This window comes from Meleagris gallopavo, chromosome 1 (assembly GCF_905368555.1).
Source record: "Meleagris gallopavo chromosome 1, MGAL_WU_HG_1.1, whole genome shotgun sequence".
In the NCBI taxonomy this organism is placed as follows: domain Eukaryota; kingdom Metazoa; phylum Chordata; class Aves; order Galliformes; family Phasianidae; genus Meleagris; species Meleagris gallopavo.
Genome location: NC_139404.1, coordinates 101,153,666 through 101,297,844, shown reverse-complemented (window position 1 = coordinate 101,297,844; position 144,179 = coordinate 101,153,666). Strand labels below are relative to the sequence as shown.

The following is a 144,179-nucleotide window of genomic DNA, read 5'->3' as shown; positions in this document are numbered from 1 at the left end:
GTCCTGTAACAAAGCTACCAAAGGGACTGCAAATAGAAAATCCACAATTCAGTATGATTTTGCAGTTCTGTATTTGATGATGGAGAGCACTGTGTGCTCAGATACATTATGCCTATGAAGGGATAAAAAGAATTTCAAACAAAGAACAAAATATGATTATCATGGACAACAGGTTGGCCATGAGCCAGTAATGTGCCTTTGTGGCCAAGAGGGCCAATGGTATCCTGGGGTGCATTAAAAAGAGGGTGGCCAGCAGGTCAAGGGAGGTGATCTTTCCCCTCTACTCAGCCCTGGTGAGGCTGCATTTTAGACTACTGTGTCCAGCTCTGGGCTGTCCAGTTCAAAAAAGACGGGGATCTCCCGGAAGGAGTCCAGCAGAGAGTCACAAAATTGATAAAGGGTCTGGATCATCTCCTGTATGAGAAAAGGCTGAGTAAGCTGGGTCTGTTCATCTTGGGGAAAAGAAGGCTGAGGAGGAATTTGATTGATGTTTATAAATTTCTAAGGAGCGATGGGAGGCAAATGGATGAGGCCAGGCCCTTCTTGGTGGAGTGTAGTTGTCACAGTTTGGCCTCGTTTGGCCTAGTTCATTCTTCTCTTCTGAGACCAAGAGACTGGAAATACTGGCAATCCACAGAGCTGCAGCAATAACTCTTTACCTCACAGTATACTATAGGACGTTATGATGTGAAATACTGATCAGAAATCATAAAACCATGACAGCATTGATAGGACAAGGAGTAATGGCCTAAAACTTGAACATAGGAAGTTTCATACAGACATGCAGAAGAATTTATTTACAGTATGGTTGATGGAGCACTCAAACAGTCTGCCCAGAGAGGCTGTGGAATCTCCTTCTACGGAGATATTCAAGACCTACCTGGATGCCTACCTGTGACCTATTGCAGGGAGCTTGCTTTGGCAGGAGGGTCGGACTCAGCGATCTCGTGAGGTCCAACCCTGCAAGTGATTCTGTGATTGCAAACTCAATGGCAACCAAGGCCTCTGATTCTTTAAATGCTTTGAGACTCATTTGACATTATACACAATAAATCAATTGAAGACAAGTATGAAATAGTTGAGACTAAACATATACATTTTGAGATTATTCGGTGTAAATTTATATGTGATTACTCCCAAAGTTGGTTGGTTGGAAGCAGTAAATGAGAAATTCTGTTCCATTCAATTTGAAAGATACAAATGCAATATAATGGCTTACAGGTCTTCAAAGAAAGGAGGTAAAAAATTGAAGAAGGGGATGTCCTGTTCGAACAAAAGTGAGATTTGCTTTACCTGTCCTTGTTCACATTTTCCTGGATGCTTGATATTAGCAAATTGTTTCTCCTGTAGAGAAGTGCAAAGAAACAGAACATTTTAAAGAGGTTATTTATGGAAAGCAAATATTGAAATCCTTAGTACAAGAGCTTGCTGAGACACCTGATTTTAAATGTCACTCAGCTCTTAAATGAAAAAGCCTCCTTTATATGTCAGCTTAAATACAGACAAAAGGGGGCTAGGAGTACTGAATACCTATCATTAGCCATTGCTAATGTAACCTACTAAAAGTGGTTTGCTTATATATATATAATCATAATAAGTTTTAGGTTTACATGTAAAAAGTTGTCCTATTCAGGCAAAAGAAAAATCTATTTGTCATTCAACATGTTGTCCAATTCATAAAACATCAGAGAAGGCAAAGAAATGGAAATTTTTTTGTCCTTAGAATCATAGAATCTCTTCTGTGGCTGTCCTTGTTTTTGTGGGTATTAGTCAGATCTTAAACAGTGCTTATGCTTTGTTTTGTTTTTCTTTGTTTTTTTTTTTATCAAAGATAAGCTTTCAGGCAAACAGGAAAAGGGTGTAGTAAAAAGTGAATGTAAACCATACACTGGAACTGCTGGCATCCAGAAATTTCATCAGCGTTTTCTTTTTTATCATGTCTGTATTTGCCATATATCTATTGTGTTTCTCTTGCACTGCTGTCCCTTAGTGCTACTAAGTACTATAAAACACAGATTATTTTCATGTCCAAACTGAAAATTGTTATGCAGCAATTCTTTTGACTGCACATCTTATGAATTTTCAGTTTGTGTCAGATACAGTTGACTTGAAGTGGTGTCTTCAGAAGAACAAATATCATGAAGAAAATCCATTCAGTCTGTACATTTATTCAGCCAAATAACAACAAAATTTTTCCTTCAGTGTGTGTTCTGTGTACATTCTTACAGTGAAGAATTCCATAGTTAACATGTGTGATCTGAGGATTTTGAAGCAAGTCAACTGATTTAAAACCAAATATTTCAGCTTCAAAAGACGTCAAAGATATGCAGAAACACTCACTGAATCCCTCAGCAAGGCAGTTTTTAACATTAGTTTTCTCAGGCAGACTACAGATACTGGTAGAATAAACCAAATCCCTCCAGAAGCTAGAAATAATTTTGCTCTCTGAAGAAATCACTTGGGTAATAGAGACATTCAGCACTTTGCCATCTCTTAATTTCTCTCTAATTTTGTCTCACCCCATTTCTCTATGAATAAAGCCATGCGGTCCCCTAGAAGCTTCTTGATTTGGATGCAAGACAAGTCTGCCACTGTTTCTTTCTCTGAAGAGAGAGCATTATTAGTAATACTTTTTTTTCCCATCTTGTTTGTTCAGATTTATAAGCTCTTTCAGGAAGGCTGTCTTTTTTTCTAGGTTTTGATTTGCAGTGTATTTAGCACAGCAAGTCCACAGGCTCAGCTGAAGCCAGCATATTGTATTGTCTTCGTCTGCATAGTACAAGAAACACCCACCTTTTAAAACAGTAGTGGAACTTGATTTTTTTCAGTTATTTAGATTCTCAGAAATCATATTGAAATTTGCCCAAAAATATTGCTCACCTTATTTGGCTGAAAGATGTCTTTCTGTCCCATTTTACATATGCCCTTTTTACCTCAATTGGAATCTTATTACATGAAAAAATTGCACTTGGAAACGTCTGGAGCAATTTACCTTGACTTTGTTATCCTACGCATGATTTTGCTCTCAAGGACATGGCATGTTTACAGGGCAGCAGAGCTGTACTAGGGTAAGTCCTGAGGTCAGACCTTACATTACCCCCTTCATTTTCTTGCAGATGGTTTGTTGTTTTCCTGAGGTTGCTGCTACCACTTTAAAAACAAGCATCTCAGGAATTTTCTTTTGAAACAGGCATCCCTTTTCCAAATCCAGTTATACTATTCCAGCTGGGTCGTTTTCAACCCCTGCCACATTTGGGGGTTTGGGAGTTTTTGTTTGATTGGTCGGTTTTTGTCTGATTTTATATTAAAAAAAAATGACCCTTCTGTAGGGAAACCAAGAGAAAGAGCCCTGAGTCCCAGCACTGACTTACAGCTCCGCTCCAGCAACCCTCATGGCAGTGGGTCTCTGTGGTGGGCTCCCATTGGAGATGAGTTGTGATGTGGAGCCCATTCCTCACAGCCTGCAAATGACTTGGGGACCTAGCGTCACCAGCTGCCCCAGTAACGTTGCTGCCATCCCAGCACATGGGTCTTTAAATCAGCAGAAGCGGTCTGGAGTTAAATACTAAATGTTGGCATTTAGTACTGCCTTTTGTTTGACCTCGCCTAGTTTTTAAGTGAAGGACATGGTGTCAGTGCAGTGACAACAGATGCTGTAAAATATGTCTAACAAGCAGCGACCCTACAGTGTGACTGTGAAATGTCACACCTGTGTGTTTGAGGTGCCTGATCCAGGAGAAATTACCATCAGTATGGCCATCAGAATTTCATAAAAAGGCATTTTTGTTCGAAGAAAATAAATATAGAAGACTTCATTAATAAGAGAAAAAAAGCTTTGAAGCAATTCCATACAATTTATCCCCGCAGCAATATTACTCTGGAGCATCAATTACCATTTGTGCTATAGCCATGTATAAAGATCCTATTGTTACTGCAGTGAATGAGGACAGTAATGAACCACGTTACTGTCTTCAAAGAAGTGGATATCTGTCCTTAGAAGACATTTGAAAAAAAAATGTAAAACTGTTGAATGAAATGTATTATCTTGCTTCAAGATAAAGTGTAATGTAATCTTGCACAATTTTTATTTTTGCTATCTGCAGAATGCTGTTATCTGGGTTTTGTGAGAATTACTTTATAGGTATTTTTTTCAAAGAAACACTTGCATTTGTCTTTCACAAAATTCTTCATCTTTTCTAATGGAGGCCTCTGGGCAGCTGCAGCGTATGTCACCACTGTGCTCTGCGCCAGCCGACACGAAGACCCCACTCAGCTGCCAGCGGGACAGGGTGACACCCAGCACTGCACACAATGAGCTATTGCAGAAGTCCTTCAGTAAGCCTGGAGGCGCCAGCCTGTGCTTGCAGAAGGACCTCGAAGTTGGGAGGATGCCATTTCCCTACTTAGGTGCCTTTCTGTTGGAACGCCGGGCAAATGAATTGTTGTGTAACATTTTGCATTTCAGCGCAGCTTACAGTGTGTTGCTCAGCAGAAACAACAAATCAAATCGAGTAGAGAGGCTTTCAGGCCTTAAACACACATTCATTTCTGTTGCGAAACACCGTATAAATTCCCTGAATGGTTGTGCCACACTTGGTGACAGAGGGTGAAGATGGCTGAGTCTGACAGCTCTCACTGTTTCTTGCTTCAGTGCAGTGTTTTATCTGTACAGCTGGAAAGAGGCTTGAAGTTTATAAAATGCCTGAATCTAGGTCAGGAAATATTTCTGCTTATTGCAAGCTGATCTCCTCATCTGATGTATGCTGAGGTGTTGAGAGCAAGATTTTGCTGCACGGCGGCTGAGTCTTTGCTCTCCCTCAGAAGGCTGAGAAGGAAACTGTGGGGCAAAACAGAGTCAAACAAGTAGCCACTTCTACTATCTGATATTCTCCTGTGTTCCTATTACTATAGAAGTGTTTAACTCGAAGGAAAAAAGCACACATCACAAACTCATGTACTTGGAGGTGCACCTACCAGCACACAGGAGGGAAGAGTGATGTGAAACACCAGGTGTGCCACTGATCCATCAGTTGTGGACAGGATCCCCTGTTGTGCATACACCATACAACCCCACGACAGTAACAATGAGGTCTTGTTCCCACTGATACTATTTCTTATGACACAAAATAGTGGGATCTTAGACTGGTCTAAGTTCTGAAAAAAATGGCCCGTTAAACAGGACCAGCTGGTGATTGGAGTGGTGGGAAGAGGATATGGGCTCAGCTTCAAATAGCGTGTGCCTTAGAAACACCTTCCAGGTAAACTTATTATCTGGAAGGTGTTTCTAAGGCACCCTGAATCCTGAGAGGACCCTGTGTTTCTAAGGCACCCCTGTCCTTAGAGGAGTCTGGCACTTGCCCTGCCAGGAGAGATGCCCTTGTTCCCCTCTGCTCTGAGCTGTAGCATTCCCAGGGAATATCAGAAGATAGTTTCACATCTCTATTCCTGAATTTGATCCCATCTGCATTGGAACAGGTGCTAAGTGGAGTTAGTGTTTTGAAAGGACTGATGTTTGCTTTTGAGTCTATACTGCCAGCACTTCAGGTTAGACTCGGGCCTAACAAGGTCATCCCTGATCCTGTACCATGGAAGCAGATGTTGCCACGTGCAGCGTTTCATTTCCATCCTTGTTGCTCTCTGAGGTTTGTTGGTATTGTCCCAGTTGGTGTTTGCTGCTTTCCATCCTAAGGGCAGCTGTAGTTCACTATTGAATGAGCTGCCTGTGTTTGTTTCTGTTCATTTCATAGAACAGGTTTTGATTTCTGGTGTATTTGTTATCTCAAGAGATAATGTTATTGTGATTGTTTTTCTTCTTATAAACTGCAAACAGTAAATCATTTAGTCTCATTTAATAAATCATGTCATCCTAGTATCTAATTTGTTTATGCTGTTTCTTGGTTCACCTTGACTCTCTTTTGTTTCCAATCATATTAAAACACTTGAAATTATGTACTGGCATGAAAATGGAACATTTTTCAAGAAGAAATCTTTATTGCTCAGTCTAACAAGAAATAGTGCTGCATATGGGTGTCTGGTTGCACATACATTAGCACACCTTTTTATTACCTCTGTCTTGAGTATGGTCACACAAAATCTGAATTTGGTTCAGTCCCTTTCACTGGTCCAGTGAGGTTAAAATATAACACAGGTTACCAGTGGAAGAAGGAAAGCTGTGCCTCGAAGTGGTCAAAATATCATTAAGATATTCTCCATAATACGGAAAATTCAGCTGTACCTTATGTGACAAACATATCTGAGCACAAGCCTCTCAGATGCCCTGCTTTATGTTGTGGAGGATTGTCTAATGTTTTGTGAACGGGACCTTTACTCTGTGCGTGTGGCTCTGTGGCTATGTCAGGACTTTTGTTTATGACCTCGGTCACTGTTTCCATTTCAGAAGAACTAAGATAAATCCTTTTGACATTCCAGCATTTTCTGTTCTTGGCTGTAACTCATGGTGAATAGTTCAGATTTGGCAAATAGTTTTGTCTGCTCTAATACTACATTATTCAACAAATAAATGATTTGCTGGCAGAAGTTTGCCAACTATGGTCACAGTTGCAAAGATTTTTATGCATCTCAAACCTGAAGAATAGCCTGCATGAGTTTTATTTCCAGATCTCTTTTGTTCTAGTAAAAAGATATGATACCCTTCCACAAGCCTTTTATATCATTATTGATCATTTTAGTTCTGTGTCTGCACATAAGTAATATTGTGCATGCATTTATTTCCATAACTTGTATTCAGAATGTTTATCACATACTTTGCTTCAGCATTTGAGGAAAGGATTGTGTTTTTTTAAAGACTTAAGAAATAAACAGATGATAGTTTATCACTATAATCTGATAGCATTGGTAAGCAAATGGCTCTTGAAAAATCATTCCTTTAGGACGTACTTGCATGTTTATGGCTTCTGCATGCTTCAGAAAACTAATATGAAAGCTGCTGTTTGCATCGTTAACAAGTTAGGGCAGGAACATCTAATCATCACTGCTTAAACTCTCTACTTATAGAAGCAAATTCTTAAGGCAGGAACATGACAGGGTGAAAAGATCAGTGTTAGCAATTTCTCATATGATTTTCTTATTTCTTTTGGAAATTCTCATTAGAGTCTTTATCCCTTGACAAAAGCAATGTTTTCTACTTCCATTCTTTGTGATGTGGAAGACATTGTGAACATGATAGGAGTAAGCTTTCAAAGCAGGAATTTGTTCATTTCGCAGAGCTAAGGATTTTGTTCAGAATGACAATGTGTTCTATGTTAGCTGAGAAAAAAACAGAGGCTTACTTGCTTCTGCCAAACTATTCCATGTAGTAGGCATAAAGATATGAATGTGAATGATAGAATGAATGATAGAAGCATTACACTCAGAGACACACCTTTCACAGATTTTGTAGGATGAAATCCTACATCATTATTTTTGTTTCCAGTGTGAACAGGCTAATGCTTCAATTGTAAGCTCAAGGCTTATTATTGAGGCTATCTGCAGAGTTATCAAAAGGAGGACTAATAACAAGTGTGTTTGTGAAAGAAAACAAAACTGTGAAACAAGAAAAATAAAGGATGACACCAAGCTGTGTGGTGCAGTCAACTTGCATAAGGAACGGGATGCTATCCAGAGAAACCTAGACAGGCTTCACCAATGGGCCCAGGAGAACCTTGTGAGATTCAACAAATCCAAGTGCAAGGTCTTACACCTGGGTTGTGGCAATCCCCACTATCATTACAAGCTAGGGGATGTATGGGTAGAGCAGAGTCCTGCCAAAAAGGATTTGGTGGACTGGTGGATGGGAAGCTGGATATGAGTCAGCCTCAAAGACCAGAAACCCAACTGTGTCCTGGGCTGCATCAAAAGAATGTGCTCAGTAGGGTGAGGTAGGTTCCCCTCTGCAGACACACAAGGTCAGGATGGATGAGCCTCAGAGCAACCTGAAGTAGCTGTAGGTGTCTCTGTTCATTGCAGGTGAGTTCAACCAGGTGGTCTTTTATGGTCCCTTTCAACTCAAAAAATTCTATGCTCCAGTGAAAGTAGAAAAACATGAAGTGTTGACTTCTTGGATCTGTTGAGAAATTCTTGCACATGAACTCATTTTGATTCTGTTTATTTTCCTTTCTTGTACATTAACAGCCGTCTTCCAGCAGAGCCAGCTTGGTGCAATCATATCTGAGGGGTTCTTCTGCTGTTGCCTAAGAAACCTGGGCTTTGTGGAGTTGTTTTGGTTTTTTTAAGTGCATTTGAAAAGGAAGATTTTAACTTTTACTGTAAAAGCATTGAGAAGTATGCCTCTCCTGAAAGGAAAAATTGAATCTGTTGAAATCTGAGTAGTATTTTATTAGACTTCTCTATATAGCTATTTACCTGAAGCCAATAACAACATCGTATATATTATTTTGGATCTGAAAGAGCAGAATAGGACATTGAGAACACGTTGAAGCTTCTGAATGATTTAGTTTTCGTTTGTTGGTGGGTTGTTTTTTTTTAACCGAAAACAGATAAAATCAACTGTTTAAGCAGACACTTCTGTGCTGTTAATTTTGTAGATACAGAAACTTATATATCAAGGACAACCAAAGTCATCCGTGCTTTCTTTTCAAGAGAGAAGAGAGGGAGAATAATGAGGGCTGCACCAAAGCATTGTGTCAGTTCCTGTCAACTCTGTGCCCTTGCTCAGTGACATTTGTTGGCTGTGTTTCTAGGTAGTGAAGAGTGAGGGAGGCAGAAATGCCTCCAGTACAGAACAGCCCGGCTCACATAAAGCAATTCAGTTCCCTAACTGAATTTTGGAAATTCCATCCTAATGGAAATTGAGGAGTGAGTTGTTCATTCAGGCCAGACTGATGAAACGTGTGAATTGCAGATGAGCACCTTGCACTTCCCTGAAGTTAGCTGCGTCTCTTCCTTCACATGTGAGACAGGGAATGTCTTCATTTTTCTATCTGGCCTCAAAGTGTGTCTCAGAAAACATGCAAATAAAAGCTCAAAAAATAGATTAAACCACAGGGATTCATGTGAGTTTTGGATGAATTACCAGACTAATTGCAAATTTATCACTTTACACTGAACTTCTGCAGAACTTAACTGTCTTGAGATGATCACTCAAAAGCAAGTTGAACAATTGTTGGTTCCCCTCATACAGCAAAGCCCTCCTTAAATATCCATAGTGCATATGGCCATCATTTTTTGTTTATGCACAGCGCCTGTTTCAGTAGCACCTTGCTCTCAGGTACAGTCAATAACAATACTGCTATAGAGAGTTTTGCAGGTTTTGAAAGGATTGTCTCGGCTTTCCAAGACAGCTTCATCTGCTATTGCCTAACAGGGGATTTGTGATGCTAGTCACTACCAGTGACTGATGCTCTTTCTCTGTAGCTATTTTTGTTCCATGATAATATAAAAAGAGGATATTTGGTAAACAACAACATCAGCATCCAATGTTTACTTTATCAAAATAAAAAATCCTGCATGATTTGTAAAAATGTAAATAAAGGAAGAGGATATTCTGCATTGAAATTTCATTCATTGTTTTCTTGAATGACTACATAAACGGGGCAAAACTACTGTGCCTTGAATATGAAGCATATGATAAGAAAGTTGTTCTGTTCACTCCTGCTCATTGGCATCTAATTGCTGAGCTAGTTGCTCTTCAGTCTCCATTTGAAGAAGTTGCACGGGAAGTTCACAGTAGCAGTATGGTTTTTAAATCAAATACAAAAAAATCATGGTATCATAGAATTATTTGGGTTTAAAGGCACCATTCAAGATTATCTGGTTCAGCTCCCCTGCAATGAACAGGAGTACCTACAGCAAGATCAGGTTGGTCAGAGCCTCATCTATTTTGACCCTGAGTGTCTGCAGAGAACCACCTTTCTGTCCACCTGTTCCAGTGCTTCGCTATTATCTCTACCATTCTTTCAAATATCTATAGGGCCAGATAGACAAATTTTACCACAACCACTGAAAAGCAAACTGCTAGCATTTAAGGACTCTGCATGATGTATTAGATTGCATGGTGGACACAAACAGTTGCCAGAGGATTCAAATCCATGATGACAGCATAGAGTAGATGAAAATTTGGAAATTCTGTGTTTGCAAATAAATTGTAAGTCACAGAATGGACATAGTTGTATAGATATACCTCTCTAATTTCCTTTTCCTAACTAGGAAGACAAAAATGCTACAAGGTTTAAACAAAGAGAGTTCCTGGGAGTCTCTCTTTTTCTTTTTTTCCATTTAAATTTTTGTAACAAATATTTACATTACAAATCTGCAAGAGCTGCAGTGAGCTTCAAAAGCAGGAGCTATGGACACAAGGAAGCCCTTAAAAAGTAGTTCAAACTGTATAAAAGAGTGAAAATCTTACAGATTATAATAGCCAGGGCCAGCACATATCTAGTCTAAAAACAGGGTTAATAAAGGGCAATAGAAAACTAGTTGGGCAACTCAGAGAGAATAAGTGTGTTATATGTGATAATAGGTTTGAAGTGGTTTATACTTAAGGAATTGTAATTTGTAAAGAATAAGCTAGGTTTCATTAAAGATTTAAAACCAAAGTGAAAAATATAACAAAAACCATTCAAGGTTAAAGGAATTTTTGGACTTGGAAGGTGAGTATCCAGATTTTTCTGGTTAATTTTCATGTGGGCCCTCAACTTATAGCTATTTATATTTTTACTTATTTGATTTGATGTAATGAAATATCCAGTCACAATTGCTTTCTGTTACTTTGACATGTAACAAATAAAATATATTATCTGATGTCTGCATGGCAAGGGGTAGAAAATGAAGGTCCAGGGAGGTGCTCATGACAGATAGTCAGTACTCAGATAATAAATTCTAACAGGAGGCATCTACATGCACTGCACAGCACTTGCTGAAATGGGCCCAGCTGTTGTCTAGTCAAGTGCGGTTGCAAATAGTGTGATGCATTTAGCTCTGGGGCAAAAAAAGAAAGAAGAAAAAAAATGTATATATATATATAGACAGACATACACGTGCACAGATCTGTTGGTGATGTGTTTGTCATTTTAACCTTCAATCTGCACAATGAGCTAGATGTCACAGCAGGCTGGTTAGATGTCAGGGGGAAATTTTTCACTGAGAGGGTGATGAGGGGCTGGCACAGCTGCCCAGAGAAGCTGTGGTGCCCCATCCCTGGAGGTGCTCAAGGCCAGGTTGGATGGGGCCCTGGGCAGCCTGAGCTGGTGGGAGGCAGCCCTGCCCACGGCAGGGGTTGAGGCGGCGTGGGCTTTGAGCTCCCTTCCAACATAAGGCATGCCGTGACTCCACGGTAAAAGGAATCACGATAAAATTCCACTATAAAAGGAGGAGAGGGGCGCAATAAGGCGATGCCTGACCCGGCTCACAGCACGCAGAAGCCCCATTTTCCCGGCAGGCCGCGGGGTGGCGCACGCCGCTCGCCTTCTCCTCTCCCGCCTGGCAGAGGGCGGCCCGGGCTGCCGGTGTGCCGGGAGGAATCTCCTTCATGGTTAAAATCCGAACGCGAGCTGCGGCGGCCTGGAGCACGCCAAACACGATCAGCGTTTCGAAAGCCGTTGAAATAAAAGCTAGGAGTGACTTGTGTTCAGTCGGTGTTAGAAAATTATGATAAACGTCACATACGCAGAGTAAATTGAAGTGGGACGTTTGTGAAGGATAAATAAATGAATTTGGACCTTCAGCCGCTTACATCGAAATGTTTAATTCGCTTGATGAGAAGGCGGTCCATTCACTCTGCTCGTAGATACACTTTTCAGTAAATCTCTTCCCACAGATCTGTGATTTAATATCTGATTCCTGCCGCAACAGCAGGGCAGAGGCAGCTGGCCCCTGTCTCTCTGCAAGCAGGCAGAGGGCAGGACCCTGGCCACCCCTGGGCAGTCCTGGCTTCCAGCAGCTCAGATCATGAGGGCTTTGCCCTTGATCTCCACAAGACCTCGATTTCAGCTCGCAGTGATGCGGAGGAGCATTGTAGGGGCTGATACAAGGCAGTCCTTCCTCTTTTTGGCCATGTAGTGACTGCCTTTTGGGTAATGCGTAGTTGCCCTTTGGGGCAGGGGCTGCTTGTATCTGCAGCAGCAAGGCACATTCGTACGGCGCTTGCAGTGAGACCTACCAGGCTGCGGCTTCAAAGAATTAGTTTGAGGCAAACATTGTTAAAAATAGAATCATAGCACTGAATGTTGAGCATATGGATTTAAGATAGACTCAGAGATGTGTATCTTTAATATCAATCAGGACTTCCACAATTAAGTAGCGTGGCCTCCAGTTTAACACAGCCACTGAATTCCTCTGAATTAATTTTTGCTTCAAGTTCAAAATGAGGTATAATGAGATATTAAAGCGCATAATTAGATGGCCCATTTCATCTTAGAGAAGCCAGTCATCTCAGCCTCCTTAGCTCAGCTGAGTGAATTGACTAATTAAGTATAATAGCTGAGCAGCAGGCATGGAGGTTTGGAGGTTTAGTTTACTTACTCTTACGCTGTAGGGTCATGCATAGTAAAAAGGCAGCTATTCTATACTATTTGCAGTATTTTTCCTTTTGGAAGTGCTTACGTGACTACTTTAGGGGAAAAGAGAGGTTTTTAGAAGAGTAAAAGGCTTAGCAGTACCCACCTGCTTTGGGAGATCCAAAATCCCCATGTGAACTTTGAAGGGATTCTCAAGTTTTTTGAGGTGCTCTGATGTCTCTCTGTAACGTAAAGGCTTAGGGAAGTGTTTAGAATAAAGGACCTACAAAGCTGAGGGACAACTTATCCCCTCATTAGTTCTGGAGTCGATATATGTATACATTTATACATACATGTATGTATATAAAATTGTAGCAATTTTCTTCTCCGTCTCCCAAAAGGTATATTGTAGAGAGTTCAATTTTTTCTGAATCCAAAGGAGAAACAGAAGAATTTATATTTTGCTTTGATAAACTGAAAAGAAAATATTTTGATTTTTTAATCTCATATAATAGTTGGTAAAATAACATCAGAATGCTCATCAGTCAATCCCCACCTTCCTTCCCCGGCATCTGTTTCTGTCTCAGATGATCTTCTCTGAAGTTGTAGGAAAAGGTGACTGAGTGATAGATGAGACCTACTCTCTTGCTGGAGTGGTGATTTTTTCTGCACAAAGGTGTTCAGGAATAATTTAACTTTGGACTAAAGTAATCCATCAAAATCTTGTTCAGCAATCTATGTAAGCGCTGTCAGGATCATAGCCACGAAAGAGCTATCAGCATTGACAGAAGGGAAACTGAGAACTTTTTGTTGAAATATAAAGTTTGGCAGTAGAACTGGTTGTCCCTGGTAAATACCCAGCAATGGTAATACTCAGGAAACTGATGTATTATCTCTAGAGTGCTATGGAGAGCCTCAGGAAAAAAGTTAGCAATAGGGAGGATGGCAGTGAAAGGACTGAAAGTTGGTAGTCTGTCAGGTTTTCCCCCTGCCCATCGCTCTTCACTGCCAACAGGAATGCTAACATCAATTATCAATTATAAGAAAATGTTGTAACAAATTCAAGTTTATTCAGTATTTTCAGAACATTTGATAATTACAGCATCCTGTCACTCAAGCAAGAAAGTTTGGTACTTGTGTACTCTCAGATGCTTGATGTACACTGAGATGACTCTGGCAATGTGTCTGCCTGTTCTTTGGACGAAAAGGTTCTGTAGTTCAATGAGATGTTTTAAGTTTTCTTATAGTAATCACTTTTCTCATCTTGATGCTCCAACTGTTTAATCAGTGAAACTCAGAGAAGTCCCTCTGCATGTTTTTATAACTTTACAGGTGCAAAAAGGCAGTTTCATTCCAGTTTGGGAAGAGAAATTGCTTAACCATAAACTCTCTGCTGAAGGAAGAATTTGAGTTTCAAACTGTCGGGTCACATCCCATTTCATAATTCAGAGGGTTGCTCTCTTGACTTCTAAGAAGGCAGATACATAAGACTGCCAGTATAAAATTCCCATGAGTGAGAACAGACAATTTTAAGCATACCAAGGTAGATGCTAAATATATATATATATATCTTTTTTTTTCTTTGAAAGAGAATTCAATAGGATTGTGGAGGAGAGAAAGTTAAAACTAATTAATTTAATTCAACTAATATTGAAAATGTACATAGGAATGTTTTCCACAAATGTTTGTTAGTACAATGACTGATGAGTTTGGTCAAGAGGGGAAGCCTAGAAAGAGGAATGAAAATGATGTAGCGTATGGAAAGCATAGAAGTAATATATACTTGTGGGAGTTTATTTTTCCAGGACAGTAAGCTGGTTCTCATGGAATATCCTGAAAAAAAAACTCCTTTGTTTAATTCTGAAAATCCTCATTTCTCATGGTTTCACATGAAGGCTGACTTGACTTGACTCTACACACACACTGTGTGTTACAGGAAGGTTATTTTTATAACCTGAACTGATCACTTATATTCAGTTGATCAGAGGAAATGCTGTGCTCAGTCCCAGGGCCTCCCCTGCAGAACGTCTAATATCTGCAGTTGCTTTCTTCTAGGAGAGAAAAGCACAGTGGGAACTGTGGATTTAATGCATGCTGAGACTAATGAAAACCCTCCCACTGGTATATGGACTAAGGATGAGCCTCTAAATTTGTCCAGTGCAATAAAATTGAGCCATGTTAGTAGGTAGATGTAGTAAATTTCATGCCACCTCAGTGAAGATAAATAAAATCAGGTCTCTTTAATTTCATCCTCTTTCCTTCCTCAGGAGCGTATGCATTTTCCAGCATCACTGCAGCAGCGCTGTTCTGCTACATTCAGTGTGTTACAAATACCAGAGGATCAGTGTATTTGAATATTAAGGCTTTGACATTCAAACTTGGATGAATGCAGTAAAACACAATCGCAACACTCTCCCCAGAATGAAACCTGTTGCTGCAGTCATCAATAGAGCATTAAATATCACCTCTTATTGCAGCGAATGACAAATAAATACCAGGAGTGTTGTGCAACCTCAGCTGTTAAATATTGCCAGCTGAAAGTCTTCGGATGAAATGACTGATCTCAGAGACTGTTTTAATTACGGGATCTCTGTAAGCAGTCAGTGGGAACAGCAGTATTGATAAATCGGAAATGTAATTGAGCAGCTCTGCTAGGGCTGAGCTTGGCTATGGCTGTGCATAGACACGCAGCATGTGCCTGGGCTGCGTGACACCAGCATGGGCAGGGCTCAGGACAGCAGCAATACCCTTACGGCAGATTTCACATTTGCTTTTTTGCTTGATCCACTTAGATGCAGTGGACCATCCCATGCTTCAGTTTGCAAACCAAGAAGGAAATAATTTGATTAGAAGCAGAAGCCTCCAATATTTGTAAATGTTTGCCTTTTCTTTTGGGATGGGTTAACTACAAAGACTACTGCCTTATGTGAGCAGTGGCAAAGCGTGCACACGGGGCTCAGCCATGCTAGTGCTTTTGTACAGCCAGTCTGCATGACACAGCTTTATCCCGTACCTCCTGCATGGCTGATGCTATAGAGAGATTTAAATTCAAGTTGGCAGAGCTTGCTTCTCAGTGTTTCTGCTGCTATACTTACTCTTTTTTAAATGGTCTCTTCTGAAATTAGTGTATTTTCATTTGGAATTAACTGAATTGATATTATTAATCAGTACCAGTACATGTTTGGCTTTGGATATTCACTGCATTACATGATAGTATTTAACATTCTGCTGATCATTTCTGAAGATGCAGCTGTTTTGTACAGCTATTTCTTTAAAAGATTGAGCGTGTCTGTCTCTTTGTAGTCAACTCATATCCATATTTTATAGTAAATGATAGTCTGTAAGTAAACACATGCCAGTTTGTGCAATAAGAATGAAAAAACACTGTTATTAAATATAGCAAAGACTCTGACTATGTTAGTCATTCAAAAATCTTCTTGCAGTTACAAAATGGATCCTTTATAAAATGTGAAGGCACTCTTCACCCGTCTGAAATATTGCTGAATGCTCAGTGTTATCTAGCATTGTACTACAGTGGAAAGCTACCGGACATTTCAGAGACTGGATTTTGGCCAGGTTTTAGTGCTTTTGAAAAGCATCATCAGAAGAGTCTCATGTACTATTTAGCCCATTTATAACGGGCACTGTTCTAAAGTTTATGTTTAAAGAGGACATGAGCCAGAATCAGTTTGGGTCCTTTTGTCTTAAGTACCTACCATAGCACTGGGGAGTTTACAGAACTATCACTGTGTATGTGTTGTTGGAGTTACCTTCTTCTACATGTACTTCACTTTATTTATATTGAATTTCATCTACACTCCACAAAATAAAAAATCTATTAAACTTAGTATCAGTACTTCTGAGAGATTGGTGATGACAAGCCAGATGCTCAAGGCTCAGCTGTAGTGCTGTCCTCTGCTAGGTGAGAAGACTGCTCTGTGCCGAGCATTGTTCCACATGTTCTCCAGAGGTCTTCTATCAACCCTAGTTATTCTACATAGGTTGCTCTGAAAGTGATGCCCCAGTTTATTTCCACAGGGACTAGAACAGGTACAAATAGCATAATAATACTATTTGATAGAGCAAATTCTCAGCTACAAAACACTATATTTCAACACAGTCACATTAGCTATGTGTTCTCATCAGCCATGAATGAGAACCATACTTATAAAAATCTGCATGGCTATCTGGAATGTGGTTTATCTTTCACTGTCACCACTGCTGGAACACAACAACCACCAGCTCACTGTGCTCATATCCACTGTTTGGTCTCTATAAATATTCGAAAAGCACTGATGAATGTCAGAGGGTGCATTTTTTTCTTTCGTGCATGAAGGAATTCAGTGACACACCTTTGCTTCATATGCACTTCCATGCCCAATATCATTTTGTCAGGCTGCCTATCCGCTGTTATCTGTCACAAGGCAACAAAATGTAGCAGAATAATGGTGGGAAGATTCAACCTCTACTTTCATACCTCCAACATCCACCTCTGATGTTGTGGAATAACATCATAAAATATGAGGCATTACTTTTGGAGCAGCCGCCATATAATCCACAAGATTGCAGACCTGTTGTTAAGAGAGCCAGAGGCAAGCTTAGAGACAAGGTGGGACGGAGTGAATCTGTGTCAGCTATTGCTAAGAAGTTCATCTTAGGAAAAAGGAATTATTAACCTTGTTTTGTTTTGTTTTCACTTTGGGTTGATTTTATTGTGTTTTGTTTTGAAGGAGCCATCTATGCAGCTAGCCAGTTGTCACAGCTTCAAAAGGAGCACCTGCAGCTGAGGCCAGACCAGCTGAAGTCATCATGGCTGGAAGCTGCAGGTGGGGAGGGTGCAGTTCAGCCATAGATCAGAGGGTAAGGATAGAGGAGGCGTATTCAGAGACCACAGACACTGAAGAGTAAGAGGCACAACTTTTTGTTTGGAGAGCTGCTTTTGTTGTGTTCAAGAAGCAACACCCTAACAATAACAGTACTTCCCATTACCAAATATTTAGAAATTCTGCAGATTACAGTTTCATTTTCCTTGAAATGTGAACTTGCCAAACTCATTTTGCGAGTGTTCAGGTAAAGCAGAGAAAAGGGCCGTACAAATTCTTCAATATGAAATTAATAAAATGTTGCCTTACCTTTTGGTATCCTATGTGGAGTCTTCTCCACAAGCACCCTGCAGCTAGTCGGCCCTTGAAAGCACAGGTGCAGAAATACTGTGAGGTTCGACATGACATAGACATAGGAGACCTAAAAAGAAATTGAATAGTAAAGTGACAGTATTCACCAAGGATATAAAAATCAACTTCAAGGGAGTTTAAGAGCAGCAGAGGAATCTCGCAGCACAGTGATTTAAACAAGAGTCACATGGCAGTCAGTATAAAAAAAGTGAAGTACATACAAAATGAGATGACTCTAACATTATATACACAATCATAGGTTCTCAAAGAAAATAGTCGTTTTGTAGACACATTATAGATGCTTCAGACAGTTCTCTAAATACATCTCCTTGTTGCATGTTCATCAAAACATGAGCTCATCAGAAAATTTTAGGAAAGAAAAGAGAACAAAACCAGATGAGCTTGCTATGCTACTGTTTACGATGGTGGAGAGATAAAGTAAAGCTCAGAGGAGAGATGACTAGAGGGTGATATGATAGAAGTCAATATACTCAAAGGGGATATGGGCAAAGTAGAATTAAAAAAAAAATTATAACAGCTAGGGATCACATGTGAAATTACAATATATTCACCAAATGATTTCTAAAATAACCAGGAAGCGAGGAAGCATGGCATGCAACCTAATACAGATATTCTTGTAACCTGCAGCCTTCCCATACTTGAAGCTTACCAACCTCTACAGAAAAATAGCTCTGTAAGATGGTAAACGACATCTCTCACTGCAGGCATAGATGTTTGGCCTTAAATTCAGTATCTTTAACATCAAAGCAGAAGATCTGAGAAATAACCCAAAGTAACAGTATGGGTTCAGAATTGCCATCTCCCCAGACCCCTTGGTCTGGGTCGTGGGTCCTCAGTCTCATGCGCCTATGCCTCAGAGCTCCTGGGAAGAAGAAGGTGCAGGGAAAGGAAAGTGCCATCCCTGAAACAAGCATAAGGGCATAAGATTCCCAGTGTTTGTCAGGCCAAATTTCTGTGTTTGTTTTTTTTTTGTTGTTGTTGGTTTTTTTGTTTTTTTTTTCAATCTCAATGAGTATCAGCCACAGATTCTTTTATAAATAGAGATGGTCATTGTATAATTCATCTGATTTGTGAAAATCATTCTCTACATGCTGAAAGACATTTTATGTTTTCCAATACACAGGCAAACACAAAGAATTTTCAAACTTAAGATGCGGGCTCCACCTTTTCAACTATAGTTTTGCTGCAACTTAACTACTCCAAGAATTTTTATTCCTATTAGTAACATATACAACAAATATATCAGTGTCACCTGCATGTAAAAGTCATTCATCTTCTTCTTCTTGAATTGTAGAACATCAGTAATACCGAGCAAGAAATAAAAAATATCTAATAATCATGATGCCTGGAGCCAAACAAAAATCCTAAATAAGAAGTCAGAATAAGGCTTAGTCATGAGACAAATAAACATAGAATCTTGAATTTATTCTATCAAATAGAGTATCAAATTACTCATGTTACTCTATCAAATTACTTGAATTTACTCTATAAATAGTGCTATTGTGGTCTTTGTATCTGTTGTAGTTTCCATGGGAATAGATAGAAGGCATTACTTTCAGAGTGATCTACATACCCACAGTCTCCTCTTCTCTACAGTGACAATTTTTAACAGATGAGTTTAACCTTCTTCCTGTGAGACAAAACAGATGACTGAGGCCTTCTCCATTGTTACAAACATCAGGTACTATATTAAGGAGATGTTACTTTACCTTTCCTAAGGGAGCACATAGGTGATCCTGTAGTGTCTCCTTTCATTTGATTCTTTTCATGTTGGCAGGGGGTTCTGCAACACTTAATGGTGTAATCAGATCAGACAGATTCTTTAGCAGCGTCTGTTGTGATAGTACAAGGGGTAATGGTTTCACACTAACACAGAGATTTAGATTGGATATAGGGAATGTTTTTTACAATAAGGGTGGTGAGGCAGCGGAACAGGTTACCCAGAGAGGTGGTGGATGCCCCATCCCTGGAGACACTCAAGGTCAGGCTGGATGGGGCTCTGAGCACCTGGTAGAGCTGTGGGTGTCCCTGTTTGTTGCAGGGAAGTTGAACTAGATGGATTTTAATGCCTTCCAACTCAAATGATTCTGTGATTCTATGATTCTATAATATTATCCCTAAAAGCACCAGAGAATTACAGCACACTTTTTTAGCTCACACTTTTTTAGTTCCCATGTGATTTCCCACATGGGAAATCACAGTACTTCATTTCGTAAGTACACCTGCTACTTGACTGCCAATTTTACTGAGTTTTATGGTTTCACTCTTTTGCTTTGTCATACCTTCTGCGTCATGTGGGTATGAGAATCTTATTTATAAAAATAAAAATTTCCAAACTTCATGCATCTGGAAGGAAACTGGAATGTAAGAATACATTTCAATGTGTAAGTGGAGATAGAAATAACAAGAATTTACTAAAATACCTTAAAATGTGTTTTCTTTTTAAAGACAGTGAACGAATGTGGCAGTAGAAAAGTACATTTTCCTAATTTGGAATATTTGTAATTAGCAATACTGAGCTAAGATGTTTCTCAGTGCTGGGTGTTGGGCTCTATTTGCCTCTTCAGGAGAGAAAGAGAAACTGAAATATCCGGCAATACAAAGCCTAAGTATGGGGGTTGATTTTGTTGTGTTTTTTACAGTTCACGTCAGTCTTATGCAAGCAGCCCAAGATAAACTATGGATAGGATTTTTTTTCCCTTTCTGAGAGATGTATCTGAGGATACTCAAAGCGAGATATCTCAGGAGGCTATACCTCAGGGAGGGCGAAATATCTATTGATTGATAACATATCCAGAATGTAATTGCATCGAATCCTGTAAGCCTCCTCAAAATATCACTTGAACAGGGAGGAGAGACAATAATGATTGATATCTAATTGTCCAGACTAGTATTTCACTGTGACTGCTTCAGTATTTTCTCTAGAGGACTTATACCTGTATTGGCTTAGGTTAAGAGATTGAGAATTTTTCAACTTATTACTTCTGCAAAAGGAAAATTGACTAGTATTTGAAGGCTCAAATGTCATTAAAGAAAAATATCTGCAGCAGAACACAAATAGAAATATTTATGAATACGACTGCGGAATACAAAGATGAATCTAAATAGTTGAATGAACAGAATGAGATGTTATGATCTCATTTTCTTGCAGTATGTGTATTTCTCTGTAATAAATAGACCATCAAAGTATATTCAAACCGCATGCTTTCTTACTAGGGTTGTGATATTGATTTTTTTTTAAATGAATGTGCTGACACAGCAATATAATCAAGTGCAGAAATATGTGCAGATTGCCAAAGATTTTCATAACTGGGTATAAATAGAGCTTGTGGAGAAAGTCAGTGGTGTCACAGCCACATCAAAAATCAGTGGGCTGTCTCTTAATTTTTAGCTCAGAAGTCAGTTTCATAGACAATAAGAAAATCCTTGCAGCATAAATCTGTAGTAGTATATGAACTGTGCTTGTGGTAAAAGCTAGCCACTAGTCTTGCTGTATCCAAAGTATTGTATGATTTTTCATATGGTACTTCCATATACTTTTCATTTATCACTCCTTTATGTCTAAATCTAATACCACCATTTATGGCACTGCACACTTTAACCAGATGATACTTTTCCTGCAGGGAACTACCTCTGGCATTACCAAGCAATGATAGATTAGCCATCTTCCATAGTGTTTCTGTAAGTAGCAGCAAGTGTGGTTGCACATACAGAGAAACCGATATTATCCATCTGCCTCCCTTCTTTTTGGTCTGGGGAAGTTTTGCTATTGCTTTTATTCATGAATACTTTCATAACAAGAGTGAAAAGGAAAGGTGTGTTTGCGTGAATACAAAACTGGAACATGAAGTATTACATTTTCACTCAATTCCATCTATGAAAGGATTCAAAACCAAGGGGTAATTGTGTTTTGCATTGTGATGAAGATTTTTATATGCCATGGTTTTGGTAATTTCTATAAATAAAACTATATATATATATGTAATTATTATTACAAATTGGTTTCACATGCTAGCTTTTCACTCATATGTTTTTCTCAACTAATTTTGGGAGGTTTTGAATTACATTTTTGAAAAGGCCACTTCCATCAAACATGCACATCTGATCAGAGGAATACAGTCTGTTTGGAAAAATACAACTTTTGTGATGTTGTATTCTTACAGTCCCTTTGCCACCACCTCTCTTCACTCTAAGTCTAAACTCTTTATCCTGTCATTCCTAGTTTAGAGTCCTCCTCACTAGGGTGATCAGCCTGCTGTCAGAGATGCTTTTGCCCCACTTTCTCAAGAGGACCCTATCTTTTCCTAAAAGTCTCCAGACCTCAAAGAGGGTCACAAAGGAACCAAATTCCTGTCAATAGCACCAGCTGCACAGATATATAGTGGCCCACAGGATACATTTATTCCTCCCCAACCTTTTCCTACACTAGCAGTACTAAAGAGATGCGGCCTGTGTCCGCCACTGTGTCCTTGAACCCCACTCCCTGAGCCATGTAGTCATTCCTGATGTGCTTCATATCTCCATCAGTAGTATCACTGGTTTCTGTATGGATGAGCACCATGCAGTAGTTATGGAAAAGCCTCATCAGCATCCCAGATCAGAAACCATGCTGCTGGTAGCAGCAAACTCATCAAGAAAGTAAGTCAGATCAGCTAATGAGTGTCTTTGCCATTGCTGCCTATTAATAATTTGCATAACTGGAAATGCAAAGTTCCCTAAGCTTGTAAAAAAGCTATGGAAAGAGAAAGCAGATCTTCTTACTTATTTAATAGGAGTCACAAAAGGGAAGGAAGATTTCTTATACAACGACTTACTTTATTTCACATTTTTACTCATTTCTAAGATAGTCCTAAAACCGGGACAGTTACACAGAGCAATAATATACAAGGCCACAACAACACAAATATAAATACTAAGGCAGTCAGGGAAAATTGCTTTTTTAATCTGATTACTCCTTTTTTCCCTCAGCTGGGTCAGGTTATCACTATAATTCTGCTTCTTTCTTTCTCAGTCTCAAAAAAGAGTTTTACTGATCACATATGATAGCATCATCAAACTCGTGGAACTGAATTGTGCAAACTTTTGCTATCTGCTGATAAATTTTACTTGAACCTGAAATGCTTCTTAAACAGTTTGACAAAGTCGGTAAGAATTGGATAGAGATAGGTCAAGAAATCTCTAGTAAGAGCTTAGGAAACTATTGTTAGCTCGTAGATGAAGCTTGATCTCAGACAAAACACTTCTTCCCTTCAAGTAAAATTTTTTGTACTTGTCCAATAACACTTCAGTGCAATTGGCTCTTCTCCTTAGGTGTTGTTCTGTACTAAAAGCAAGGCCATGTCAAAAATGGAAATTTTCCTTTCAAGTTCTGCCATTAGCAGTTCTCAAGTATCAGGGTTTCAAAGAAACACCATCATGTTTTCCCTTGCAGCCTCACTATACAGACTCACTTTGGCTTGAAAAAAAGGAGGATTGATTTTAAATTTACAGGCAACAAGTACTTAAAAGCTGATTTGAAGCTTCAAGTGAATACCACTTCACTTGCACAAGTTGCTGATACAATCTATAAAAACCACTGTTAAGAAATACGTAAGTTTGTTGTTTTTTTTTTTCTTTGCATCTGTTCCTCTTACCTGGAAATTTTCATGTTGTTTCTTTTTGGGAAAGATGGAATGTCTTTGGCCCGTGTAAGAAAAATGATGAGCAGACATTACAGAGCCCAACTTCTCTTCTATTCCTCCCATTCCCAGTCCAATAAACAGAACAAAAAAGAAGTAAAATAATCACATCAAACATTGTAAATGATAGAAAAGAAATTTTGAAGAGCGATCGATGAGCCTAGTATGAACCCATGTGCAGTTAATGCAATTTGCAAAGCCAGACCAAGCAAACAGAAAGATCAGTTGAGTGCCATTTAAAGTGATATAACCTGTTTTCTCATTACTCAGTACAGTGCCATTTAGTTTGGATTTGTTTCTCCTGCCTTTAAGCAGCTCACATGTTCTGTTTAAACTATCTAGTGTTCTTATTTTACTTTTTATTTCATCAAAGTCCTTTCGGTCATTTAGTAGAGTTTGTACTGAAAAAAAGATACTAGGAAATGAAGTGCATTGTTGCTGTAGGCTAGTGCTTTCTGTGTGAACTTTCCTGAAATTAGTACCATAATTATTATTTGTGGGACTGTGCCACGTTCAACAACTGAATGCGTTTTAAGACTTAGCGGTCTGCACAACAGCGAGTATCAAACATTCTGTTCTTCTACTTATGTGAGAGTACAATAGAAGGGTAATGAATATAACCAAGGAGGAAAAGTCTAAGATCGGAAGCTGCAGAATTGTTATATTCTTCATTTTTCATTTTTATTTCTGAATCGCTGTAGCATAAACTTTAGCACCAGCAGATATTCACACAGCTATTTCCTGTGCAAGACCAAACTGCAATATAGACATTATTTTGCGTATGGTGATAATGAGAAATAAAAGTTACTTGCCTAATGTCAAGTCTGTACCTATCTCCAACTCTTTGTCAATGAAAAAATTTGACTGTTTAGAGATTTAGCCTGCTTAGAAAGAATGAGAACTAACAATAAGGCATTGCTAGTTTATTCTCTGTGCCAAGAATGGCTCAGAAAAAAGGGTGGAAAGCACCCTTATGCTGTTCCCCCAGTGTCTTCCTCAGAAGTAATTTATTTCATTTTTCTTTCTTTCCCTTACTACCCTTTCTTACCCCACTGTTATTATGGTTTTCTGTTGTACTCTTCTATTGCAGCAGCCACGTATGTGCACTAATTGGTAGCAGGACATACCATGCCATGCACACACATACAGGTGAAGAGCACTAACAAGTTAGTCCCTGCACTGAAGAACTTCCTGCATGTATAACTGACTGTTCTCCATTTCTATTCCTGACCTCATTCACTTACTGAATAGTGAGAGCTGCTATGGATATGCAATATGAGTGCAACCCTGTATTAGATACTGGGGATTTGGGATATTCCTAGTACACTGCTGGAATTGTCTTATAAACACAGAAGTAGAAGAGCTTTTGAGTAGCCTTTGTTTTATACAAAATAAAGAGAACAATAAATCATCTTTGGCATCTTCTCCCACTCTCCTTTCTTTTTCTAGACTGTGTTCCTCATTTTTCTTTGACTAATACAGCTATAAACTTTCAAGGTATGGTCAGCATGATTGCGTAGGTGATTGTGTAAGGTGCTCTGCTCATGAAAAGGATACTTGCTAGTAACAACCAAAGGGGAAAAAAGCAGTTGAAAGCAGATTTTTCTGTATTGTCCCTTTTAAAGTATCTCTTAAAGCCCTTAAGTAAATACACGTGGAAGGCAAGCATGGCCAAAAGAACAATTTCTTCTTCTCCACCTCTGAAGTTAAAAGCCAGACAGAAGAGTAAAATACTCACTTTAAACAGAACTTCACACGGGGAATGCATCCTTGCCTGTATCTTTCTGCAGTCAGCCTTTGGGGTCTCAGACACATTTAAGCAGCACAAGGGCGCAAAAGTGCCAGTAGTTAATAACGCAAATAAAATCCAAATGACTGAAATTATTCCCACTTCTGACTGATGCTCCAGCTCAGAGGACAGGATTCCCATTGTGGCTAACCCTGTGTAGCAAAGAACCATGGCCCTGGTGACATGAGCTGGTATCTGTAATTCTACTGGCCTAGTGGCTGTGGATAACTTCCTACAGATGTTCTGCCCACTCACACAAATGCCTCCCTTGGTTGGGACTGTTAGTTTCAGTGGAGGATCATTGCCTCCCGTTTCAACTGTGTACGGATAAGAAATGTTGACTTGTTTTGACTTGTTTGTTGATTCGTTTTTTGCAAACAATGACTTTTAAGTAACTTGCGCAAAATATCATACAGAATCAGAGATATCTGACCACCATAAGGCTGAGACATTGCAAGTGAAGAAAATTAAGTAGTAGGGACAGAGGAGAACATGGAAATAATAATGTTAATCAGTGAGAATAGTCACGAGCAGAAAGTGACTCTCCTCTCACTTTACCCAGGAGAAGATCTCCTTAAAGTCGTGCTTTCATACTACAGTAGGACCAGCTCAGGCCTGCTGTGCTCCAAGATTAGAGATATTTAGTTCCAAGCTGTTAAGGAGAATCTTTTAGGAGATTTTAATATTTTAGCTACTGTGTTTCTTGGTTAGTTATTAAAATTTCTGTGACAGAGTTAATGAGAAAAGGTGGTTATTAACCTTTATGTTCGCTGCAAAATGCTGATTTTTCCTCCTACATCTCTTAATGCTACACAGTGCAGTGATTGGCACAGTTTACTTTGTAAAGATATTACCCTCCAGTGACGGGAAAGATTAGTCAATGGTAATAGTCCAGGACCTTCTAGGATGAACAGTAGGATTAAAATAAAACATTTTGAGAGATGTATAACCCAACCCTTAAAAAATAGATATGATCCTTAATGATTTTTCTCAGATTCATCAGTAATGTCATGGAGGTCAGTGATGTAAAAAAAAAAGAAAATTATATTTCTAAATGACATTCTATTTTCAAACAAGTATCAGTACTCAAACACCACTGCATTACAAGTTTTGTGGTAAAGCTCAAGCCAAACTGGAATTCACTTTTAAAGTTGACAAAGGGAGAAGATGAAAAGTGAAGAAATTGAGTCAACTTTTCAACTTTCTTCAGACAGAATCAACCTTTGGATACATTCAGTTGTTTAATTCAAAAAAAAGGTGTGTGAGAATAGGCTTGAAAGCAAAAGTAATGCTAGCACTGCCTGCCTGCCTGACACTCAGATTAATTTCAGTAAACATTGTAAGCCTGTGGGAGAAGAGCTGAAGTCATCTATGACTAATTTGAATGTCTAGTGATAATAACTTGTCCCTAGTTAGAGGGTGTCCTTTATCCATTCTTGCCTACATGATATTTTTACATCCATCAGTACAACTTATTGTTATTGTTACACTTTTATGTGTCTGGAAATGCACGAGGCACTTCGCACTGTTAAAACTCTAAGTTGCTGCTTCTTGCCAATTCAGCTGTGAAACAAAGAGCAATCATATCAGTGATATAAAAATTATACGATGTTTTCTATATGCTATTTATACAAAGGAGTAAAAATCTTCGTTAGAAAGTATTCCGATGACTTCTTTCAAAAGACAATGAAGATTCTTAGCAGGAGGAAAGATTTGCATTAATCAGAGGAAAGCACCTGAGAGTGGCGCAGGCCTGGAGCTTTTCACAGCATACAGATGTAAGGAAAAGATGGGGCAGGAGGCATGTGCTCACCACTCTCATAAATAGCAAAGCTCGGAATCAAATGCAGCATGGAAAAATCTCTTGTAGATAAACAGCCCCAAGCCAGCTACTAGTTGATCACTTCAGTTTACCCCCTGTGGGATACCAAACATTTCAGTGCTTATTCACTGTCAAATTACTGAATGGAAAACCTGGGAAAATGCTTATCAGAAAATGATATGGCTTTACCTGCAGTTTGATGTTACATCCATGAATATTCTAGCTGATGAGTTTACAAGTGGGAACAGTCATTGCAGCACTGCAATTATATGCAGCTACAGAAGATATCCATGAAAATGATGTTTGAATTCATAAACATCATTAAAAAGTCCAAGAATTACACTTGGTGGAAAAGCAAAGAGACCCTGGGGATAAACATGGAGTTTGGACTAAGTAGAGTGTGCCCTGATCCTGCATTCAAGTCTCTGTGGCCACAAGTGTTTACCCAAGTAGTTTCAGTAGTGAGATCCCCACAGCTGATTGAATTTTGAATGTAAGAGAGACACAAGAGACTGCTCATAAACTGCGAGAAAGCTGAACAATGAACAGATTCAAGCAAATAACATGCTATTCTTCAAAAAAAGAACCATTGCCTCCAAGTTGAGGTACCCTTGTGGCCAGTGTTGCCTTTTGTTGGCTCTGCAAGAAATAAAAAGACAGAAACAGCTGGCCATATATTTTAATTAGTTAAATTACTCAAAATTATTTTTACAGTGCATCATGAGTAGCTTTTATTATTTTATAGACATCAGTATTTCTAAAACAGCATGGGAGCTCTCTCATTATCATGTTTTTGTAACCTTCTCTATTTTCTCTTGTTGTAACTATTGCCTATTGTTGTAACTCCAGCAAAATTGTCACTGATTTCAGTGTAAATCTCAGTAAGAACCTTCACATTTGGTTTATATCCCTTAGGGTTTAATCTCTGCTCTTAGAAATAAAGATGTTTGTTTGCCCTTTGTGTAATTAGTCTCACAGATTGAAAGTTGCAAGTAATTCTGATCTTAAGTAAATGCACTGAACAACATGATTAGCAAACTGTTAAGTCTGAAATACCAGAACCTGAAATTTTGTGACATATGCATGATACATAGCCTTATCTATACTAGAAGAAAAGACACGTGTTATTTTAGACCAATACAATGTGCAGTGATGCTGGTTTCTGGTGCAATGAATCTGAGTAAACAGTATAATCTGGCTGCAAAGTTGCAAAAATACTACTAAATTTATGCTTTATTTGATTATTTGCCATTTTATTGTTGCCTTCAGCAATGAAGTGGTGTTGGGGCTCCGGGATTTTGTTTGGTGGAACATAGCCAACTCATTAAGAAAACAGGACATCATGCAATTGTACAAGCATAGGACCCACTCTGAACTACCAAATTGCAAATCTTTCTGTCATTCGAGTGCATCCTGATGTTATCACACCTGAGCCATGTTTTCCACTCAAAAGTCCTATGCACTGTGGAGAAAAAAAGCTGCTAAATAAAGGTGGTCCTCCTGCCAGCTGTTCTCTGTTCCCAGAGCCTCACCTCGGCATGACTGATGTGTAGAAAGACTCACTTCTAAGTCTGCAGAAATACCTCAGCTGAACAAAATGATGATTCCAACATTCCTTGTAGAAGTAGCTGTGATTCTAGGGGGAAAATTGTGAAGCATCCTACAAAGGTGACCAGAATGCCATTAACGCTTTTGGCCTATACTCTGTCCCCCTTCTTTTCTTTGTTTTGAGATACTGTAAATCTAGCCCTGCACATATTGTATCTCATCCAAGGAACAGTTGGGAAAGTTTAATTAAATTTAATTTCTATCCAAACCCTTTACAGTAGTGTTTCGTTGTATTTCTTAACACTCTTGGACTGTCTTTGCCTATGCTAACCATGGAGTTAAGCATCCAGTGGAGGAAGATGTTGTGACGCTTAAAGGAACAGTTGTGATCCAGTTCAAGATTAAGCAGACGATTTTCTTTCTCACTTGGTGTACTTAGGGGTGTTACATTGTATCTTTATTATCACTCTTTCATATTATTTTGTGTAGCTTATGTAAGTTGCTAACTCTTCCCAAAGTAGCTGCATTTTAAGGGGTAATATTTGCCTAAGAGAAGAAATGTCCTGCCAGTGAGTAGCCTTTCAAAAGGCTTTGCAGTAGTCACTCAAAGGAAAAGAAAGTAAGCATTTTTAAATGTTTACACTACATTACTTTAGTTTGCAAAGAGTAAACATACAAGAGACAGTGCTGTACTGTCCTGCTGCATGCCCATTAAATCCCTTCAGACCAAGATGTCCACTGTCCCACTTGGAGCACCCCAAGCACAAGCCTCTGCTCACGGGCCCAGGGAGAAGAAGGTGGTGGTTTGGGAGGTGCAGAACCCCCTTTGTGCAGCACCACGCTCAGGCTACATCAGTAGAACAGCATTTCCTTGTCTTTTTAATGCTGCCTCCTTCCTTTGAACTCTAAACTTCTCTGATATACTTGGGATTTAATAAGTTATTGCAGTACTGAAAAAGTCGTTCTTAAACACCATGTTTACAGGGGTGTTAAAACATATAATGTAAATAGGTCGAACATGAAAGAGACAGACTGAGTACCCGGTTTAGATGACTGTGTTAGAAACAAACCCAAGGTTGATTCTAGGCTATGCAGGCCCATGAACTTTTCTCCCGAGATTTAGTTGCAGATCACTTCCCTTTGACTGCACACAGAAGCACATTTTATGAGGACAAGCCAGCATGACTCTGGTGCTCTTTTTCTTTGATGGCTGGGTTCTACACTCTTCACTCATCCCAGTAGTTCCAATGATGGATCAGGGCTTTAAACATTTTGCTTCTGTTAAAGGTTCATTGGGCACCTAAAAGACACATTAAATGACTAATGGATGCCCTTCTCTTCATGTCTTAAGGGTAGCAATGCATAATGTAATAATAAGGGCCTCTTAGAGTGTATCTTATTAGCATGGGCTTGTAATATTAAGTATACTGTTAACTTTGATGGACTTGCACCATTAACATTTAGTGGAATATTAGCAGCGCTTTGTCAGATCATATAAAGAAGGGTAACAGAGCCTTTTTACACCCAGGCCTACATTTTTAACTCATGATTTCCCACACTTTTGTGTCACTCAATGACCATGCAAGCCCAAGGTCTGTGAGTAGTGAACACAATCTGCAGCTATGAACAGCAAGAGAACGGCATTTCTGCTGGACAGTTTGTTTCTTTCACTTCATAAAATATAAATCATTCAATTTGGTAGATTCGGATTTGCAATCACAAATAAAAGAGAAGATGAAAAACGTTCTCTGTCATGGTAGTAGGCAGTGAGTTTGGGTTAAATTTGGGGGCTAGGGGAGCTAAGCCTTAGTTTTCTTCCTTTTTATGGATTTTTATCATCTTTATTGCAGAGCTCAAGGCAAGCAAAGGGGTACCAGCAGTATTTTATTTTCTTACAGTAAATTTTAACAAGAAGGTCCTGGAAAAGTGCCAGAGAATAACATGTTTCTTCAGAGATATCCTTTATTGGATATTTCTGAAAGCAGAAAAGAAGACTCACTCACCTGGCAGCTGGAGTTATGAGAAGAGGGCTGGGAGGATCATCAGTTTATTTGTAAAATGAGGCACAAAACAATTTCGCCTTTTAACCTCCCTTCCCTTTCTTTTTCTTTCAGTGAAGAATAATGAAGAAAATATGGGGTTAATAATGTTTCTGTCTTATTACTCTTGGAACCAGATAGAAGAGAATGAACATTGAAAGTATATACACTTTCTATGCTCTGCTGCATTTGCTCTTTGGTTTTCAAGCAGAATTTAGTGCACACACTTCCTATTATAATTAATGTGACAGGAATAAATGTGGCTGTGACGAGCAATGAGAAGGCCTATGCTGTATTGCCACTTCTTCCCAAACCCATGCTTAGCATCATCCAGTCCTCTCTTTTCATTCAGGTCTTTTTTTCTTTTATTCATGTGACTGGAATGGTAGAAACTGAAAAACAGATGGCAAATAAAAATAGTGCTGTATTTATTTTATTTTTTATTTCCTAGGTCTTGTGGAGGTATGTTTAAGATGTTTGAATACTTCAGTTGGCAAAAAGCAAGAAACCTTAAATGATTTTGAATTGCAGCCTACTGCTTCTAGCCTGACTTCCTCAGTACTGTCTACTTTTCAGGTACAAATTACGTGACAAAAGATTGCAGAATTGAGTCGTGAACTGACATGTGATATGACCTGCTATTTCAAAGAGAAATGTATGTGGGGCAGCTGTGGAGGGAGTAGAATTCAATAGGAAGCTTTTTACCTCTATACAGGGTAGTAATAGAAAACCATACTCATTCGTATGAATTTAGTGCCCCATACAGACACTAAGTCCTCCCTACTGAACACTGCATTCTCTATTTCTGGCCTCATCAGTGAATTCTTCCTCTTCCTTCTCCTCCCCATTCCTTCCTCAGTTTTAGTCCCGTGCTCCTTCTTTGCCAGTCTTTCCCTTTCCTATGTACTAACTTATCTCTCCATGGGTCATTAGGCAGGTCAGAGTTGTTGGGTTGCCAGGTGGAAACTGCTGAGAGCACATGGCAAACGCCTTCATAGTTTTCAAGTTGCAGTGAGGAGTTTCATGCAGCCTTTGAAGGAGCTACGCTAGAGCATAATCTACAGCAGACGGAATGAACAGAGATGAACAGTTGCCAGAAGATCTGATGAGCAGAGCAGTATGGACTGAAGTTTCAGTTTTGGGGCAAATTTGGGTAAGATTTCATAGGGGACAATCCGCAGTGAATGAATCCTTCTTGCCACATTTCAACTTGAAGCTCCAAATACTAGAACTGCCACATGCAGTATTCTATAGGAAATCTTCAACCTAAATCAGTAAACATAGTTATTCTTAATCCTCACAGAAATATCTCGCTTTTATTCTAAATGATCAGGTATAGTTGACAGGTAGACAGCACAGCATGTTTCAGCCCAGGAGGTCTTAAATATGCCAATACTCTGATGCAAAATTACTCTATACTTAAATATCTGCCTTCCTCCAACACCTGGAGTACTGAATTCCAGTTTTTTGAGTCCCTTTACTTAATTACAAACTTTTCTTTGGATAGAAAGTACTAAAATCCAGTCTCTCAGTGTTCCCTGGAGTGAGATCCATCTTTTCAACTATCTAAGGGCTAGTCATTGTATCTCAGTTAGTCAAGAGGGAAACACGAGGACAGACATTCCCTTGCAGTATGTTATGCCTCCAGTCAGCATCTCAGTCACATGGAGTAGATCAGCACTGAGTGCTTCCCACATCTGCCTACTGATCCTAGTAGGTGGACAGTGGATAAGTGTAAGTATCTGAAGTGAGGTAAGACAAGTCCTGTCAGAGGAAGCTCTCTGTTAACACAATCAGAGTTGGAATAGGCATTCTGGCTTTTCATCTAAGTTGAAATCTCTGAATCTCAGCCTTATAAATAACCAAAGTAAAATTCAAAGAAAATTTTATGAGAAGATGGGGAGAGTGGAGGAGGCAGCTTTTCTGATTCCATCTTGTGTAATGATAAACCCATCTGGCCTGATGGTTTGGCAAGGGAAAAAGCAGAGAGGATATAGTGGCCTGTTTTTAACTCCTCCGCTAAAGAAAATAATGTGGCTGAACCAGCAGGAGGTGGGTATATCTTTCTCCTGGGATAGGGTCAAAGAAAATAGCCTTTCCTATAAGAGCAAGTGAGAAAGTAAGAAAAGTTTAGGATTAATTCCAAGAACACAGTCATCACCTTTTCCTATTACTGTGAACAAAGTGCTGGTTTGTAGGACTCCAGAGTTCATGTGCAATAAGGATGCTAAAATGAAAAAGACCTAGTAGGTTAGCACATATTCTGGATGAGCTATAGCATCCTATTTCTCAAAAGATTTTTTTTTTTTTCTTGTATTCTGGAGTTTGATCTACTTTTTAAGCTCAAAACATTATGCAAGAACATGAACTGAATCCAGAATATTCAATCTCTGCAGGAGGGTGTATGAATCATGTTTATTTCCAGCTAAGTCTCACTATGGTCAAAGATAACCTACTCTCAAATGTAGTGTAGGGAATACCATTTTATTTCAAGATTTTTGGACAGGTTAGATGGAAATTGTTTCACTATGTAATATTTTTTTGAATATTTGAACGCTTCCAAGCATTATGACGGGTACTCCTGCCTTCAAATTTTTCTTCATTCATATTTCAAAATAAGAGTGAACTCTAAGTATAATGGGTCTATTAAGGTTTGTATTTGTCCCTTCAAAAAGTTAATCCCCACATTTAATGCTCATATTGTGATGAATGGTGACTCAACAAACATTAAACAGAACAATTCTTTTCATTAGATCTATTGTAATTTGAGAACGATGTGCCATCTGCCATTGAGTGCTCAAGTGAGACAGGTTGATTATCTTGCTGATGTTTAGTAGTAGGTAGTATCTTCAAATAGTATAACACAATGTGATATAGGTGACTGCACTAAACACTTCAACGTTGCCAACTCGAATCAAGGGCACACAGTTTTCCCTACAGCAATTATCACTAACAATCTTTCCGAAAGTCTTAATTGTTTCATAGGGGATCCTCTGATTTAGATCAGAAAGAACCAGTATTAGCATCCTGATATATATATATATATATGTTTATACATGTATTTTTAAGGCAAGAAGTTAAGATCAGTGCTTTGGGTAGATTCTGTGTCGTGCATTTTATGTATGTGAGTATAAAGTCAGCATAAATTATGCCCTTGTTGCAGTAGTGATACTAAAGTAGAGGGATTGGCTGCAGCAGGGAAGATGAACACACTGTGCTTCAGAGCCTCGGGGGGAGTCTCTAATAGAACATACTGTAGGCCATGCTCTGGGTATATAATGGGAAAGAAGTTCCTCATAGTTCAAACAATTTTTCTTCTGTTCTCTTGAGGAACTCTAAGGAATATGTTGAAGAAGAGCAGGTTTTATGTGAATCCTTTATGAGAATTTTCATGCATTCAGGCACATCATTTGAATTCTTGCTTTTTCAAGCGAAGGAATAGTCAGTAGCTAGTTAGTTCTCCTCTTGTGTGTGTGCATCAGTGACTGGGTATGGGTAGGTTATATTTTATTTAGTATCTTTTAATATATGTATTAAGATCATCATAATTTATATGTTCAACTTCTGCTTTATTTTCCAGGCAGACTGGTTCATCTATATCCTGCTGTGTTACTGTAGACCACATCTGAATGGATTCTTTTGAATTTTGAACAGTATTGCATTTAAAGTACATTAACTTATAACATGTTTTATCATTTATTTTACCCTTTTGGAAGGAAATAATACAATTTTGGAGGCAAGTTCTGTTATTCTCCCTGAAGTTTTCAATGGAAGAGAAGATATACGTTACCCTACATTCACAACATTAATATAGTAAAATTAGAGGTAGTTTTAAATAATGTAGGTCAAGTTGTGGACACAGGCATTCATGGCAGTATGGTTTTCCTTTGGTACTTTCTTGCTTAAGTAAAGCTACTGTGCCCAATACTTAGCATATACAACAAGCTGCAGCCTGTTGTATAGTCATGGTCTTCCTTTGACATCTGAAATCCTCGCTAGGCTTCTATAGTAAAAAATCAGATACGATCAGTCTATGTCTCCTTACAGCTTTTAGAACTCATTTATAATATAAAATCAAGGAAAGGTGGCCATCTGCACAACATATAAGGTTTGGTAGTAAAGCAGTTAATAGGATACTTCGTTATAAAAGCAGGAAGGTTTATCAGATAACAGCAGTTTTTCTTTTTTGTTGTTGTTTTGCTTTGTTCAGTTGGTTTTATTTGCTTTTATGAGAAGACTTACTGGCAAAAGGTTGTTAAAAATAATTAATCTAGAATAATTAATCTAGAATGTCCTGCATGTTATTCCTGGAGTTCCAGAAATGAAACCAGAAAAAATGAGTCCAGGCAGGATAACAATATAATGAATTCAAAATATATGTTTTATTTCTTTCCAGATTCATACTCGAGCAGATTAATGGGAAATACATAACTGAAAATAATTTCAAACTATTAAAAATGGATTATGAAATCTTATACTCAGTACACTGTAAAGTTTCACATTTTAATCTGACTTGCATTTTGACAAAAAACCTGGAATCTTTTGCAATTTGCTAGGTATCAAGGGATTTGGAACATTAAGCAGACAAGTAAGCTTTTGGGCTCTTCTCTCTTCTTACGATCATTACTATATTATATTTTGATTTATATTCCATGAGGGAATTTGATCATCCAAATGTACAGTTATTCTCTTCATGTTTTCAACCAGTCAAGGAGCATTAATCAAAACTATTCAGAATCTCTTAACCTGCAGCAGTGTCAAGCACCATATTCATTCTGAGTCAGCAGACATCAGCAGATTTCCATATGACAAAACATTTATGGGTGCTTTGGAAGGACTGAGGCTTGCATGGTTCTAATTCTGAAATAAGCCATTCTAAGTATGGAAAAACTTGAAACAGATTCTGAACTTTCAACCCAACACATACGCAAATAATAGAGCAGGAAATAAGATAAGCTTCTCTTCTTTGTTATTGAAATTTCTTTAGCCCTGGTGCATTAGAGGTTGTTTTTGAGACACTGATTACTCTTCCTATCTCATTTGGGAAGATGCCAATGCAAATTTACATTACTCTAATCATGGACAGATAGCTGGGAAAGATGATTTTTGTACAAACACCAACCCAGACCGATGTTCATTTAGGTTGCTTTTTGCTCCGATTTTTGAAGGAGTGTTGAGCAAACAATTCCATTTTCAGTGAGGTTGAGAAAAGCAAGGTTGGAAATCACAAACCCCAGTTTCTGTTTCTAGATTTGTTATTGATTTTTCTTATTAACTCAGTCATATAATACTTGGTGCTTCTACTTCTTTGCTTACATTCTTGAGATATTAAAGCATAACTCAGAAGGCAGTGTAAGTTTTCAGTACTTTTGAGATACCTGCTTACATGGTACTGGAGAAATTGTAGGCATTGTTAAGGAACATTGGCACGTTCCTGTTTCATTATTAAGATGCTGTGAAGTTCTCATCCATTCTTTTGTGGTCTGCTGACTGTTACTTTACAAAGAGATAAGTAATCATTCTTCTGAATGTGTGAATGCAGCTCTTGATGTATTTACCGTTGTGTAGCTGTTAGTTCAGTCTCTGAGCAATTAAAACAAAAAAGAGGAAATATACTTACACTATTTTCTACCTGTGATCTGTAACTACTGTCCATGTGTTCAAATTCAAAGGCAAGCCTCTCTGACCTCCTAGGAAGGACTGATTTGGATCCAAAATATTAAGCTTATTTTCAATTTCCACCATCACGGCCCTTCAAGCAGCTTATTTCATACATACTTCAATATTTTCTCCTAGTTTGCATGTTTCCTCTATGTGTCCATATATATCAGTGTTTCCGGGTGTCACATACCAACTTGCTAGTAAAAAGCGTTTGAATAGAGATCGTAATTACATGCAGATGATTAACAGACAAGTGGGTTTACACCTTTGCCCACCATTTTTTATGAGACTGTTGTGAGGTTTCTTAGGATTTTCTCTTTTGTTCGTGAGGCAGACTGTCTGTCTGTCCCAACTGCCTCAAAGTCAGCTTGTGCCTCCAGCTCTCCATTTAAATACGACAGCCACTTCCCAGAGGCAATTTAATGTCAGCTTCACTTTATTAGCTGAATAGCCCTGCTTGCTTGAGTTTTTTTCTCTCTTCTCTTATAGACCTTCCATCCTTGGTCTTTCTTGTAGTTGATGTTCTTCATAACAGCATTTTGGAGGCATAATGGAGCCTGATTTGTTCAAATAACTACTGGAATCTAATTAGTGACCTCATATTTTTTTTAAATCAGGGAGGAATCAATTCCATGTTCCCCAAAACACAATGATAGGAAGAAAATGAAAAACTCTTAATAATAAGGGGTAGAAAAGTTACCATTTCCTTCCTGGAACCATTCCAAAAGATGAAGAGAGTGATGAAGTCTGGCAATATCTATGTATTTCCTCTCTAACAGAAAGAATTCACCATGGGGAAATTGCACCATGCTGTGTTCTCAAAATAATAGGGCAGCATATGTGTTTGCAACATAGAAGTTCTGTTAGGCATTTTATTCTCTTGAGTAACATATTGCATGCCAAGTACACAATGAGTAAATAAAACAAAGCATGAGTGGGACTCTGCACTCAGGCAGTGTTTGTAAGCAAATTTTCCTGTGTTGTATGATCAACCTATACAGAGAAATGTAGTGCAGCGTACCAAATGCTCTCTTTCTGTTCACGTGTTTAGGCTTTGCTTAATGATACTCTTGACTATAGTATTTGTGGATGCTTTTCTCACTCACTTATCTACACTCCACCATGTTTTTCAACCAGGTGAAATTACACATCATTATTAACTCTTTTACTATGTGGCTGCTTGACTCTTCATTAACAGATCCATTGCAGTATCAGCTTCCAGACACTACTATGTCCATGCAAAATCTTCATGTTAAATCATTACATACTTATTTGATTCATGGAAACATAACTATACAGTTATTGCGATTGCCGAGTTATAGAAATGTGCCGTACGAAAACCTTTTCTTTCTCTCCAAAGAACTACAAACATGAAGGGAAGGCAAAAGTTATCCCAGAGGTTAGCTCTCTTAAAGATTGATATTCTAATAAGAGCCCATTGTCTAAATAATCACAATTGTTCAGTGGAAGAATTTCCCTTCCTAATGTGCCTCTGCCTTACTGTCATTTTATTGAGGAATACCTTTTATTTTTGGTCTTGGCTGAGTAAAATGTAATTCCTATATGCAGAAGCGACGACACATTTCCCTCTGCCATTTGAGGGTGAACACACACATCTCAAAGTACAAACCTGTATTTACATGCTTCATGGTTGAAAAATGAGATTTCTCCAAGCACGCACAGTATTTGCATGATGTACCCTGAATAAGCACACTTATTAAGATACTGAAAAACAATGAGGTTGGAATTTCCCTAGATAATTTGAATTAAGGTTTAGAGAGACAGCTTCTTTTTTTCCTTATTTATAGTTTCAGCAATTCAGTGGTGATGAAACACCACTAAAGGACAAAGTTTGAACCGGACACAGTCATGTGGGTGGCCCAGGTGGGAATGGCCATGGCTGAACAGGACAGGGCTGTGAGAAGAGAGAGATCAGCCCTGTTGCAGCCTTGCTGGGGCTGTGGTTGATGTGGGGTCCTGGGCCCCACTACAGTCTGAGCAGGGACAAGAGCCATCACTGCCCTTTGGCCCAGGCATAAATTTTCAAGGTAACCACTGACACAACCTCTCCTGAGTTCGAGTTGGAGTGGTTTAAAGTGACAGAATCGTGACTAATGGGTTCTACCTGCAGAAGACAAGATTTTGACACATTAGGTAAACTAGTCCAAAAGACTGTTACTGCAAACTAGTATTAAACTAACAGCCATGATCCTGGCAATTCCAGTTGCTTCAAAGCTTTCATCAGAGGCAGCAATCTCTTTGTAATCATTACAGTATGACTCAGGTTTTTTTGCATTTCATGTCATGTGGAATCATTTCAAAGAGATTTTACTCCCACCAAAAATAGAATTACAGGGCTTTTTCAGTGTTGTTATTATCACGATTCTCCTTTTGACACATGCTGATCCTATATTTGATATGACAACAGCTTTGTGATAAAAGAACTTAAAATTAGCCCTAAAATTACATTTCTCTGGAAGCATATCACACAGCTCAGGGACCACACGAAACCCAGCGTGGGCAGACCTCTCAGCTGGAGGAAATTGTCATAGTTCCTCTGACTGGTGATTTGCTCAAACAAAAACTCAACTGCAAGTTTTAGAAAAAACAGAAAACAAAATGTATCACTTTTCTTCATCTGGAGAAACACATCAAAGTCTTCTTCATCTCTTCTGATACTGACTTATGGTCTTTTATGAATATGCTGTGTATCCATACTGTTACTAAAGAAAGGTATGGAAAGGTTTTCAGATCTGTATGTGGAGCCACATGGAGTTACAAATGTGGTATTTTATAATGGCTTTTCATAATGTAGTTGTTACTGCAGATGGAGATCTCTCCACTTAGCACTCTGCCAATAAGAGAGGCAATATTTATACCCTACATGCACAGCTGGGAAATCAAGGTACAGGAAGTCTGGGTGAGGCACCTAAAAGCTTCAGATCCAAGGAAAAACAGATAGAAAATCAAAATATCCTGCATCTGCAACCAGTGTTTAAGCTACCAAACACAAGTGAATGTTATAACAATGGTAATAGTTTTTATCTTCTCAACCCTCTTTCCTCACAACTGTGGGAGAATCAAGTGAATAAAATTACTGGGATGGTTTCTAAATTATGCCAGGGTGCTGAGCAGCTGTAATGAAACAAAACAGAAACTTTGTGTTCTGGTAGACTAATTCAGATTGATAGGGGGATTTGTGCCTGGCTGTCCTGTACTGTCAGCATGAGGGAAAGTTTTCATGTATTGTAGTCTGTGACCCATAAAATACAAAATGTTAATGCATTAGAAAAGAGTAACAGCATGCTTTCAAAATTGAACTGATTGTTAAAAGTAATTTTGAAATAAGCATTGTACAATTTTTGTGATTAATAGAAGGGAAGACGAAAGTTTTAAAAGGAACATCAGAAAATCATCTCTAATCCTTCTGAGCTCTGTGAATTATTTGGAAGAACCAAAACTGTATTTAGCCATGTGTGTTCTCATTGCTTTCAAGCCAGTCAAATAACGTATACTGAGATCAGTTATCAGCATCATTCTATTACTGCTTTGTCACTGTCAGTAAGCTTTCTGCATTACCCAGTGGTTGCTCAAAAAAAGCCTTCCTTAGATCTTGGAATAAGGAGTGCAGACCTTCCCTTGCCACAGGGATCTGACTTCAAACTGGGGCCAAGCAATGAGATCAGCTATACCTATTTTTCAGAACCCTGCAATGAAAGCAATCTTGTTTACTTGATAAAAGTATTTATAAGAAAAGAGAGCTGAAGAACAGGACCCTGTTGTGGCAGATGCATCTCTCAACATCCTCCTAAGTTGTTTACTCAGTGAACAATCTGCTGTGTTCTACCAAAATGACAACTCACTTTGAAAATAAAGAGTTTGGATTGCCAAAGAAAATAATGGGAATGGAAAAGAAGCAGTGGGAGAGATAAGGAGGAAATTCATAGTGAGAAAAGCAAACATTTAAAGCTGTAAAATGCAGTGCATAGCTTTGGGAAAATGTGAGATGTGTGCTGCATTTGTGTCTGCCTGCCAGCATATTAGAAACTGATTTTATCATTTTATTTTTGCTCCTAATGGTTGTTTCTGCCACGGAGAGTGCTTTTCTACTGTCTTTTGAAACCGTTTTGATGCTGTAAAAGAAATCAAATAGCATTAGGAAATTCACACTCCTATTGGTTTTTAAAGCATATGATATATAGGCTTCAGTACATAATTTCAGAAGTGTTCCTCAGTTACTTAAAGTGGAGGGAGAAAGAGGAGGCAGAGGACAGAATAGATCAGAGGGCAGCTTGATGATTTCCTGAGTACTGACCCACTGAAAAAGAAAATGTTCTACCTGTGACAGTATTAGTGAATTCTATTTGTTTGGCAGTTAATGGGCATCCTCCACTTTCAATAAAATAGTTAAATATCATGTGCATTCACATACTTTTATTATTTAGAACTGAGCCCTGATCCTTTTTCTTGCACTGAATGTGATCTTAATTCATGAATTCCCCCTGATTTCAAGTAAGTTTTTCAGGAATAAAGTATGATTGCGACTGATGGTAGCAGAATTGGGATTTCACTTTGTAAAAAGCAAAACTAAAATGTTCTAGATCTTTCAAATGATTACCCAATGCTTGGAAGCTTAATATAAGTATATGTCACAAAATGAGTCTGAATTATATACAAACACAAAGATCTCAATAGGAACATTGTCCCATACCAAAAAATTGTTGGTACATCCATCATGTCTCTTTGAACTTGCAACATAATACACAAGCTTGCACAGGCCTGTTTCTTAAAGTACTTTTTAAGACATTATAAATAAATCAGAACATATGGAGATGATGTATTCAGGCCCATACAATTGCTGAAGTGCCTACTATTCTGTATTTTGGTCAAGAAATTAGAACGATTCAGAATCAACTAGCCTAAGTGATGACAGAACTCAAAATATGTATGACTGAAAAAAAGGACAACTGATGATGTTGCTGGTTCTCTCTGAAGACATCTCTATCAATGACCTTGGTTTTGTGCAAGTGAGCATTTGAAGTGTGACATGCAGGGGTATATAATATCATTGCTAGCAAAGTTTGCAGCAGATGCAACTGCTAGGACAGCAGCCAAAATGAAAAGGACAAGGTCACTGATTCAGAGATGCCTGGGTAAGTGGGAGCAAAGCTAGCAGATGACATTTCTTCCAGTGCAGCACAATTCAGTCACACCTCTGGGAGTCAAGCTGAAGGCCACAGCACAGTGAGAGTAGACTAGATAGAAGATGTAACAAATAATCAGTTGAATGTGCAATCATGTGACTGATGTAGCCAATGTAATCTTAGAATATCAGGGGTAGAGAGGAGTAGGAAACATATCTCATTTTCTCTTTTTGATTCTTTTTTTTTTTTTTTTTTTTCTTCAATCTCTACTTTGAGTGTCAATGGTGTTTGTGAGGGTGAGATGATTTGGTGATTTCCCAGCACTGCAGTGGAACAAGGTCTGAAATGGGTGGAGGCTGCTGCTACGGACACCAATGTCTCCAAGATAGAATTAGCAATTACTGATGGCACTTGGGAGTGGATATTTGCCGCTGTGGGCCATTGGCAGTGGCTAGCAATAGTTCCATTTTTCCTTCTAAAAGGTCTGGTTTGTGGAAATAGGGAATTTTGCAGAACTTAATTAAGGATCAGATTTAAAGGCAATAGGACTTAGGTCTAAGGAGTATGAGGAACAAAGCTAGGCTTCAGGCAAGACATAGTCTTTCTACAGTGCTATCTGATACTGACATCTCACGTCAACCTGTGGGGCAGTTCTGGCTTCTTGCTCACAAAATAAAATTTGCCTGCTAGCATGGACTTTTAAAATGCACTGGTATTATCTGAGCTTTTGCAGTGTAACTGCCAACATGGCCATATACCTTCCATGCAGTGATATTAAGCACAAACTCTTGCTTCATGAGCCAACAGAAAAAAAAAAAAAAAAAAAAAAAAAGATTGAATTATACCACATTACAGTCACTTTGCCTCAAATTGAGCTCTCTGCCTGCAATGTTTGGACAACAAATGCCACTAGTAACCTTTCTGTCTGAATGTATGACAAGAAGATCTGCTTCTATTGGCAACTTCTTTTTTTGCAAGGGAAAATGAAATTTCAAAACTCTTGTCAGTGAAAGTCCCTCAAATAGAAAGGTCTGTCCCACCACTTCTTCCATATGGATCACTGTAATTAGTCTCACTTACAAGTGCCAGACAGTCTGTGGCTGGCTCTGATTGTTTATCAGATCATTTCATAACTCCATTTCAAGAGAATTCTGCAAATTAAGACAGAAGGAGCCTCCGAAATTAAATAAAAAAGGAAATGAAAATACAAGGTATGTCCATTTCATGAGAGAAGCTCATTTATGACAACCTGTGTGGGCTGCAGAAATCTGAATCTGATGTTTTAAGTTTCTGAATGGCTACATCAGAATAGCATCAAGTGCAAACACAAGCTGTATGTTTGGTGATAATGTTATGGTTACCTAACACTTAACACAGCCACAGAGACACAGTCATAGATGCAGCGACATTTCTTCACTCTTCGTCTTATCTCTCACCACCAAATGTATCCACAAAGAACATAGCTATAATATTAGAGTCCAGCATACCTGAATGCAAACCTGCGTGGAGAGGTCTGACCACCTCTGTCTCCTAGAAGGATTTATTTCCAGCGTTTCTGTGCTTTTTCCATACTATTGTTGCAACCAACAATGGGATCCCATGCTGATGGCATGAGGCACACCACTGAAGCCATCTGCTCATAATAATTATTATGAAAGCAAAGGACAGTAATGTGTGTGCCAGCTGCATTGTCTGTGACCTACTAATTTATCCATAAAATTAGAGAGCAAGGTTTCAGTTACATAAGGTGTTTTTCAGTGTTTGGGATAAAAGATTATACTTTCAGTCTTAACAGATAGGATGAATGAAAAGTTGAAAGCTGGGGAGTGAGAAGAGACTTGCTTAGGATGGGTCCAGGCAGCCTGCACCAGCATCCTCATGGTCTTCAGACATCTTTATTCATTGGGTGTAAGGTCCTTGCAGACTGAATACATGGGTCCCAAGAAACTCATGAGGAAGCAGAAGCTGAGACTGCATCCTCCATTTTCCAATATATTCCCTACTCAAAAGGCCAGCAATTACAGGGAGCAGAAGTGGTATGTTTTCTCAAAGCATTTTTTTACCAGTAGCCCCTTTCATGTGCTGTTGCTCTGTCTGGCCTCTCTAACTGTACACAAGAAGTGATTGCTACTCCTGAAGTCTTTCTAAGTCTTCTTGATACCCACTGTAGATGTAAGACTGGGCCACATGTCAAAGGGGAAGCTGAGGTTTGCTTACTTCAGTTAATCTCACACACACACACACACACAAAAAAGCTATGAGGGCAGTTATATGGCTTTCATCAGTAGCTATTTCTCCTGTTTTTCCATGTCAAAAGTAGCAGAGAAGGTAGAGGAATGCAAGTGAAAAAGGAAATCTTTTGTGAATGCTGGAAGCTCTATTGAAAATCAGAGAGCATATCAAAGAGTTGGAAAGGCAATGCCTTCTATGTTTTTTACACTTGTCCTTAAATCTACCTGATTTGTACTTCAGTTTATGTTTCCATAAGGAAAAAAAGACAAGTAAGTTAAGTTCAGCATCTTTTCACATCTGTATTGAGTTAATTAATGTGAATTAGGAACGTATATTATTTTCTACTGACAGCATAACTTGGAATATATAAAACCAGAAATAAAAGGTGTTTTGTTGGGAGACAGCCTAGTGGCTGTTTATTTCAAATTCTTGAGTAAAACTTCAAGAGCATAAAAATTTTAACAGAACCTTCATGGTTTATACAGAACATGAGGTGCTGAAATTAAATAGGTGCTAAAAAAGCAAAACAAAAGTTACTTTTAAACAATTGTATTGCAACTCTATTTCACTGTGATACCTCTTTTTCTTGACTCTTGTGCAGACGTGGTTTCCTTATTTCTGCAGCAAAAAGATCACTCAGTTCAGGTGAGATCTGAATTCCTAATGATAGATAAGATGGAAAGAAAAAATGAAGCAGCCTTAATGCATAACTTTGCTCCAGATCTGGAGAGCATCTCAAATGTAAGTAAAAAATGATACAGAATAGCACAAGAATCTGTCCTGTAACTTTAAGTCGGTGTCCCTTTTTTAATTCAACAGTTCTCAAATGTGAAATTTCAGGTTTTTTCAAAACATTACATTGTTCATACACCATTGCTTTTGGTGATGATGTCAAAACAACATGTTTACTTACGTCATGTTGAGTAAAGGAAATGTTTTGGATCAAGTTTCTGTATGCTCGGTGACTACTAAGCTATCAGTGAATCAATTAGAAAGATACTTTCATACCATATGTGACAAATTATTACAGTTACTACAAGGAAAAGAGGTGTGGGGGGGCTGCCATTTTGTGATTCATCCTATTTCCGGCTTTCCTCCTGCTTTGTATGCATCCTACAGCAAGTAGCTGCTGTTGTGTTGTTACTGATGCATTTTTCACACAGGCTGTAATCCTAGTCTTTACTTGCAGCAGTGAACACTGTATTTTCATATTTTCTGCATTGTTTCAGAGATCAGGAAACTTTGCAGATTTACATGCCTTGTTCTGTTACACGAAGCATGCATATTCGCTAGGAAAAAAAGTCTACAAAAAAGAAGAAACCATCTTGTAACCCTCCAGCAGATAAAAGGAGCTGAATTCTTCTACATTAATTACACCAGTATTCAAGGATCAGAAGTCTCCATGGCAACATTATTGTCATTTGGCACACATCAAGCTTCAAGTATCCTATGAAACTACTATTTACCTGTTTAAAATACTGAAGAACAAGGGGGGAAAAAAAAAAAACTTAAGGTGTGCTTTAATAAATATCACTATGAAGCTGCATCCATAAGTAACAAGAAAAATCTGAAGCCTTTAAATCAGTTTTTAAATGTGAAAAACTTTTATTCATGAGAGTACTTGTAGCCTTTCAGTACCTAAAGGGAGCTTATAAACAGGAGGGGAGTCAACTCTTTGAGCGGGTGAATAACAGCAGGACAAGGGGAAATGGTTTTAAGTTGAGGGAGGGAAGATTTAGCTTGGATGTCAGGGGGAAGTTCTTTACTATGAGAGTGGTGAGCTGATGGAACAGGCTGCCCGGAGAGGTTGTGGATGCCCCATCCCTGGAGGTGTTCAAGGCCAGATTGGATGGGGCCCTGGGCAGCCTGGTCTAGTATTAAACGTGGAGGTTGGTGGCCCTGCCTGTGGCAGGGGGTTGGAGATTCATGATCCTTGAGGTCCCTTCCAACTTGGGCCATTCTGTGATTCTGTGATTCTGTGAAGACTCAGCCTTGTCCTTACATGAGTAAGCTTCCTCAGTCTTCTTAATTGCATCTCACATTGTCTTAGTCAAGGGAGAATAGCTACAGGATGACTCTACCCTATATGGAAACTGGGGATAGACCCCAGAGAGAACACACCAAGGATGAGTCAGAGCAGAAAAATACAAATAAACAAAAAACAACAACAGAAAAACAAAACAAAACAAACAAAAAAAAAAACGAAACAAAAAAACACGGTTACCTCTTTTCTCTAACTGCTTTTAGCAGCATCATTTCTGTTATTTTTGGATACTGACAAATGAAGACCTGTAGGCCTGATATCAGTGTGGGGACAAGTGACAAAGATTGTGCTAAAGAATCAAATCCATACACAGTCAGATATGACACTGGGGAAGATCTCATTATTTTTATACAAAGAGAAATTGTGCCTTACAAATCCATAAGTACTTTGATGTGGATTGAGGGGATTGAGCACACAGACAATCACCGGCCATGGTCTACCTCCCCTTCAGAAGGATATCAGCAAGATTTCCTCCTCTTCTGCAAAGCAGAAAGCTCCTCTACAGCCTCAGCTGCTAATGTGTAAAAGGAGAAAATCCTCTCAGGGATTTGTATCATATTAAAAGGCATGAAACAATAGGTAGGAACAAATAATATTTTTGCAATCAGAGAGAGGTTGGTGATAGGACCTATTCCAACAAACATAACCCTAAATGATCTGAAAAATGAGAAGAGAGTACAGTGACAATTTGCAGAAGATACTAACTTACTCATGGCACAGGTCATAAGAAAAAAAGAAATCAATGGCGACAGCCTGCAGAAGGTTCTTAGAAGAATGATGGGTGAATAAAACAGCATATGAATTTCACTATTTGTGAGGTGACTCACAAGAAGAAAAACAACCCTCATTTTGCATACAAAATGAGGGGCTCTGAACTAGCAATTACTGTTCAGAGAAGAGATCTTGGAATTATAATAAGTAGTTCTGTGAAAATATCAGCTCAAAGCTTGGCAGTGGTCAAAAAGGCAAACAGAAGAGAGAACAAAAGAACAAACTCACCAGGCTGATGTATAGATCTAGACAGTGGCTGTATCCTCAGTGGGATGCGTAGCCCTCCCCATCCCCATCAGAAGAGAATACTGTACTAGTAGAAAAGGTACAGCAAGGTGTGACAAAGCTGGTTAAGGTTTGGGGCTTCCATACATGAAGAGAATATGTATTAGAGACTAGAACCTGTCAGCCTGGAAGATAAATGACCTTAATAATATTTATAAAGTTGTGATAATATAGACATAAATAAAGGTTGATTAATCACTGCTTTCCAGTATAAAGACAAAGGGGCAGCAAATGAATCATGAAAGTAATGGGTTGAAGGCAAACAAGTTACCACCATATACCTTGTTGCCCAGGAGTGAAATCCCATACCGCGGAAGGTTGTGAGTGCCGTAAGCATTCTCAGGGATTCAAAAAGAAATTGAGACAATTTCATAGAAAAAAGTCCCTTCAAGGGTTATCAAAGAAAATAAGCCTGAATCTCAGAATGAGGAAGCATTACAGTGTTTCTTTTCTTGTCCTTAGGCTCTATTTTATGCATCTTTTCTCAGACACTGTGGATGCCTTTAGCCATCTACTCTCAGTATTGTATAGCAATACTCTTGGGAAAAAAAAGAGTCAAAATCCAGCTGCATATAAATTCATTTCATTGTTTAAATGTATATTAGACTTGGCACAGTCTAAATTTGGACTACTAAATGGATTAAAACCATCTTAGTTCTTGCATTTCTGATGTTGATGGAGAGCCATTTTCATCTCCCTGAGCTTCTGTGCAGGAAATCAGACTCTTGGTCATTTAGTATTGTAGTGTTTCATCAGAGAAATGATGTGTGTCCAAGGGCATACAGTTACATACAGAAATGTACTGAATGCACATGGAGAACTGTGATGATGATGAAAGACCTCAAGGGCAAGACATACAAGGAGTGGATGAGCTCCCTTGGTTTGTTCAGCCCAGAGAAGAGGAAACACTAATCTCTTCTCAACAGGACTTCATGGATCATGGAGCTGCATCAGTGGAGGGTCAGGCTGGATATTAGGATAAAGTTCTTCATCAGAGTGTGGTAGGCATGGAATAGGTTCAGCAGAATTCAAGAGTCAAGGAATAGAACCATAGAATCATAGAATGGCTTGGGTTGGAAGGGACATTAAAGTTCATCGAAATCCAGTCCCCTGCCATGGAAAGGGTTGCATGTGAACAACACTCTCAGGCATAGCATTTGATTTTTTGGTGATCATATGTGGAGCCAGGAGTTGGACTCAATTATCTTTACTGGTCCCATCTAACTCAGGGCATTCTATGATTCTATAATTCTAAGATTTGAAGAGAAAGAGCTGGAGGTGCTGGTAGCAGACAGGTTGAATATGAGCAGCAGTGCAACCTTGCAGCAGTGTTGCATACTGGGCCAAGTTAGTGAAAGTGTAACCAGAAGCTCTAGAGAAGTGATGCTTCCCCTACATGCAGCAATTTTGAGATCCCAGCTGGAGGACTGACAAGAGAAATACCAAGACACCGTAGTAAGTCTGGGGACAGACCACTAGGACACAAAGGAGCTGGAGCACGTGTTGTACAATGACAGGCCAAGGAAACTTGGTTTGCTCAGCTTGGGGAAGAGATGGTTTCAGGGGGACAAACTTTGTTTTCCTCAGTTGACTCCGGATTTTATAGAAGAGAGAGTCAGAATGGTTGGATGTACCCAGCAAAAGAATAGAAAGCAGTGTTCACAAGCCAGAAGAAGAACATAGCCATAAGTGAAGAAGGTCACAATAAGGGTGTTCACACTTTGGCACAGGTTGCCCTGTGACTTATCCTACCTTTGTCCTTGGAAATATTCAAAACTTGACTGTGCAGTGCCTGATCAACTTGATCTGACTTTGCAATTAGCCCCTCTTGGAGCAGGCAGTTGAATTACACTCACAGTACCTAGCTGTCTGGAGATGCAAAGGGATGCTGAGCATTTCTCTAGTGTATTCAAAGACAGTTTGGGTGCATCTCCCATATCTGGCACAGGTCAGTGCGGAACTGCTTATGCAGCTACTCAGACCATCTGTAAGGACTATTTCCTCAAGGCACTTCTTGATGTTTACCCAAGCCCTAGATAAATAAGTATGTCTCAGCTAGCAGTTCCATCTCTTCTCTGTAGTACAAGTTGTCCTGTGAGGAAGGAAGTTATTTTCTGGCTCTTGCCATAGAAGAACTTCTTTCTCACCTGTGGATATTTATAGCTGGAAGATTGTATCTGGGGAGAGCCCAGAAAAGTGTTGTTTTAATGCTTTATTGTCTGTGAAATCTTTTTATTATATTTATTTTATGTGGTTATTTTAGTAGGTAAAAATATTTTATTTCATGCTCTTTGCTGTATTTTTTTATTTTCTTTATTAATATTACTCTTTCATGTTTAAGTAGAAAGCAACCACTCTTATCCTTCACTCAGGAGACTAGCAATGCTTCATCTTGGATAAATACATATTTATTCATACTTAATAGAGCAAAATTATTCCCAATGGAGCTATTAGTCTATCAGCTAAGTATGTAATTATGCTTTTTTAGAGCATATTATGTACTCATCAGACCAGAATGACAATACAGAAGTTACTCTAGTCTATCTGGTAAATAGGCAATTATACCTTTTATTCAAATTTTTATTTACCATTTTAAAAAGTCATTCAAGTCCATTAAGTTTCCTACAGATAGTACTCTTGTACATCTTTGTATGCAACAATATATCTCATCTAATCAACTGAAGCATACATTTTGAGTTGTTAGTGAAGTGTGCATGAATAAATACATGTTATCCAATATGTCACGGAAGTCTTAGTGATATACAAAGATTGTGTCTGGGATGCATCAGTTCGTTTCTTTCTGTTGATGCCTCTCTTGGAGTTTCTCCAAGCTTCCCAAATCACTTCTGAGAAGCACATATCTGCATTTTAAGAGTTACAGAAATCTGCCACAAAAACAATCTGCCTTAATGTGAGAAAGAGGTATAAACCTTTTCCTTTCTAATGATAGGATAAATATATGGATATGGATGCCATACAGTACAGGGAAAGGAATATGCCAGCTTTCCCTCTGAGCTTTTTCTTTTGTTTTCAAGATCATTTGATAAAAGTTTCTATGAACATTCTTATTTAGCAGATACTTCAACACATTCTTTTTCCCTTGACGTCAGCCAACATTAAGCATGGGTTTACTTAATATAATTCATATAATATTTCTTCTATAGTGCATTGACTAGCCTGATAGATGAAGGAAGGACAGTGTATATTGTCTAGACTTCATTAAGGCCTTATAGACAAGCTGTTAATTTAAAGGCTAGATGGGCAGACAATGAAGTACACTGAAATCTGGCTAACAGGTCCAGAGAATGGCTACCAGTAGAATGATGTCCAGTTGGAGACCAGTAAGCAGTCGTGTACCTCAGAGGTCATCACTGTACGTAGTCCTGTATAACATCTTAACGATCTAGATAATGTGATCCTAAGCAATTTTGCACATGACACAGAACTGGAAGGAGTGGCTGACACACCAGAGGATCATGCTGCCATCCAGAGCGATCTTGACAAGGTGGTGAAAAAGGCTGACAAGAACCTCATGAAGTTCAATAAATGTGAAGTTCTGCACCCAGGAAGGAACAATTCCAGGCACCAATAATGTCTGGAAAGCAGCTCTGTGACTTGCAGAAAAGGATCTGGAGGTCCAGGTGGATATCTGACCTGGATGAACATGAGCCAGCAACATGCTCTAGTAGAAAAGAAAGCTTATGTTATCCTGAACTCCATTAGTAGGAGTGTTGCCAGCAGGCTAAGACAAGTGATTCTTCCTCTTTACTCAGCAAACTTGAGGCCACACCTGGAACCCTGTGCCCAGTTCTAAGTTTTTCAGTGCAAGAGAGACATGGATATACTGGACTGGAGAGAGTCCAGTGAAGGGCCACCACTAAAATCCTGATGGGTCCAAAGCACTTCTCATATGAGGAAAGGCCAAGAGAGCTGGGACTCTTCAGCCTAGATTAAATTCAGGAAGTATTTTAACAATGATTATCTAAACAATGAATATCTAAAGGGAAGGTGCAAAGAGGATGGAGCCAGGCTCTTTTCAGTAGTGCCCAGTGCCAGGACAAGAAACAGTGGGCACAAATAGAAGCACAGGAGTTTGTGTCCAAACATCAGGAAGCACTTCTTTACTGTGAAGTTGACTAAGCACTGGTACAGGTTGCACAGAGATGTGAGTTTCCCTGCATGGAGGTACTCAAAAGCCATCTAGACAACGTGCTCTGAGTGGTCTTGCTTGAGCAGAAGTGGACCAGATGACCACAAGAATATCTTTCCAATCTAAACCATTCCGCAAATTTTGAAGACATCACCACTGAAGAATAATCACTTTTAAATAATTTCTACAGGCTTCCAACATCTATTAATTTTACCGATTTTCTAATATATGCAAATTAAAATGCCTTAAAATGCCACTTAGGATAATTTTCTATAAAATGTGTAGGACTTCTATCATAAAATGAGAGAAAAGAGTGCAAAAATAGTCACAATACTTAAACATTGATCCAACAAGTTTTTTAAGCACAAGCTTAACTTGACCAAGTAAGTATCACACTCATACTGCTGGAAGAGGCTGAACCACTCCTAGAAATATAAAAAAATGAGGCTTCTCCTCATTTTTAAGTTTGTGCAGAATAAAAGTATGTTCAAATCAATGAATGCCTAGATCCATCATACTCCAGAGAGCTGTAAGCAGCTTACAACAATTAGATAAGTCGTTTCCTGTCAAGAGAAAGAAAAGCAGTTAGGTTTGACAAATGAGTGAAATATCATTGCAGATTGTTAACACTGTCCTCTCTCATCATAACAAGCTATATTTTTACACATGTTTTTTAAAGGCTTTTGTGAAACAGAATTTAAGAAAGATGTGTTTTGAAAACTAGGGAGGATGGTGGTGATGGTACCTGTTGTAGAGTTTGATGAATAAACTGAACAGGAATACTTGGGCTCAAAGTAAGATGCTGTGTTGTGTTCTTCTTTTTTTGCTCAACAGAAAGAATAGCAATAATTATACAAATAAAAAAAGCCCTTTCCAGAAAAAGATCTCTAAAATCAAAGCCTATTAAAATCTGTAAAATGACCTCTGTTCTGTTCTGGAAAATAAGGATGGTGCTGATTCTCTTTCTTCCTCCAAATAACAAATAGCTTTGGACATATTCAGCTGCATTCCAACCTTCATATACAGATGCTACCATAAGTATACATTCACTTTCATTTCTTTTTTCCAAGTATAATAACGGAATAAACGATAAGAAAATTCTTAGAAGACTCATTTTTACATTCTCTATGGCCAGGTTATCAAGATATTTCTTCTCTGGATTTTGGAGATGATATTTATTGTTACAGCTCAAGTTCATCAGCAGACTTGTTATCAAAAATCCTTCTTTCTCCTACTGTCATGCTGACAATGCTAAAAGCATTATACATCTAAACTTATTACTTATTGATTTATTAAACCTGTAGAATTTCAGCCATAAGATTTAACTTACTTTCCATTGCAGATTCAATTGATGGTTTTCAATGTATCTTACAAAACAATAGAGAACTAAGCACTCTGTGGGTAGTTATTCTTGGACAATTTAATCTTCTGTTTGATAAACAAGGAATATAAACGTTGGGGAGCTCATGAAATAAATCCTTCTCGGAAAAGCTCTCATTTTTTGCCGACTTTCAGCCTTCTGTTTCTATTATCTTTTCAATTTCTCATTGTGGCTTCCAAAAAGTAATTGAGATTTGACCTGGTGGTTCAATATATCTCAGGTTATGAGTTCACGTTTATGTACTACTGCAGTTCGTGCCGTCTGCAGGCTTTGTGTATAAACATCATGAGCCAGATCACTATTTGCTGTAGACTGGTCTAACTGCTCAGATTTCAGTAGCACTACAGCTGTTTACATCAACAGAGGCTCTAGACACAAATTCCAAACACGAGTGGCATATCTCAAGTATCTTTCATGAATTCAAAGGAATTTTTATCTGAATGCTAAAGCAGGACTTACCTAACCCTCAAGAACACTACTTTTTAATGGATATTTTCAATTTATTTATTCTTTTTTTTTTTTATCACACATGCCATGACTATCTCTGTAAAGATATCTCTGTAAAATAGGAGTTAGGAGAATACCACTGTTTCCTGAGAAGGCCACTCCATGACTGCTTGGCATAAGGATACAGATATTGTTGACCAGGAAGCCAAAATGGTATTACTTTCAAGTGTCTGGTTATGAACACATACGTACCACATGTGCCACCTTCCTTCTTGTTTTAGTGAAACTGCTTTCAGCCAGCTAGTAAAACACAGTGGTTATAATTAAGATGCCAACTGTTTTTTACAGGTAAAATATTTTCTGCTATGAATGGAGAAAACATCAATCATTGTGTTATAACTGTCTACAAATCCTAATTTTTATTGACAATCATTATATTTTGACTAATGACATGTTAACTTATGCATAGGCTGTGAAACGTCTTTGAGATTACTTATATCCATTGCCACCTTTTTTTTTAATCAATGTTGCATTGCCAGCTGAGTATACTACTGAAAGTAAAAGACTTTTGGAGAAGATTTTCAGAAGAAAAATTGATTAAAATGACCTTATATATCTTCTGCTTTACTGCTGATTTCTCTAAAGTGACTCTCACTGGTTATCAACCAGTTACAATAATTACCTCTGATCACCACAAAAAAGTGAATAGAATTTCAAACTCATCCTTTATCACAAGAACATCTGATAGGAAAAGCAATAATGCATACAATATAGAGTGCAGGTATCTTAGGTGCACAGAGACTCCAGATAGAGCAAAGGAAATGGTTATGGATATGGTTTTTATATACATTGCCCTATAGTCATCTGTCCTCATTTGGCTCTCAGAAGATCAACCAACCAAAAAAGTTAAAAATAAAAAGATAATTTTAAGAAAATGAAGCAATGGTTAACTCTGAGCAGTTTCCCCAGCTCTGTTCACTAGACAATATAATCCATTCCCAAGTGAGAACAAAAGAAGTGAATATAAGGAGCAGAGTAGCAGCATATGTGGATAAAGAAATGGCTTCTTTTGGAGGCAATTACAGTGTTAGATATTGACAGGACTGAGCTCAGTTACAGAAGTCTGTGTTTACATAATCCATTGTTTTTCACTGGAATTGTTGGTATGAAGTTTAGCCATCTCTCCTGTAAGTGAACTACATAAATGCATTGGTGCATTCTCAGAAAAAAAGAAAAAAAAAACAAACATACCTTCCACGTTTGGCACATGGACTAGTTGTATGCCTAAACTAATACCTGCAGAGACACAATTTTCACACGAGGATATAGAGTTTCACTTCTTCCTCTGTCACTTACCTTCCTGGCACCCTAACTAAGTGTGCACAGACTGTTGCTTTCATAATATCATGAGCATTGCCAGTTTTGTCTTAAGTTTCTCACCAGAATCTGCTGATGAAGGTGGCATATCAGATATTTGTAATGCTCTTTGCAGGGTATCATTCATGATTGCTCCTAAAGAAGGAGCTCAGGATCATTTAGGTCCAAATCTCAATTCTGTTACTGACTACTCTGGTTGAGTTCCAAAAGTTATGCAGCCTCTCTACCTCAGTTTCTTTCTGATCAGGGAGCAGAAACACCACTGCCAAAGTATTAACAGCATTTTATACTGCATATTATGGGGATCAATACAAAGATGCTTTTATACAGCATGGAAAATTGAATGTTATTCAGCTACGCTTTTTTGGGATGCTGAAAAACATTCAGCAATTTTGAGGACGTTTTCTTCCTGCAGCTTATTAATACCAAGCACTTGTTTCTATTTGCCAGTTCTAGTGAACTAGCAAGCTGCCAAGGTGCTAATGAGCATGCAGCCTGAATAGTAATTCCAGTGCCACTGGTGATTATGATTAGGAACACTCCTGAATATAGATGGTGCTGTCTTGACCCCTGTCTCTGCCCTCAATTTGAATGAGTTCTACTCTACTCCAAAAGATTTTTCATCTCCTTTAACAAAAAATTTTAGAACATTTTGTTTTGTTTTTCAATAAAGCGTACTGTCACTTCTGACATAAGAGAGAAGTGGGTAAAGATTTGCTTCCATACTCTAAAATTGCTCGAGATCAAACCAAGCACTGAAGCAAATGAAGGTAGCTGCTGTCAGACACTATTTGGAGCCCTTCCATAGCTGCAGAATTGATTATGGTAGTTGGATTTCCTTTTCTTTCCCATCCCACCAACTCCTTGTCTTCCACTTCTGTTCTACTTAACAATTTATGTAAGAGTGTGAAGTGTGGCTGTACAAGCCAAAATAATTTTGAAAGGCAAAGCACTGAGTCCAGCTATCAGGGACCAAGATTTTCTTGTGAGAGAGCTTAATAAAATAACGTTATTAGCTACTATTCTCCAGTCTCACTTTGTGAAATAGGATTTGGCAGAGTATGACTTAGGGTTCATGAGTATTGAACGTCTGCTGGGCTGAATGCATTTCACTATAAGCAGCATGTCAGATCATTCTCCTTTCAGACTGGCAATGTCTATATTGGTCTAGGCTTCAAGCAGAAAAGTTGAGCTCTCTCCAGTGTAATGGTTCCTGTCAAATTCAAGCAACATGGACAATAGCATGACAGCCATGAGTATTTTGTTGTAATCATGAGGAATACAATGAACAGTATGTTAAAAATGAAAAATAGTTATCTTTGTCCAGGAAAATATATAAGAATATGTAAGAACATAGCACTATGGAATACAATATGTTTCAATCCTTATAACTGTAGGACAGGGTCCACAGGATCAGCAGAATAACCATTTCCCCACTTCTGACTAAAACAAGCTACAGTACCAACCCAGTGTGCTCCTCTTCATTTGCTGCTCATCTTGCTGGTTTCTGCTATTTGCTTGTTCAAGTAAGTAAGTGTAGTAATTTGTAATCCAGTTTACCCGTAGGCTGAGATGTTTAAACTACAGTCTGGCATTTGTTGGCTTTTGGTTTTTATAAAATGTTCTCCTTCATAGTTATGTTTATCAAGAAAAGTAGATTTAGTGACATTTTTCACAAAGCCAAAGTTCTCTAAAGGTCACAACTATCAGGCAAGCATCAATAATTATAATAGACACTGATATAAGAACTTAAGGCTACTTACCCTGTGTGCAGGGTGATGCTGGAAAAGATTACATTTGGTTGTTTACACCATACATTCCTTAGGAAAAATCATTTCAGAAGGTTCACTTTATGAGTGGGAGAAAAAAAAAGACACCTTCCTATCACACCTTCTATTCTGCTCTTATCATAGGTGCTAAATAACAAAGACAAACTGAGATAATACAAGATATGTTCACAGAATCACAGAATCACAGAATGGCCCAAGTTGGAAGGGACCTCAAGGATCATGAATCTCCAACCTCCCTGCCACAGGCAGGACCACCAACCTCCACATTGAATACTAGACCAGGCTGCCCAGGGTCCCATCCAACCTGACTTTGAACACCTCCAGGGATGGGGCATCCACAACCTCTCCGGGCAGCCTGTTCCATCAGCTCACCACTCTCATAGTAAAGAACTTCCCCCTGACATCCAAGCTAAATCTTCCCTCCCTCAACTTAAAACCATTTCCCCTTGTCCTGCTGTTATTCACTCTTTCAAAGAATTGACTCCCCTCCTGTTTATAGGCTTCCTTTAAGTACTGAAAGGCTGCAATTACATCACCCCGCAGCCTTCTTTTCTCCAGGCTGAACAAGCCCAGGTAGGTAAATACCAGAGTGGACTTTGTAAGACAAAATGTACAATAGCAGACAGAGAACTTCCTTAGATAATAATGCATCTTTCACCAGTAACTGATGGTGAAGGATGAAACTGATGAAACTTTCATCTATCTATCCCCAGCAGAAGCTTTTAAAATCTCACTCGACACTAAAAGGTAGAGGGATCATTCCTGTGCTCAAAATGGTTCTTAAAACTAAGAAAGCATTCTATTTGGAGCAGAAAATGAAGTTTACAGAGCTCATTATTTCTTTAAGTGGGATACTCATTATCTGCTGATTGAAAATAGTTCTTTAATATCAAACTCTGCCATGTCTTCAGGTTTTGCTTTGTTTGCAGTGGAAGTGGGAGAGACCAGCACTTCCTATAATGGTTACAGCACAGAACTTTATGCTTGTGAACAGCCAACTTCATTAAAGAAGAAACGATATCTAGTATTTTCTAAATATTTTCTACAAGTACTTCTACAAAAAAAAAAGAAAAAAAAAAATTAAAAATTCCAGGACAAAATCTTAGATCTAGATGGCTATCTTAGAATCAGTGTATTCATGGATCCCTGAATCCCGGGCTGCTGGATTTTTCCTAAGGCTACAAAACTAAGTATTTTACAATAATGTTAAATCGTGGCTGTTGGTAATAGCCCCTGACCAACTACAGAGATTTGCTTGGTTCCTGGTGTACACTGCTTATCCTGTCACATAGATAATTGGATGCAGAGTTCCCTATCCTAGTAATCAAAGGTTTGCCAGATCTTTTAAAATGTTCTGTAGGCAGAATGTGAAAAATAACAGAAACCAAGACATTGAGACCAAACTTTACTTCTCCAGCTGGTTGTCCATCCACTTAAGCATCTTCCTTACCTACCGTCATTCTAAAACCAGATACTGTTCACAAAAGCTAAATGTTGTCCTCTAAAACCACATGCAAGACAAAATTTTCAAATTAAAAACTTGAAATTTTCTTCAATTAATAGAAAATAGAGTATTAGTATTCAGATGACAAACTACCTCTTCTAAAGCCTTTCAGTTCAAGTTAAGCCATTTTAACCACAGATTTTATGTCACAGATCAATGTTTAACACTTAATCCTTAATTCCAAAAGGAAGTGAAAATCTAGTTTAGATTAACTAATTGCATTTCTGATTTTGATCCAATTAAATCATACATCATTAAATCATACATCCTCAAAAGATATATGGATATTTAAGAAATCTTATTACCCAGATTCTGAATTCTGATACAGAATTATGGGGGACGGGGTGGGGGGGGAGAAGAAAAAGAAAAGATCATTTGAGCAGGAGGGAATTTAGAAGTGAGAAAACATCACTGTTAACACCTAAATTCAAGACTTCTGTGACTACAAATTTTCCAAGATGTTGTTGCTGATTGCTAGGCTTTACCAAGCACTACTGATTAGTTCATTAAATAAATGTTTCATTAAGGAAAGCAATAAAGCACACAAATGCCTGTATTTCTAAATAGACACTATTTCACTAGATCACCAAAGTCTGAATGAAAGTTAGCCTTTCAGTAGATGCATAAAACACTGCCTGATGCTCAACCAGAAGGGTGAAACAAACCATGCTTCTGGTAGAAACAATGCCAAAGGCAAAATCTTGAAGTGTCATAAGAGATGACATGAACAGGGAAATGTCTGTTTACAAATAGTAAAAAAAAAAATAAATAAATAAAAGCACCTATTTCCTCTGCTGTCTTGAGCTTTTTGGTATCCAAAATGTAGGCAAAGATTCCTGTGTCTTTAACACATGCTTACAAGAATAAAGAATGCATTTCTACCTGTAGTAATCATTCTACTCCATAGAATGTGACCACTATCAAGTAGAGATTACATCCACCTTCATGTGGCAGATGTAACTGGGAGCCCTATCATACGTTGCTTGCTGCATAGGAATTATTTCCTGCAATGTGCTGAGTTTTACACAGCAACATGCAGGAGTGTTTAGCACATCCATCATATGACAGAGACTGGAAGTCTGTGGAGAAGAAAAACAGTCCAGTAGCGTTCTAGGAGCTTTGTGATAAATTCTCCAATGTCAAAGATAGTGGCAGAAATCTGAAACCCTGAAAGAGATAATAAAGTGGCTTGTGTGGAGATAAGCAATGTAATCACAGACAACACTTTTGAAAAAGAAAGCAAGCATGTACATTTATGTTACAGTCATTAATAGTATGAAACTAGCTATACGCCAATGCTGCAACAGAGTTAATGAATGCTAATGGAGTAGTCAGGAAAATACATGGCACTTTGTCAGAGAAGGACAGAATTTGACATTGAAAATCAATATTAAATAGTGCATTTAGTATTTAGGTCATCCTAAGAAAAAGATCTAGCAGAAAGAGCTTCCCAAAAAGGGCAATGAAACTGATCAGAAGTGTAAGAAGATTTTCATTTAAAGGAGGAGAAAAGATTAGGACTTTTTGACCAGCGATGAGATAAGTATTAGCAGATAGAACACAATCAGACATTAAGAGCCAGGTCTGCCTAATGGTGGAGTCATTGGGAAGTCTTTCATTAACTTCAGCAGGGGCTGGAGCATGCTCCCTGTCAGATAATTATGGTGATTCTTTCATGACAAAGGAACAGAGAAGATACTAAGTTAAATGTACAATGAAATCTTGTTTGCCACCTGAAGTACACTATCGAAACGAGAACTTGCAGAAAAACAAGGACAGTATTCACATTTCTGCTAGCTATGAAAGTGCGTACAGACAGCAATCGTGGCAGAGAAGCATCCACACAAACCTTTCAGAGACAGGAGGAGCAGCTCAGAAGTAGTTAACATATAGCAGATGAGACTAGGAAAAATTTCTTCTGAGGAAGAGCAGTGCTGCAGTGGCACAGGCTGCACAGGGAGGTGGTGCAGTCACCATCTCTGGAGGTGTTCAAGAGTCGTGTGGATGTGGCACTGAAGGACGTGGGCAGTGGGCGTGGTGGAGGTGGGCTGAAGGTTGGACGAGGTCATCTTTTCTAGAGGTCTTTTCCAGCCTTAATGACTTTAAGATTCTATGTTGGTGCAGGATAACATGGGGCAGAGCTTAACAGATGTATTTGTGGGCTCCCCTCCTTTCAGAATGAGGAGTTTGCCCAAATCAGCAGCTCCACTGGTGCCACACAGAATGCTCGAGCTTCTGTGGAGGTGCTGAGGAGTGGCTTAACTGGTTTCATGCTGGAAAACATCATTCCTCATGCTCATCCAGTCAGCAGCCTGAGTTCAACAAGAAATTCTTGAGCATGTGTAAAAATTATGATGGTAATTGTTTTTAAGTGATTTCTCTAGAGGCAGCATAGAGGTAAAAAAGTCTAAATGCTCACCTTAAGCATATGCCTTTTTCTCTATTAAGTTTCCTCTAGTGCTCTTCGTGTGATAATTACTGTTTCTAAACTGCTAATTAAGCTTCTGAAGACAGAAATGCTTGATTGTAGTGAGTTTCAAAACACTGGTGCACTGGGAGAAGGATTTTATCCTTGAACTCCACCTGAAGATCAGCACTTCCGAGTTGTTATACAGCATCATTTGATCAATCCTACATGTTTTTCAAAACCATCTTTCAAAATTCATTTCTGACCAGAAATGATTTTGTATCACGCGAGGCTGCAATTTGTAAGGAGAACTGTCATGGCTAGGGCCTTAGTTCTCATCTTTTCATAGAAAGGCTTGAGTTGGAAGGGACCTCAAAGACCATCTAAATCCAACCCCCAGCTGCAGGCAGGATTGCCGACCACTAGATCAGACACTAAATAAGGCTGCCCAGAGCCCCTATCCAACCTGGCCTTGAGCACTTCTAGGGATGGTGCACCACAGCTTCTCCAGGCAGCTGTGCCAGCATCTCACCGCCCTCTGACGAAAGCATTTCCTCCTAATATCTAATCTACATCTCTCCTCTTTTGTTACTCTTTGCTATGAATCTGACTACCTTTGAAATCTCTGCCTGAAAACATGAAATTGTGTTTGGTCCCAGAAGACCCTCATCTCATCGCAGAGCAGTTAATACCATCTTGGAATCATGCTCCCTTTTTCCAGCCTTCTAAAAATGTTCTCCAAAATGCTGGGAGTAGTGCAAAGCAGATACAGTAACAGAAAAGGTGAGCACACCTTCCCACTTTTTCTGCTATGAGATGGGCCTCAGTCATTTGTCCAAAGGACAGCATTTGGGAGGTAATAGTTAAGGCTAAGAAACCTGAGAAAGGCACAAAGCACTTACCCAACACAGACATAAAAAAAGAACAATTACAATAAGTCTGTAAGCTTGTTAAGTGCAAATCTGTACTGAATTCACATATACTATGCTAATCTGCAAGTACTGAGCAATTGTACCCAATCATTTTTGGGTAATGCTGAAATGTGACATGCAAGGGAAGGAATCTGGAAGGGAAAGGAATGCAAAGGGAAGGAAAACAGAAGAAAAAAGAAAAAATACCAACAGGAGCTTTTCCTGAGACAGTCTTGTATTGTGATCGGAAATGATTAATTAAAATTAAAAACCTGGAGATGAGTTTCTGGTATCTACCCACCAGATCTGAAACTTCTTTTTAAAGGATAAATCCTTTTCCTTTACCGCTGTCTGCTGCTGTCTGATGGCAAAGCTGGCTTATTCTTTCAAGGAGTTTTTCAGGAACAAACTGCGGCCTGTGACCAGGCACGACACAGGGAGCTGATGTGATCACTTTGTCATGAAGTTGTTCACCTGGCCTGAATTTTACTTGCTGCAGCTAACACATAACTGAAATCTCCTTTTATTCAGGCTGTTACACAAACTAAGGGATACATGCTGCAGGGTAGTTAAAAACATAAAAAATTGGTTTTCTTTGCTGATGATTCGATTCAGGCATATATTTTTGAAATATTTGTGCACTGATAAACACAACTGCCTTTCGGCAGATCTGACGCAGTGCTTGGGGGGGTTGGGTTGTCAGTGGAGTACAATAGATGAACCTTTTTAAAAAAAAGTCTGATATTTTTGTGTCAGCCTTCCCGTCCAAGCTGCCAACAGCAGGAAGTCCTTTATGAGCAGAAACACCTGTGGATTTTTCTCATTTTTGTGTGCATACCTCAGTGTCCCTAAGTGCATTCCTTGACTCGTGACTCCTTGCACAAGGTCAAACTCGGCCCTATTGTTCCGTGAGACCATGGGGCAAACATTTGGCCTCCAGGCCCTGTCGATGGGAATTCTTGCACGGGGTTAATTACAGCAGCATTTTGAATGGTTATCAAAAATCACTCTTGAAAAATACTTTGGAGATTACAGTTCAGGTCTTATCACAGAGCAACTTCAATAGTGAGCAGCAGGGTAGAGTTGGCCTGGGGCTTGCTGTACCCCCAGCTCGCACCCTGTTGTTGGGAGCAGGGCAGGCACAAGCCGTCACACCTGGAGAGGTCCTATTTTGTTGTCACTACCTCAGACGGTATCTCACACGCACATCACGTTCCGCGCATTGACGCTGCCTTTGTGGTTCCAAGCATGGTGTAACTATTGATCCCAGCAGCGGAAAAGATAAAGAACAAAACAAAACTGGGGGCTGGGAGCTTTCATTTACGAGGTTGGAGAGCTCCTCCAAGCTTCCCGGTGCTCGGCGGGCGGGGACGGCCACCGGCCCAGCTCCTGGCCCCCCGACGGCGCGGAGGAGAAGCCCTGCCCCGGGACGGACAAAGGCGAGGAGGCGGGGAAGCGCCGGGGGCCGGGCCGCGACGGGGGGGGCCCCGCCGCCACCACCCACGGCGCGCCGCGGGCCCAGCCCGGGGGCGGCCCCCGCTCGGCGTGGGGCAGCGGGCCCGGCCCGGCGACGCCGCCCGCCCGCCGGCCGCCCCCGGCCCGCCTCCGCGCCGCGACGGGGCGGGCGGCGGCTTCGCGCCCGCCGCCGGCATGGAGGCAGCGGGGCGGCGCGGACGGGCGCAGGGGGTGCCGCTGCCCACCCTCCTCCTCCTCCTCCTTCTTCTTCTCGAAGGTCAGCGGGACCGGGGCGACGGGGGAGCGGCGGGGCTGGGGGCGATGCGGGGCCCCGCCGGAGGGCCGCCAGGTGCCCGTCCGAGCTGCGGGCGAGGGCAGTGCGGGGGGAACCGCCGTGACGGGAGGTGCTGGGGTTTGTCCCCCCCCAGACCTCTCTTGGCTGGACTGGCTGCAGCGTGCGGGAGGTTTGGGAGAGAAGGCCCGTGTAACCCGGTGAGCACTGCTGAGGGCTGCTGTGCCATCCCGAGCGCTGCCCAACTTCAGCACTTGCAGTAACTTCCCGGGAAGGAGGGCACCTCGTTGCTGATAGAGCGCGGGCTGCTTGAATTAGGAGAGGTGTTTCATCATCCCTCTCTCGTGCAGTGCTTAAAGCCCTCCTGGATCGCAAAGGCGTTGGGTCGCTTTCCTGTCCGGCTACTCTGCTTAGCCTGCAGATCGGTGGGGCTCTCTGTAGTGCCGCGTTGTGGTGTGTAGCCCTTCTCTAAAAGGGGTAACTGCTCAGGTTGAGAGCAGAGGCTCAGAGCTACGTTTGGCCTCTCCTGCCCTCACCCTCGCTTTGGTGTTTGTCCCCACTCCTGCACAGGTGATGGGAGCTGACCTGCTGAAATCTGTTGTGTGAAATTAAGATGATGAGTGTTAGGATGGATCAGCAGCGCAGGCAGGTCACTGTGCAACCACAGGCAGAGAAGCCTTGCTGCAAGGTGGGAGCTTGTGGGCAGGAGGTGTTCACAGAGGTTGCTATGATGAGGCTGGGTTGTCTAGATCCCAGCCCACTGAAAGCTGGGCCAAGATAGATGACAGGCAGGAACGCATCTTATGAGGAGTGGCTGAGAGAGCTGGGGTTTTTCAGCCTGGAGGAAGCTCAGGGAGACCTCATAGATCTCTACAACAATCCGAAAGGAGGTTGTGGTGAGGTAGTGGTCGGCCTCTTTTCCCAGATAATGGTGATAGGACAAGAGAGAATGACCTTAAGTTGCATCAGCAGAGGTTCAGGTTGGGTGTTAAGAACAATTTCTTCTCAGCAAGAGCAGTGATGCAGTGACACAGGCTGCCCAGGGAAGTGGTGGAGTCACCGTCCCTGGAGGTGTTGATGGTGTGGCACTGAGGGATGTGGCTAGTGGGCATAGTGGTTGGACAAGATGATCTTGGTGGTCTTTTCCAACCTTAATGATTTTGTGATTCTACAAATGCTAATGGAGTCATCAGAGTGAGCAAGCTCTTGATGGTCAAGAAGGAGAGCATGGGATGAGACGGGAGAAATCTGTCATTTATCTTGGGGAACATGGCCTAGGACTTTGCAACACCACAAAGTGATTATCAAACAAGAGATTGAACTTTAAAATAAAAGAATATGTCCTTCCATATCCTTCAGTCATAAAGAACTTGCTTACTGTTATTTCACAGTTGGAGCTGTTGATCAGTCCCAAAGAGCATTGCTACTGAGGACACTTCTGGCTTCCTAGGCAAGAAGGCCTTTGGCATGGTGGTGGGCAGAGCTGGCTGCAGTGGGACTGGGCTGGGCTGGCAGGGCCCCACTGAGATGGAGCTGGCACTCAAGGTATAGAGCAAGGGCAGCGCTGGCAGCTGGCTGGGGAACCCCAAACAGCCCTAAGTGTCACTCTGGACCACTCCAGCAGGGACATGGGGCAGGAGCCAGCCCACAGACAGCTTTATTCCCCTCTTCTCCAACCCACCAGTGCAGTGTGGGAGGCAGCTTGGCCTCAGGTTGTTCTCTGGAGTCTTCATTGGAACACAGAAAGATAATCCGTGGTGTCTTGACATTTTGAAATGCTCTTTTTTTATTTTAAATGATTTAATATGAGAAGGGATTGATACAGCCAGCTATGAAATATGCATACAAAAGCATCTAAATGTGAACTTCTCACTGAAATTTGGAATGAGAGGGAATTGGCTGCCATTTGGATTATGGGTTCAGGCCAAGCCTCAAGTGAAGTCCTGTGATTGTATAAAACTGTTAGATTGCATTTTCTTTAAAACTGTATTCTATGGCTTTTTGTTGTTGCTGTTATTTGACTGCATGAATGTTATTTTTATTCAGCAGAAGACTGTCTGGCTCAGTGTGATAATGACTGCAAGGCTTACTGCTGTGATGGGACCGCTCCCTACTGCTGTTCATATTATGCTTACATTGGGAACGTCCTTTCGTAAGTATATTTGCTCTTCAGAACAAATGATGCTCACTGTTCATGAACTTGATGTGAATTCAGGTTGCTGGAAACTATGTTTGGCAATAAACACTGACAGGGTTTGGTTTGTGGGGTTTTAGTTGTTTCTTTCCTTGCTGCTAGCAAACGTTAATGCTGTAAGGTCTCACACTGCATGCATTTTTGAGGCATGCTTATACCAAAAAGCTTGCTGAGATTTAAGGTTATGTCCTTAACTTGTGTACGCTGCTGAAGCCTTTGGAAGCAAGCTGTACAGGTGCTGAGAACTTTGCTTCAAGCTCTTCAAGGGAAGAGGACTGTATGTAGAAAACTCGTATTTTTTGTTGAAATGCTGTTACAATACCTGAGTTGAGCTGCTATTCAAATATCTTGCAATTTAGATCCTTTTTGCTTTGATTACTATTTTTTTTTCTTGTTTGTTTTCACTAAATTGTGCTTTGGCTCTTGATGGGGTTTATTGAATAGATTCAAGGGTGGGAGTAATCTGATCCTTTAACGCTGTGGTGTGAGTAGCATGTTTCACAGTGCTTAGAACCAATGCAGGTGTAATGGAGAAGGTATGAATATTTCCTGGCTAGAGGAAAGTATAGGTGTAACTATCGATAAAAATCGTAGTATCCAGTGCAGGTGTTAGCTCTGCATTGGTGATGAAGAAGAGAAAATTCTGTGTGCTAGTTGACCTGACTCCAGACTCTGGGCTTAAGTTAAAACCCATAAGTGTTTCATTTCTATGTGAGGACAAACCTAAACAAAACACAAAATGTTCTTCAAGACAGGGCATCTGACCTTGTTTTTTGTCAACCTCATCAGTAATTTCTTCACCCATTAGCATGCAGTCTGTGGAAAGGATAAATGTGGCACTGAGGGACATGATCATTGGGCATGGTGATTATGGGTTGACACTTGGACTAGATGATCTCAGTGGTCTTTTCCAATCTCAGTGATTTTATGACTCTGTATTTTTGGTTTGCATTCTTAGCTGAAACCAGAGAAGGAAGATGTGATATGTCAGGTGGATTGCTCAGTGCCTGGGAAGGAGTGAATTCAAAAGTAGTAGTTTTTTCTAGAAAGACATCTCTGTTGCAGGCTTTGTACCTGTGGAACATGTCACTGTTGCCTTCAGCTTATTATGTAGCACTTTGAAGGAGTAGGCATAGTGATGGCATTTTAATACAGAATTGATCCACAGCATTTAAAGCGGATCAGACAGTTCTTGGGCTAAAGTAAATAAAATGATGATGGAGCATCAGAATCCTTCATTCCTTTGGAAATAAGAAAGCATGTATTTAAGATTGATTACTTTTGGAGAATGACAAGTGATTTTATTTTCCTCTCACCTAGGAAATATTTCCTTTTTTTTTTTTTTTAATTTTCTTTTCTCCATCCAAGATTGCTTTCCTGTCTAGATGCATAGGAAGATATGCTGCATTTGAATAACCCATTCCTGTTCATACATGGTTAGGAATGATAGATACAGTAGCGCTGTATATCACATTGTAAGAAGGAAGGTTCCCATAGAGCAGCAAAGCAAGTGGATTTCCTCTCCCACAGCCCATCAACATCACTGGCATTTGCCTAGTCTGATGTCAGAGCTGTGCTGTGGGAGGGATTGATCAAGGGATTCTTTAGAACGACTGCTGAGATATTCAAACCATGCTTAACACCAGGTTCACACCTACTTTTCTGTGCACTTATTTAACCAACATAAACAGCTGTTGAGTTAGAACTGAAATGCAAGTGACACTGGCATGTTAGAAAGGTTTGTGTGTATCTGTATGCATGCTGAAGTGGCTTTTACAAACGCTGTTTGACCTGAAGGAGGTATTTCATTCTTCTCATTTTTTTATGGATAAGTACTTCAATTCATAAACTCTAAGACAAGTCAGAAGTCATTATTACTACTCTAATCTGACATGTTGGGTGATTGAGCCATAGTTTTCACATATATATTTTTTTCTCACTAAAAGCTGCATGGGGTGTGCCTTCTATAAACATGCATAATCTCATTTTGAAAACTTCAGGCGTTAATGAATTGACCACCTGCCCTGCTAAATTCTTCTGTAGTTAATTTACTATCACTGCTGGGAAATTTTGCAGAGAAATGAAGGCTGAAATTCTTAAAGTCAGCTCTTAACCTACATATGAGTTTGAAATGTGGCCCTAAATAGTCATTGTGACAACTGTGAACCTTAGCGGTAAGCTGATTGAACTCTGTCAGCCTCACGTGTAAGATTTGCCCAGGGGTCAATTCTTCAGCCTGCCTTCGAGCTCGCTCCATTATTTTCACTTCCTTCTGGAAATGTAGCAGTCAGAGCTGAGCACGGGGTTTTGATAGAATTCTTTCTGGGATTATTTTTTTTCTGTAATTAAACATCTAGGTTTCAGTATCTGTTTTGAAGCAAATGATCATCACTGAAGACATAAATGAACTTACTAGTTTCTTTCATGTCCAAGTTTGTAAGTCATTGTCCTCAAAACATGTCTGATACTTTAAGCCTGCTGATTGTTCTTTGCTAGAGTTACCAGCTTTGCATCTAGTGGTATGGCAGAACAAGCGATTTTAGACTGTGATTTTAACTATGTTCCATAACAATAACCATCTGTTTTTGCACCATGTTGGTCTTTATTTTATGTGACATGTTTTCCTGAAGAAGCTTCATGTCGTCTCACCCCCAAATGACAAACCTAGGAATTTACATTGCAGGACACATTCCCTGGAATCTGGAAATCACTGCTAGTGACCCATGTTTTGGTGTCTTACTGTGAACAACTGAGTTTAGAAAACTTTTAGATTTAACCCAACAAGCTATGTGCCCTGATAGTTCCACATCATTACGTTCTTTCAATATCTTTGTTTTCCGGTATCATCATTTTTTATCTTGCTGCCTACACCAAAGGGTGGACTTTATCTGCATGGCTATTTTTAGAGTGCCTTTTTATTGTCTAAAACACTGTTAGTAGTCTTTAGTGTTTTATTGGCTAATCTGCTTCTTTAGAGATTCTAAGTGCTTCTTTGTTTATTTATCACTAACTTTTCTCCTCTGCATGTCTTTCTGAGGTTCCCGTTCTTCTCCAGGATGTTTTTTCTACATAACAGTAACTTTTCCTTGCAGTTTCGGAAGAACCTTTCAAAACACAGTAGGTTCTTTTTTAAAACAATTCCATGTTTTATTTTATGCCTTTCACTCTTCTTTTTCTAGACTCGTATGCCTATGATTGTGCAAACAGAATAGAAACACCAGCCAATAATGTGTATCCTAATTTTAAAACAGAATCACTGTAACTAGATCATGATCACTGATACTTAGGCAGCTTTTAGCTTATAGATGATTAATTCTCTCTTCACTCATTAAAATGAGATTCAACATTGAGATATTCCATGTAGGGTTCTGGAGTTTTCTATTTGAGGAAATCGTCATCTTTTTAGGGCACTGGGGAGTTTTTTTCTTTAGTCAGATGAAGTTTTCAGCAAACATCTCCAGGCTGTGTGCATCTGTGATTAGCCTGTTTTTCTTTCTGTACATGAAGAACAGATGCAAAGTTATCAGCTCACTCTAGCATTAGGATTCCAAAGACTGTAAAAAGTCCCATAACACCACCTTTAGCTGGACTTCAGGTATAATCTGTAAGCTTTCAAGATCTGTGGTCTGTAAATTCATGAGTATCTCTAATGTAAAATGACACATCCTTCCTCCTCCTTCTCCTCCTGCTTTTCATGATACCCTTTCAGAGCAAGTTGTTACAGCCTTAGTTTTCCAGCTGTATTTCCCTTCCTACTAGTTTTCATTAATTACAAACTGACATTATTTCATCTGATGCATATGCATTTCCTCCTGTTTATTCTCTCAGCATCTAGTGCTCAGCAGTTAGTTCTTCTAAAAACGCTGTATTTCTTGGACAAATTACAGATTTCTGTTTGGACGTGGGCAATGTAGTAGATTTGTAATCAATAAATGAAAAGATGCAGGAACACTTGAATGGTTAGACTGTTCCTCCTGCCCAGCCTTTCATTTCTCATCAAAAGGTAACACTGGGATGCCCTTTCCAGCCTTTGGCATCATCCTAGCTCTTGAAGTCAAGAAATACAAATTCCCCTCCTTCTCAGAAGCTAGTTTCACTGCCTGTTGAATCATGGGTGACTGAACTTTTACCAGTTTCTCGTGTTGCATCTGCTTCTGCAGCTTGCTGCCGGGCAAGGGACTGAGAGGACTGCAGTGTGTTTTCTCTCAAACCTGCTCCAGATTTGCCTCCAGCAAGAGTATCTTCGTAACTAACCAACCAGCAGTGTTTCACCTTCTGTCACTCAGAGGAGTTGGAGACATCTGGTTACTGCCTTCAGCTCCAGCCTCAAACCCCAGCATCCTCAAAAGCTCCGAAGTCCAGAGACTGCTCAGTGTAGCCAGGAAGGAAGGAAGGCAGACAGAAAGAATGGGAGGAAAGGAGGCAGAAAAAAACAAGCATAAAAATCACGTGTAGGCCTCAGCCTGCAAAGCTGAAGAAAAAACTGTGTGGTGAGTGTGTCTAGGTGTGGCATTTGATGTGAAATATTTCATATCCAGTAGTATTGTGAGAAACGTAGATGACCTCAGAGAATGACAGTTTTTTCGTGCAAGATTGTCCCTTAAGCTGATTCACCTGATGTGGCAGTATGGAATGGAGGGTGGGAATGGGGGAGGAGCACACTGAAGGATAGAATTAACATTTTAAGAGTTAAGAGTAGCATAGCCTCTAAACTCTATAGTGAATTTAAAAAAATCAGGAAGCTTAGTAGTCACTGTATATTCCAAATAATTAAAATTAGATATGTTCAGGCATCCCACAATAAATATGTGAAGCAACATATGGGTTGGGGACGGTTCTATGTCTGCACTTCAGCTGTTTGATATTCTGCTAAAAATAAAAATGGGTTCCTCTTCATCAGTGCAATGTTCAAAATTTCCCGTGATTGGAGTACTTCTTGACAATATGGAAAAGTGCACTTTGCCTGACAGTTAACATTTCATACCTCTGACTCTGGAATTTCTGATACAATGCCAGCAGGTAAGATAAAAGCCTGATTCAGTAATTATTTATCTTGTGTTGAGGCTTCTGGTCAGGAGAGTCTCCTTAAAAGAGCATTGCAGGTTAAACTGTTAGGTGACAGAACCAGAGCCTGAGGATGGTTTTTTAAGCACTGGGCTGGCTGTAAACATGTCACTGGGGAGGGCAAGATGCCAGTAATTGGACTAAAATAATTTCTCCTTCATTCTGAGTAAGAGAGGGATAGCTGTTTAGACTTTTAATCCTTGGTCTTTACCATATGCCATGCCTATGGAAGTGTGCTATTCATGCTTCAGCCTGGGAAAAACTCTGCAAGAGGTGACATCCAGCTTGCTCTGTACGGGGGGTTGATTAACAAGCTACTGCTTAAAGAAAGGCCTAGGATCGTGTTTTCATTGTAAGATCTGCTGGAGAAAGAGCTGATAGTCGAAATGGGACCTTTGCAAAGCGATTCAACTTCCATTGTTTTTTGTTCCATGCCTATTGTTCCAGCTCATATCCTTCAGTAGAGAATGTGCAATCAGATTTACGACCAGAGCAGTGTCTGCTCTTATGAAGGATGCAGAGGAAACCCTTGTCAACACCAGATTTAAAACTTAGGGCGTCTCTTCTTTAGCCCATTGTGCTTTTAATTCTGACACTGTGTTGTGACAAGCACTTAAAATGGAAAAAAACCTGTTTTGTTTGCCAAACAGAAAGTATCAAAAGATAGCTCCTGTTTCACATTTTCTACCTCTTTTTTTTTTTTTTTTTTTGCACAGGGCATCTGAGTAACTCTTTTATAAATGTTTGGGACTTAAAAAAAAAACTGAGTTCTTTTGGCTGTTTGTTTTTGGAAGTTTTGTGTTGTTTTTTATTATGTAGTCATCAGAAGTAGAATATTATTTTAATGAAAACTGCAAATTTTTGTAAACATGCATGTTCTATTATTAGTGAGAAAAAAGGCTAGCATGGTTCTGAGTTCTTGACATCTCTGTGGATCATCTGTTTTACGTCGTTTGGAAGACTGCTAGAGTTTGAACTGAAAATGGATGCATTATGGTATAAATCACTGAAATGCTTTCTGTGACTTCCAGAAGACTTGCTGGAGTGGAGGAAATAAACATTCCTAAGGGATTCAGCAAAATTAACTTTCTTTTATTGCACTGTTTATTTCTAAAATGTATTTTCAGTGAAAAGGTGAGATAATTTTGTGTTTATCACTTGCAGTGGTCTGTTTTGGAAGATTGTAAGATTTTTCTGTAAGGTTTGGTCATGTAAAAGGTGAATATTTTCGTAGCATTTAGTAAGTCTACCTAAAGACTTGGCCTGGAAGAATACGTAGATCAGAAGTGAACTGTTCTTTGTAAGAATTGTTTTCTTCTGTCTGTTATTTTATATCCCTTCTCCTTTTTTTTTTTTTCCCCTTTATCCGGAAGGAGAAGGATACATCCCTACATTTGATAAGAAACTGTCATTTTGTTCAGTCATCTGTACATCCAAAGCTTCCAAGAAAGTTCTGATAGTCTGCTAGGCATCGGTTCAACAAAGTAGCTAAATGCACGTATAACTTCAAGACAGTGAGTGGATGCAATGGATCATTCATCCTGTTTAAGTCAATAGTTAATTACTATGTACTTCAGAGGGGACTCCATGCACTGGTTCTAGTGGGACAAGTTGTAAACTTGGATACCTTGTTGAATCCAGCTGTCAGAAGGAAAAAAAAAACCAACACTTTTTTTTTTCCATCACCACAGTTTCCTCAATGTTCTCTGCCGCTCCATGCTCCCTTGTTCCCACTTCAGATGCCACTTACCAAGGTGCATCACTTATGGTGGGGTCAGAAAGTACGCAAGACAAATCCCATCTCAGCTGACTAATCCATTCCCTGCACTAGCTCCCCGCATTTCTCAGATACGTGCGTGCCTTCTCTACCCTCAGCTGAACAATTTCTGTTTTATTAACTAATTCCGAGATTTCACAGAGTTTGGAGGATTCTCAGAGGATTACTCTGTTCCATTTTGTACTGGTTTCCCTCTAGTAAGTAATATCAAACTGACTGAGAGCACGGTTATTAATGAATATACTTCTGGGTCAAAAACTGGACAAGAGGGCCGTATGATGCAGCGCACAGTGTAGTTGCAACTAGTCCAAATAAAAGCTGTAGCACTCGTTCCGTGTTTGAACTGTATTGTCCTAGAAAGATAAATTCTCATTTTGATTTTAAATGTACCTCTTTAAGAGACAGAAACAAAGTTTGGAGCATGTGAGTGATTAAAATTTAAAGGAAATGAGCTACTAATTCACATTAGGGCAGTCACAAGTTCCTTTGAGATTTATAACCACAACTAGATGGAAATTCCATAGTTAATATAATCTTTAGAAATTCAGTGAAGTTTTCTTAATGATTTTTCTCCACTAAAAAAAAAAAAAGTAATGACATTTACATTTGGAATAACTTACGCTACCATAAAACTCTTTTTCTTTATTTAATGATTTATTTTTGTAAAACTCAAGATATATCTGGGTTCTTACTGTATGTGTATTTAGTATGAGCTGGCGAGGCACAAATACCACAGACAGCAGGCTACATCATCTTACCTCCCTCTTTTGGCTCATTCACACAGATAAGAGGTTTTTACTGCTATCATTAAATGGAATTATTCCTTTTGCATACAAGGGAGGCTTGGCTTAATGCTGAATGAAGCATAAAGGGGCTGTATAAGCTACTGCTACCCCAGTCCTTCATACAGTCCTTAGTCAAGGTGATCCAAGGAAAGCATAACCAGGGTACTGTTGCCCTATAGCTGTTTCCAGCTGCTGAGAGCCCATAAGGCACCAGTGTTTGCAGGCTAGGAATAACATATAAAATTCTGTCCCTAATGTATGTGCCGATGCTCTGTTATTTACTGCTGGTTTGATCAGTGATTCCCCAGTACTGTTTGCTCCTGTGCTGTCTGTGCATTTGTTTTTTTCCTTCCAGCAGCCGGGTGAGACAGAACCTGGAGGTAAGCAGTGTTCCTTCCTTTCACAATGCCTCTGCAACAAATCCCCATGGAGAACACAAAAAATAGGAACAGTCTGATAATATACTGAGGAGAATTCAGGGACAAAAGGCAAACATTGGAAAGACCCAAAATAAATTACTCATTTACAAGTAGCACTTATAATATGACGGTGTTTAAATGTTATATGATAGCAGCTCTTAATTCTTTTGTTTGGATCAAATCCTTCAGCAAGTCCCTGAGCTTTAAGGCTTCTCCTCATCTGCTGCTTTGGAAATGTAAACCTGCAGGAAAAGAAATAAGCAGCTATCACAGATTTAACACTTACTTATTATTGTTGGAACTAAAGCAGCACTAATCATATTTTGTACAAGACTTTGGTGAAATATATCTCTTGGAATGTTTGAGATTTTCCTGGAAGAGTAGCGAGAATTTTGTTAGTGTGGTATTTTGTATTTAAAAAATGCAACTTTTTTTTCGTAATCATCTTTGCTTTCCACTATGTAGCATGTTATCATCCAAAGGTTTCAAAACACTTACAGTCTTATACTTGCAATATCCTGTCAGGCAAGGAAACAGCATTTGGGTGTTGCATGCCTGCAATCCACCTAGGATGGACTAGTCAATTCTAAAAGCAGTATGGATGATCTCAAACAAAGGCAAATTATTTGGGCTCTGGGTAGAATTTGGATTAATTGGAGCCAAAGCTTGATGTCTGAATTTGGACACAGAATATGGAATGGATGAGCATATTCCAGTGAAAACCTCCTGGGCAGAGTGGGACTTTGCATGTGAGGGTTCTTCCAATGCCATGTTCAGCACCAAAGCTCTCACAGTTGTGAATGAGATGCGTAGTGTTAATCTAACCTGAGGAATTATCAACCTTCCCTTAAAACTATTCCATTAGAGCATCTCATGTGCAAATATTGCACATTTCGACAACAATAGTTATTTTTGTCTGCCTTTCTGCTTGCTGACAGCTCTGCAGTGTGCTTACCACTTGCTATTCTGCATGCTCCTTGTCCCCGGAGACCTCAGTGAGGCTGTGTCCGATGATAGCTAATATATTTACTTGGCTGAAAGCTAATATTGTTTATTCAGCCCACTGTGGTAACCCTGTGTTTGGCTTGGCAGTGGATGGCCTATTTACATAAATTGAAATTATGAAAATGGATGGCAGAATTGCCTGTCTGCTTACCTCGCATTGCTTTCCTCATGTGGCTCCTTGCAGAGATAATGTGATATTAAATTCCGGAGGAGAGCAAAAGAACAGAGCTTCAAGGGGACAGGGGGCTGGCTGAGAAGTTATGGCTTTTTTCTCCATTTAAAATTGTTTTAAGAAAAGCACAATTCATATTTGTTCTTGAGCCTTCATACTGCTAAATGAAACTCATGATCAAATTAGCATATTTCTTGAAATGTAATAAAATGTCATCTTGACAGTAACACTTTCAAAATTGCTATATTACAGGGATGCTGTATGTTTTGTGTGTTTCTGATGCTATGTTGCCATCAAGGAAATAAGATAATAAGCTGAAATTGAAAGGGAAGCTGTGGTATTTAACATCTGTATTTGGTAAATTTACATTGTCACTGCCTTCTAACCTAAGTTATTTCAAATTAAAATCCTGTATCATGAAAGGAGATTTTTCTTGCACCATCCCCAGTGAGCTTTTCTTCCCAGACACATGTGTGAGGACAAGCAGCCAGCTCAGGAAATGGCTGGTGCTGCCTGGTGCCACAGTGAAAAGCTTTGATGACCTAAAAAGATCCTTTTGCATTAGCCACAGAAGTAAGAATTTGGGGTCTGAGCTGTTCACACCTTCTGATGCTCTGGGCCAGCTGGTAGGTACAGGAACTCTATCCTGTGTTCCTGTGAAGTGGCAAGCTGACAGCAGCTATTTACAAGCTGATTGGTGTTTACACAGCAGACAGTGGTTGGTATTGTTTATCTGGCAGGCAGAGTCACCTCTGAGTGTGAGCTGGCCTGTGTGCAGCTAGATAAGCAGCCCTGCTTTGTATCACTCCAATTTAGCAAGTCATAAAGCAACTTTGTCACTCTGGTTTGGTTTTTGAGCCCTGCATCCTTGTTTAGAGGAGAGTTTTGTTACTTCCTACAAGAGAAGATTTGTTTTGCATTTCCATAAATAATTACCCAGAAGGATGTCCCAGCTCACACTTGGAGAGCCCTGTGGTCCCCTCCAATGCCATCCCAGGTGACCCTGCTGGAGCAGGGAGTAGTGGGAAGCTGCAGGGAGGCTGCTGCCCTTGGGAGCCAAGAAGTATTGAGTATTCATTAGATTGTCAGGTATTTTAATGAGTTAAGGGAAGTAACACCTGCAGTTTGTGTAGTTAGAAATCTGTCTAAGGTTACAGTGAAATACTTTTGGGATGACACTGATTAAGTTTCTGTATTCTTCTGCTTTGTTTTCCTTCCAGAAAGGAGCTATTATTGCAGAGCTACCGGCAATCCCAGATTATCCCAGGAGCTTGCAGCAGATAGGTTAGACTCTTCTCAAAGACTGACTTGTCTCTTCTGTGAGGAAATTGCGTTACTTGGAAGTTCTTGGTGCTTAAAATGTGGAGAGGTGACTCCTCCATGGGGACACCTGGTGGCTGATCCAGAAAGTCACTGGGGCTGTGTTGATCCAGCCCAGTGATTGGATTTTTGGCAGGGGTAAGGGTGGGGCCCTAGAGAGGCTGGCACCGGTGTGTGGTAAGGGCAAGCTTGCTTCGTGGGTGCCTTCTTGCACCTTCCCAGTTGTCTCCCAGAGCCACTCCATCAGGAAAGACCCTTGGCACTGAGGAAAGATGCAGTACCTCTTTTAGCCAATATAAAAGCAATAACTGCTTTGTGAGACCAGTACCTAGAAAGCCAGTTAGCAGTTAGCAGCCATAGTTTAAACCTGAAAGAACTGTGCCTTGGGGAACGGTTTTCACTTCAGCTTTGTTATGCGTTGATAATTTAATCTGTGTTTCAGGTGCTGATAGGGCTTTGTAATGAGATGTCATTGTTTTTCTGGGCTCAACACTTGCTGTGCTCACAGAAAACCCAGGGTGTGTGGATTTGTGAAACAAGTCAAAAGATATATTACTGTTATCTGTCACTTGAATGGTTTTAATAACTGGCAGAACTAACAGCTCCTTCATAATCGCCAGTAGCACCGCTATGGCTGTTGCTCTATTTTTCTCTTGTCCTATTTTTTTCAACTTGTATCAGGAGGTGCAATCTGTCAATTAAGTGAGCAAAATTATCAAGCTACTTGATTTGCACTGATTTACACTGGCTGAAAATACAGTCCACTGTGAGAGGAAGTACAAGATTGTCCTCCGTAACTGGCCAGCAACATCATATGGGCTATGTCTGGCCTGTCCGGGAGAGATCTGGACAAGCTCCATGGCAGTAAGGGTTCCTGGTGCACCATTGACTGTGCTCAGGCTTGAGAAGCACTTTTTTTTCTTGGTAGTGTCAGCAAAATCCTCAGACTGGTTTCCCAAGAGCAACACAAGCCCAGCTGACCAGGGGCCTGAGCCATAAAAAAGGGATTGGAGGTTCTCTCCCTGTCAATTTAAGCCTTATGCTTTGGATTTTATGGTCTAACCTACTTAGGAAGTTGCTTGAGGCTGAACTTCAAACTGACCCTTGTTTGGTAGCCAAATATTTTCAGTCCTGTTTTATTATAAGGTTTTTAGCTGCTGCTTTCTCACAAAATAGCCTACTTGTTTTACTTTTTGTCTCTATCCACCTGCCTGGCCTGCCAGAGGGCTTGGAAGGCCCTCATGGTGTCTGCAGCGACACAGAAGCCTTGGCAGCAAGCGCCTTGCTTGGAAAAGCTTCCTCACCAGGCTCGCGCTCTTCTGTTCTAGCAGCTCTAAACAGGCCCAGAAGCCAAAATAAAAACAGTTTGGCCTGGAAAGTGCAGCTGTTCCCCAGGAGAGACCACGCTGTGCCTCTCACGCTGTAGTGATGTGCGTGGCCATCCCAGCGCAGATCTGACTGTGTCCTTGTATGGGAGCTGTTGCTGTCCCTGTCCCTGCCAGCAGAGATCTCTTCAGAGGAAATTCTAGAATTCCCTCAGTATTTCTCCTCTACTCAAAATGCATGCTGTTGTTTCTCTCAGCCTGAGAGCCCCATCCTTGCAGAATATGTTTGTACCGCAGTTGCCCATCCCTATGAGCAGGATCCCATCCTGTTCCTCCCTGCCTTGTGCTCTTTGTGGAAACATCTGTGATCTTTTATGGGATGATGCCATTGTGTAACTACTCCTTCATTAAAAAGTTAAAAGGATTAAGAACTGGCTGACACATCAGAAAGTAGAGGCAGCAAAGAATTACTGTGTAATGAGGATTGTTTGCAGCAAAGTTCTTTGGGGATTAGTACTTGTACTGAACGTTTTCCAATGCCAGTCAGGACCGAGGAATCAAATGCAAAATCCCCGACTGAAAATATGTGTGTATGTGTGTCTGTATGTGACAAAGATACTTTTAAATGAATGCACTTTTGAAGATCTCAGATGACATATATAAAGGGGGTTCTGTAACATGAATTTGTTCCTTTTCGGTGTACTTTGTAGTGCAGGTTGTAATTATATGTTTTTCATGAAGCAGTTGGGTTACAGGATTTGTATGTCTTTGGCAGATATTTTCAATGTGTAAGGGTGTGTACACCTCTATACAGATTTAAACTTGGCCTTTAATGCATATTGCTTGTAGTAGTGCATAAGAGCCCCTCTCTGATCTTGATATGAGACATTTCAGAGCTGTAAGCGGCTCAAGCCATTGGTGGCCAAAATTCTTGATGCTGGCAGCTAGCTCATGTGAAATATGTTGCTGGCCTCATTCCAGCTGTTGCTGATTACAGTCAAAATGTCACAGCTGGTGCCAGATGAAATATTATTTGGATTGCTCAAAATAGAAGCTGAAGGGCTGTAGAATAGCTTATGCCTTTTGCTTGCAGAAGTAGTACCTCCGTGCCAGGGCAAACAACACCTAGCAAGACAGTGCAGGGATGCTTTTTTCATTTTCTCTGTGGCATTGCTTTTTTGAACACAAACAAGAGTCCCTCTCCTGTGATGTTAATACGTTCAGAAATTGCAATAAAAATTTCAGCATTCTAATTAAATGTCTTTTTTTTGTGGAATTTCAGGAATTCAGTGACAATACCGAGAGAGATGATCTATGTAACTTAATTAAAAACATAACAAACGGTTTTACAGCTTTCTGCTCAGAAGTGCTTAGGGATTTCAGATCCCATTTTTATGCATCTGGCAAGAGGATCACTTCCACAGAAGAGGCACTGGGAAGTCACAAAAAACTCAGACATTCTGCAGTTGGCCTCCTGTGGCTGAGGGCATCCAGAGTCACCCCTGGCTTTTGGAGTGCTTGCTTTCCAAACTCCTCAGAGTTGGAAAACTGAATGTCTTTGTGTACGTTGACTTTAGTGTTCTTACTTCTTGACTTTAGTCTGAGCAGCATGGCTCTTTCTTGTTCCTTTCAAAAAAAAAAACAAAAAAAAACATGCACATGCACACACAAAATTCTGAGGTCTGGAGAAGAGAAGGCTTAGGGATGGCCTTGTTGCTTTCTATAATTACCTGAAAGGAGGTTGTAGAAGTGGGAATCAGCATCTTCTCCCAGGTTGCAGTGATTGGATGAGAGGTAATGGTGTTAATTTGCACCAGAGGAAATTCAGATTGGATGTTAGGAAAAATTTCATCCCAGCAAGATCCCCTTTAGATCCTTAAAGGTTCCTCACCCATCTTCCCTGAACCTTCTCTTCTCCAGGCTGAACAGCCCCAGCTGTCTCAGCCTGTCCTTGTAGGAGAAATGTTCCATCCCTTGGGTCATTTTTGTGGCTGTCCTCTGGATGCGCTCCAACAGGTCTATGTCTCTCCTTTATTGAGGGCTCCACACCTGGATGCAGTACTCTACTCACACCAGCACGGAGTAGAGAGGCAAAATCACTTAACTCACCCTGCTGGCCATGCTTGTTTTGATGCAGCCCAGGGTCTGTTGGCTTCCAAGAGGAAGAAGATTTCATCAACAAGCTCCACTTGCTCAGGTAGCCTGTAGTAGACACCAACCACAAGGCTCCCATTGTTGCATCTGTGTCTAACTTTCACCCATAATCTTTCATCTTGCTCATGGCAAGGGACAGCTCTTCATACTCTATTCCTTCCTTGATGTAAAGGGCAAAGCCTCTTCTTCTCCTTCCTTGCGTGTCCCTTCTGAACAGCTTGTAGCCATCAACAGCCACATTTCAGTCGTGGGAATTGTCTGGAGTTTGATGGCATCTTCTAAAATAAAGGTCAAAATGAGAGTGAAAATAAGGTCTATCCTGTTTGAAATAGATTTCAGTAACAATATATTCATTCTCTTAAGCTACTTAGCATATTTTTCATAGCGCTGTTATATTTAAGCTATGAAATAGGATTTTTTTTAGTTGCATTTTTAGCTAGTTATTTTCAAGACCGTCTTTGAAAAAATGAATCTGCCTTTATATGTCTGTCTCAGTCTTAATTTCTACAGTCTAAAAACAGGTTTGCAAAGGTCCTGAAAATGCCAACTTGATTTATCCTGAAGTCGGTAGGAATCTCGTTGAGGCTGTAGAACTGGATTGGTAATAAATGCTTCTGGTCCACATGCACAGCAATGGTTGATGCATTGTTCACGTGTGCCATTTTAATCTCTGAAGTACATAGACAGAAGTGATGGTTGGAGCCCGTTCGTCAGAGCAGTTTGGTGTCAGTGCAGTGTCTTTATGGCATATGTGAAGCAGGATGTTGTACCTTCCAACTTCATACAGTAAATGGGCTGTAGAAATTTTTCCATAGGCTGCCTGCTGAAGGGGGCTGCCTTCCCCATTGTTTGCTCCACAGATCTAGTACCTTTAAGAAGACATTGCCTTCCCACCAAAAGTCAGGGTAATCTTACTATTAAACTTCTTTTTAAATTCTCAAAGCATTTCCTGCTTGTTGCCACTTAATAGCTTTGTCACATGAAATGTTTGGTTTCTTCTGTGTTATTTGTGTGAGACCACGGTAACATCTGGTCTTCAGGAGCTTGTGGATGAGGTGGCAGAACTCCACAGGCAGGTACAAGAAATGTAGGGTGATAGTGGAGCACATCTACCACCTCTGGAAGTGTTTTGTGTTCAAAGAGAGGCAGGAAAGGGCTTCCAGAAGTTGTCATTCTCCAAGGATAAAAGCCCACTCCCAGAGATGTTTCTTTTGTGGTGTGGAACAGCTTACAGAATGTGGGAACAGAAAGGGGTGGTGGAGGAATCTTAGCCACCTAATCCTTCTGCAGGAAGCCTGATCTGGTTTGGTGAAATGAGAAACTGTCCAGAGCTGTTTTATAAATCAGCTCCTCCTCCTGCCAGACTCCTGGCTCACCACCTGCATGAGCAGTGTGTGGAAAGGGAGCTTGCTTCTCTGCATACCTGTCTCACCAGTGCCCTGACAAAGGTGAGCACCCAAACGCATGGCCTCCCTCCAGCACCTCACCCAGCCAGTTAGGAGGAAGAGAAGGAGGAGGAAGCATTTTTCTCTAGCCAGGTCAGCACAACAGGAGAGGATGGCCTGTTGTGGTTCTCACAAGGAACGGGGCATAAGGAGGAAGCATTAGCTGCTAAAGATGTAACATTTCTTGAATTGTCTGACAAGGCACAAAGCGTTTTTTACAGTAATGTTTATTTCATAAGTACAAGTGGTCATGCTGACGGTGTATGGCTTTGCTGTAAACCATGTGGACTAGTTCTTTTTTGGTTTTGTTTATAATGAAATTCTCTTGAAAACTGCTTGTTCTGTAGCCTGCGTCCCAGTCCAGCTCCTAGCAAATTTAGCGGAAAGTTTCATGCTGTATTTCATGGGATGTGGCAGTGATTAGAGGACTATCACCTCCTTAGTGGTAATGCTATCCTCTCCTCCTCCACCTGAACAGAAATGGCATTTGCTTTTCAGCCTTACTGCTGAGTTGGCCAGTCAGCATCATGAGTGGTGTGCGTTATGGTGGCTTAATGGCCAGTTACAGCTGTTGGGAGCTGGATCCCTTTCAATTCTGGAGTGGACTGAAACCATCAAATCATTTCTGCTGGAAGACCAGCAGCAATTTTTGAACTAATCACATGGAGGTATATTTTATTACAGCTCCCTTGGATGTCTCAAGCCTCCCTTAAGCAGCACATTTAAAAATCACCGTAATCTCCATTCAGAACCTGAAGCAAAGTCATATACTGAAAGCAAGACTGCAGTTTGGCTCAGAGAGAGGTACTTTGATGTAGAGCTGTTACATTTTGAATTTATTAACTTAATGTCAGGAAACAGGACAGTGAATATTGCAAAGTATAGTCCATGTCTGGAAGTTTCCAGTGAATTAGTTATAGTGCCATGAAGAAGGCAATGTGTAATAAGACAACGCTTGCAAAAATAGCTAATGTGCTGTCAGCTTTAGGGCTCCATTTAAAAGGGAGGGTGATAATGGAAGCACATAATGTTGCTCAGACATGATCATCTACTGCTGAGATCTGTAGGTCATACTGTAGCTACTCTCTAAATTTAAATAGGTACTTACTGTGTGCCTCTGCACCAGATGGCGTAGGTTTAGCACAGCCTGTGCTGCACTGAGTGAAATGGAGCCTTTTGTGTTGTTGGTAAGGCTACATCCAGTAAGACAGAAATACATTAGGAATAGACTTTTATTCCCCACATAATGCCTCTCCCTGCAGTATCTGTCAGTCAGGCAGACAATACTCAGAAGGAATGAGTGACCAAAGGGGAGTAATGACTGCAGAAGAGGAAAATGGTTTCAACGGGAACAAATGCCTGATTTCCTGAAAAATTCCTTATACTAAGATGTGGTTGTAACCAGACCAGCTACCTTTAATAAAGCATAGTCTTTTTAGCAACTCATTGTAGTGGTGTCCCATTATCTTCTTGGCAGAGGGATGCAAACGCGCTGCCTGTGGTGCATTTGTCCTGATGCTTAAACAGAGAAGCTACCTAGCCTGGAATTTATAATTCCACAAGTAGTTCATGTAAGAAATGTTCAGAATTCTTAGTGGACTTAACTTTCGGGGGTTTTTTGTTTGTTTGTTTTTCGGTTTTTGGTTTTTTTTTTTTTACAATCTGTTTAAACCAGGACATTTAGGAGTCGTGCATGCCATCAAAAGCTGTTCTTGTAGCTGGCAGAGGCTGTGCAGCACTCTCCATCGCTCAGCTCAGCTCCGTGCATGTCTCTTGGCTCCCTGGGCTGGAGTCACAGTGGTTCTGGCATTATAAGTATCTGCACACACAGTACCTCCGTAGAGGTCTATTTATAATGCAGGCTTGAAGGAAATATAAATTAAAGGCATAGGCTAGCTAGTGACAGAAACAGGACGTGTTTGGGGGCTGAATGGAAGGAGGTCAGCTGACCTCTAGTTTTGCCAAATAATAAATAAATACATAAATAAATCACACCCTATTTAGTGAAAATATAAGTAGCTAGTTATTCCATAAAAAGATGACCTGAGAAATGCTGGGTAGTAACAACCTCTGTTTTCCTGCTTGCAAGATGCCACACAACCAGTATTAGATTCCTGATGTTTCAAAGGAAGCAGAATTGGGTTTGTTCTCCAGAGAGTCAATTAGCTGTGTACTGGTAAATATTCTAAATCTGCAGGTAAAAAAGAGTAAAGCTTTATCTGCACTATGGAGAGCAGGTCGGTTGTGTAACTGTTTCTGCAGAATTCATTAGTGAGTTACACGTCAGACAGAAGGTTAATTTGCAGAGATTTGTGCTCTTCAGCCCCGGGTCCTCCAAGCTGTGAGACTGCTGCCCTTGCTCAGAACCTCAGTGCCCCAGGGGATCCATTTACCTTCTGCTGTTTTGTTCTGGTTTCCAGCTAAAACAGGAGTTACGTTTTACGGGTGTAATCTGGTAGAGCGAGGGGATCTACCTGTCACTGACTTCTTCCAGACTGCTTTGTGTTATGAGCTTACTGGCTTGGCCCTTCAGTGGTCGGATACTCCTCCTTCGGTCCCTTGGGGGCTTCCAGGGACCGGCTTTGTGACAGCATGACACTGTAGACTGCGGCCACCATTTTAATTGCAGTATACATACTGCTGCCAGGGGAAAGATAATTACTGTACTGTGTTGGTTTTTCTACAAAAAGATTTGCATGTGTACTATGAAGAGCTAATGTTTTTTTTTTTTATTTTAAAAAAAGCAAAATTAGCTATATATAAAAATATATCTGCTTATTCCAGGTTTTATTTTTAAAGAGAAATTAGTAGCGAGGTGAAATCTTGGCTCCTTTCGTATGAATGAGTGGGGACTGGTCTATTAAGCCCAGGATGTCAAACAAGTTGCAGATTCTTACAAGTTGCGCTCGTACATTAAAAAAAAAAAATCATTATACTTTTTGAAGATGAAGCCTACCCCTTTTCTGCCGTTTATAAATATTTCATACTGAAATAATGCATGAGGTAGCAGAGCGCACACCACGCTGCAGGGCTGGCATCACTCTTTTCAGATTCTGATTGAAGTGGATCACTGGGGAACTGAGCTTATGCTGAACAGCGTACCCAAATCTGCCTCAGTAGGGTTTGTTTCTCAGCAAAGCATATTAGGAAAACAATTTGGCTAACAAGGACTGAGTGCGTTTGTTACTTGCTTTCTAGGTTGGTACATAAGCGGAGCTTTAGGAAAACAGGAAAAAAAGAAGTTGTGTCTGACATTATTCTATAATGCAGTAACAAATGCATTGCCCTTTTCACAAGGAAGTGAATAAAGTAAATCAGTGCATGAATCGTTAAGGAAAAAGCTGTCTTTTTTCGTCTTTTATTTTTCTTTTCTGGCCTGGAGGTTCAGATTTTGGGCTGCTGGTTAACAAGGGTAATTAAAGAAGCAGGCTCAGGAGGCAGCTATGGGAAAGAAGGCGAAAACCTCCTTTCCTTTTTGTAGCTCTTAGAAGTAGATTCTCTAAACATCAAGTCAAGAGTGCTTCATGGAACTGAAGCTTCATGGAAGCCAAGGGTGGATGAGCACTAAGGTAGTGGGAAACCCAGCATTGCCTTGGCAGAGCTGCCCTTGGGCACTGGGAAATGGAGGCTGCCTGCCTCTGCATGGGACATGGGGAGAGGCAGAATGAGTTCTGGGGATGCTGTGCAATGAGTGCATGAATGCCTATTACAGCTCGTTACTTACCATGGAAATTAGGTGTACAGGGCTCACTATATACTGCAATTTAATACTGTTTGTATTTCCAGAGTCAGCTCATTTTATCTATGTAAAACACTTAATTTCCTGTGCTCCATCTCTCCCAATACTCTGTATTGTCATAAGCCCCACAGAATATGGGTATTCCTGGAGGTCATCTGTTTCTAGTTATCTAAGGGAAAATCTCACTGTGAAAGAGCTGGCGCTGAAATAAACACCCTGTCAATTAAAATATAATATGCTCCCTTTTTTGAATCACTAGCAATTTGCATGATCTGGTGAAAACTACAGGGAAAAAGTCCTTGGAGAAATATCACAAAATGCCCAGACGATTTGCATATTTAAACAATTTATTCAGCAATCTGTTGAATCTTAAACGATCTATTGAAATGGAAAATATAAATCATCCGATATTTTAGCACAAATGAGGTTTCTTCATCAGAAGATAAAACTTAACTGTACATTTTGATGCTTTGTTAGCAGGATTTTTATCCTGTTAAACCTTTATAAGGTCAGTAATTAATTGTTTTACCAAGCCAGTGGTTTGTTGGGGATTTTCTGCATCATCCCTGTTTCTGATGCGTGGGAGAAAAACACATGTTCCAGCCATACCATAGTTCTTGTGATTCATCAGAATTATCTCAGCTAATACTGGGATTTCCTTTGGGTTTATTTTGTGAAAGTACCAAGGACAGAATTTGGATTGAATTATTGGGCAACCTACTAGTGAAAACTGTAGGTAAATTCTTGGCTCTGACACTGGTGTCCTGGGCAGCCTTGGGCAGTTTGGCCTGCAGATGCCTTAAAGGAATCAAGTGTTCCCAATTCTATGAGCATGTGTGTGTGTGTGTTCTTTTTTTTTTTTTTTCTTACTGGCTCAGTAAGTTCATAGCCTCAGTTGAAACCCTGTGGTACTGTTAGTCACAATAAAGCATACTCCCTGTTTACTGGATGCACGTTGACAGAATTTAGGAGTGAAATTAAATCAGAATTACCTCCACATTTTATACTGCTCTCTATTCCAAAGCTGCTGGGAACCAGATACTGCTTTACAGCTCCTTTTGGAGGTAACAGAAAATCATTTTTCCCCCTGTGTTTGCAATGAGGCACCATGAAATGAAGTGAGTTGTCTAAATATTTTAACTGAACAAAAGGTGGAATTGTATCACCACACATAATCCAGTTCTCCTGGTATCTGGTCCCTTGCTGCAATTACTGCATCTCTGTGCAAATCTTTACCAGATGCAAATTGCCAGGGTCTGACACAGTAAATGTACTCAGTCCCTGATCTTACCCTCCAGACAGCTGGCCCTAACACTGGAATTTGCTTTCTTTAAAAGTCACTTTCACTGTTTGAAAAGAAACAGACCATTCTAACTGCTCACCCAAGAGACTTTGAAACCAGTGGGTAAATCTGAATGCAGAAAACAGACACTAGTTGAAATCCAAGTGCATATGAGACACAGGTTGTTTTTAGCGTTACTGTAATCAACTCATTTCTTGTGAAGAATCAAGTACTTGGGATTCTTTTGTCATGCATCAGCTGTTTCAGGCATCTTGAGGAGGGTGACAGTTGTTTTTCTCTAAAAAGATATAAACTCATAATTAGGTTAACAAGTAAAAGTGCTGGCAATAACCATGGCTGACAGCTAGCCACCCACCCACCCACTCCTTCACTGCCCTCCTCAACAAGATAGCGGAGAAAGTGAAATGGAAAAGTCTGGTGGAAAAGCTCATGGGCTGAGATGAGGACAGGGAGATTACTCACCAGTCACCATCATAGTGGGCATGCTGAGGATGGGTTGGGCTTGGTTGTTGGTCTTAGAGGTCTTTTCTAATTGTGATGATTCTGTGATTCTGTGATCATGGGCAAGACAGAATCGACCTGCTATAATTTACTGCCACTGAAAAATAGAGTAGAATGTTGAGAAACAAAGATAAAAACTGAAAAGACCTTCACATAACCTCCTTTTTATTCCAAGCTGAACTGTTCTCATTCTTAGCTCCTCCACTTCTCTCTTCAAGCAGCACAGCTCAAGGGATGGGCAGTGGAGGCTGTGACCAGTCCATAGCAGCTCTTCTGCTGCTCTTTCCTATATATGCTTTTTCTTTATTCTAGCATAGCTTCTCTCCACAGGCCACAGTTCCTTCACAGCCCTGGCCTCACCTCACTCAGAAGCCTTGAAGCCCCACACTACAAACACCTACAGGCAGTGCAGTTTCAAAATCTGAATCTGGTTAGTATCTAAATGAGTTTGGGTCCTCAGAATAAACCCTGCAAAGGTAATGTACTGTAGCAGCTCAACCTTGGTAATGCTGGGGCTTCAGGGCTTACTGGGGTCCAGGGTCTTCATCTCTTGAGTAGCAGTGAACTCAAGCATGAACCTTTCTGGCATGAGGATGTACCTGTGCAGGACAGTGCTGTGAAAACTGTGAGCTATGTTTTGGGGTACCCTGACACAGACAGAGATGGATGCAGAAGGGTCCATCAGAGTCAAAACTTTGAAGGAGGTGTCATGGTATTTGTCAAGATGGAGACAGCTATGCTCTGCACACAGCTGTCCCAAACCACTGGTTGATCACCCACCAGATACTTTCCATCCCTGGTAGCTGCCATCCCCAAGGTCAGCCAGATGAGCTGGGATGAAAGGACACAGCTGGATGAGTAAGAGGAAACAGCCTCCCATTGATCTCTATGGGCTAAAAGTGCCTTTGTTCATCAGGTCTTAGTGGAGGTGGTGATGAGCAAACAGAGGAGTTACTGAGACTAAAGTGAAGGACCTGTCTGCCATTAATGTTTCTTAATCAGTATCCACCTGGCTGGAAGCCATGGTCTTTGTCTCCCATCTCCATAGTAGGGATGTGAGGCTTGTCCAGACATCCTCACTCGATGGCAGGGCCTCCTTTCTATTCCAGTGGGTTCTAATGGAGAGGATACAGCAAAGTTCAAAACTTGGGGAGCAGAACTGCCTGATTTTTAATCATATTAAAATTATATTAATTGGATTTGCCATACAGAAATCCTCAAAAGCCCTTATAAGTGAAAAATTAAATTTACAAATCCTTCTATGCCAATAAATCCTAAATATGCTTTTAAATATAAATCCTTTATTTGCCATTAGGATGGAAATCACTGATTTATGAATCAGAACAGTAAAAATCATGGGTTCGTGTAGTATCTGCAAATCCTGGTGCATTTTCTAATGAAAAATTCTGGTTTTGAATTTCTGTTTTTTGTGTCACTTTATCTCTGGAAAAACAGTGCATGGTTTGTGTCTGTTCCTACATTTTCATGTTCTGGTGTAGGTTCTGAAGTTCTGTTCCACCCGGGTCACTAGCAAGAAATGTTGTGAATGTGATAGGAAGAAGACTTTAAATGATTACAGCTCCCGTATGAGAAGCAATTCAGGCACTTCTTGCAGTGGCCTGGTTCCCTTTGGTTGGCACATGCAGTGGTCTCCTTCTCCCAGAGCTAACTTAGTCCAGGTCACCTTCTTGCTCCTGATCCTCAGCTGAGTGGTAGGAATGGTAGAGATGCTGTTAGGATCAGAGAGATGGAGATTTCAGCAGCAGCCCTCAGCAGGAGATCAGCTTGGCCAAATGTGGAAATCAGCTGGACAATAATAGTCCTGAAAGGCTGCGTAGAGGGAAAAGACAATTTTGACAAAATGGTAAGGGAGACTGTCACATATTTAAAGTGATTTCTGATGTAAGACTAAATTTACTCCTGCATAAAACCAAAAGCATGCAAGAATTTATTTTCTTCTGTCAGATGTATTTGTGTCTTCCCACATACTGCCCTGCTATCCATCTTCTCCACTGATTTTCTTCTTGCTCCCCAAGGCTGTTGAGACCTGGGCTAAATGAGAAACAAACACAGCTGTGCCAGGTAGTTAGAGGTGTGTGTTCACTCTGCATTTATGCAAGCTGCTGCTCAGGGTTGCATGGATGACCTTCTTCACAAGTCCATTGTGTTTTACTGTTTTCCTTCAAAAAGTTCACAGCTCCCAGCCAAACATACAACCACAGCTCAGATAATGTGTCTGGGGGTACCTGCTCCACAGCAGCAGCTCATTCTGTTGTTTCACCCTTTGAAAAACTAACTTTCTGGAACAGGTTCCAGGGGCTCTCTTCACCAAGCTGTGTTCTCACAGATGTTGGAGAGGTGCTGGGTTCCTCAGTCAGCAGTGGCCTTTGTTGTGCAGCCCATCCTTATGTGGGAATAAGTACTTTCAGGTGTTGATTGTCCTCCTGTCCTGTTTAACCCCACTGTCCCACATCCCTCACAAAGCTGAGCACAAAAGCTTCTGGGGGAAGTAGCACTTGTCTGTGAACTCATCTTGCATGCTAGTACTCAACTAGCCTGCTTTGGCTGTGCTATGCAGATCCAAGACTGCCCTCACCAAGAAGCTCCTATGGAATAATCATATCATCTTTTCATTTTGGGATTTGACCTAATAAACATCTATATGTAGGAATATAAATCAGGAGGAAGGAGATGTAGTGAAGTAAAGGAGAACTTAAGCAAAGCAACAAGATCTTTGGGCTCTGTCATTTGGGATTCTGAGGTGGAAGTATACTGGATTTTGACAACAAGTCTGTTTGAAAAAATCACTGTGGTGATATGGATAAATAACTCCATCAGCAGATGTATTGCCCAGTGAAAGCTAAGCTAAAGAGCTCCTAGCTCTATTTCCAAATTTTGAAACTGCCAAGAAATTTACACATTATATTTTGCATAATTTGCTACTATGAATATTGGCATTAATTCCTTTATGTAGCTATCATGGCATTCTATGCAAATATTTAAGGACATACTGACTCAAATGTGATTAATAATGGGGTTAGGACCCAGTACACTTGAATTAGAGGCTTGATGTTTGGTAGTCCATGTCAGCAGCTGTTGCCAGCTTGACTTCTGCTCCACTATTTATCTCTGCATATTTAGCAGGTGATTATCTAGTACAAAGCCGAGAGTTTAAATCATACTGAATTCCTGAAAAACACCTTCTTGGGAACACCTTAAATATAATTTTGACCGGGTGAATAGTTGCACTCCCAAGTAGTCAGACAACTTTGATGAACATGCTTACAAGTAGTCTTTAAAAACCCAAAGACTGAATTTCTTTCAGATTTGACCTGTTCTGTCCCCTAGAAGTAACTTGAAGACTGTTACCTGTCAAAGCCACCTTTGACCATTCTTCTGTCATGGTCATGGAGGGACAGAAGTAGGCCTTCATGGTGCCGACCTGATGCATGAGATGTTGCATAACCAGGAGGATTTCCATCATGGACACTACACTTGGCAACCTCTGATTATCTCTGCTTGGAGCTAAGAATTGTACGCATCAAAACCAAAAACTCCAAACTTAATGTGTAAGCACTACAGCACAGATTCAGTTAGTCTGAGCTCAGTTGTGTCGAGGATGCACTGCTCTTCCAATATGTGACAGCTTGTGTACACACATTTCTTCCTGGGAACAAATACTTACTTTCAAGGTGGTTAATGAGAAACTTAGGATCAGTAAGACAACAAAGCAAAGCTCAAGTGTGATTCTGTGTTGCCTTATAAAAGTGTGAAGAGTATTAGCAAAGTGTACCTTTACAGAGGAACTAACCAGCTAACCTTGGAGTTGCTTCACTTTTTACGTTACTGCAGCTAGAATTACCCTAGAGAATGACTGATATGCACCTTTTTTATAACACATGCTGTTACTTGTACTGTGATTGTGCTTGCTGTAAAGCATGCTCTGCCTTAACATCATTTCAAAGGCAGTTCATGAACAAGGCAACTTTATAAAAAGGAAAATTGTGCCCTTTAACATCCTTATCAATGACATCGATGACGGAATCGAGTGCACTCTCAACAAGTTTGCTTATGACACCAAGCTGAGTGGTGCGATTGACATGGTGGAAGGAAGGGATGCCATTCAGAGGGACCTCGAGAGGCTAGAAAAGTGGGCCCGGGTGAACCTGATGAGGTTCAGCACGACAAAGTGCAGAGTTTTGTACTTGAGCCGGAGGAATCTCAGGCATCCATATAGACTGGAAGGAGCAGTCCTTGAGAGCAGCCCTGCCGAGAAGGACCTGGGGGTCTTGATAGATGAAAAACTTAACATGAGCCAGCAGTGTGCCTTTGCGGCCTGGAAGGCAAATGGTATCCTGGGCTCCATCAAAAGAGGGGTGGCCAGCAGGGACAGGGAGGTGATTGTCCCCCTCTACTCTGCTCTTGTGAGGCCCCATCTGGAGTACTGCATCCAAGTGTGGAGCCCCCAGTACAAGAAAGACCGGAAGCTGTTGGAGAGGGTCCAGAGGAGAGCCACGAAGATGGTCGAGGACTGGAGCACCTCCCCTGTGAAGACAGGCTGAGGGAGCTGGGCTTGTTCAGCCTGGAGAAAAGAAGGCTGTGGGGTGACCTCATTGCAGCATTCCAATACCTAAAGGGAGCCTACAAAGAGGAGAGGAATCAACTCTTTGAAAGGGTTGATAACTGCAGGACAAGGGGAAATGGTTTTAAGTTGAAGGGAAGATTTAGGTTGGATGTCACGGAGAAGTTCTTTACAGAGAGAGTGGTGAGGCGCTGGAACAGGCTGCCCAGAGAGGTTGTGGATGCCCCGTCCCTGGAGGTGTTCAAGGCCAGATTGGATGGGGCCCTGGGCAGCCTGGTCTAGTATTAAATGTGGAGGTTGGTGGCCCTGCCTGTGGTAGGGGGGTTGGAGATTCATGAGGTCACTTCCAAGCCTGGCCATTCTGTGATTCTGTGAAAAACAAGAGCAACTCTTGCGTTGATGCCAACCCTTGAGCTGTTGATCAGCAATAGCATATACAGAAATATTTGAGGGCTCTTTCTTTATGCAAGATATAAGAGATTTTTTTCTGTTCACCAGCAATTCAGAGCTTCCGTGACAAAAGAAGCAGTGAGTAATATAACGTGAGTAATCTCGTGTCCAATTCCAAGATATGTTTTATGCATGAAAAGTTTTGCCTGGCAGGCAATGAATTTCAGAAAAGGACTGTATTTACACCACATAGATAACAGAAAGAATTATGTTGCCAATGCCATCATGGCTTCCAAAGCATTTTATTGTTCATGAAGACTCAGTGCTGAGGGAGGATAACTGTTTCAGGTCACCAGTTCTTGAGCCAAGAGCCTGCCTGGCTCGTGAAAGGAAAGCAAATGCAGTAATAATTTCTGCTTTATTTGAAACCCGGGAAGTCGACACAAAGATTAAAGGAACTGAAATGTTGAAGGGAAAAAAACACATTGTTGGGGGTTTTGATGGGACTTGTTCTACAAAAGCTCACTCATATTTTATTACATACCTCCTTGACTTTTCTGCCTGGTTCAAAAGTGCACAGCGGTGCCATTAAGACTCCCAGGGGAATGGATGCTGTCTTCTTGTATTACATTTTCACCACCATTTCACGCCTGGTTTTTAAGGTCAGAGCATGTAATAATGATCTGTGAAGTATATATGTGCTTGTCAGATAACTCATCCTCTGCTATAGTACTAGTTGTGTGAAAGAAGGAGTATCACAGAGATTGACTGGGGCTTTGGGACATGCATAGCCCATAGGGCATGATGGGGTAAACTCCCACCTTTCTTATTTGCAGACCTTTTACTGTCATTACACATGAATGTAAATGACCACACTGAAGTGCAAAGCACTGTGAAGCTATCAGATATGCTGTCAGATTTTCTTCCTCATTATTAACAGATGGATAAGAAGATGTTTGTCTTTTCTCCTCATTCTTCCTTCTCAGGAAGAGGAGAATGACTTCAACTGCTTGCCCTATAACTGACTGCCAAATAAAAGCAGTAACCTGTGTTTACCTCAAATGCAGGAAAGCAGGAGGCCTTTCCCTCACTATTACACAACAAGCAAATCTACAGCGTAACTTTGCCTTGGAATTAGTCCATTCATCCTTCTGTCAAAGGGGGAGAAAAAATCTAAAGGGTCACCACACAAAGCAGAGGGAAAGTGCTAGAAGTTCTACTTCTATCAGCTGTGCTCAATTTGTCTGCAGCCCACAGTGCTTGTGTATTGAGTGCAACCAGATTTCATTAAGTGTTTTGTTTGCCACCATACCTGAAGCAGGAGAAACACCCAAGAAACCCAAAGTATGGTTTCATCATTATTGCCAGCCTTGCCTATACATCAGTGCCCTGACCTGTAACTTTTCCAGCTTTGGTTTGTCTTTAGCTCAGATCCAAACTAACACATTGTGGAAATGTGCTGGTAGGCACACGTACTTCTATTTTTGATTGCTGGCCTTCTTGGTTGAGAACTACTTGCAAACAGTAAGGGAAATGCAAGCCTACAGTCAGATGGAATCACTGAAGGGCTCTGGCTCATCACCAGTATCTGGAACACGTTCTTTAAGTTTTAGATCCTTTGAACTCATATGTGAAGAGAAAGTAAAGGTTTCTACAGGCTGCATCAGACTCCGCATTCCTCCACAGACCTTTGTGCTCTAACTGTTGAGCGCAGCTTTTCAGTATTCACCGTATCTCTACTTCATGTGCTGTATAACACTTGGAAGTTATAAAGTTTTATTCTGCAATTTTGCAGTGTGAAGCAGTTGATACATATGAGGACTGGAAATACTAGATTCTTTTTCAGGGACTACTGCAATTCAACCTCTTGTGTCTCCTTTTCTCCTTTTGTAAAATAGGGCTGTGTTTTGGTTATCTGACAGGAGTGCTTATGCAAAGCTAATTTGCTGTCCTAGACAAGATTTGTAAAACACGGTTAGGGACACGAGCGTCAACTTCCATAGCTTAAAAAAATGTGACTTCTGTTGTTTACCTTGGCAAAGAAAACCTGCTTCATAGGAGTGAATGTATAAAGAATCCATTTGTCTTTTCAGATAGCAAAGAGAAGACATGCATTGAAAATGAAATTCAGTCTGTGACCTCTAGTTTGTCCAGGCATGCTACACTTTCCACCTTGGTATCTCCATTTATTTGATTGCTTCAGCCACGTTTACTGAGATCCTGTCCCCAGGAGAGGAGGTTGGTAGAGCAGGAAAGGTCTATCATTCGCTTCTTCCTGTTAGCCCTGAACAGCAGCAAATATTTCTGCCACTGCAGTAGTTTCTAGGCTATGATTTTCTTGGCTGCATTTCCCAGCTTTGCACTTCTGGCACTGATTAATTTCTTTACAATCTCATGTAGTAGGAGAGCTGCACACATCCTAAAATAAAAGCCTGGGGTTTCACTGTGGGAGCTTAATAAGGTGGGCATGGGTATTTATGAGAAGCGTGATTTATCTGTATCTTCATAAATGTATGATGATACCAATGCAGATGTTTTCCAAGTTTAGTCTTAAGAATGTGTTTCCTTTAGTTTTGTACTACTGGGACAATATTTTTCTCTTTATGCATTAAATCATTTTGGTTTTCTGGAAATGATGGTTAACCAGCTACTGTCAAGTCTTTTTAAATGTTATTCAACTGCCAAATGTTTAGTTTTTTCTCCCTCATTCTACTTTTTCTTTCTATTTAGACTTACCTGCAGTTTTTCAGCATGACATTTTAATGAATGGCCTGTTCCCTCAGCTTAGTTCACAAAAGCTTTTCTACCTCTGATTTTATGTCATGTCAGCTATAGACCAGAATAGGTGAGCTTAACCTCAGAGCACCTGTGTTACATTTTTAAATATAACGTATTTTTTTGATAGGCTGTGCAAGCTCCACTATCTCTGTAATGGACTGCTTTGTATTTTCTGTTACCAAGCAGAAATGTTTGGAAGGGGCAGAACTTTATATTCCTGTGATTCTGAGGTCGTAATAAGTTTACCAAAAACAAAGAAACAAACTTTCTGTGAGAAACGAGGCCTTACCACTGCGCCCTGCCTCAAAATGTCAGTCAAGTTCTGCACAGTTAAGGTAAACTCACTCCGGTTTCATGTTTTCTTAGTGCATGAGGCTGTTATTTGTGGCAGTTGAATAAGTGATTGGCAGAAACAGCCCCTGCAGCAAGGATGGCAGTCTCTGAGGAAGAGGTGGAGCAAGCCAGGGCTGGGTGTTCTTCAGATAGATCCTCTCTGCTAATGAGATCAAAATCTGGCTTCTCCAGGCATGGGGACTGGGCACGTAGATATCCTAGGCCATCTGTGTCTGAGAGCCTGAGTCACTGATGAAAATTAGATCTACAGCTTTCTATTATTTATCTGCTTGTGGTGGGTTGAACTTGGCTGGCAATCAGTTGCCCACTCAGTCATTCTCACACCCCCTCTTCGACAGGACAGAGGAATTAAATAAAATGGCAAGGTTCGTGGTCAAGATAAAGGTAAACAGGTCACTTTACCGTTCACTGCCATGGGCATAACAGACTTTACTTGGGGAAAATAAATTTGTTGCCAGTTAAAAGTAGAGTAGGATGTTGGGAAACAAAGATAAAAACTCCAACGCCACTCCCAACTCGGTGTATTGCATCACAACAAGTCCTTCAGGAGTTGGGGAATGGGGACCGTGGTCAGTTCCTAACTGTTCATCTGCTCCTCCTTCCTTCCCACACTTTTCCCCTGCCCCACCACGTTCTCCCCACAGGGAAATCTCTGTTCAGTGACTGCAGTCCCTCCTGCCCCCTCCTTTTCTCCCCTGGGTGCTCCAGGGCCATTCTTCAATCCACTTCCCTCATCTCTCCCTGTGGTGTGGTGTGTGCCCTCTTTTCCTCACAGTTGCAGTGCTATAGGAATTAGAGGAACTACTTCTTCTCTCACTGACCATCACTTTATATGGAGAAAGTAAGGAAAGGGTCATTTGGATGCTATTGACGAAAAAGGTATTTTGAAATCTTCTGAGATAGATCCTTAGCTGGTGAATATCTGCAGCAATATTTGTTAAGATTCAAAGACCAATATCCTCTGCTGCCACTCACGGATCTGAACTTCTTTTATCCTCCGGAAAGAAAGGAGAAGCTATTTTCCATATTGTGAATATCTTCAAATTTATAATAGAATAGCTAACTATTGGAATGGACCTTCAAATATCAAGTCCAACTGCCAGACCACTTCAGCGCTAATCAAAATTTAAAGTACATTAATTAGGGTGTTATCCAAATGCCTCTTGAACAATGGCAGTCATGGGGCACGAACCACCTCTCTAGGAAGCCTGTTCCAGTGTATGACCACATTCATAGGAAAGAAAATTTTCCTAATGCTCACTCTGAGCCTCCCCACCACAGCTTTGCACCACTCCCTCACATTCTATCATTGGGGTATATGGATATAATATGACTTGTGTCATTTAGTTAAAAATAGGCAAGTCTTCTTAGAAAGCTGAGAAAGAGATTTTCTCTTTGCCTCTTGCTTTCCCTCACCCTGAGGTATCTTGCTTGCCTGAGGCTGAAAGCTGAATAGTTGGGCCAGGAATGCAGTGCAAAATGTCAGTGAATTGCAGTAAAACTAACTAACTAACTAACTAACTAAGTATCTTGGTTGTCATTTCTGGAAACACAGCATGGTTGTAAGGCTAGGAAAGAAGGGATATTTGGTCTTGACTTTTGTACTGGATATGCATTTAACTTCTCCTTTACGTCATGTCAGACCTACCTGCTGGTTTTCTGAACTGTCGTTGCTTGAGCTTGATTTACCTTTTGGTTTTGTAGAGTTTTAATCCTCTAAGGTACTCTAAATAAGCTAAATGAAATAGCTTTCTGTGCAATTGGTAAATGAGGAAAATACAGAAGTAAAACATGACTGTTCCCTTTGACAATTAAATAGGAACAAATGAACACAGTAGCTTAAATCATAAGAGCTTTCAGCTGAGCTGCTCATTAGTAGTAAAAACCTTTTCCTCTAAAATCTCCTGAACCCTATTTTTGAGGGAAAAAATAGGAAAAAAGCACTTTGCCAAATTGATGTTTTGAAATGGAAGGATTTAATTTATTTGTTTCTCTGCTTCCCAAAAATTAGTCTTTACAATAGAGTCTCCAGACCACCCGTAATCTGGTAATGGGTCTAGCACAACCTTGAGTCTCCAAAACAGATGTTTATCTGAGTATTATCTGATTCCCTAGTGATGGGAGAGTCTGTTCATAATCCCCAAACCCATTAAAGAAATGAGGAGGTTGTAAAAACATTTTGAAATAGATGAAACACCTTTCAAGAGAAGTTGCTGGAAAAGCAAAGCAAAAGCACTGAGGAACTGAAATGATTCCTTGGATGCTTCATGCTACTTCTTTGGCAGCTGCAGTGTTTATCTCTTACTGTGATGATTGCGCTGCGTGGCATGTGCTGAACAGTAGTTCTGAAATAAATAGCTGTTAAAATTCCTAAGCAAAGCAACCTACAGAATCATTACAACTAAGTAACTAGAAGTTCCCATACTTCATTACTCATAAGTTGACACGGGATAAGAAATGAGCAAGTACATTTTTATGGCAGGAAATACTTCCTTTAAATTGCACCATTAAGTCATTTATACCAGTCACTATATTCTCTTGCTTTATGGGTTTCATATCAACTTTACCTTCTACTGAATGTTGTAGACAAGAGGGTAGCATTAAAGGCGGGCAGATACAAATGCATTTACCTGATTGCTAAGTCATTGGTTTTTGTTCAAGCAAACATGCATAAAAGAATTATGAAATAGTGGGACTGGGAAAACAAACACTCAAGAGTGTAAGCTTTCCACTGCAAAAGCCTGAAAGTGAATACTGCATCATAAAATGTATTTTTCCTTATTTTTTCTATTTGCTTCACTATAGTCAGTAGTGTTTTGCTTTCCTCTTTTTCTAAACTTCAAATTTTTTCTTTAGTGTTCCTGGTGGTTCCTTTTTTGTGCAGTGATTAAAGTTGTTCAAATAGGAAAATGGCTAATTTGCTAATTAATGCAGCTGGCACCTTACTCACTGCCATCCCCATTCTCCAAGACCCTTCCCACAGTTTGTGGCTGACTGTACTTTCATTGTGTGGCCAAAAAGTAGCAGTTTCCTATAAGGGGATCTCATTCTGCAGTGGGAGCATGTATGTGTCGAATGACAGAACCACAGGTTTCTGGTGTATTTCTGCTACTTCCAAGTGGTCTTATGTCAGACAACCAGAATCAGACATTCCCATCACTCCCACCCTGCACATTCCCCTGATCCGTGTGTGCAGTTGCTGCCACATCCCTAAGGTGTGCCTTTGCAAAACTTCAGTTCAGTTGATATGCTGCTTATGTACATAAAGGGTAAGAAGTGACAAGGTTTCTGTTTGAAAAGCAAGGCGCAAACCAAAATGAGCACCACTGCTCATAAAACTCAGCTCTGTTTTGGATAAATCACTGTGCCTCATGAGTTTCCCTTACCATCAGGTTAGCCCTTCCAGGCCATTATGTCATTTAGGCCACTGGTACTTAAAAGGCTGATAATTCTAAACTCTATTCCTAGCCTTCTTCCGTTACAGTTAATGTCACGTATTAGATGCAGAGCATTCTGCTGCTACAGCCAAGTCCAACATTCTGCCGCTTATTTTTCTGTTCCTGCTTTCCTCATTCCATTTAAGTGCTGGAGTCCCAGTGCAATAAAGCATTTAAACATATGTTCAGCTTGAAGCGATGAAGTGTTTTGTTGAGTCAGGACCTTCGCATTCAGCTCTGCCTGTTTCAGTGCAAGTATCCTTTGAAGTTTAAAAGGCACATGGAGGGATTCTCAGTGGCACAGAGAGGACCAATTAATATTTCCTTTTATTAGTCTCTTTGGCTTTTTAATATAGTTGCTCTCCGATTTCCATTTTTTGTTTTCTGTGCCATATTGTGTTGTCTGCCTTTTTGTTTCTCATTACTCTGCTTTTATTTACCACTCCTCCAGAGCTGGGAAGCACAATTCTGTTTTGAGCTTCAGACAATTAAATGTATAATTAATTTAACTGAGTGGACAGGTCATGTTGGCAGATCCATGCCATGCTTCTGGTACAACCAGCATCTGAAAATGTGAATGCCACTCTCATGCCACAGTGAAGCCAATCTGAAAGTACCGTCATTTGTCTTGACAAGGTAAAAACATACATGCAGGCCTATGTGTTTGCTTGATACTAAAGTGTTCCTATGTTTTATATGTAATCAGTTGATACGTGCAGATGCTTCGGAAAGAGAAGTATTGAAAATTTGGCCAAGTTAAAATGGGGGTTGCTAATTTAGATCCTTCTCTCAGTCTCTGAGCCCAGAGCTCTCCCCTAGCTTTGGTGACTTAGCACTGACTCAGAGAGAGATGAGTCCTTTTGATGTCTTTGCTTTTTTTTTTTTTTTTTTTTAAACCTGCTGCAGCTTAGCTTTGAATTCAGAACTTTTGCTTCACTCGTAGGTCACTGTGACCAGGCTCCTGCCATCTCAGGCAATATATCACATGGTTACTGTTATAAATGTGCCAAGCTCAATATTCACACCTCATAAGTAGCTAATCCCAGCTGCATCTACCAAAACACTGTTCCAGAGCCATGCTTTTCTGACTGTAGGAAATCTATTTTGCAAACTCCCTCTACAAATCTATTAATTCCGGTGATACATGTATAAACTGACCCTGAATCTCCTACTTTGATACGCAGTTGTTGAAATAGCTTTTTTTCATCCCTTGTTGAGTGATGCTATTTCCAGACCAGGATAGTTTTGGGGAGTTGCTGTGTGGCAGAGTGTATATCCTTGCATGCATCACAGCGTTCTTGCTTAATATGTAAGTAAATGGTGCAAGCTAATATGCATTTGCTCATTAAGTGGTATAATTCCTGTTTAATCAATGGGATACATGGTTTGCCTATGGCAAGAGACATAATTCAATCCATTTTTCTAGGAAAATATTTCTCTGTTACCTCACCATGGTGTTGACCAACCAACCTACTCTTTCCAACAAATACACGTGTGTCTGAAGTAACTGTAACGGGCTGTGGCACTTATAAAAAAAATTGACCCCATGAACACTTATCTTAATAAAAACTGTATTAATATATGGTTTAGTGGTGGCAGATGCTTTTGATTTTGACTACTTTGTAAGCCATATAATGGTATTCAGACACTTCTTTCACACTGTTGCAAAATTGTGTAGAGTTTAGATTAGTAACAGGTCATGACATAACAGCAGTACTTAAAGCCTCGAGGAAAACTTCAAAAAATGTTATGTTCACAGATCATCCTGTCAAAATAGCTCAGATTGCCGCTACATCTGTTTTGGCTGCCAGAGATATTTGCATGGAGAAGAGCTCCTCTGGCTCACGGATGCTGTTGTTGTTTCACAGAGTGATGCTGAGCACCCAGCCCTGTTTGAGAGCACAAACCTACTAGAGCGTGCAGTATGGCAAAGGACACCTGAAGGTTGGCTGCATTTGGTGTTCCTGGGTGTGTTTAACTGCTGTCAAATGCGATAATGACAGCATGGGAAAGCCCTCTGTCAGGCTGCCTCGCCTTGCAGAGACAGGGAGCAGAGCATTTCGTTTTGAATAGCCGAGCCAGCATTAAAGCTGTTACCTTAGGCAAAATGAAAATGGAAGGATAACATTTTAATTGTTTGACAGACAGCGGATTTAGGCTTCTATTCAGCAAAGTACATGGAGTCTGTTGACTTCCTTGGGAGAGTTATATTTAAACCTAAGCATATGTTTAAGTTCATTCCTGAGGTTGCCAAGTGGGGCCTTCAGGGAGAGCGCTTCTCACATCCCTGCATGGGAGGGAGAAGGCACTGGGATCTGTGCCTGAAGGCATCAGGACACTTTGCTGCATCTCGTTAGCATAAAAAGCAAGGTGAAGTGATGCTGAGGTCTGGGCAGAAGGGACTAAAGAGGCAACAGGGTGTCTGCTGCATGGCTCTACAAGAGTAACTGATATCTCCTGGGTTAGGAGGGGAAGGGATCTCAGTCTGCTGTGCCTCACTGCTTGGGGGCTTTCCCTGTCCTTCACCCAGTCTGTGCAGGCAAGTAAAGACCTCTTGAGCTTGCAAGGAAAGATATGGCTGAGACATCAGGAACTGGCTGTTCTCCAGCCCCCAAAGAGCTCGTGAGGTGGAAGAGATCAAGTCTAATTAACTCAATATTACTTAATTTAGCATGTGCATATGTTTTTATCTCACAGTGACTTCTGCATTCTCAGCATAGCAGCCTTCAACTATAGCAGTTTTTATCATTTTGTGAAACCTGCAGAAACTACAGAACACTTTCAGAATTTAAGTTTATTTTTCAGGTTTTTTTAGTTTTCTGACTCACGGTCATTTTCTTCAGAAACATAAAATGATTCATATACCAAAGCACTTAACTCGCTTTAAATTTGTAAATGGCACTTCATGCATACTTAACAAGGGTATTCCAAACCACTAAAACCATAATTTGCTTATACAACATAATAAGGCTTGAATCCTGCAAAGAAAGACTTATGTAAATAAGTTCATGGTAGGTTTTCAAAAATGGTGACCTATTTCAGCCATTCTGATGTTTCTTGGATAAGCAGCAAGGCCAAGCACACAAGGTCCAGGCAGTTCCTCTAGTGCCTTGATGATAACTTTCTGATGGAGGTGATGGAGGAGCCAACAAGGGGGGATGTGCTACTTGATCTTTTTTCTACTAACAAGGGAGGGCTGGCCAGGGATGTGATGACTCGGGGAAGCTTAGGATGTACAATCATGTAATGGTGGAGTTCAAGATCTTGTGTGGAAGAAGCAGAGTAGTAAGTAGAATTGCTACCCTGGACTTCAGGAGAGCCATCTTTGACTTCTTCAAAGACGTATATGGAGGAATCCCATGGTGGGCTAGATGGTAGAAGGTAAGGAGGCACGTGAGAGATGGTTGGCGCTTAAACACCACTTCTTCCAAGCTCAAGATCGTTGCATCCCTAAGAATAAGAAATTGGGAGAAGTTGGTAGAAGGCCTGTGCGGATGAGCAAGGAACTTGTGGATAAAGTGAAAGGAAAGAAGAAGGTCTGTGAAATGCAGAAAAAGGTCCTATCCACCTGGGATAGGAAGAATATGGAAATGTTGTCAGGTCCTATAGGGATGCAGTGAGGAAGGCTAAGGCCCTCTTGGAATTAAACCTTGCAAAGGAGGTAAAAAATAATAAGGGTTTTTTAAGTGTGTCAACAGTAAAAGGAATACTAGGGAAAATGTGGGTCCCCTACTAAATGAAGTGGATGCCTTCGTAACAGGGGACGCTGATTCAGAGATCCTGAATGCTTCTTTGCTTCAGTCCTTAGTGCTAAGACTAGCGCTCAGGAATCCCAGACCATAGAGTATATGAGAGAGAGTCTGGATAGAAGAAGACTTTCCGTTGGTCAAAAAGGATCTGGTCAGAGAGTATCTAGCCAAAACCAACTCACACAAATCCATGGGCTACAATGGGATGCACCCACATATGCTGAGAGAACTGGCAGAGGTGATTGCAGAATCTATCTATCATCTTTGACAAGTCTTGGCAAATGAGAGAGATGCCTGAAGATTGGAGGATAGCCAGTGTCACTGCAGTCTTCAAAAAGGGCAAGAAGAAGGATCTGGGAAACTACAGGCCAGTTGGCATCACCTCCACTCCTGGAAAGGTGATGGAACAACTTATTCTGGATCCCATCTCCAAGCAATTGAAAGAGAAGGTTATCAGTACTAGTCAGTGCGGCACCAAGGGGAAAATCATGCTTGACCAACCTGATAGCCTTCTATCATGTCATCAATGGCTGGGTAGATATGGGGAGATCACTGGATGTTGTATGCCTTCAGCAAGGCATCTCACCGTGTCTCCTACAACATCCTTGCTATGAAACTTAAGAAGTGTGGAATAGATGAGTGGACAGTGAGGTGGATGGAGAAATGGCTAGCTGAAGAGCTCATGGGGTTTTCATCAGCAATGCTGAGTCTGGTTGGAGGCCTGTAACTAGTGGTGTTCCCCAGGAGTTGGTGCTGTGTTCGGCCTTGTTCAGCATCTTCGTCAGTGACCCGGATGAAGGGATAGAGAGTGTACCTTCAGCAAGTTTGCTGATGATACAAAGCTGGGAGGAATGGCTGACACACAGACCAGAAATCTGTGCTACCATTCAGCAAGACTTGGACAGGCTGGAGAGTTGGGCAGGGAGGAATCTGATGGGGTTTAACAAGAGCAAGTACAGAGCCATACATCTGGAGAGGAATAATGCTATGCATCAGTACAGGTTAGGGGCTGACCTGCAGGAAAGGAGCTCTGCAGAGAAGGACCTGGGGAGTCTGAGGGACAACAGGTTGGCCATGAGCCAGCAGTGTGCCTCTGTGGCCAAGAAGGTCAATGGTATCCTGGGGTACATTAAAAAAAAGTGTGGCCAACAGGTTGAGGGAGGTGATTGTCCCCCCTCTACTCTGCCCTGGTGAGGCCACATTTAGACTACGTTGTCCAGTTCGGAGCTCACTAGTTCAAAAAAGACAGGGATCTCCTGGAAGGATTCCAGTGGAGAGCTACAAAGATCATTAAGGGCCTGGAGCATCTCCTGTATGAGGAAAGGCTGAGTAGCCTGGGTCTGTTCAGCCTCGGGAGGAGAACTCTGAGAGATGATCTGATAAATGTTTATAAGTATCTAAAGCGAGATGGGAGGCAAATGGATGAGGACAGGCTCTTCTTAGTGGTGTGTAGAGATAGGACAAGGAGTAATGGCCTAAAACTTGAACACAGGAAGTTTTGTACTAATATGTAGAAGAACTTCTTTGTGGTAAAGGTGACAGAGCACTGGAACAGGCTGCCCAGGGAGGTTGTGGAGTCTCCTTTTGTGGAGATATTCAAGACCCACCTGGACACCTACCTCTGTGGCCTGCTGTAGGGTACCTGCTTTAGCAGGGGAGTTGGACTCAATCTCTTGAGGTCTCTTGCAACCCCTGCAGTTCTGTGAATCTGTGATACATTCATAATGTCCATTGGCCTGTATCTCTGTGGTCTTCATAGGCTCCAGCACAGCACCTGTTAAGAAAGAATGAGAAAGAAAAATGCAATTGGTGCTATAAATCTGATGCAGAAAATAATGCAGAAGTGGCTCTTTTATTGCTTTCACAGGAGAAAGAGAGCTGAATATTAAAGTGCATTAGAAAAAGGAGATGGAAAGTGAAGATGAAAAACATTTTTTTTCTTTGTCTGCTCCAGAATTTCTAAAATTAAACTCTCAGTGTCTTATTATTTTTATTGGAAGATATGAGGGAAAAATCCTCCTATGCTGGATAATTCAAAGCCCAGATAGATTTATTTAGACTCAAAAAGCACAGTATTAGCTAGCACTGCCTTTCTTAAAAGCTGTTTCACTGTTACTCAGGCAATGCACATAAATTATGATTTTCTTTTAAAATTTAATCAAGTAATATATGAAGCTGAGTAATCTCTTAATCCAGACTTTTCCTCCCTGATCTTCCAGGAACTACTTCACATTACTCATTTTCAAAATAAATAAATAAATAAATAATCACAAAAACAAATCCTACATCTTTTTAATTTGCCTACCAGGCAGAATTCTATAAGTAGTAAAACATTTTGAGTTGAAGTTTAGTAAATCATAAATGCATTCTGGGGGTACAGTTTATGTTCTGAGTCAAATTTCTGAACAGTCAAAAGCATTTTTTCAGATTCATAAAGTAGCACTGCTTGGAGTCATCTGTTTATTTTCAATTACTTTATTGCTATTATTTTATATTATTTTCACTTGGTTGTTGCTGTCCCACCTGAAGCTGCAGGAAGCAGCGCCCAAAGGGCAGAGGAGGCTTAAACAGCCAGTGCAAAAGGGACATCCCTGAAGTATCCTAAAATCTTCAAAAGGGGCGAGGCAGGAGCTGTTGCTAATAAGTGGAGAAGTGGAAGTAACAAAAATGGTGAAACTAGAGTTTGAAGTACAGTTTTGGTAAAATCCAAGATCTTGCCAGGGGGAGAGAGCAGTTGGTAGGCTTATCAAGTATTCAAGCCATCGAGTGCTAAAATAACACTCTCAGCACTGTTGGACAGTACTTGTTTCAGAGGGAGGTAATTTGTGATGAAAAAATGCTTCCCTGCAAATAAATGTTTTGGGTGATTTGAGGTCCCATGCAATTTTTGAATATATCAGGATATATCCTACAATGCCAGAACAAGGTCTGTGATCCCTCCTTAGGGAGAATGACAAACTCCCCAAAAATGGGCTGAATGAACAGGGAGCATTTCAGAGATGATGATGTCTGTAATGCTCTTCCAGTTCAGTTGGCACAAAAAAGAGCCGCAATTTGCTTTGTAGTATCTGGTCTGTGGACAATTGTTTGGTGGCTTTTCCATCTGCACACTGCAATCTTCACCACCCTGAAAGCTCACGTTTGGATTTTGCTGTCTCTCTTGGGAGCTGGTAGTGCAGTTCTCTGAAGTGAATCACCAAGTGTGCATTCAGGGGCTACATTGCATCTAGGCAGAAATCTTTCAATATTAAAATATGTTTTACTTAGCAATTTATATGAACTACTAGATTTTTTCTGGGTTACTTTTGTCTTCAGAACTGACCACGAAGAAGGAAAAAAATGTTTCAGTTGGCCTCAATATTTCCGTAACTGGGAAGAAGATCTTGAGTCAGCAGCATGCATTTTTCATATGAAGCATGGACTGAATGCAAGATACCAAGTTTGAGGTTTTCCCTCCTCTACAGTATTTTGAGATAGAATACATGAAGCACAGCCTATGTAGGAGCCCCAGAAGGGAACCTGGAAACCTCAGGGTCACAGCCTAGAAGAGGCACATATACATGATGCAAACAGGTTTCTCATTAGCAAACCAAATAATAACCCTCTGTCGGAGTTATATTTGGTGCCATTTTGCCTCTCAAAGACAACTCTATCCTGAAAAGAATACAGCTGGCAAAGAAAACAAGTGCAGTTACCACATTTGACTGAGTCATTGAGTTTGGGCTACAGACGCATGGCCATTTGAGTTTATTGTGAATTTGTGCTACCACTGGGAATGGGAAAGGGCAAGCTTTTCCAGCACTGCCCTCCTAAGCTACTTGATCCTGCTCTGCTGTGCCAGCGTGTTTCTGGGAAAGCCTGAATGGTGCCATGGTCAGGAATCAGGTCCCAGCTCTCAACGTCTGAGGAAAGTCACTCTGATGCCTGTCTTCTTTAACCCCTCTATCAAAATGAAACAGAGAGAAGAGTGCTTTTAATTTTGTTGTTGCTGTTTTTTTCCAACAACCAGTTTAATTTCTTTCTTTATTTTCTGTCCAGAGGACATCAGAGGACACTCAAAGCTGCTCTGGCTTGTGCCACAGTACTCAGGGTTAGTAGCTAGGTTACACACACAGGGTTGTTAAGAAAGAGAAAGACTATGTGCTCTGGGTGACATCTCATTTATTCCTCCAACTAACTGGTTAGCAGATTGTTCCCTAGTGGATCACTGGCTGCCTCCAGGGTTTGATACAGGCTCAAAGCATGGAGCAAGTGTGCTAAAAATTGCTGAGTTATCAATCTTTCTGGCAACTGGGTAAAACAAACAAACAAACAAAAAACAGTGTAAAGCTAGGCAGGTCTGACTGTTACATGCTCAGAGATTTCAAGATCCGTCAGGCATGATGTCTGGAGTTGTGGAATCTTAGTATGGCTTGAGTTGGAATCTTAGTATGCCATGAGCAGGGCTGCCTCCTCCAGCTCGGGCTGCCCAGGGCCCCATCCAACCTGACCTTGAGCACCTCCAGGGATGGGGCACCACAGCTTCTCTGGGCAGCTGTGCCAGCACCTCACTGACCTCTGAATAATGAATTGCGTCCTAATATCTAAGTTACATCTCCCTTCTTTCAGTAAATTGGACTCTTAGAGCAAAAGCTTCCCAGGAAGGGAACTGCAGGATTCTCCTGCACTGAGCTCATGGAGTTGACAAAGTCTAGCATTTGCAGAAGCTGGTATAAATAAATTTTTTGCTAGAAAGAGTTTGTTAGGAATTACCAGAAAGATAATATTCCTGGGTTTCTCTGAAGTGTTTCTACCCAGTAAACAGCTTGGTGCCAAAGGTGAGTTATCTTTGGGTTTGCTAATTTTGTGATCTTCTTGGAAACCCACCACATCATCCTGACATAGTGCACTTTGACTGTCAGAGGGTTGCAAGCTGGGAAGTGATTTCAACCCCTCCCATTGTTGTTGGTTCAGAAAGTGTTTTGAAGGCAGGCTCAGCCAGCAATGCAAACTGCAGGCATAACGAGAATAAAAATAACTGAAATAAGGAAAGGTACTTTAGGTGCAGTTGTGCCATGATTTTCTATTTAAGACAACACTGGGCTGGACCTTGAATTCATAAGCACAATGAGGAACATTTTGAAAACTGGAAATTGCATTATGGCTTTTGCTTCCTTTCCAGGAAAACATGTGAAGCACATTACAGAGTGAGTGAAGGTCATGATTGCAAGAGACAGGAGAGGATGTCTGAACAGGGAAAGGTGGGACAAGGGGAACTGATGGAAGGCAGGGGAGATGAGGGTGAAAAATTGTAACTGGAAACTTTGATAGCATTTTAATTAGAATTCTGTCAGATAAGTTAAAAAGAAAAAATCTTTCTCCCTCCACCGTGCAATTCTTCTGTATTTCTGACGTTTTAAAAATCTCATTTTAATATAAATGTGCATTTTTATATATATTTTTTTTTTAACGTTTCAAAATTTTTTAACTGTCAGCCAGACGAAACCAGTCTTATGAAAATGCTGGACAATCTGAGACTGATGAAAATGTGTTTGCTTAACCACAATCAGTTAATAACACTACTGAGTGTTAAGTACTGTGGTTGCTGTATGGCAGTATGCACCTCCCAGCTGTGTTTCATGCATCATTCCCTCTGTTTATCCCATTATTTCTGAGGCAGCTCTGCTCCAGGCCTTGTCTCTTGAGGTGGAGGGAAACAGTTTGATCCCTGCTTTCCACAGTATGAATAGGGCAGGTGTCAGACCTGTGGAGTACAGGCAGAGGAAGTTCAGAAACTATTCAGAAACAGTGACAAAGGTGCTATTGCCTGCTTTCTGCTCTCCCATTACTGTAGTGGCTGCATTGAGCCATACACACCTTTCCAACATCACTTATTTTAAGCACTTTGCAGCCCTCCTGGTCAAGCAGCACCTCCAGCAGAAAAGCCTATGGTTTGGCATAAAGGAAGAAGGCATAAAACATCTACATCTTTCTCAAAAGGCAAATTGTCCAAAGAGTCTCTACAAGGGTAGCCCAAACGAGAACAAGCTGTAATTACAGGCCTTTTTGTTTTGCAGTTTGTATGACTTTCTCTGTGGTTTTGCAAGTGCACCAGTTACTCTTCATTGTCTCTGCAGCTTTTTAACAAGCTGTAGAAGGTATCCTATTGCTCATGCATTGGTAATACTAAAAGACAGAAAGTACTAGCCTTTAACCCTTTGCAAGATTATGTGGTTTAACAATATGGAGCAGTCTCAAATGGTGACCTATTATCAGTACCTGGAAGGAAAGGAGTCAGTATGTTTACCCACTACCTTTTCACTGTACATGTATGACTCAGGATATTTTGCTGCTTAAAATAGTAATCTTGTGAAAATAATAAGGCAGAGTGAGATGGGCACAGAGGAAAAAATTTTGAAAGAAATTTTGACAGCACATCTTAGATCCAATTGAATAGGAACAAAAGAGAGGGATACCACCCAAGTATATTTTGTACCCAGATTTAATAGACAAGATTTGTTTACAGATACAATCAAATCACTGTCTTCCTTAATACTGTAAAACATGCCTTTAAAGGAAGTTCCGGTAGGAATTTTGTCTATGTATGGTTTGCAAAGCTAAGTTATTCAAAGGCAAGCTAGATGGTTTGAGCTGCTACTCTGCAAACTAATTATTTAATTTAAAACAAGAGGCAGCATCCAGCTGACTGTTTATGAATTAGATGATTTTTCAGTCTGTGTTATCCTAGTTTCTTCCTGCTATGCCAGTAGAACTGTGAAGAGAAGGCTGCAAGTTCAGCCGTAGATACCTAGGCTGATAGTTATGTCACAACTTCATAGAAATCACAGAATCATAGAATGGCTTGAATTGGAATGGACATCATAGATCATCTAGTTCCAATCCCCATGCTGTGGGCAGGGTTTCCAACCACTAGATCAGACTGCCCAGGAATCCATCAAGCCTGGTCTTCAACACCTCCAGTGATGGGCACCCACAGCTTCTCTGGCAGCTGTGCCAGTGCCTCATCACCCTATGAGTTAAGAATTTCTTCCTAACATCTAACCTAAACCTCCCTGCTTGCAGTTTAAATCAATTCCCCCTTATTCTGTTGCTGTCTACCTGCATAAAAAGTTGTTTGCTTTCCAGTATGTAAGCTCCTTTCAAGTATTAGAAGATTGCAGTGAGGTCTCCCTGAAGTCTACTTTTCTCCAAGATAAACATTCCCAACTTCCTCAACCTTTCATCACAGGGGAGGTGCTCCAGCCCTCTGATAGGTCTTCATGGCCCTCCTCTGGACCCACTCCAACAGCTCCACTCCTTCTTGTGCTGGGGGCCCCAGCACTGCATGCGGTACTCAGGATGAACCTTCACAAGAGCAGAGGGAGACAAACTCCTCCCTGCTGGCCACCCCTCTTTTGTTGCAGCCCCGAATAGCATTGACCTTGAAGGCTGCAAGCACACACTGCTAATTCATGTCCAGCTTTTTATCCATGAGCAGGACCCTCATGTCCTTCTCAGCAGGGCTGCTCTCAGTGAGTTCTTCCTTCTGTCTGTACTTATATCTACAATTGCCCCAACCTGAGTTCAACACCTTGCTCTAGGCCTTACTGAAGCTCATTAGATTCTCATGGGCCCACTTTTGAAGCCTGTCTGCATCCCTCCAGATGACATCCCTTCCTTCTAATGTATTGACTACACCATTCAGCTTATTATCATCAACAAATATAGATGCTTAGGAATTCTGAGTTGGAAGAGACTCACAAGGATCATTGAGTCTAACTGTGGGCTCCACATAGGATCACCCAGAATCAAACCTTATATCTCAAAGCGTTGTCCAAACACCCCTTGAACTCCAACATTCGGAGCTGTGCCCACAGCCTTGGGCAGCCTGTTCCATGCCCACCACCCTCTAGTGCAGAATCTTTTCCTACACCCATCCTGACCCTCTCCTGACACAGCTCCATGCTGTTCCCTGGGGCCCTGTCACTGTCACAGAGAGCAGTCTGCTCCAGGTGAGGAGCTGCAGCCGCCATGAGGCCTCCCCTCAGCTCCTCTGCTCTGAGCTGAACAAACCAAGTGGTCTCAGCCACTCCACACATCTCTCCCCTCCAGACCCTTCACCATCTTCATAGCCCTCCTTTGGACACTTTTTATAGTTTTATGTCCTTATATTGAGGCACCCAAAACTGCACGCAGTGCTCAAGGTGAGGCCACACCAGCACAGAGCAGTGGGACAGTCCCTTCAACGAGATAGCAGTGTTGTAGGCTTCAGTAAACTGGTTTTATCCTTTAAATATGGCTACAGTTTCTACTACATTTTTACTTCCAGCAGCCCAGTACAAAATCCAGAGAATATTTGTAATTCGTTTTTAGCTGAGGGGTTCTTGAGGTGCCCTGGACATGAAGCCAAACTGCCCTTGGCAGCAAAGCCGCTTGGAGGAGCACTCACTGCATAGTTCTGCACTTAGAAGAACAGAGCAATTGGGAGGATGGGAAAAAAGCCCAGAGCAGGACTGCTTGCTCCAGTGCACTCAGGAGAAGACTGCATGTGAGATTGCAGCACTTCTGCTGTCAGAGTAAACTGAGGTTTGCTGACCAAATTAAATAAATAGCACCCTCTCTCTGCAAGTAACATCAAGTCTGATTAAGAGTTCGGGGAGTACATTTTTCAAAATGTCGATCACTGGATTAGAAGTTCAAACATCATTGATTTCTTTGTATTTTATTTTATCCCAGAGAATGATTAAAAAAAAAAAAAACTTTATCTGCTTCTTTTTGAATGCTTGAAAGGGGAAAAAAAATAAAGAGTATATATTAATATTAGCTGTAGTATTCCAAAATGTATTACATGCATTATTATTCTTATTATTCTAGAGATGCAGTGCCAGCAAATCACAGAGGATTGGCAAGGAATTAATGGAGGACTAAAAAAGTATTGGAAATTAGGAAAGATAATGAAATGGAAGAGATCAGCTGATCAAAGTGAAGACTGAAAATGGTACATCATTCTTGCAGTCAAAGGGTAATGAAATACAGTGGAAGCAAAGTGGGAATACTGACCTTCACATGCTTCTAAGAACTTCTTGCCATAGCTGGTCAAATTTCAGTAAGATTGCTAACATATGCTATTACAAAAATGAAAAGACCTTTATGCCAATAGAAGTGCATCTTTGGTGCAGAGCTCTACCACTTCTGCTGTGATAGGTTCTAAATTGACAGAACACTGTGGAGTGAGCTGGATTTTTGAAAATCTAGTGGCATGAGTTCTCCTGTGCCAGGTTAGCCAGTGTCCTGCAGGAGAGGACACATGTCCAGGCCTCGTAGCAGGAAACCCAGGGCCCGTGAACATTAACTAATGCATAATGGGAAAAACAGCCCTAACTCCCACATGAAAGAATGGATTCCAAGCTGATGTTACCTCTCAGAAATGAGACTTGGAATTACGATAAATAGTTCCATGAAATCTCATCTCTCAGTCATTTGACAGCCAAAAAGCCCTGATCCGATACCATGGATTATCTAAAAAAAAAAAATAGAGAACAAACCAGAAAATTTAATATGCATGTACTACATACTGTGTAGTATAATGCATCTGTTGCATCCTGACTGCTGCATGCAGTCCTCAAAAGTCAACAGAATAGGATGAGAAGGGCAAGCACAGGTGACCAGAATGATCAAATTCACCATATGCAGGGCAACTAGTATAGGGCTCCTGCAGGATTTGGGGAGCTGGCTTCCAGGTCTGTAAAATCATGGGCAGTGCAGAAAGGGATTCAGTTAAAACATGAGCGTATATGCCTGGGTTAGAGTTGTTGAGCTGCAAAACATTAGTGGAAGCTGAGGGAAACACAGGTTTTTGCACTTTACTTTCAGTATTCTGTAGGCATCTTTTTGGCTACTTGCTCCTATTGCATTTTCCAGCTTAAGAAAGCCTTTAAAGGTCTGCCAGGGAGGGAGAGGGCTGAAGGAAACAGAAATCAAGAGAAAACACCTGCTTGTGAACAACAACACATGCACATACACAATTAGAAGACAAAGAGATAGGGATGGTGAGCAGTGCATCAGATAGCATCCAGTCCCAGGAAGGCACCCATGGGTGCTGCCTGGTGAGGATACTGGTAAATGCACAAACTGAAACCTGGCCCCCATCATCATGTTTGGAGGACATCATTATGGTCTGTGGGCTTTCTGAAAAAGGTGATGGGAAGGTTTTTCCTCATCTTTGCAGTTCTGTACTAATAAGCCAGGCTTCCAGGCAAGATGTTGTGCTCCAGGCAATACCATATGTAAAGTCAGGGCAGAGGCCAAGAAGGAGAAACTGTGGCAATATAAGGATGACAACAAACTAGGAAGTCCATGCCATATAGCAGTGCAGGCTATGAAGACTTGGCTCACAGATTTTGGTCATACATTTAAAAATAGATTCCTAAGCTTCCTTTTGGAAGCACTAACCTGTTGAGCTGTAAGATTTTTAGGTCCCAAGGTGGAGATGACCTTGCATGCAGTGCTTGTCTGAGCAAATTTGTCATCCATTTTGTTTGCCTCCATCCCAAATCTCCAGCTTTCTGAGGGGGAAAGTGGTACCGAGTGAATTTCATTTTTACTTGGTAAGACTTGAAGGAGCAGCGTTGCTCTTCAGTTTCTTTCCTGTTCTCTGGTCATCTCAACCCTAGCACTCCCAGGTTGGAGCAGCAGCTGGTGATGCCCTGTCATCTGTGTAAAACATCCAGGTCACCAGGCCCAGCAAGCAACGGCATGTGTGTTACTGGGCACCATGGCCATGCCCTCTGCTTGGCTCCAGCCCTCCCATGGCTCTGATCCCCTGCACAGGGTTCTTTCTGACCAGCAGCATTAAGCCATAAATGAGATTTATGTTCTTTCCTGTGAGATTTTGCTAGAAACACTCCCAAAGTTGCTTCTTTGTATGTGACTTTTACCCTGACAATTTCTCCTGACATTTCCATACTTTAAAGTTATTTCTCCCCTCTCCCTCTCTACTTTTCTGTGCATTGTTCTTCTGTGGCATTTTTTCTCATTCTATGCTTTTGCTTCTGTAAACAACTTTGCATAATATTTTCCTTTAAATTGTTCCATTTCAAAGTTTTCCCTCAGTTTCAAACTTCCTAGTTGCTATGTGGCTCTGCTGTGTGGTTTCTAGGTCTTCTTTTGCTGTACAGTGTCCCTTATCCCTTAGGCAGGTTCCCTTGAAAAGCTTTGTGGTGGAGATAAAATAGAAAATACCATCACGGGGCTTTACCAGAGCTGTTGTGAGGGGCAGGTGCCCGAAGATCCCTGCATCAGGATGTGCATGTGACTCGATCACTGCCTGTGCTCCCTTGTCAGAGCACGTCTCCCCATGTCATCCCCACCAGTGCCCCTTAAACTAGAACACTCAGTTGCTGTAGCAGTTCAACTTGTGTGACTCTGGCTCTGATCAGGATCCCACCAAAGCCAGCAAATGCCTCTCTGCTGATGCTCAGTCAGGCTGCAGCCGGATTTAAAAAGTGACCTACATCTCCTTCTCTGTATCTCAGCCTCTCTTTGCGTAACTGCCCATGGATGGTCTAAATTTACCACTGCAGTGTGAAAACATGAATGCGGGAGCAGCGGTAGGCCTGGCTATTTAAACCACTTTCTGTCCTGGTTTCAGAGCAGCAAACAAGACTTGCACTTACTAGCTTTATCAACAGAGCTGAGCAAATGAATATTTTCTTTGGTGACTGTTTTTGGTTCCAGTTCATAGCTGTACCAGCAGGAGCCACGCTGGAGACCAGCACAAGAATCCGTTAGCTGATACTACTTAATTTGCTTACTGAACCAGGCTCTCTAGCCTGGCAGAAGTTATGTTTAGACTGAGAGACCTTCTCAGGCTTGGAAGCTTTGCCGATGGATTTCAGGCATATGCACATAGGAGCCAAACTTAGCTCTTTCTGAATTTCAGACACAGGCAGACATGGATGGGCTGTCTGCAGCTATGTCCTGCCCTGCCTTTGTGCAGGGACAGAACAGGGCCAGTCAACTAGCTCTGCCCATGGGAGACCAGGAGAACCTGCAGGGCTGCAAGGAAGACCTCAGTTCTCACTTCTGTCACCCAAAGCAAGTTGACAAGTAGATAAGCGTCTGTATAACTTCCTGGGAGCAGTGAAAACTCCTCTCGAAGATAGTATCCGACATTTTGCTGTCTTTTTTCCTTTCCTTATGAACACTCATATTTCTCATGTAGAGTATAATTGAATCTGCATTTGAATTAGTGGAGAGACACTGCTCTGGAGCAATAACAGTTCATGCAGAAGGGGAAAGGAAGAATGCAAGGTGGGGTGTCTGATGAGCACTGATGCATGAAACATGTTTGCTGTGGTGCTAGTGCAACCTATGGCTTGGGGCAGGTAGCCAAATGGCATCCATGTAAACCTGTCTCTAGAGACAGCTGAGAAACTCTTATTTGAATGGTATTTGAATTGGACTTATATTAAGATAGAATTTTTAACTTAGCTCTTGGAAAGTAACTGCATTAGCTATATGTTTGTGCAATTTTGTGCATTACCCACATCTGTCAGCATTTTGGCTGGAAGTTACGCTTTCCTGAGTGTGGAGCCAGTCAGGAGTGCACAAAATTGTAGTTTCTAGGATTTCTGGGAGATTGACCTTGCAGGGCCTACCTGGGTTGCAGGTGTGTGCAGCACAGGTCCTGAGGCCAGTGGTCAGTGGTAGCTGCTTCTGTTTCTTCTTCCTGGGAGAGGAATGGTTTGCAGTATTTGTAAGAGCATTCCATAACCACAACGCTTCTGGTGAAGGTGAAGCAGAAGTGATGATGTCTGTAAGAAGTTGTTAATACTGGTGAATAACAAAGTGCTTGATCTCAGCAATACTCCGAAATGGCTTTTAAGCTACTGGTTTTGTGGCCAACTGTTTGCTGCCATGAGTTAGCATTTTTAGCGTTTTGTAAGTTCAACCTTTATGTGTTCTGCAAAATACTAACAGGCTTACTGTCCCTGCACACTCTTCATTTATTGCTAAATGACAGCAGAGAGCGATTTAGTTCCCCAGTAGTGTATTTTAGTAAGATAGCAAGCTGTACAACTCTGTATTTGTTCTGCAAATCATATCCAAGTTCCTGAATAGCTGGTACGTAAAAACAAACTTTTAAATTCATACTTAGGTTCCTAAATAAAAGGATTTTTCAATCCTGATTTTTCACATATTGAGTGTACCCTGACTCTTGTTGACTTTGTGGAAGCTAATAGGCTATCAACATGTTGGAAGCCATGTCTGCTGCTTACTGCCATGTTGATATGGGGAAGCTAAACTGTTTAGACTCCTTTCATTATTTATCTTTGTGTACTGCTGCACCTGTTTCATTCTCTGCACTACAGTAATTCCTAGTGGAGCTTATTTCTGTTGACCAAACTGTCAGTTTGGGTTGAATGTATGAAAATGTCCAGTAAAAAAGTATCCAGCAAGGTTGCTACCTGAAATCCTTGCTGGTAGAATACCTGCACAGAGTAAGAACATTTCTGGCAGGTCACTGCTTTGTTTCATAAAAGGACAGGCTATAAATACTGTCATTCACATGTCGTTTCACTTCCTGTGCTTAACAGCAAACTCCAGTGAACTGTGTGTTCATGAGAAAGGCTCATTTTGCCCTCAGTATTATTGGGAGCTCCTCAGTGCCTCATAGTGAGGCTTTTCTCTTGCGTGTCAGTGCAGTGAGGCTTCCTGTCCTTTTTCTGTACGATTTCAAGGAAAGTCTGATTCATTACTTCAGGGGCTGAGCTAAATTCCTTCCCTTGGACCATTTTAAAAGAAATCATTTAAGCCTCAAATACTTGTGCTGGCTGCAGCAGCAGATGTGCAAAAGGATGGGTACTTGCTTTGCTTTTTGCTGCTCACCCTCAAGAAGAGCAGGCTCTCCTTAATCGCTGGGCTCAGAAGCAGAGCAAAAGGACTTTTTGACCCAAGATAAAATAAAGACAAAAACATTCTAGTGGAAGCACAGCAAGCAGGCACTTTTGGATGCTTCTGGAATATATTACTGGGAGTAGCTTGCACTTTCTTTTAGAAAGAAAATCATACCAATGCCTTTAGGAAAAAGAAGTCTTGTGTGATGAGGAGAAAGGAGGAAATTATTCTTGGTGATATTTAATTGCTTAAATGCAGAAGGTCTTGGAATGAGAAGATTTCACGTACAATAAGTAAATCAGGAGAGTGATTTGACACAATTACAAAGGTGACTTCGAAACAGTCTCTCCTTTTGATCTCTAAAATCTTTCATTTCTTCTATCCAGATAACCTCATGGGTCAAAATTTGTAGCATTTGCAGTAATCAGTATGCACTTTTTTCTTTTTTTTCGCTCAAATGGAGGCCACTCCTGAGGAAAGAATTCTGTTTCTTTTTTAAACATTATTTGGTTGAGACTTACTGCATATTTCCATTCCCCTTGCAGAGGCACAGCAATAGCTGGAATTGTTTTCGGCATCGTATTCATTATGGGAGTGATCGCTGGGATTGCCATCTGCATCTGCATGTGCATGAAGAACAACCGTGGCACCCGAGTGGGGGTCATCCGGACAGCACACATCAACACCATCAGCACCTACCCGGGTAAGGACGCCAGGTGCAAATGGGGCCTGAGCTCCTGGTGCAGGTGTAGCTGTGGGTAATCCTGCCTTCACAATGAAAGCTCTTCCTGATCTGCAGGGAGCAGCATGGCTCTCTACTGAGGAATCTCAAGACAGCTCGGTATGCACAGGGTTCGTTAGGTCAGTGGGCTAATGAAATCTCACCAGATGTCACATCAGCACAGCTGTATGGCAGCAATACACTCAAGCCTTGTTCAGAGCAGCCTGTGTTGTGCCAGACGGGCTTTTCTCCACATGCCAGAGGCTCTCCAATGAGAAATTGATTGGTTTTCTTCCTTGCTCTGAATCAGTGGGAACTTGGAGCAAGCAGCAGAGATGTCTATTGTGCTTGGTGAAAGACAGCAGGGGTCTGACAGTGCATGTCAGCTCTATCTAAGTACCAGATGTGCTCCTGCTTGGAAGGGTGTTAGGTATAGGAGCATCAAAGGTGGTTCTCCATTAGGCTACCAGGGTCATTTTCCTGGGACCCCCACCATGTTTATGTGGCTACATTATTGAAGAACAGAGCTGATCCTGGGAGCAGCATCGGTGTTTATGCTGCACAGCTATGTCTCTGCTTTGGTGACATGATTAATTACAAATCCAGAAGCAACTGCCAAGGGATAACTGAGAGTTCACTGTAATAAAAGGCAATGGTTTTTCACAGATGAAGTCCCCTCCTCCCACTCTTAGAGATCCCTTGCTTTTATATTCCTTTCAGTTCTAAAGGTTGCTGCAAACCCCAGGTGCATTAAGTGTACTTAAGGGCAAGCTATGCAATATTTAGTATGTCTTCCTTCTTCACATCCACTGCTCTTATTGTCTGTCTCTCCCTCATCTTCTTACTTTTCCGTTAAACTAAAACCAGCTGTAATCATCCTTATCATGGCAACATTGTTTTGCATAGAGAGATGAGTAATGAAATAAAACTGCAATATTCCCTACCATGATTTGCTGAAGAGCCACTTTAGAATCTAGCAGTCACCGCAAGCTGTAAAAATGACAGCAAAATGAAGGCTCTGGGGCTGTAGTCTTTTCCTCCCCAAGTCTGCTCTGGCTGTGACTCACCCCCATCTCTCCACCTCCAGGCAGTTTGTCTGTGCATTCCCCATCTTCCTCCGAGCAGTAGCACTTTTTGGCAGATGCACCAAGCTTCAAAATGGTATCTGTTTTCTCCATTGTCATGAACACTTCTGTAGTAATGAGTAAACTGGATTTTCTGTAAGATTTGTGTCCAGTATTTCCCCTTTCCATTGCCAGAATAGTGAGTGAGAAAATGCTTTTCCTTTTCCTCAGCCACAGCGGCAGACAGGTTTTCAGAGATCAGGGAGTGCTTTTCCTGCCACACTGGGCCTTGAGTCTCTTCTCCCCAGTGCAAACATCCTAGGTTTCTGTTTTCTTTCTGTTAAAGTGATATTTTGATTCCAGTCTGCTGGGAATGAAAGGCCTCCATGGTGATATGAACTGAGAAAGAGCAGACTCAAGCTTAAAATTCATACAGTGGGGTTTTTATATAGGGCCTTCAGTTCCTACCACGCTGTAATTCTGCAGCACTTACTGTCTTTTTGATCAGTGAATTAATCCTCCTCTGTGGTTAGCAGAAGTAATTGAAGAAAAGGTTTTCAGCTATTTCCAAGTATTTTTGTGTTGTTTTTTTTTTTTCCTGAATGACTGATCTGGTTGACAAACACAGGGCTCTCCTCAGAAGTCTCCTTCAGAGAGAACAAAATGAAAACTCTGTTATTCCTCAGCTTAAGACTGGGAGCATTCTAGAAAGATGTCCAAATTTGCCCCAGAAGCTGTGATGCTGCTGTGCTGCGAGGAGCTACCTGCTCTGTTTGACATGGCATGTCACACATCTTCTGGGGATCCAAAGGATGTTTCAGAGATCAGCAAAGGCCCTGCCTACGTAATTGTTATGGCAACATAAATCTGTGTTGATGATGAAGAGGATGAGACGGAAGAGATCTGATGAAAACCCAACCTTTCTCCTCTGAAAGTTCTCTGCTGCATCATCCTCGGTATCATTTGCCGTATGGCCACTGAAACATTCTTAAAAGTCTGTGGTCACAAGGATAAGCAGTGCAGAAAGGGCAGTGAACAAGGACTTAGACTGACATATAGTGAATGTATAGTGACAGTCTGAAAAAAGTAAATATGTTCTCAGTAGACTTTATATCTGTTCTGTGAAGGTCTGAATGTCAACTAGAAAATGCATGCATTCAAAAAATACTATTTTTTAACTACTTCTTCTTCCTTCTCCCATTTTAGTGACTCCACCACCATACAGTTATGAACATGAAATGGAGTACCCAGTTGATCTACCTCCACCTTATACTCCAACTCCACAGGCTTCGATACAGTATCCCCCACCCCCTCCTTACCCTGGTTATTCTGGAAAATAATGACCTGGCTTCACCCCGATGTTAACTGCCTGTTGAAACAGCCAGCACCATTGGAACAAATATTTTTGGCTCAGGGACAAGTAGGATTGGTTCTGCATCAGTATATCGGGTCAAATATCAAAATAACCGAGGTTTCCTGTGGCTCAGGACAAAGAAGAAACTGTTCATTCTGGACCATCACAACTCATGGTTAAACAATGTGTGACAAAAGAAATAGTTCCTATAAGTCAGTGCCTGAAGCACATAGCATCGGTGCTTAGCCTTAGCTGCAACCCTTTAGAGCGAATGGATATTGGAGTCTTCCTGTTGAAGAACATGCACATGGTTTAGATGATTCAAGAAGGTCTATTTCAAATTGCACAAGAGACAGCTGCTGTGACTTATTCTGCTGGAAAGTTCCAGATGTGGTCTTCAAACACGTTACACCTTTCTATGAAATGAGGGGAATAAGAAAGAACGAGGAAGACTGAAGCTTCAGTTTCTACTTTGGGATGATAATACATGATGATCAGCTGTGCGTATTGATCTGATAAGTGTTGCTGGAGTTATTCAGCAACCAAAAACTGATGGATATTATTTTTGGCCAAATGCAGGTTGTTTTAAGTGCCTACTTTTCAAGAAAGTTGAGACTAGTTTATGGCCTAATATGTAAACATAAAGAGCATTTTTATATGTGAATTACACTAATTTATAGCTGATGAACTTTTAGCTGGACTTAAATACTCTGCAGGTTGGACAAGGCTACGGTGCCTTTTTAAAACCAAATTATATGTTGATTTTTAAAAAAGAATATTAATTCAGGAATATTCACAAGTGGGAGAAGAAAAAGAAATCAATTATTAAAGCATCGTAGGTCTGTCTTTCAGCTGGGTTGCATGAAGATGTTTTTCTAAAAAAACAATCATACTGTTTTCCAGTAATAATGGTATCCACTCTAACCAAAGATATGAGAAGACTGACTGTGAACATCAGATTATTTACAGATATTGTCTTGGGCATTCTAAAACTTCAATTCACCAAACAATATTTTTTGCATTTGTCATGCATGTTGTTCAAAATTATTTAGTCTCTACTACAAAAAGTTCAAAGCTTCATGGCTGAAGGTATTCCGTGTGCTTATTGGGCTGATATTGAGTAGCAGTTATTTCACAACAGAGTATCCAGTTACCATAAGCATCATCCTTCAGTGATAAGACTTGCATTGTGTTCAGTTCTATATGCAAACCACAAAGGCACTGATTCTTTTCAAGATATTTAGAACTCTCTTAGTTTGAATTGGGTAGTCTTTTAACTCTGAGCAAAAAAGCTATTCAGTAGTTTTCTTGCATCCAAGACCTAAATGACGATTTTTGCTCAGATTTTGTAATTGTATTTATTTGCCCTTTCCATGCTGACTAACCTTATCCTCTTGAAGATCACACTAGAAACTAGAATTGCTCAGGAAACCCAAGCTGTGTCACAGATTTTGGTTGCTGAGGGTTCCTTGGGGCTTTCTCCAAGGAAGGACAGTTACATTCTCATTTCTGTTTTGCTGCTCAGAGGTAACAAATCCTGAACTAGGTTATCTTCACAATTGCTTTTGCTCTGGACTTCGTCCTGTGACATCTTTGCTGCTAACATGACCTCTCCTAAGATACAGATGTTCCTTGGTTGAAATCCTCCTGTGAAGTCTGACTTTCTGTGCACTGGGTTTTGGCACTCCCTACTTAGAACCATCTGTTGGAGTGTTGAGTGTGCCTTCCAACCTTCCCATCTGGGCTATTGGTCAGTGTGAAGAATAGAAGAAGCATGTTTTTTATTTTCTGTGGGAAATCCTGTTTCTACCATATCATTCTACACTACTACCTCAGCACCAGATGGTCTTTCTGTGCCAAAAAGTTACCTGTAGATAACAAATACTATCATTTACCCCATATGTGTATTTCATTTCTTTAAACTGAGCATGCAGACACACCAAAGAGTAGTTTGTATGTGAGGAATCCAGTCTCCTAAAAAATACAAAAAAAGAAAATCATCATAAATCTCCCTTTAAAGGAAGAATTTCTCCAGCTGTGACCTTTGTTAGGACAATTTACAAAGCAGATTTCTTGAATAAAAAGGTGTTTCTGTTAAACGAAGTCTTTGGTGACAGAGTTCTCTTTTTCAGCTTTGAGGCTGTATGTTGTTTTTGATGATATTGCATAAAGATACTGCATAACTATCTATAGATCACGTATTCCAGTGGAAAATTATGGAAATAACAATTTGGGAATTTCATAGTGATTGAGAGCTATTTGTTTGATATGAAAACTCTAGTGAGGATGTTGATTTTAGTATGCTAATAGACAGAGAGGGAAGGTTACTGTGGCTGTGGCACAGGACTTGATCTCTTGAATCTTCTGGTTTTCATAGCGTAGCACATGAGGTGATTGCCTGATTGCATGATTGTTGTTCTGGACTGGAAGCAGCAGAAACTGCAAGTGCTTGCAAGAGCACATATGCTTGCATATGTTCTGATGCCATTCCTCCCTTGCAGGAAGAAAATTCTGTGTAGCATCTTATTTAATCCTGTTTTGAGGATATTTCAAGCCGTGATTCATTTCACAAACTTAATTTTAATCTGGCATTTCTTTAAGTTTTTCTCCCCCAGAATAAGCTACTTCTAAGCCAGTCTCTCTGACAGCCTGTTTTTCTAGGGTACATATCAAGTAGCAGGAGAAATGTATTTAAGAGCTAATGACCCATTTGGGAGACGTTAGAAATTAGGTAATAATCAGTTGGAGGAGTGACAAGGCCAAGGCAAAGCCAAGGGAAGTTAATGTGCTAGGCTGCCATTACCCAAATGACACACTCCAGTGAAAAGATTGTTAATGCAATTGTAAGCCTTTTTTAATTAATGAAAAATGTAAGGATTTTTATTTTTAGTGCTGCTAACTTTGAAAGACATACTTTCACTGATGTACAAGAACCAGATTTTCAGTAATGTCACAATGAAAAGATTAGATTGCTCAACTTGAATCAATATTAGCAGTGTTCTTGGTACTGTAAAAATACATTCTTCAATTTAAGCCAGTGTTCTCAAGACCCTTTGTCAATGTGGTAGGATAGTTCATAACATACTGACAGCTGTCTATTATAATAGTTAATGTTCTGTGTTTCTGTATTCATTTTCATCCTGGAAGCTCCCCAGACGCTTTAGTAACTAGAAAAGTAATTATTTTAATCTTGGAATAAAAAACAACAGGTATTTCACAGCACGCAGAACACCTTACGGTGGAGTTGAGGTAAACAGTTTAAAGATAGTGAATATATTTCTTCAGTTTCACTAAAATGGCAGTGCTTGGAAAACACACCTTGAGAGAATAATGACCAGGACCTTCTGTTGAGTGGTCCCTTTTGTTACTTTCTGATGGGAACATCCAGCCTACTGGCTATTCTCATATTGCAGCAACATCTGAGGTCCAAAAAGCCATATTCCAGTCCAGGTGTGAATTATTGTACATTCACTGTAAAAACACCTCTCCCACTCCACCATGACTTTGATGTATAGTCAAACTAGATGAACAAATGAAAGACTAAGGAAAGGAGCAGTGATGGTCTCTTATTTTACAAAAAGAAAACAGGACAGGAAAAACAAAATGATAACACGTTGTAACTTTGTATGACCAGTAGAGGATGGATCATTATTCCTGTGGACAGCCACTATCATTGTATATGTAAGAATTGTGCTAAAGAGCTGACATGCAGCCAGGAGGAAAGCCCAAAGATCCGAGGAAGCCCAGACTCAGGGATGATGTAACTCAAGGGGCTGGAGCTGGTACCTAGAGCAATTGTGTTGGTCTCTGTGGTTTGTTGTGAAGAAGGTCAATATCTAATCAATTAATGTAAATCAAATAACATCACTAGTAAGGAAAAATGTTTTGTTACACTTTGTATGATTAGTATTTTGCATTCTTAGTGGAGATTAGGAAAGAGCTGCCTTTGGATACTATTAGTGTCACAACAATGACTAACGAATTAAAGTCAACTAAAACAAAAGGAAAGTCAAAGGCTGAGGTGCTTCTGAACAAAGGGCTTTTTGCTAGCCTGGGACATGGAACTGGTTCCTAACAGAGGCAAACTGACCTGCCGCTGGCACAGAGAGCTGGTGTGAAGCAGCTCACATCCAAAGGAGTGAGTCTGAATCAGGAGCTGAGTAATGGCTCAGTCTTTACCTGCACATTTGCCAGATAAATGCCAGATAGGCCATTCTAGCCCATAAGCTTCACCACAAATCTAAAATATGTTCATTTTCAGGAACTTGGGCAAAGCCATTTTTCCATGGCTAGGAAACTGTCCCCAGTTTTTCCTGGGGGAGCTGGCAGACCCTGGTTTGCACAGGTAAAGATGGGTAAAGAACTGGCTGGATGGCCAGGCCCAGATAGAGGTGATGAATGGAGTTATATCCAGCTGGTGATCAGTCATGAGTGATGTTCTCCAGGGGCCTGGGAGTCTCTCTGTACTGGGGCCTGTCCTATTCAATATCTTTATTGATAGCCTGGATGAGAATATTGAGTGCACCCTCAGTAAGTTTGCAGATTACATCAAGTTGGAGGAAGTGTCAATCTGAGAATAGGAAAGCACTTCAGAGGGATCTGGAAATACTGAATAGCTGGGCTGAGGCCAATGGGATAAAGTTCAACAAGATTAAGTGCCAGGCCCTACATTTTGACTGCAACAACCCCAGGCAATGCTACAGGCTTGAGGCAGAGTGTTCGGAGGACTCTGTAGAAGAAATGAACCTGGGGATGCTGGTCAACACTCAGCTAAACATGAGCCAGCAGTGTTTGCAAGTGGTCGAGAAGGCCAATGGCATCCTGGTTTTGTATCAGAAATAGTGCAGCCAACAGGAGCAGGGAAGTAATTGTCCCCCTGTCCTCAGTTGTGGTGAGGCTGCGCCTTGAGCATTGCATTCAGTTTTGGGCCCCTCACCACAAGAAAGACCCTAAGCCTGGAGCACATCCAGAGAAGGATGGCAAAGCTGGTGAGGGGTCTGGAGCACAAGTCTTAGGTGGAATGGCTAAGGGAACTGGGATTGTTCAGTATGGAGGAGGCTCAAGGGAGAACTTACTGCTCCCTACAACTACTTTAAAGGAGGTTGTGGCGAGGTGAGATCAGTCTCTTCTTCCGTGTAACTAGCAGTAGGACTAGAGGGAGTTGCTTCAAATTGTGCCAGGGAAGGTTCAGGTTGGATATCAGGAAAAGTTTCTTCTCCAAGAGAGCGGTGAGGCACTGGAAAAGGCCGGCCAGAGTGGTGGTTGTCACCATCCCTGGAGGTGTTCAGTAAATGCTTAGATGTTTTACTGAGGGACATGGTTCATAGGGAAATACTGTTGGTGGATGGATGGTTGCACTGGATGATCTTGGAGGTCTTTTCCAACCTTGATGATTCTACAGTTCTATGATTCTATGATTCTAAATTCTCTCAGTGAATGTCATATTATGTTAACAGAAAGTCCTATTACGGAGGTCAATCTGGACACTGGTATTGCCTTTCACCAGTTTATCCACATCGCCCCATCTTTTACTATTACAGCATTCGTACCAGTGACTCACATCGTTGTCCTCATTTCACACACTCCCTCAAGATCTCTCTGGGCTATGTCCTTATTTTCCTGCCACTTGCCAAAGAGCTTTTCTGAGGAGCGCTGATCATAGGAAGATGTTTGCAGGCAGCCCCTTCAACCTGCCCCCACTGCATTACCACTTTTCAGGAGCTGTGTGGGAGGATCAGGCTCTGCAGGAGTAATCTGTACCCAGGTTTAAGCATCACCTCCTCCACAGGGAAGGAACATCAGCTGTTCGCCAGCTATCCTGAGATCACCCTCAGCCCAAGCTGTAGTGATCAACCTCTCCTCTCTGGGTTTTCCCCAAATCCAAATATGAACAGCAAATTTAGAGAGAGTAAATGGAAATGGAAAAAGAAGACATGCCCCCAGGTTTATCTCGGCTCTGAGAGATGTATTTTGCTTTGTGTATTTCCAGCTATCCAGTTGACAGGATATTCCCTATTTCTGAAGGGAGACCTAGTCTCTTCCCTGTAGAGTTGCCTTTAACCAAAGAGGAGGGTGTACTTCAGCAATCCACGCAGCTCTGAAACGCAAGCATTACCTGGGGCTCTGCTGTGATTTTGGCACCTCTGGCCCTCTGTTTTGCATCTGGATTTCTATGAACAACCATACCAGGAAGTTTTCATCTTTGTTGCTGTTGTGGTTGAAATATAATGCAATTCTGGGCTTAATTTTTAGATGTGTAACATCCCTGGGTTTTATACAGTTGGGAATTTGGTGACTGTGCTGTGCTTAATTACCCAAAATGTTAACCTATGGCTGGGAATCCAGTCAATCTACATAACGGGACTCAAAAATTTAAGGTATATTTCATTATTCTCTGAAATTTAAATAATAGCAACTACAGACTATGTGGATTGTACAACAGGATATGCAGACCATATGCATGGAATAAATGTGTATGCTTGTGACTGGCTTTGTTTAAGAGAGACTGGTAGCAGTGATCCGCTTTGTTATGATAATGAGCTTGGGATGGTTAACTACCTGCCAAGCCATGAAGGGATATACATGGTACCTGCTGTTTATTGGCAGCTAAGAAACAAGGTTGTTTCTGTAGTTGCTACCTCATGTACCAAGAATTTATGAAATTATCTGAGGCTGCCCTTGTCAATTATCATCATCATTAGTTCTGTGCTTAAAAAAACAAGGCAAGGTTCTTGTGGGCATTCATCTAAGAAGTACTGTGGTTCTGCAGTCTCCACTAATGTGCCTCAGCCATGATCTAATCAGGTAAATTATTGAGATAGATATAGGAATGAAAATAGATGCAGATGAACTGCTTTACTATTCTTCATTTGGTGGTACAATTCATCTGGGGTGAATGGTGGGGGATCAATGATCTGATTGAGGATTAGAAAATCAACAGATAGATTTGTGCATCAAGTGATGAATTGATAGATAAATCATCCCAGCTAAGCGATAAATTTTGGGTTCCTTATTAACAAATTGTGAACATGTGTTTAAGATAGCTACCACTGTCCTACTTAAGCTATTGCTGTACAGCTGTCTTCATAATCTACAAGAGAATATAGAGGGGCATTAATGGTCTCCATCATGTATGAGAGACTGGTAGAGTAAAACAAAGTTAGCACCTGCTGTCACCATGGCACTGTAATCAAAACAGAGCAGTTCAGTGAGTCCTTGGTTGTGTGGTGGTTTCCCAGTGATGGGCAGCTCAGCTCCATCATACTGCTTTCTCACCCCATTCATCAAAAGGACAGGGAGAAAATGTAATGAAAAAAGGCTGATGGGATTGAGATACGGACTCCGCTCTCCCAGAGCTCACCCAGCATCACTTCTGACTCAGCCCCAGCAGTGGTGGGTCACTGTTGGAGCAGCTGGAGCTGCTCTGCTCTGAGGGCAGTGCTGGGCTCTGCTAACGGAGGCCCACCCCGCTACCAAAACCTTGCAAGGTAAGCCCAGTGCGGGGGGGGTTCACTTACCCTAACTGTGAATCCTCATTCACCAGCATACAAGTAGCTGCTCCCAGGTTCAGAAGCGGTTGGTGAGTGAAACGTGCAGGGTGGCAAAAGGAGTGAGGCAAAAGCCAATAGTTATTTTCATTGAAAAATCTTAAAATCTGTGTTTACTTTCGGTGCTTATTGGCTGTTCATAATTTCTGGTCACTTATAGTGAGTGAAATTGTGAATGAGCTGTGACTAGTGATGTGGTGCAGAGGGGATACTGTACATCACAAGGATCAAAGTGCTGCAGAAAGATTGACTTGATAAACAATCACCCTGGGAATGCCATGGCACAAACACAGGCTTATTGATGTTTGTCTCTGAAGCCAAAAGGGAGCATCCTGACCTTCCTATCCCTTACACAAGTCATATTCATTTTAAAAAGATCATGAACACAACATCGTTTCTTTCTCCAAGTGAGCGCAAAGAACTTCTTTTCCAAGTCTGATCTATTCACTGGTAAGCTTAGACAGTGATTTTTATGATCCCAATAAGAATAATAAGTGGATTTTTTTCAGATCTTAGATCTTGGCTTGTGGGAAGTAAGGCAAAACAAAGCATCCCACTAGCTGGAGCTCAAGATTCACTGAATATTTAAAGCACTTTCCCATCAATGTGTGACAAACTTACTTAGATCCTAATAGTCAAGGCATCAGATCAGAGTTTTCATAAACGAAATAGGACAACAGTCATCCATTCTGTCTGCAACAGGAGAATAATTCTGCCAGTCTAGACAAAGTGTCTGGCTTTCCTGTGCCCTGTTCACCATGACCCTCACATACAGCTTGCACGCATGATAAAGATGGATTAAGCAAAGTGGGCCCTGTGTCTAGAAATATACTTACTCATTTTATATCAATTTGATGAGCTGGTATTTTTGACCCTTGCAATGCAAAAGGGCAGTTAAGTCTTTGCCATTTGCTTCTTCAATGCCTCAAGAGTAAGGAAGTGGAGTTGACCTCTGGCAGTGGCTCTGCCTGTGCTTGCCCTCCTGCAGAGTCCAGCAACACAGAGAGAGGGAGGGAATGCTGCTCCGAGCATCCCCAGGGAGAGATGTTCTGCATGCAGTCATGGGAACTGTTAGACTATTACATGACAGCTCTGCAGCTTCCAGACTGTGAACTTTTGAGATGTAGTATAGCTTCTTTGTATAAAGCTTTTTATACTTGTGTGCCTAGTGAGAGGTGAGAAAATTTTGTTCCGATTTCCAGCTTTTGAAATAAAGTTCCAGTGGACCCTGGATACAAGAGCTGGAAAACAACATCCAAAGATTTCTGTTAAGGAAAATTTCTCATGCTGGGCAGTGGAAGTGATTTTGGTGCTTCTTCTTTAAAAGATGCTTAATGCAGTCTATAATTTAGAAAGATTTCAGTCATCCTGATTATGAAAACGGGATTGAACAACAGGAGGTAAAAGAAGTTTTTGAGTACAGATAAATCTTCGTGTTCCTCATATCTTGGAGGTTGGTGTTTGAAAGTAAGGAGCTATAGATAAAGATCTTCAGCAATTTTCAGTCTTTTCTTGCCTTCTTGTGTATATTTCCCAAGGGGCTGTCAAGTGTTATTTCTTCCTGGTGTTGTCAGCTTCTATTGTCTCACATATGATACATATTTTAATTGACAGCCAGTAGCAGTCATTCCAATCATAGTGAAAATGGTATTTTATAGCTAGCATGGATGGTAGTCATTACTTGAGGATGTGTCAGTTACTCATAGGAAGTATGAATAACCAATAGGAAGCATAACTCTTTTTCACAGTCCTTACTTAATAGAGACAATGTAATCACAAAATAGTTTTGGGGTTTTTTTTTTATTGTTTCTTTTATGTATGATTTCCTATTCTCTGTGTAGTTCAGGAAAAAAAACTATTCAGCATCTTGTTAGGGTCTGAGTGAAAACTTGAACTTAGAAATGTAATAGAGCATAACAAAATACTCAGTGTTGCCCACAGAAGTATTAAATGCAAGGTTGTCAGCTAAAATGTGTTGCTAGCATTGTTCATTAAATGTGCCAGCCAGACTTCATGTTAAGTCTGCATAGTGATATGGAAGTCTGATTTCCCATGTGCTGTAACACAGCTGGGAGGGCAGTAGGGAGGATATGACAAGCAGATCAGCCTTCAGGGGCACATTACAGAGGCTCTGGAGGGGCTGTACTATGGTCCAGGATCACTTCTGTGAGTTCTTTGCTCTTGCACCTCTGTTGCTGTCAAGAAAGACATGGAACTCTTGGAGCAGGTCCAAAGGAGGGCCTCTAAGATGATCAGAGGGTTGGAGCACCTCTCCTGTAAAGAAAGGTTGAAGGAACTGGGCTGTTTAGCTTGGAGAAGAGAAGGCTCCAGGGAGACCTCACTGAGGCCTTCCAGTATTTAAAGGGAGCATATAAACAGGAGGGGGAACGGCTGTTTACGAGAGTAGATAGTGATAGGACAAGGGGGAATGGTTTTAAACTGAGACAGGGAAGATTTAGGTTGGATATTAGGAGGAAGTTTTTCACACGGAGGGTGGTGACGCACTGGAACAGGTTGTCCAAGGAGGCTGTGGATGCCCCGTCCCTGGAGGCATTCAGGGCCAGGCTGGATGTGGCTCTGGGCAGCCTGGTCTGCTGGTTGGTGACCCTGCACACAGTAGGGGGTTGAAACTGGATGATCATTGTGGTCCTTTTCAACCCAGGCCATTCTATGATTCTATGGTTCATATCATTACTGGTAAATTTGTGTTTGCCATGTTGAGATGAATGAGATCTGTATCCCACCAAAAGTAGACATGAAAAAAAAGTAATGTTACTTAAAGAAACATTTTGGTGTGAACATCCACTCGTATTGAAGATGAAGCTCCTGTGGAGTGCTTTGCTGTGATTAACATGATTTCTGTTACCTGTGTGGTATTTCTGAGTGTGGCTAAAGCTCATCATTGGCTCTGCTCACTGATCTTTATTTTTTTCCTGCAATACAGCAACTTAACTACACAGACTTTTGCTGAGACCGTACCACTAATGTTAATTCTTGTTATGACTGCAAACTACCAAACCTGTCCCAAGACTGTTAGTGAAAGTATTATAACCCTTTTGCATGTTGCAGGACCTGTTCTGGGTTTGTAGCCCATTTGCACTCAAACTGCCTTGTCTTCTAGTTTTCCTGTTTTTTTTAATCTCTTCTTTATCCATTCAGAGGTTTTTTTGGGGGCAGATTCTGAGGACTTTCCAAGTTTTGCTGTGGACACTCAACAGACCTATTGGTGCCACTGTACAAGAGCTATTTAGTCCTGGACAGAAAGGAAGCATCTGCTAGGAAGAGGCCATCATCTGCTGTGTGACTGACCGTGCCCCACTGTATGCTTGGTGGACTTGGAAAGAGGCAGATAGATAGGTCTTCAGATCAAATGCTGCCAATCACTTGTTCACTGCAGTAAATAAAGCCTATCTTTGAAATAGACTTAAAGCATCTTCACAGAACTTTCTAGAAAATTCATATTTATTGTGCATGCATTCATACTTCTGACCAGGAAATCTTCAGACTAAAAGGGTACAGGGAAAAAAAAATAAAAGGAATAAATTTTTTAAAAAAAGTGTTTAACCACAGGCTAAGCTAATAACTAGTATAACTAGTCATAGTTATCTTGTTGTAAAATAGAGAGGGAATAAAAGTCAGGGTTGATTGTTTGTTTTAATATTGACAGTAACTTTCCTTTCCTCAATCTCACTATGCAGACCCATAAAATTTTTAAGTGAGATAATTACCATGTATTAGCTGTCTCACAGCTTTACAAAAAATAAATAGGCAGATACCTATGTTTCATGTAGGGAAGTCGCAGTCTTAAAAATGTCAGCTGAGCTCAAGAAAGGAAGAGCTGTCTTTCCATTTAAAGCTGAGTCGAAGCTGTAAGTTCAACTTTTATGCACCCAGTTGGATGGATCCCAATGGCTGCTCAGCAGCAGTAAGGGCACCATGCTGCCTCAGTCTCCATGACAGCCCTATCAGTGTCCCCATTTGCTGGGGGCTCTGGGCTGGGGTATTGCGCTTGGTCCACAGTGCTGTCATGCAGCCATGGGGTACATTGGGTACCTCACAAGCCTCTCTCCTTGGACTGCCTCAATCCATAGTGGCTGGAGCCTCCATTCCCTGCTGGGAAATGACAGCTCCTTCATGAAACACTGCCAAAAATGAGAGTTTAATGAGACTGAAGTCAGCTGGTAGTTTGGCAAGTCACCTTTTTATTATCCATTGTTGAATTTCACACATCAGTGCCTTCTCCTTTTCCCTCTGACGGCTGCCTCTGGAGCAAAAGTGTGAGCAAATAAGTAGCAGTCCCTTGAACCAACTCTTCTGATTTGAATCTAACTCCTCCTTCTCAGTAAGGTGAGCAGCACTGAGCCCTTTGTTTCTCTTCTGTGAGTGAGTAATGCCCTGACTGGTAAAATCCCAACACAACATGGCTGGACTATCCACAGATACACAATCCTTCATTGTGTCACTTCAAGGCACGTGGAAGAAAGTAACAGAAAAACTTAGAGGTGGACGTATTTTACCTGGGTACATTTGCTGTCACCAGATGGGCACTGCTCATGGGTGCCTGAGTCCCAGGTTTGGCAGTCCCCAGAAATTATGACAGCCAACATGTTTGCTATGGCAAAGAGCCCTGCACTCAGTGGAGCAGAGTGCCCTGACCTGTTATTTAGAGCTGACTGGAGTCCAACATTCAGTTTAGTAGGTCATCAAATATTTCCCTTCTGACTTCATCTGAGCTGAAATAATCCCATTTTAATGGCTTCTTTAGTAAATTCAATTTGTTTTTTTTCCTTTTTTCCACTCCTCAACATATGTTTAGGATTTTTGAGGACACAGTTACATTGGCATAAGGATGCCTCATTTGGCTACTTCATGCTGTTCTTCCTGAGTGGGAGTAACTATGCTCAAATTAAACACCTCATACTGTAGTTATATCAAAGGAAAGTTGTATTTCTTCAAATATACTGTATACCATTTAGTTTTAAATGCTGCCTCCGAAAAATAATGAAACTGTGCATCTCTTTTAAGATACTCTGCCCTTTTCTGGGAGCTTTCAGACCCAGAAAAGACTCTAAACTAGCACAGAAGCCATCTCATTGCCTTACAGGTTGTTTGGCCCTTCTAATAAAAAAAAAAAGTGAAGAAAATGGCTGGGAACTATCAGAACTATCAGAGTTTCAGAAATAAATCACAATATTTGTCGTCCCTATTTTCTTTCCTATTCCTTTCCCTTTTCCCTTTCTCTTTTGCCTTTCCTTTTCTTTGTGTAAGATCCTGATTTTCAGAGAGTGCTGTGAGAGGAGTTTGTTGAGGGAGTGCATGGGAACAAAGTGGGTGGAGCAATAGACAGAATTTCTCCATTTGCTTGGATGGGTGCTTTCATTTTTTGGGTTTTAGATTTACATGGCTATCTCTTCTTCCAAAAGACAGATCAGCCTCCAGCAGACTTGAGTTGATGCAGACCAGATGAGATCTTGCCCCCAGATACAAGGCAGGGCACCTCTATAAGGATGATATAAGCCAGTCTCTTCCTTAGGAAAGACTTAAACATCAATGTTAAAAATATCCTCAAAATGTTATTTTACTCATTTTTTAAAGACTGATTAAATCCTCATTAAATGGCATTTACTGAAAGGCAAAGCGTTATGTCATTATCTCTAGGCAGTAGCTGTTTCTCTGTTACATGAAACTCCATGGAATACCTAGAGTAAATAACAGCTCTTCACAGAAAAACCGTGTCACAAATTGGCATAAACAAGTCTTGCTATTTGGAAGGATTGTGTTCTTACAAGGCAGAGAACAGCACACTATACAGCATAGTCAGCCCTCCAGCTCTGAATAGAAACACGGTACTTTCATTTTATTCATCTTTCTAAGAGGGACAGTTAAATCCATGCTTTTAAAAAAAGTACCTTCAAAGTTTAGAAGTTGAAGAGCTTCTCTGCAGTGTGGCCTTACTCTTTTCACCAAATAACAATGATGTAGATCAGGGTCTCTACACAGCTAAGAAAAAGAGGAACAAACATTCTCACAAACACTGCGTAGGCATACAGTGGTGTCACCTCACTGCATTTTAAGGAAAATGTTAGCATTTCAGAAGTTGCTTTGTTTTAATATGAGTTCCCCACAGGGTATCTTGGACATACGCTTTGAACAACAGGCTTTCTTGACTCAGCACACATAGGCAAGATTTCTTGGCATCCAGGATAGATTGGCAGCTTGATACTTATCCCTCCAACCCTGCTGTACAGAAGCTTTGGGATAAAACTTTCTCCTCCCTGCTGAGTTCACATTATCTTTGGGGCTGCCTACCTGCTTTGCTCAGCCTGCTGCTGCTGGTTGCCCACCCATTCCCTGTGTAGCACTTCCAAGAACATCCTGTGGTGGGGTGCACCATCCCTCCTGCCTTCCACCCACTGGTGCTGGACCATAGGCCCGAGGCCAGCAGTGCTTCAGGTCCTCCAGCCGACTTTGGATGCACCTCATCCCTCTGAGGATTCCTGATCTGCTCCTTAGCAGGATGGAAAAGATCATTAAGTTGAGACTGAGGCATTTGAAGGAGTGAAGCTGGAGTAATTACTGAGTTATGGCTTCAGAAGGGGCTTTGGGAAGGTGCCTGCGCACTGACAGGCTCAGGCACAGGGGACATTAATAGTTTCCTTGTCACTTCGGCAGGAAGCAGAGCTCTTTTCAGGGGCAGCCTCCAGAACCCAGGGCGTTCCCAAACTTTGTTTCTATGAGGGATGAAATGTGTGTAGGTTAATTAAAGAAACAGCTACCAACGAGAAGCATTACTGAAAGTGCAGAAGAAGGGCCCAGCCTCCTTCACACTGCCTTAAGCTCTTCTGGAAAGGCAGTGTCCTGGTCTGGATGGCGTAATGGCTGAACTCACCCAAATCAATGTGAACAGTCTCACAGCAACATGTAAAGCGTGTACCTTGGTCTCCCATGTATGGGAACATGGTTATTGCATAGCTTAACTGACTGTGATCATATCTTACATCAGTTATTTGAAATTTATCATTTCTCCAGCAGTAATACATGAAGCCACCTCTTCTGTGTGACATTTCCCATTCTTCGTATCAAAAAGATTTAGTAATTATTTGCTACATATGCATTGCATTCTGATCTGAACTCAAGTTTTTCTGCATTGCAGGGGAGAGGCGGAGTAATTAATATCCCCTCTTTCTGATAAAGACTGAGGCACAATAATAGAGGAAGCTGAAATAATCATGTTCTCCCCTGGGCCTAGCTGCAAGAAGTCATGTGGAGAACTGTTAGAGGCAGGCAGAGCTGAGGGTCGTCTGCTAATTTACATTTACGTCTGCAACATAACCTATTTAGTCAGAAGATACACTCCTCCACTGTGATTCAGAAGAACCTTAATCTGACATGATTTCTTTCATTGTCTCCTTAGTAATTAATATCGCTGCACCAAACCTGAGGGTTACCTTTTATTGCAAGCAATATATTATAAAGTGAATCTTTCTACCCAAGAAAACAGAATCCATATTTTATTATTAATTCTCTAAATCTGCTGCTTTTATTTAATAATAATAACATTGTCTTAGGAAATGGTGGTTTAATGACTAGATTCTTATCTCTACTATAAAAAAGAAGGTGATGAAAATGAGAGTATTCTATAAATTTATAATGTACACAATTATTTATATGCAGCCTTTGTTTGAGTTTCCAGAAGCTTCCCAAATGTGAGTGTCTGTTGATAACCTTATTTATGGGATATCCAACAGACAGTGAATGACTGTCATTTTGCTCACTTTGAACAATTGCTGGTTTTGTTTTTTTGTTTTTTTTTTTTTCCCTCCTGTTTATACTGTGTTTGGCCTGAGTTTCCTAAGCTGTGGTGCCTGAAGCTCTGAGACATTTCCTCGGAAGAAGAATCTGACCCCGGATTGCCTCAGTTTGAATAGACAGTGCCTAGCGCTGTGTTGCTGAGAGACACCCAGCCACTGGTCAGTGTTTAACTCATTTATGTGATGGTTCTCAATAACTAACCAGAGATTTTCTTCTCACTGTCCTGATGTTCCCTTTCCTGCCAACCTCTCAGTTCCTAGCTCTAAGCAGACACTACTCCCTTGTTCACTGTCCTTTGTCATTCCAACACATCCTATGTTCACAGGGGCAGCAACTGAAATATGGAAAGTTGTCCAAAATACCATCTTAGTTATGCAAAAAGGGGACACTCTCAAACAGCCAAAATGGAGGAAAATTGCCTGATTCCAGTAAAATCAGTTCCATAAAGTGTTGGTGATAAATCTTTCTTTCCCACATGCCCTCTCTTTTTTAATAGATGTTTCCTTCCCACATTACTTTAACCTCGTTTTCCTTTCCAAATATATATAACTGTTAATATGATGGTTCAGTGAATAGGGCACTCACTTTGGAAGTACTTTGCTTTTGCTCATAACTCGGCTACAGCTGTGATTTTTCAGCGCTTAATCTTTGCTGTCCCTCAGCTTGCTGTCTGTACAGTAGGGATGGTATTTTCCTCTTACACAAGGCTACTGTAAAACAGAATCGCTTAAAGCCAGCAAGCACCTGAGACAGAATCTGGTGAGGCTGCTAAAGAAGTTGAATGGATTACAGGAGTGGCATGCCACCATCTGCTAGAGAAAAAGCTTTCAGGAGACTGCCAGCCACATCACCTATACCACCTGTAACAACCAGGGAGAAGGGGGGATGTGCGTTTGTTGATGGAAGCAGGACTTTACAGAGGACCATGCAAAGTAGAAGGGGCCTCCATTAGTCTTTAGCCACAATGGTGAGTTGTCTTCAATATAAACCGATGAGTGGGAACAAATGAAGACAGAATAATTCTGAGAATTTTTTTTGTGTTTTTCCAAAAGTGAATTCCCCAGTCCTGGCTTATGGATGGAAGAATTTTGCAGGACAAATAATGAGCCCCAGTGAAAACTGAAGCACATTCTATAGGCTTCCTTGAAGTTCCCTCTTCCCCCAGGACTTTGGTCTTTAGAATAGATGTTTCTAATCTAAAGGAGTGTTAGAAGGCCAGGACATCCTGGCTCTAAAAAGGGTTGCCTGCATTGTTCATGTGGACAGTAACGTGAAAGATGTGGATTGTGAACATCAGTGTTGGAATAACTGAGATTCCTCAGTGCAAAACTGAGTTTGTAACTTAAGCTTGTGCCTTAATCCTCACCAGGAATCCTCACCGAACTGAAGTCCCTGTTGTGACAAGTTGTCTCCTCTTTCACTTGAAAATAATATGGTCATTTGCAGGTGAATGCCCCTCACTCCTCAACACTTGTGACATAAATGCACATGCATGCGGTTGTTCTTTTACGTTTGCCTTATGTTCTGCAGAAACATTGCAGTGCCAACACCAGTGATTAAATCACACAAACAGGCTGAGGAAATGGGCAAAAAGGGGGGGGAAAGGCTTCTAGATTGTGTTTGAGTCTCCTTTGAACCTGTAGGAATCCACTACTTGATGGTCCAGAGAACAGAAATTAGGAAGAATGTGAGGGCTTTGACATGTTAAAAATTCATCTTCCTTCAAAGAATGCTACCATTTATGAAACCAGACAGGGGCATCCTTCATGATGAGCTTAAAATCTGTATTCAGTTCTACTCTTTGTATATCAAAATGGGTCATTCCTACTTTAAAAGGCAATTCTTTGAGTTATACCAATCTGTATACGGGCTCTTGTAAGGAAGGTGAGAACACACCTGAACTCATGCAGACCTCCAGCGCTGTGAAGCTTACGTCAAGAGCATGGCTAAAGTAAGAGTAAGTTGAGACTGCCCCAGGAGCAGACCTCAGCAATCCGGTGGAGGGGAGAGATGGGAGTGAGGGAACACTGCAAAGATGCAGTCACACCTGCAGCTGTGCCACGCAGATCACTTGGCTGCATGCGTCAGCATAACTCCTACAGGAAATCATCTTCAAGACAAATGTTCTTGAATGTTCTTGACATTCATCTTGGAAATTCATTTCGACAAGGAATGTGAAATTCATGGAAAGCAAGAAAATAAGTGTAAGCAGCTGAATTCTTAGAAAATCACAGAATCATAGAATAGCCTGTGTTGAAAAGGACAATAACGATCACTGAGATTCAACCCCCCTGCTATGTGCAGGGTCACCAACCACCAGCTGGGCTGCCCAGAGCCACATCCAGCCTGGCCTTGAATGCCTTCAGGGATGGGGAATCCACAGCCTCCTTGGGCAACCTGTTCCAGTGCGTCACCACCCTCCATGTGAAAAACTTCCTCCTAATATCCAACCTAAACCTCTCCTGTCTCAGTTTAAAACCATTCCCCCTTGCAGAAAGGTTTTCATCATTCAGCTCACCTGAAAACTGACATAGCTGTTCTCCTTGTTGAGAAAAATGGGTTGCAGTAAGCACAGCTTTTCAGAGTACAGGTTCCTCCTACATTTGTGTCATTCTTCAGACTTGTAATTAAATATTGAAGAGACAAAGGAGATCTGGCGTCAGTCTCATTCACAGCGCTCTAATGTCACATGGTTTGTCTGAAAGAAAAATGGTCTGAAACGGATGAAATAATGTACATTGAAAAAAAGCAACTAATAACTCAATGGACAAATATTCTCACAACATTTAATCATCAGTACAAATCAGTCCTTCAGAAACATCTGACTTTAGCCATGGCAGCTGAAGGTCCACGTTGACATTAGAGTAGATTTTTGCAGTGCAACATTTGAGTTTTTCTATTTCTTGCCAACCAAATCAGACTCAAAGCAGTGGGAAACTAGCTTGCAGACATCTCTTGAATGCTGTATTCCTTTTATGCAGCAATAAGTAATAGATCATTCAGAGCCTTCTAGCTTTTGGTGAAAGGCCATCTTTTCTTCTCCCTCCTTTTATGATTTTCAAAAGCTTCTCCAATAAAACTGTACAAACAGAATTGCAGTAATTATTTCTGTCTCAAAAATAGAAGATTACTAGTCTGCCTTACCCAGAAGACTTGGTGTTTTCCGAGAAGCTCCTGGTAGTTATTTTCTTGTGTCTCTGACATCCCATTTGCCTTCAGTTGTAGACTGTGAAGATTGAAAGAATGAATAAACAAATACAAATTTTCAGGAAGTTTGCAACTACTTGAAATGCTTCTGTCACAAACTGCCCCCATATGAAACACTGTGGCAAGAAACTTCTTTCTCGTACTCTATTCCATTTAATTAGACTAATTCTTCACAAGCTTAGTTGGGGAACGACGAACTCCAGAACCTTAATACTTAGGAAATATGGCTTATATTTACATAAAACTTTCTTCCCTGAGGCTCAAGATGTCAACATTTCTGCTAATTTTATGCCTCTCCTCAGAACAGATTTTCTTTTTATTTGTTTTATTATTTTTTATTATTTGTGCTTTGTAATTCCTAACCTCAGGAGCCAGAAACTGACCAGCACAGACATACACAGCTGAACTGAAGTCTGTATGGCTAAATGCCTCCCCAGTGCAGGGCTGTCTGACCCTTTCCAGGATAAAGACTATCTTATGGGTAACTCCAGGATAGCCCACTTCTTCCATCTCTTTTACATCTTCATTAACGTGTAAGTGTGCTTACTATGAAAAATGTGTGAAAGCTAAATCACTAAGAACTCAGCTGAACAGAACATTGCTTGCATTGAAGCCACTCTTGGCAACATTTTAATGACTAATAAATCAACTTCTTGCTTTAGCAACAGTAATTGACACCACTACTGCCAGTGGATGTGGTCATACTGTAGCTGATTAACAAACCTGTAAGTCTTTTTAATTTATTTACAGAAATTTCACATCTGGACTCTGAAACTGCATCAAGCTGAACCCTGCAATACAGGTTGGTTGGTCTTTTCATGAAGAGAAGGTTGCTGCTTTGGAGAAACAGGGACAGCTGTGGCTTCCGACCTTTGACAGAAAGAAAGGCAGACAGTAAGAGTCTTTTCAACCAGAGACAGAAGTACAGTCTCAGATTTATCTCTGTGCTTCCAGAGGATATGAACCTTGTTAGAACAGTTCAACAGTCTCGATTCTTATGGTCTTCACTCTGCAGTGCCTGTGGTAGAGCCAACATACTGTGTGAATTATTTCCTCATAAACTAAGTCTGAATCTGAGCTTCTTATACACTACTATTTAAATTGTATTCTGAGGGGAAGGCAGGGTTTGTGTGACTTCCCTGCCATAAATTAAAACTACACAAAGCTCAGATTCTTACAGCCAAAACGACGCACAGTATTTGGAGTACTCAGCAATAAGGAAAACTTTATTTCCTCATTTTTTCTCTTCTTCTCTGATTCAGTAAATTCCATTTCAGAAGCTAATCATATTAAGCAGCTTAAGTTATTACAGGCATGATGGCGAGCAAGCACAAATAAGTCTAATACCCAAATTATTCTCAAGGATATAATCCATTGTGTCAGTTAGTGATCAAAGAGTCCATTTGTATTCACAATGCTATACACAAAATGATTTAATTTCAACATCTATGTTTTTAGCCATAAATGATTATGTAATAAACAAATCATTTGGAAGCTAAAAGAGTAGCATGGTCGTAAATCTCTCTCGACTTGCTTATTACGGTTTGTCAAAAATCTGATAAACTATGACCCACAGCAGTTCCCTCAACTGATCAAGATAGGGAGGGCACAAAGGATGCCTTTATTACATTTTCAAAGGCATGTAAAAAGAAGGAACACTATTAGATTGAGCCTGCTGCTCTCTGTCCTCCTTGAAATTGCACTTCAAACATAGGTATTTCTATATTTTTGCTTTATACAGTAAGCCTTGTTTTAAATAAGCAGCACCAGGAACTAAGAGCTCTTATTGTGAATCTTTGTTCTCTAAAATAAACAATCGTCCCTCTTTTCTGAATGAGATTTCACACTGATAGCAAAAGAGGCAGACTCTTTGTGGGATGCTGTGAAATTGATCCATGTTTTGGAGGTAAAGACAAAGTTTCAGTGAATTCTGGAATAAATAGTCATAAAATAATATTGGCTCTTTCTCAGTAGTTTCTTAGTTAAAAGAAACATCATCTGTGCTAAGCAGTTGTGGCATTTCTTTAGTCTTTATCTTTAGACAGCATTTTCCCCAGAATCCCAGTTTAAATGAGAAAAAGTTCACTCAGTGTAGATCACAAATACAAAAACCTCCTGCATGTTTTGAGTCACATTAGAATCACAGAATCATTAAGGTTGGAAAAAACCTCTAAAATCATACAGTCTGAATGTCAGCCCTTCCCCACCACGCCCACTGCCCACGTCCCTCAGTGCCACATCCGCACGGCTCCTGAACACCTCCAGGGACGGTGACTGCACCACCTCCCTGGGCAGCCTGTGCCACTGCATCACTGCTCTTGCTGATATGAAATTCTTCCTAATAACCGAACTGATTAGTATCCTCACGTTCGCATACAGCAAGAATTACGGAGTCCTGGAACTGTTAGTGATAAACAGATAAAGCAGCTACAGAAAGATTTGTGTAAAAGCCTTAAATCAACCCAAGGATTTCTTTGGTTGAGTTACTTTCACTTCTAGAAAATAATGATGAGAAACATGTCGTGCTTTCTTTAATGCAGTCACAGATTTCATTCACAGCTTCATTTGCTTTAATGTCATTTGTTATCCCTCAGCACATCTTTGTTTTACTGGCTTCCCCATCTGAAGCTACTGCTGAATATCTGAATACTCATACAGACTTTGAGTAGTAACTGTCTGAATCCCAGGGTGTAAAGAACCCCTGTTTGCCATACAGTGCTGTACCCTTTGCACACCTACATCAGGAAAATCTCACTGCTCTCTCTATTTCCAGATGTCCCCACAAAGCATCTCTTGATGTATTCTCGCTGCAAGGGCCTCACTCTCCTGGGGAGCAGCCCTTGTGGAACAAGGGCTCAACACCAACAGTTTGGGTCCTCCTCACCTCCACAGTCATCCCTCAGTGGGGTGATTGGCGGGGGGCATTGAGTTTCATACAAGCCCCAGTGAATGGTTTTGTCTCTAAGGTAGATGTTCAGCCACTTTTAAAAGAGACACCTGGCACCATGTATATATATACACACAAACACGCTGTAGTGAACAGGTATCTTTTTTCTTCCCTTTGTTTGAGAATTTCTACAGAAGTTGCAGTTATGTACCTAGGGATGTATGATAACAAAAGAAATGATTTGATACTTAGCAGCACAATAATTGGTTTCTTCAGACCATAGTCAATTCACCACCTTGTGCTTTTTTTATAGGCCAACAAAGAGGCCTTCGGTCATGCTCATACTATTAAAATAAACAAGAAAAGAAAATCTATATCTGTCATGTTGTTAAAGCTATACTAATGAGAAGGGAAAAGAAAACGTAGGACTGTTGATGTGTATCAGATATCAGACAACCTACATTTCATATAAAAATAAAAAAAATAAAGGATTATCTGAAAAGGAAGTACATGCTGCTTTTTGAGAGCCTAGGCTCTTTTTCTTTCTCTCTTATAACTGTCTTTAAGGTAGATAAACATAAAATTTACAGATCTTCCTAAAAACAGCAAGCGCATTGGCACATCTTTAAAATATGCCCTGTTCAGGCTAGCTAAAACTTTGAGCAGCTGAGGAAAGAGCTATTCATTATGTGATGGCTGTTAGATGTTAGATAGCTGTTAAGTTAGATGAATCACCTGCTTGAAAACACGTTCTCTTTATTGCCCACAGAGAGATCCCAGGTGAAATGTGTAGTCTGAACACCTGGGGTGGGAATTCAGTTGTTTAAATATAAGGTTTCAGAGCAATTACCTCTTTTAGTTTATCTGGAAGAGCAATATGGGGCTGGCGGGGGGTGAGCTGTGGTCCCTATCACTTCTAAAGCAGTAGTTTTTGAAGGTCAGGTAGATTTGGCGGTGGTACCTAAATGGTAGTGGACGTTTATGGTTTTGCAATTGATTTACATCTGGAATACAGCAGTTAGCAGAGGTGAGTGTTCCCCTGGTTTATCCCTGTATGCTACAGGAAAAAAAAAATTCTCATGATAAGAGACCTGCAGCTCTTGAGAATTTGAGTGACAAAGAAAAGAAAGGTAATTTGGATCTTTTTGCTGTGTCAATACATAATAGAAACCAGGCTTTAAGCCACATGAAATTGTTGCTACTTCAATTTTTGTGCTTAGTATGCTGTACAGCTCTAATAACACCCACTGAACCCTACTGTTGTGACAGCACTGAAATCAGATGAAGAGGGGTTTGTGGTGAGATATCTATGAACTTCAGTAGTTCTCAGGCATTATCGTGACTGCAGGAACTTCAGATGGATGAAGTTCTTGAGTTCATAGTTTCTTTTTCAAGAAAGCAAAAGCACTCCTAAATCTGAATAATCTTTTATATCTGATCTTTTACTGGATTGCTTGTAGTATCTTGCTGGCCAGTGCTTTTGTTTCTGGAGTTCCTCAGTCATGTATTCTTTAGATGTGGTATGCGTTAATATTTCTAAATGACATGCTAATATAGCAAGCCTCCCATTTATTTTTAGACCTGTAACTGCATGTTATTTTTTTGTTGACTGATACACAAGTGAATCTTTTTGCTGTAGAGCCACAGAAACAAGACCTGCTTTGTGTGTGAACATGTATTTTTGCATGTGCAGGTGAGCAAGCATGTATGTTTGTGTATGTGTGTTTGTAATAATCCCGTATAGAAAAACCCTGTTCTTGGGCCTTGGCAGCCTTAGGAATCTCTGAAGTGCTGGGTAAGGCAGGTCCCTGTCTGCTGATTGCGCTTTGTTGGACATTATTTCTTAATAATGAATACAATGAATGTGAGAAAGCTGCTCATCTGTTTAGAGTATGGAGGTTAAAACTGTTTTGTCTACTGTTGTGTGAGTGTCAGTTGCCCGAACTAACATGGAGCAAACAGTTATCAATTGAGATGTCAAAAAAGGCTGTCACTTTAGCAGCTGGAGAGGCTACATTCATATCATCGCTGAAGGAAATGCTTGCTTAGCCTATGTCTGCAGGTAACAGTGAATCTATTAAACTCTGGATTCTTTGCCTGGTACTTCATGTTTCATGAATGCCTGGTGGTAGTGGTGAATAGAAAAGATGTTTGTCTTTCAAGGGTGAATCGTGGCCAGGTCTCTAAAGATGTACATTTTAATTATATTATGTTTATGAGCTCTACCGATGAAGGAGACCTTACCTCATCCATTTTGTTTCTCTTTGGCTCAGCTAGGAGCTGGTATAAAGAAATCAGATCAGCACTGCTTCAGGAAGCCAATTACTGCACGATGAGTGCAATTTTGATTCTTCTGGACTGTATTAGATTAAGAATAAAACAACTTCTGATTGAATCCTTCAGTTCTATAGTTCTGGAGGCAAGAGCATGTTAATTCAAATAGAAAAGGTGTGGACTGTGATTTCATTTTACTTGCTTAGTGGAGAGAAAATGGGTTTTCCACAGCAAGGCTTACCTGTGGGAAACAAAATGGCATTCCAGTAACCATCAGTGTACTTTGGGGCGTCACCTGGAAGGCAAATAATGCATGGCCTCGTGTCAGCTGGCATTAAGCAGCACTGTTTCACTCATGTGTCATGAGTAGCATTTTGTACTTTCTGTTATGTAAGAAAAAGCTGACCTTAGTTGGGACAAATACTAAGAGTTTCATTAGAAATGCTAGGCATTCTTGATGTAAGTTATCCTAAAGATAGCAAAACCTCTTACTGCTGAAATATCTCCTAAGTATCAGATTATGTGTGTTACAGTGAACGATCTTCCCTCTCTTTCCTGACAAGAAGTTGTTTGGAGAGGCTTCTCTAAATGAGTGCTGGAACACTTGAGTTTGGAATGGAGCTTAATTAGAGGAAGGTAAATGTTCCAGAGACTTGCAAGTTTTACTAATTAAGTTTTCTATACTCTCAGGGATGAGCAGTTATTCTGGAAAATGTGTGAGCAGCTGAGAGTATCTGTCTTTATTACTGTCAGAGTGCTGCAGGTGCCTTGAAATGCAAAGGCATGAGGTCAGGGTCCAGTAGAACATGAAGGAGGAGACAGCTGTTTTACAGGCACCCTGTCCTGCTGAAGTCCTGTTACCATTCATCTCTGCTGCTTGCTGGAGAAGCAGCAAAAAGCATGGCTCAGGTCCTCCAGGGTTTTTCCTTCAGCTGCCTTTTCTGTCTCTGCCAATGGTGCAGCCTTTCTCTGGCACCAGCCCTGACTGCTTGCTGCTGTTGGCAGCACAACAGAGGCCAAGTGGACAGTCGCTTACCTGGCTTTCTTCAGCTGTTGTGCATTACAGAGTGCCTTTTGAGATGCCCCGAGTTTTCTGCAGTTTTCTGGACATCATTTTGAGATGCTTTCTTCCAGTTAAGGGATGCTTTTTACTTCTATCCCACCCCGTGCTTAGTATTTCGCTTTTTCAACCCATGAATATTACTTGTCTGGGTAAGAAATTGGCCAATAAAGACTAGATTAGTCCAAACACACTTCTTTTTAACTGGAAATCATGTTGAAAAAGTGGGATCCAGTATGCAGGCCATTAACCAACTTTGATCAGGCATGCAGCAAGGTCTGGAACCTGTGATTTAGGTTTTTTTTGACAGAGGGACTATGATGCCATCTTACAGCAGACTCTCTCCATGCATAGATCCTCTTCCAACATAAGGCCCAGTGCAACCTTTTACTTGCGGAGGATAAAAGACAGAAATAAGAGTGAAGAGTAAAATATAAGTACAGTGACTTCACTTAAAAAATTATGACTACATTTAAATATTACATCTCATCAGAGAAGGGTGAAACTGGTTCAAAACAGATAGCCATTGTAGTACTTCAACAACTTTGAATATACTTTATAAATGCTGCCTATATTCAGTGCTGAAAATCATGGTTATGTTTGAATGAGGCACATGTTATGACTCCTAGTTTTACCCTAGAGTAAAAATAAGAAGACTTTTTAATGTAAAGCTGGTTGAGTATGTTGACCAAGAGTATTTGATGTTATGTTGTCTCAGAAATAGGAGCAATCAGTATGCTGGCTTGAGTAACTTTACTAGGAAATATTCAGAGCCATAATTTCTATTCAGAGAAATAGACCTCAAGAAGACTTAAGCATCTATCTACTCAAAGCAGATGCGTAGATCTTATGTTGACCTGGCACTGTGGAAAGTTTTCCCTAAATTTTTTTAATTGAAGTCACATGCAAGAAGGAAATACTGAATCCTCAAGCACCATTAATACTGAGGAAATTTTGGAACTGCAAGTTTCTGGAGGGAAGATCAGGCCTTTAAAAGGGCAGTCAGAGAAAATGATGCAAGATTTCAAAGATGAGAAATTACTCATCTAACTTATGCAGAAGGAAATACAGAGATGACTTTGTATCAAATGGATTGTGCTTCTTACAGGAATAATCTAGCTTTGAAACTACCTGAGCCACCATAATACTGCTTACACTCTCTCTTTAGCATTCTCTGTCTGATCCATAAGCTTACAATAGTTTATAAGACATCATAATGAAGACTACATTTTTTAATGTCTTTAAGACAAGTGAGATTAGGAGATCAAAATAACTATCTGAGTTTAATAAGGTTTATTTTTCACGGATTAAAACCATGATACCAACAGGGTTTATTTTTATTTCTAGGGAAGATGAAGTGATATTTCAATTAATGAAAATCAAGAAACAATTTTCTGAAATACTTTATTTTCTATCCATGGCAAACTCTCATTACTGCTCTCATTTTATTTAGAGATAAAAAAAAAAAAAGACTGTGTAACCAAAGGTTAATATTGTCCTTATGTAGC

General features: G+C 40.6%; 1 protein-coding gene and 1 long non-coding RNA gene across 4 annotated transcripts; both read left to right on the top strand.

Annotated features, from left to right (window-relative positions):
* The first annotated feature begins 61,909 nt into the window (after positions 1-61,909).
* Positions 61,910-119,987, top strand: CYYR1 (cysteine and tyrosine rich 1). Of its 3 annotated transcripts, none has more exons than XM_085241518.1 (4): positions 62,032-62,359; positions 64,421-64,526; positions 115,291-115,448; positions 117,737-119,987. In XM_085241518.1, exons 1-4 carry the CDS (start codon positions 62,278-62,280, stop codon positions 117,868-117,870), a joined length of 480 nt encoding a protein of 159 aa, XP_085097644.1. In that variant the 5' UTR covers positions 62,032-62,277; the 3' UTR covers positions 117,871-119,987. The 3 variants fall into 3 exon arrangements, with proteins under 3 accessions (XP_085097659.1, XP_085097644.1, XP_085097649.1); XM_085241523.1 differs by having other exon boundaries at positions 62,041-62,359; positions 64,424-64,526; XM_085241533.1 differs by lacking the exons at positions 115,291-115,448; positions 117,737-119,987 and adding an exon at positions 68,729-69,461 and having other exon boundaries at positions 61,910-62,359.
* Positions 69,029-70,876, top strand: LOC146545540 (uncharacterized). The gene is made up of 3 exons (XR_014887737.1): positions 69,029-69,058; positions 69,469-69,587; positions 70,349-70,876. It is a non-coding gene; the product is annotated as an uncharacterized LOC146545540 (long non-coding RNA).
* Positions 119,988-144,179: the final 24,192 nt, after the last annotated feature.

What these genes read in the sequence shown, in the direction of transcription:
- CYYR1 (XM_085241533.1), top strand. Translation starts at nt 62,278, where the DNA reads ATGGAGGCAGCGGGGCGGCGCGGACGGGCGCAGGGGGTGCCGCTGCCC. An exon ending in CCTCCTTCTTCTTCTCGAAG is followed by an intron (nt 62,360 to 64,420) that starts GTCAGCGGGACC and finishes ATTTTTATTCAG; the next exon opens with CAGAAGACTGTCTGGCTCAG. An exon ending in TACATTGGGAACGTCCTTTC is followed by an intron (nt 64,527 to 68,728) that starts GTAAGTATATTT and finishes CTGCTTCTGCAG; the next exon opens with CTTGCTGCCGGGCAAGGGAC.